General features: G+C 40.7%; 2 protein-coding genes across 6 annotated transcripts; one reads left to right on the top strand and one right to left on the bottom strand.

Annotated features, from left to right (window-relative positions):
• Positions 1-29483: 29483 nt before the first annotated feature.
• Positions 29484-108945, bottom strand: SHISAL1 (shisa like 1). 5 transcript variants are annotated; one of them, XR_002465836.3, is made up of 6 exons: positions 107558-107696; positions 73872-73970; positions 69465-69678; positions 63118-63435; positions 40994-41218; positions 29484-35666 (listed from the first exon to the last, which is right to left on the bottom strand). XR_002465836.3 is itself a non-coding variant. In XM_085568908.1 (5 exons), coding segments are annotated over exons 2-5 (600 nt in total). In that variant the 5' UTR covers positions 73939-73970; positions 108926-108945; the 3' UTR covers positions 37619-41217. The 5 variants fall into 5 exon arrangements, 4 of the variants coding, with proteins under 4 accessions (XP_085425034.1, XP_021391188.3, XP_085425033.1 ...); XM_085568908.1 differs by lacking the exons at positions 29484-35666; positions 107558-107696 and adding an exon at positions 108926-108945 and having other exon boundaries at positions 37619-41218; XM_021535513.4 differs by lacking the exons at positions 29484-35666; positions 107558-107696 and adding an exon at positions 108027-108157 and having other exon boundaries at positions 37619-41218.
• Positions 107168-138558, top strand: LOC116183136 (uncharacterized). The gene is made up of 5 exons (XM_085569105.1): positions 107168-107264; positions 107332-113134; positions 118709-118989; positions 125630-128482; positions 132305-138558. The coding sequence occupies exons 1-2, from the start codon at positions 107168-107170 to the stop codon at positions 108501-108503; spliced, it is 1269 nt and encodes a 422-aa protein (XP_085425231.1). The 3' UTR covers positions 108504-113134; positions 118709-118989; positions 125630-128482; positions 132305-138558.
• Positions 138559-144179: the final 5621 nt, after the last annotated feature.

Below are 144179 nucleotides of genomic sequence, written 5' to 3'. Positions count from 1 at the left end.
TGCTTGGTTGAACAGGGATAGAAATGGAAATAAACATAGATGTTATACTGGTTTGAAGATCAAAGCACGGATAGGAAAACCTGGGTGAGTTGACTTGTTGAAAATGAGAACGAAAAAGCAGAAGGAAAAAGATTTAAGGTAAGATTGGTTTTATTTTATTATTTCTTACCCTGATTTCTTATGGGCCACTGGGGGCCGTAGCAGAAGATGGGATCTATTCCTTTTTGCAATGATAGCAGCTATGTGACAAATATTGGGGAAACCACTCTGAGGTTGCTCTACTGGACAGGTCAGAGCAAGAGAAAAGGTGCATAATGTGGTGCTCAGCTCAGGGACTCTCTGAGTAGCTTTGGTGAGGCAGAAATGTCTGAAAACTGCAGTTTGTGGGTGTTTTGTCACTGTAGCACTAAATTTTGTTTGAAGACTCTTGAAAATGTTATCTTGCTTCAGGGGGCTGTCCTGGAGCTTTGCTTCCCTGGCTACAAAATTAAATTATTTATTTCTGCTTTCCTGATTACCCATATTTAGACTATAACAAGGAATATTTATAATTTTGTGGATTGCTGTGATTGCTGCGCTGAGGCCCTGATTGAAGCTGTGATGTCTACATGCCATTGTACTCTAAAACTGTAATAATTCCTGAGAATTATGGGAGTGATGAGGGGGAATTCCCACATGCTCAGTATAGAAAAGAAAACTGATTTGGGGAGGGGAAAATAAAAAAGATATTGAAATGTGTGAGATGCTGAAGGCTGTGTGCTAATTTTTAAACCAAACCATCTTGTTCAACAGTCAGGTAGATTTAATAACCTAAAGTGCAATCCACCAAATCTCTTACATATGGGAGAACCCCACAGACTGGTACTGTGTGGCAATTAGAATTTCAGCATTTGAATACCTTGTTTAAGACAAGAACCTCCCCCTGAAGGAGTAAACATCTGATCATTGTATTAAAAATAGTTGCATCTAGTTAGGAAAAAAAAAAAACTAAAAAGGTGGAGGGAGAGGGGGAAGATAAATAAAAAAAAGACAGCCCTTGGCTTCTCTGAGCTAGAGACATGAACTTTAAAACTATAATAACTAGGAAAGATAGAAGACATTCAAATGTTTGTCAAGACCTCTGGTTTTCAGTTTGGTAGTGGTGCACCAATCAGCCTTTCCAAATTTACCAGCACATGAGACCACCTGGTCTCCACAAAAGGATGTGTAATTGAACTTCCTTGACAGCCTGACCCTGTCTGTATTTTTTTTCTAATCCGTGGCATAAATTCTTGTCTGTTAGGACTGTTTAGCTCTTTTTCTGAATGCAGAGTGTCACTGTGTGTCAATTTTTCCTCCCTCACAAGGAGATGATATAGGGACTAGAGCTATTAGGACATTGTGCACAGCTAAGCTTTCTAAATCTATGACTTGAATTACATTTTTATCTGACTTCTGTATTTTTTCATCTTTAATAGGACAGCATAAATGCATTGCCACTATTTTACAGTATTAGCTAATAGGCTATTCTTAATGATGGTTTTAGCACTATTTTTTTTTCCCCTGTGCTGTATATGGAGGTTATGGCCATTTTTGAATTTAAAGAGGACATTATTCTTATGTGGTCGCACTGGTTAAAACATAACAAGGATGTCTGAATATACCTTGAGCCCTTCTAAGGAATACGGAGATTTTAAAGCTACTGGGAAAGCAATTTCACAGATTTTCTGTAAGAAACATGAAACCCTCAGCAATTAAGCCCAAAGCAGGTTTTGTGTGAGTGTGTGGGTGAAGCATAGTCTGACCTGCATGTGCCCCTATGTGGGCTGGGTGCCTCCTCTGGGCTGTTGTCACTGTGACCAAGACAGGACAAATCCTTGTAACCACCCAGCCCCTTGGAGATGAGAGGGAGCGCAAAGCCTCCATTCCCACAGAGCTTTTGCACAGTCCTGAGAGGAAAAATATCTAGTCCTTATCTTAAAGACTCTATTTTATTTAACATTAATGCTCTGAAAACTCTGTGAGTGACCTCTTGCTTTTGAAAATCCCTTGGGTGTGTTTGTCCTATGCAATGGAAATGAGATGTAACAAACTTTCATGGAGAGCTGGGTTAGGAGGCTCTCGCTGATGCTGAATGGGAGAAAACTTTCCCTGCTCCTTGTGAGCAGCAAGGAAACTCCTCCTCAACTCTGATGTGGATTCTTGACCTCTCACCCTCTCCAACTCAGTGGATTATCTCACCCCTCACACAACTGCTTATCTATAATTGCTCACACCAGAAGCAAAAGGAAAAGATCCTGCCTCCACTGAGTTTAACCTGGTGCCAGCTCAGGCCACTGGCAGCTAAGGCAGTTTATCTCCTTATGGCCTGAATGAAGGGAGGGGCGTTTCAAAGCATTTCCACTTCTGCTGCTGGCAGGGGAGTTATCCCATCCTTTGTGCCAGCCTGGTGGACGTTTGCAAGATCCAACTCCTTTAGAGTGTCCTTGGATTGCTCTGTACAGTGCTGCATCCTACAGCATAAATATATATATATAGAATATGTCATCTACCTGCCTTTTTTTCCCCTACCTAACTGAAGATTACTAATGCATGCATTCTACAGTGCAATTATTCTACTTTGTTTGCTCATGCCATTTTCATTTTCTTTTGTAAGAAGATCAGTAGATGGCAAATAATTGAAACTTTTTTTTAAATTATGAGAAGTTGGGCAACACCTGTCAACAAAGGAAATTTAAGGACTATGCCTATGTATCTGGAAAAGAGGAAATAGTATAAGCATTTTGCACCCACCATACAACAGCGTGGGAATGCTTACCTGGGTCAAGAGGGCTTATGAGAATTTCTTCTGAGAGCATGTCTGGCATTTCCCCTGACAGGGAGAGGTGAATATTCAAGTACATCAGGCTGCATGCTATGCAGACTGTATCTGCTGGTGTTGACAGTCCTCCCACTCCCTTCTGTCTTCTGCCCTGTCCCATTCATGTGCTAGAGCTCACTGTGGAGACAGCATGTGCTGTGATAACACCTACAGCCTTTGTTGCTTTCTCCCATGCCTCTTGTGCAGCAGCACTTCAGTAAGTGTTTCTAGGATTTTCTTCTAGTCACGAAGCCATCTGCTGCATTTTTCATGTCCTATTGTCTTTGGATTTTTGTCGCTTTTATGTGACAATGACATCGTTGTGTTCTGGCTCTGTATTGGAGGTGTGCTGCCTGTGGAGTGACAAATACCACTGGCCCCCAAAGAGTTTGCCTGAAAATAACCATGTTTGATGTGTGTCATCCCTCAAGGGACATTTGAGCTGGGATCAGGACCTATTTCTGACCTCCAACCCGAGGTACCAAGTAAAGTCTCACAGAAGCTCTTTTTCCCCGGGCTTAAGTCTGCAGGGGCCCAGTGCTTTTGTTATCTACCTGGTTTGTCCTAATTCCTACTATCTCTTCACAAAAAAAATCATAATAATTTTCCTGGAGACAGCAGTTTGCATTTCCTCGTGTGATCAGAAAATGAAACAGTGGCTGCAGTGCAGTCTTCAGTCTCTGCTTCAGTTTTCACTGTGCTGCTTCTATGGGGATGCTTCCATCTTCCTCATCTCAAAGGCACTTTTAAATATTCTTTTTTCTCCTTTACTCGTGGTTACCCTTTGCTTTTGCTTTACCCTTTACCCTTTGCTTTTTTTATTTTTCAAATTGACCATGGTGTAGAGCCAGCCACCACTGTTGCTCTATACCCATTCCTTCCCATTTAGCAATGGAAAAATAAATGTGAAACATGGTGCTGTACCAAGGCAGCAGGCTAGTGCTGCTGTCAGTGGTTGTATTTAGAAGTAGATCTGAGATTTTTTTCAAAGGAAGAGAGTGTCTCTTGAAGTTGGGCACCCTGTCTCTCTTCTGTAAATACCTGAGCCCATTAATCTATTACCAGGGAATATCTTCTTGTCAGGGAATCTCTGTGCTCATTGTTATCTGCATTTCCATGGCAAAGTCTTTCTGTCCTGCTGTGGTTAATTTGAAGCTCAGTAATGGAATTCAGGTCTTTTGGATCTAAATCTGCAGAGAACCAGTAGCCCTTAGCTTGCTGAAGCTCCTTAGCTTGCAGATCAGGAGGTGTGTTTAGTCTGGCAAATATCATCAAAGACAGTGAAGTGGGAAAGAGAAACAACTAGAGGCACACTTGAAAATTTTTCTAAATATACTGTGGAAAAAGCTCAGCGATGTGTTTGATGTGATTAAAATAAAAAGAAGAGGATGTCATGAGAATGGGATCTGACTGTTTGATCCTCCTGGGAAAAACAGGCTCTGGTGGAAGGACAGGAGGGTTTGAAATGGTGTCTGGACACCAGAGCAGTGTGGCTGCACAGGAGCTGCAGTGGGTGCTTACAGCTGGGCAGGGCTCTGGGTTACACAGTGCTTTCAGTGCCCACAGAACCTTGGCTTATCCCAGACACAACTGGGCAAGGATTGGCAGATGTAGTTTTGTTGTAGTATGGTCAGAACATTACTGATTTTGCAATTCTGCTGGAGCATAAATGGAGATAAGGACTTCTGTTGTCATGAGGCTCTTTGCTGTCATGTTGGGTGGCTCTAATCTCATAAAAAATCAGATTGCCTTAAACTGATTGTGGACATCCTCTCCATGGTTTTGGGTGGCTGTTTTTTAACCTAGCCTTGAATTATTATCAACCTTTTTTTTTTTCTTTAATGTTTTTGGGGGAGTGATGAGGGTAAAGATTAGCATGGATTTTGAAGCCCAGCTACATAGGAAGCTAAATTTTCCCTGTCACCTGCTTGAACACTTACAGCTCCCATAGGGACTTATTTTATCCAATTACCACAACTGCTGGGCAAAGCTAATTTTGAGACAGACTCTTGGACTGGGGAGAAAATGCCTCCCATTGAGTCCTTGAAAATCTCTTGGAATATCAAGATTGATAGTCCTGCCAGACCTTGTCTCAGTCCTGATTACACCTTGCCTTGCTTTATCATCTTGTTTACAGTGAGATATTCCTTAGAAGGAAGACTAAATCAAACAGCTGCTTTTATATCAATTCTCATTTGGGAAAGGTAGTGCTGGATACAGATATTTTCAAAATTAGGACCAGAAGATCCGCTTTCAATTCCCAGTTCTGCTTTTCATTCCTTCTGAACTCAGGCAAATTACACATTCTACTTTTTTTTTTTTTTAACCTTTTTTCTGGTTGAGTTTCTGATCTTATCTTTCCCCAGCTTTCTCTTTTATCTATTTAGGTGCTGTCTTAAACAGCGTGCAGTCAATCCTGCTTTGCAGGGAAAGAGCTGAAGCACTGATGCTCCCCAAGTCATGGATTCTAAAGCAATTCCATTCCCAGTATGATTGAGAGGTGTTTCAAGATGTGCCAAGGCAGCTTGTTCCTTGTGTAATCAGGGGATTGTGTTGGTAACCTCTTCTAATGGGAGCTGAAGAATGACACTGTGTGAATTGGGTAGAAAGATGTATTCCCAAAGCCTGATACCTCAATTCAAAATTACCTTCAAGGCAGCATGATGGATTGCCAGCAGAATTTAATCTTTAATGAGCTTTTGTCTCTGACTTCTTAAAACCTAATGTGGCTTAACACTTTTTATTGTCTTTGATTAAAGCACAGTAACCCTTTGAATGAAATTAATATTCAAGATAAGAAGCTAAGGTTTTTTAATTCAAAGTGGTAAAGAAAAGCAGGAGTTTATATTTTTTTAAATTCACTAGAGGTGTAAAAAAATACATGAAGCTAATTCTTTTTAAAGCAATATTTTTTATTGCAATGCACTTTCTCCAAATTTGGTTCCAATCTTCCCACAACTACCACATTAATTTCTATGACTCTTATATTTGCTGTTGTTTCTACTAGATTATCGATGTTACTTAAAACCAAATGAATGTGACATTCTGACCTGCTAGACTGGAAACTATTTTCCCATCTTTTTAATTCTTTCCATTTCTGGAAAGTGTAGAAGGGACTTGTACATGCAGAGGGGGGAAAAATTGCCATCAAATAACCAGGCAATGGAGTGTTTCCCAAAATTCCTCTAAAAATGCTAATCAGCCATTTTGAAAGGTTTCTGAGAGGAGAAATATTAATCAGTGACTTAAAGGATCATTCATATACTGCATACTGCAAATAGCTGTCAGAATGTGATGCACCACAGCAGTGGTAGGTGAGAGTGAGGTGTTGTGTGTGGAAATATCCAACACAAAGAAAAAATAGCAAAGCCCTATGTGCCACATATTATATTCAGCAGCCCAGGGCTCAGTCTATCAGTGCAATTGTGGGAAGAGGTAATTTGTCTTGCAGACAAAGAGATTTTTTTTTAAAGCTTTGCTGCTTGCAAGGCTTTGTTGCTATGTTCAACAGCTTATATTATATTCATAAGCTGCTGTTCTAATCAGAGTACCTGGTCTGTGAGCTGTTTTGCTATGCCTAATGGAGAACTGTGACAGAAGGAGAGAGAATTGTAAAGCTAACATATTTTCAATAAGTATTGTAATTAAATTCTCCTCTATCCCTGTCTTTGTGATGAGGAAATTTTGCTGGAATAGTTTTGCCCCTAATTAAATATTAGAATGCACACGACTTTTTTCATTATAATGTTCTTCATTATAAAGATTAATAATACTTGGGCTTTGATGGAAAAGGAAGCTCTCTTCTGAAGTCCAATCCTTTGCTCTTCAAATTTTATTAAACTTTGTCTCCTAGGGAGTGGATGACATCCTGACTGTTGCTGATGTGCTACAAGGCACAGAGGCAATTTAGGTGGAGAACTTTTAGCCACTCATGCTTTGCAGAACCAGCCATTTCAGATTAACAACATTTATCACTCTGATGCTAATTAGAATACTAGCAGAGATAATCTGGGCTGATCAGTAGCTTTTTTGATACCATCTGATGGATGTTAGTCTAGTGTTTTATACCCACAAGCTGTTCAGTCAATTAATGTTTTAGCTGGAGAAAGAAGAATGAAAGCATGTATGAACACATAAAAAAGGGAAAGAGGGCTTTTTTGTGTGACCATACTTTGTAAACAAATAAAGGGAAAGAGGATTAATTATTATTCATATAATTTCTCTCTCTAAGACAATCTTCCTTCTGATCCAGTTTTACCAAAAGCAGCTGGTGGAAGCAGACCACATAGTCATTCACACGCTGATATATCTATACAAATGAGATGTACCTAAGTCTTGCCTCATTGCTGGACCTCTCCAGAAAAAACAGAGCATGTGCAGAAAAGGCCAGGAAAAGGGAAATCACTGAGCTTTTGTGCCTCATTTGAAACCTTCTTCACCAGCCCCATGGGGCAGCCTGTCCACCTGAGCAGGTACAGAAAGAAACCTGCCTCCATGACCTTTTCTAAGGCCATTTGTAAAGGGAGTGACAGTGGTAGAGATTTTTTTGGTTTTTTTGCAAACTGGCAAACCTGTTGCATCACAACTACAATTTTTTAAAGATATTTCATGAAATGTAGTGAAATTTCCTATTTGGGAGCCTAAGGGAGCAAATGATTCTTCATTAACAGTGATAGAGTAGATGCTGGTGAATTAATTTACAGGAATTACAAAGAGCTGCTCTCATGTCAAAGATCTCAGCCCCATTGGCACCACCCCTTGAATCAAACTCATTGTAATCCTGCTGATAATCAAACGACAGCATTTACTTCACCAGTGCATCTGCATCTCACAGGAACCCAGATTTTGGAAGTGTTCTGTTAAGTGCCTGCAAAGTGTATGGTGATGATGGATAGAATAGTTTGGTACAGAAGAAGCCATCTGTGTTTTTTACTGATGAGAATGAATTTTAACTAATGGAAATTTCAGTGCTGAATGTTGAGCATACTGAAGCAACTACTCTGTGTGATTAGATTTTATATAATAATGTAAAAAGAGAGGTGGAAAATCCTGCACAGACCATGTGCCTTGAGATACATTTGTGTGGTGGTCTTTTTTTATTACCCTCAGTTCTGATTGACATTAGCCATGTTTTCAGATAAATTTTGTAGAAACGAGCAAAGTGCTGGAAGGTATGGGTGGTCTTCTTCTCCTTGCCAGAAGTGAAGTGATCTCTGATAGTTAAGGCCGGGATTTGCAATTATGTCCTCAAAATCTAACAACCTAGATTTCTTTTTACAGTGCTGTTTATAGGAGCCTGTTTAAAAAAAAAAAAAGTTGACAAAGGAAATCCTAATGGTGATTCTCCAGTATTTGAATAACAGTTCTGGGATCCTTGGAGGGAAAAAAAACCAAAACATCAGGAAAATTTGGGTTTCATAATCTTTGTTTTCTGTGAAGGGGAAGATGTTTTGATGGATTAGACCATGTATTGGGGATTCTAGTTTTTCAAATAGATTTGGCTTCACTTTTCAAACATAGAGTTTGTGGAAATATCTGCCAGGTGCTGACAGCCAGTGCCCACAGGCTGGAAAGCTCCACAGGTGGGATCTCAGCAAAGTTATAGACCCCAAGTATGCACAGCCTTGAACTACTCATTCAGGACAGAAAGGTGCATCTCTGCCTTCTCCTGTGGGCATCCATAATTCTGGCAGGGCACCTTAGATTGTAACCCCTGATTTCCCTGCATAAACTGTCAAAGGATGTGGGTGTTAGACCAGAATCCCATCTCAGCTCCCTACCCCCAGTGTGGGGTGATCTGGCTGCCTTTATCTTCCTGGAAAAGTAAAAGGAGATCCTTTAATTCCTTTCTTAACCTGGGTGTAATTTGACAGGAGAGATTTGAGGAAGCTATTTTCCCTCCCTACCATGACATTATTTAATCTCATTTATGATGGCACAACACTGCAGAAATAATAGCAAGTGCCTATAACTAATTTCTATTTGTTCATGCTGTGTTATTTTGGTTCCTGATGATGTGACCACAGTGAACTCTTTTCTTGCTCTATGTAGCCTTCTGTAATTTATTGCTTTATAAAAAAAAAACAAAACAAAACAAAAAAACAACAACCAACTGGTCTGTTCAGTGTGTTTTTGGATAGCTCCTGCTTGTCTGAACATGAGGTAGAAAGGAGTGAAATAAATGGGATTTTTCAGCCCTGAACACTTAGAAAATGTTATATGTTTAAGAAACAAATATCAGGAATTCTTGATTCTTCCTCTAAGCTTTAGAACGTGTGCATTATTTTTCTTTTTGGGAAGTAATAGAGGGAACTATGAGATGCATTTTTTTTTTCCATTTGAAGGAGTGCAAGTCTAAGACATGGCATTTAGGAAAGACACCAGATATACTGAGAGAGCTACATGAGAGTGCAGGTTTGCTCCATCACATGAGAAATGTCTGGGATCCAACCCCTTTGCTCACAGCTCTGTTGCACTGTTTTTCTTCTGAGGTGCTGACCATGATCATAGCAGCCAAGAGTTGTATCTGTTTTCATGGCAACTGGGTATCGTGAATGTCTTAATTTTCAGTGTGCAAGTATATATGTAATTGGTATGGCAAATTCACAGTCTTTCTACTCTTTGAATTTGCCTGCAGCTGCTGTTTTCTGCCCCACTAATTTGATGTGGTCCTTCACAGGAGACCTTTTCTGAAAGAAGACAAAAATAAAGCTGGAAGGGGGAGGAAGGCCAGCAGATTTAGCTTTTACTTTCCTTGGCTCTAAATGACAGGGGAAGATGTGTGGAGAGGAAAGAAGTCAATATGTTGAATTAAAATGAATGTGCTTGCACAGGGGCTGGCCACCAATATCTAAACCCCAGCACTTCAATACTTCAGACTCTGGGTTTAGGTAAACACAATTACCTCCACAAGGCTTACAAATTATTAGTATTTTGCAGGGGGATTATAACACATCATTAAAGATGAAAGGTTATTTCCAGAGCTAAGTTTTAAATTGCATCCTTGGAGACCAAGAATTACCTTTTAGTGAGCTTTGGGCAGGCAGTGCTATCCGAAAGGCAGATCAGCACGAGGCTGCTGAGCAAGGATGCCTCTCATGGAGGGGCAATAGATCATTACAGGGGTCACTTAGAGTTTCATGTTATTCAGCTTTGAAATGGCTTCCAATACTCTCATTATCTTATGAGAGTGTGGCTTATTCTTCAAAAAGAAGGAAGTACAAAAAGGCTTCTGTTATAAAACATATGAAATTGTTAGAGACTGAATATACACACTTGTGTTAAGCTGGGTATTTGGTCTGAAGGAACCTGTGCAGCTAATTCTAAATAGTGCCCAGAGCTGCTGGTTTTAATTGAATGGCATTTGCATTTCAAGCACCTGTTTTAGCACTTTTTCTCCTTAGCAGGAGGAATCTCCTGCCAGCACTATTGCCCCCAGTAAATCTTTCAGCTTTTCAACTGGCAAACGCCCTTTGCACAACTACCGAAATCTACAGGTACATTGCTTCTGTGTAACTGCACAGCTCTCAGGCTTACTCAAACACTTCAGCCCATCCTCTACACCTTTGCCCACTGCTGCTGGTGCTTCTCCTGTGTGAGAAACCCAGGGCAGCCCATGGGCTGTGCTGGTGCTGCTGAGCACCGAGCGTGGCTCCCAGCACCACGAGGGAGGCAAGGAATTCGTGCCTTCTGACTCCTTACTAGCACTCAAAATGTTTTTCCCACCCCACAGCATTGAGTTCCTGCCAGGGAAAGCTGGGTTAACTGTCTGACTGTGCTGTTCTGCATTTTTCATGCACCTAAAGGGTGTCAGGGTTCTGTGATGGAACAGACTCCATCTCTTTTCCATCATTACAACTGTTGGCTCACTCATCACTGTAATTCTGTTGTAGAAATATTTTGTAGGATGACAGGGAAATTTAGGAAATGGCTAGGAAACCGAACTACCCTCTTCTAATATTTTGTCATGCAAGTATGATTTCCTAGGCCTTGAACTTGGAGGGATTTTCAATAACTTTTTTCTAATTCTGCCTTTATGAATGGCTAAGTTTTCTGCTGTTATAAATTGCCAGAACTTTGGGGAAGACAATAGCATACTATAAATTCTCATGAAGAAACTATCCTTTACATTTCAGGAGTAGAATGCCAAATAATTATGGCAAAACCTATGTTTTATAGGGTAAAGGTACTACAGTTTTTCAAGCATTTTATACTGAATTTTACAAAGAAAGGGCATATCTGGGAAGGGGGACCGCCTTACTCATGTATTAGGATGTTCTGAACTGAAAGCATTGCATTGTAAAACCTTGCCTTAATTTTGTGATTTGTGGTTTTAAGCTGGGAATTGTTGATGTGAACAGCGTTGTTGACTCAAAAAGTCCTCATGGGCTCATTTTCAGAGCTGCTGTTGTGCACTTTGTCTCTAGAGCTTTAGGGCAGTACCTTGACATTTTCAAAGAGGCATCAAGAGTATGGTGAATATGTTTTCCTCATGTGAATTCTGCATCTATAAGCAACTCTGTGTGCAGACCGTTTAGCTGGCTGTTGAACTGTCTGTGCCCAATAATGGTGCTTATAATTAGGAGGCATAAATAGAGATGCCTTTTGAAAAAATGTGCTTTTCAAAATCAAAGCAATGTGACAAATGGATTCTTTTTTGCTGTTGGCAAAATGAGCCCAAGTCTGGTTATGCTTCCTTATGTCATGATGCTTTTTGCCCACCTGTATGTGTGGCACCTGAATACCTGGAGTAGAGATGTGATACATACCAATATGCTACAGGAAAATAAACACAGGGGGAAAAGGTGTCTTTCCAAACCAAAATTGTATAAAGTGATTGCCAAGGGGCAGTGGAGGGAGGAAATGGTCAAATTAAAGGCAAAGTAGAAAGCTGGATAGTCCTGTATTAAGAAGGTTGTCAGGGGATATTAACTACCACATGAGGACAGGATCTTGATTTTTCTGTCTTGAGCAAAACAATTCCCTACCACTGCTGCCTGCACCAGAGGGATTTTTGGATTTTTTCTCTGCTGATTGCAGGCCAGGATTTAGAAATGCTGACTCTTTCTGAAAGCCTCTCTACGGGTCTGTTGAATGTGAGCAGTTTCACATCATTTGTACTTGCATCCACCTGATTTCAGCATCTGGTTTTTCATGGGCTTCTACAGTTAATGATTAATCCTGTGTGCTCTTTTTCTGAGGACTGGTTTTTCATTTATTTTCAAATGAAAAAAAGCCTTAATTTTCCATTCTTAGGAAATCCTAAATCATAAAAGTGTCATAACAGAGTGTTTAGAAAGGCTTAATACAACCAGAATAAAATGTTATGGCTTAATATTTTTTAGAATGTCAGAACTAGAATATAATTGACTGTTTGTTTTACAGTAGTGATTAAATTTATCTTTACTTTCTAATAGATCTGAGGTTTTTTCGGATATTAGGAATTTAATGTGAATTTTAAGTGGCCTTGTTTCTACAATAAATACGTTACTTTTGACCTTGAACTGAACCAAGTAGAGTGAGTCTCAGAATCTGGACCAATCGAGATTACAGTCCTATTTTTCTGGTAACTTTGGTTTATTGGGCAATGTTCATGGTTTATGGAACTGTTCAAGGCCATGCTGGACAGGGCTTGGAGCAGCCTGGGATAGTGGAAGATGTCCCTGCCCATGGCAGGGAGTTGGAACAAGATAACCATGGTTAAATTTAACCACTCCATGATTGAATCCTGCTTGGACAAAGGAGGCCAGTTCCTTATTTGTAACCATCTCTGTTTTTATAGTACCCTGGGATGTGCTGCAGCTATGGAATCCAAGGGGCTCTGTTCCACCCCTGCCTGGTTTCCATGATTGGAAAGGGTCAAAGCATTTGCTGGCCTGTGTTGCTGGAAAAAACACTGTGTGAGATTGTCACTGAGGGGAGTCATTTATTCAAATGGAGAACATATAAGGGAAAAAAATTTGGGTGAGCATAAACAGATTTCCAAGGTCACTTACATGTCTGCAAATGAGAAAAATGTTCATCATGCAGTATCATGGGCCAAATTTAATAGAATCATAGAACATGCTAAATTGGAAGGCACCTGCCAGAATTATCAAGTCCATCTCCTGGCCCTGCACAGACACTCCAGCAATCCCACCCTGTGTGCCTGAGAGCATTATCCAAACTCTCCTGGAGCTCTGGCAGCCTTGGGGCCGTGACCATTCCCTGGGGAGCCTGGGCAGTGCCCCAGCACCCTCTGGGGGAAGAAAATGTCCTAAACTCCATCCTAACCCTTCCCTGACACAGCTCCAGCCATTCCCTGGGTGCTGTCCCTGCTCAGGAGAGCGAAGAGATCAATGCTTTCCCTCACAAGGGTGTTGAGGAGCACAGTGAGATCTGGCCTCAGTCTCTTCTTCTCCAGCTGAACAGACCCAGTGCCCTCAGCCACTCCTCATAAGTTGCCTTCCACACCCTGCCCCATCCTTGTGGCCTCCTTTGGACACTCTGCAAAAGCTTAATTTGGTTTTTTTGTGATTTTTATGTTGTGGCACCCAAACTGCCCCCAGGACTGGAGGTGAGGCCGTCCCAGCCCAGAGCAGAGAGGGACAATCCCTCCCTGCCCTGGATGGCCATGCTGGTCCTGGTGAAAAAGGCAGTACTGAAAGCTTTGCTGAGGGCCAAAAAGGTTCCATCAACCAGCTTTGCTTGGTCAGCCAGGTTGTAGAAGGAAGCCAGATTCACTGGGGTCTTTGCAGGAAGCTTTGCACAAGTTACATGGGGAAAGGGTCTGTTCTGCAGCTTCAAAACCCACTTCTCTTCCTTTGGTAGGTGTTGAAAGGGTCTGGTCCTTGCTCCTGAAGACTTGCCCATCAGATTCAAAAGAATGGTAAAATATGACTCTGAGAGTTATGTTTTTTCCTCATATGGGTCCTCTTCCTTAGGTAAATGGTGGGCCCACTTGTACTCCACATCACAGCCAGTATCTCTTCGTTGTGAGAGCTGCTATTTTCTGCCTGTGCCTGTCTGAATCCCAGTCCTTGACAGCACCTCTGCCTGAATGGCCATGCCCCCTGCTTTCTAATTTCAGCCCCTGTGTACAAGTTAATTTAATCCAAGTGATCTTCTGTCATTTTCAGTTGACTTTATTGTCCATTCCTAAATGCCTTTGCCTCTTTGGACTGACACTGACTTTGTCAGGTAGCTTCAAATACAGCTTAAATTTGTATCTTGGTGTTAGCCATACTGCCCCGCCTCTCACATTTGTGAGTGGACTACTTATAGCCAGAGACTCTGTAGGAGTAATTAATTCATCCTTTATGCATGGTCATGCTGAGTCATTTCCAGATTAATGCTAATTGCATTACACTGTTATTCTCATAACAATAATTAGTTGTATGATGCTGATGTGCTCCAGTTGCCTAAAAGATCTTATTTGAGAAGCAAAGCTCTCCTAATAGTTATATTCTGTGTCTTCTTAGAGCATATTTTAACATGCACAGTTTTCCCAGCAACTGGAATGTTCAGGAGTTTTCTAGGTTGACCTTTCCTTATTCTAAGATATTAAAATTTCAATATACTCCTATGACGCCACAGGCTGGGCCTTTGAGCAATGTTCCTGACCTCTGCATCCTGCAATAGAGTGTTCCCCAATTTTGGTGCCTGTTTCTGGAATGTTTTAGAAGTGCATAAATAACCCTGTGACCTCCTTGGTACTCTTTCCCCTTCATCCCTTTGACTCTGGAAAAGATGCCTTTATGATTTATTCATTTTACTTATTGATCTCTTTCCCTTTCTTCTACTAAGGTTGTGCTGAAGTGTATGTTTAAAAAGAAACTAAGTACATCCAGCACATGCAAGAAGAGTACTTTCTTTCACTGGAAAAGAAATATTTCTGCAGGAAAGTTTACCTGCTTGTCTAGTGACCAAAATAAGGTGCAGGAGATGTCATTACCTGGAGAGCCAAGACAGGAGAAAAAAAAAGGGAATGGAGTAGCTTCTCCCTGCAGTAAACAGAATTTACACAAAGGCTGGGGCTGCTGAGAAGAAACAGCCCTATGAGGAAAGAAAAGCAACTTTCTATTGGAACACCTAAAGGAAGGATAAAAGCATAAATTACAAACCCACAGTGCTTGGGAAATGTTAGGGGAGTGACAAAATAGATTAAGCTTGGCTGTGGCCCTCAGGAGAGACACTGCTATTTGTTGATTTGACATTGGGCAACAGACTAATGCTGCCTCACACAGAATTGCTGTGTAATCCTGACAGAAAAAGGTTTTCTCCAGTTTCACTAGACAGATGCTAAAAAAAATATGCTGCTGCTCAGCACAGAAATGCTCTGCTAGAAACATGTGGCCCAGGGGTGAGGTCTGAAGAGCTGTAGGATCTAAGGTGGCAAGGTGTAGTGCTGTGATAAAATCCAGATGCTACCACAGGGAAGTTCTTGTGTTGAAAGCCAGGCAAAAGTCTTCTGTTGCTGTTCACAAGGCATGGTTGAACTTGAAGACTTAAGAAGCAAAGCTGAGGAAGTTAATTAATTAGTTAATTAATGTTCCCCAGGGACCATTTGGTCTTGCCCACCAGACAACACCTGCAGGCTATTCTCATTTTGAAGCTGTGAAGGTGCTGTGCCAGCCTCTTCCCTGTCCTGGGATCCGTGTTGTCCTGCTTTGCTCCCAACAGTCCCTGTGCCAAGGGCTCTGCAGGGACACCTTTTAATGCTGTTTGGATACTCAGCCTCCAGTCCTGGTGCTGGTACTGTTGAGTGGGGTTATGGGGAGCAGAAGAGATTATCAAGTGGTGCTTAGCTGTGTAATAACTTCCTGAGAGTCAGTGCTCAGATCTCCAGCAGATTAATTTTTGTACCCACCAGTGTCCTTCTTGTTTGTGAATAAAGTCCCCAATCTAATTGCTGTCACTGGAGCTGCATTGAACTTGCACTTTGGTGACCTTTTTTGTCACCAGACAGATGGGAAAGAATAGGACAAAATATATCGGATAAATATGTTTAGTGACAAAACTGATCTGAGAAAGCTGTGGTTGAACATGGCTGTCATTGACTCAGACATCCTGAAGGTTATTTCCCTTACGAGATAATTACAGGAGTTACAAAGAGAGAGAAATATTCAAGTCGTTTTGCCCCTTCCCTGGCAACACACTGCTCCTATATCACTCTTTCCTGATTCTCTGCACATCCACAAGCACTTAGCCATGGGATATTACTTAGCTAAAATGAATTCTCAGCTTTATCTAAACTAATCCTTCTGAATGAGGATAAACAACATTTAGCTTTCTAATAGTTTTGGAAATAGATGTAGTCTGATATCATAGAGGATGGAGATAATCTGGTATCGAAAAGGAAGGGGTTATTTTTTACAAATGGTGGAGGGAATGTGGCACCATAACAGAAAGAAAGAGTCTGGAATCACAGAGGTTGGAGGTAATCTCACATCACAGAGGGAAGATGGAGTCTGGCTTCACAGAGGGTGAAGGTGATCAAAAAGGATGGAGACAGACTGACATTGTTGAGGAAAGGAGAAAGGATTCTGTCTCCACAGAGGTAAGAGGGTTTCTGCCATCCTGGATGTCCAAGGGAGTGTGGCATCATAGGGGAGGAAAAGAGTCTGGCATCATAGAAGTAGTAGCAATTCTGGACTCACAGAGGAAGGAAGAAATCTCATCACAGAAGAGGGGAGCTGGCATCATAAATGAGATGGAAATTGTAAAGTGAAATTGGGGTGCTTTTTGTTTTGTGCTCACATTCCTTGGAGACAGAGCAATAATATCACTGTGGGAAACGGAGCCATTATTTTGTTTTAAAAAAAACCCACCTGCAATCCTCTCCTGCAGGTGGTGGTGATCAATGGTATTTTAAAGGCTGTCTTCCTGAAAGGGACTGAGTGGCAATCCAGCTGGCTCTGCTGTAAATTCCTGCCTAAATTTAGGGGAGAGAGCAGGTGAAGAAGAGGGTTGCCAGGAAGGCCAGAGCTGTGCTCTAGGGGCCTAGGATGCAGCCCTTAGTGATAACTTTGACCTAAAAAAATGCTTAGATAAAATTATCTGAGACTGATGCTTTTAGTAGACAGTAATTTCAACTTTCAAGAGTGCTCTTCATCCCAAGTATGGGCTAAAATACAGATGAAAAAATTTTATAAATATATTTGAAATCATACATCCATTTCCTAATTTTTAACTAGTGCTCATGCAAAACTTGATTAATTGCTTTAGCACTAGATTTTCCAATTACTCTTTAAGTAATATCTTTACTATGGAATATTATTTAGCACAAACTGGCATTACAGAACATCAAGTTAATTCTTCCCAGTTTGCTTTCAGTATGTGAACATGGATGACATGTGACAAAGTAATTTTTATTAACACAGTTTAAAAAACCAATTTCTCTTTGTGGTTTCTCCTGCATATCCAGCTTGACATGAGGAAAAAAAAAAAAAAAAAGCTTGAATGGTCTGCTATGCTTCAGGCTGGCTTGGCTGAAGGATGGTGCCCATGCAGACAACCAAAAATCAAGCTCAGCTTCATACTGGAATGCAAGAGTCTCCCAAGTTTGCGTGGAAGATGTCATCTCTGAGCTGTCAGAGCTTCAGTGGCAGGCTTGCCTGGCTGCCAAGCTTTGTGTTTTACAGTCCCTCAGGACTCTTTTTCATGGAGGGGAGATGAAGAAAAGTTTGGGAGAAGCAAGCTCTGCTGAGGCAATGGTGACAATTCAGGGGTGCTGTGCTTCCCCCACCACTCACCTTGGCAGCAGCTGATGGCTAATTAGCAAATCCTCTTGGTGCTTGCCTGCCAGCCCTTGTGACTTTCCTACTCATGCTCACAGGTTCCTTTTAATATATGCCATTCTTCACTTTTCACTCTTCATAAAATGAGTTAGGAGCTTGCCTCCTCTTGCCAAGCTTCTCTGCCGTGGCAGGAGCAGTGCACAATCAGCTGTGTGTCCCTGCCTTGGCACCCCTTCCCCTGGGCAAAGCCACAGCCCCAAAGGTTTGCTTCCTGAGCCAGCCATAAGAGGATGTTTGGAATATACTGAACCTCTCTGATGCCCACACAGCACTAACAGGGAATGGTTTCTTGCTTGCTTTATGAATTGTTTAATTTAAAAAGATGATAGGATGGTGCATCTGGGTGTATTGGTTCACCAGAGGCTGATGTAGTTGATTCTACTGAAAAAGATACAGGGAAATGTTGTTATTCTCCTTCAGGACTGTGCTGTTTTTTTTTTTCTGGGATAGAGATTACATTCTTCATAGTAGCTAGTATGGGGCTTTGATTTAGATTTCTACTGGAAACTGTGTTGACAACAGTATTATAGAATTTCAGATGTAACTTTTATTTTTTTCATTTGCAGCTGATGTTTGAGGCTTTTGGTTCCTTAGTTGGTTGGGCTATTGGTTAAATTTCTGCTATTTGCAGTAGTCAGTCAATGAGTCATACACAGTTTTATAGCTGTGCTTGCCTTTTATTGTACTTGTACCACTTGGTTTTGATCCCTCTGACCAAGTGGTTTTGATGTGCTTTAGTTTAGGGAGTGGCTGTACTTGGGATTCTGCTGCTTGTTCCAGTTTTCTTTACTGGCAGAGATGAAAGAGGCTGGCCACCACCTTGTTGGAATTTTAAGATTACTACAGGCTGCTGAATTTAAAAAGTAACAATGGGAGGAGTACTACTGGCACAGAATGAACTGCTTCAATTCATATTCCACCGATTTGCAGAGTAGGTGGTTTCCAGCCATCTCAAAAATGAAGTTCAAGGGAGCTGGGGGCACAACACACAGCCCTGCCAATTGCTGAGGAAAAGGACTTGAAATCTAGGACAGAACTTTATAAATTTATACAAGTTATTTTACACCACAACAGAGTAACCTTGTGGCCCATCCATGCAGTATCATGTGTAAGCATTTTTGAGGGGCTGAAAAAGCAGACTGGTTTGCTGTTTGCATCATATTGATATTAATCCATGCTTTAGGCTCCAGATGGTTGCTTACTGAAACTAAAAAGGAATTAATTTTTCTTGGGCTATATTTTAACCAAGGAGATAGTGGTACTTGTGTGTCCTGCTCACTGTGACTCAGAGTGAAAGACATCACCACATTTGGAGACCAAAACCACAGCTTCCTCAGGTGAGACTGGCAAAAACTACACCAATTCCCTTCTGGCTTTCTGTACCAAAATGGAGTGTGGCTAGTCTATGTTGTTCTGTGCATTAAATCAAACATGTTCCTACTATTATAGACACTCAGGACCCTGGCAATGTTCTTGAGATTCCCTAATCTCCTTTACATCCATTCTTTATACATTGGTGGCTTTAATTTTCCTGGCTGTTGGCTGCCAGGCACTGGAGGAGCTGTTGTGCTGTGGTGGGTTGGATTCCAGCACCCACCAAAGCCCCTCTCTCACTGCCCTGCACAGCTGGGCAGGGGAAAGGAAATATAACCAAGGGTTCATGAGTTGAGATAAGGACTGGAGAGAGATCTCTCATCCAATACTGTCCTGGGCAAAACAAGCTTGAAGTAGAGATATTAATTGAATTTATTACACTGGCAGAGCAGAATAATGAGAAGTAAAATGAAACCTTAGAAACACTCTCTCCCCCACCCCTTCTTCCTATCTCCACCTCTTCCCCTAGTGGTGCAGGGAGACAGGGAATGGGATCTGGAATACTTAGCATTACAGATCTAGAGCTACACTAAGGATTTTTACAAGGAGCAAAAAGGTGACTGTGGAAGTCCAGATTCCCTCTGCTCTCGAAACACGACAATCTTTTTTTGTATAATCATATAATTGTATGATTTTCAAAAGGAAAACTCTACTGATTAACACAGAAACTTTCTGAAAAGCTTTGAGGCAGACACAGATGCAGAACAAGGATCTGACAAAGGAAAGAAATGCCAATGCATAAGGCTTGTCAGCTGTTGCTGATCTGCAGAACAGAAGTAATTAACTCTCCATGAATAGTTAAATTTGAGGAGTTAAGAAGTGACTGTGTTCCACAGCCAGCTTAGCAAAATAACTGCATCCTGTGGGCTTTGCCATGAATTTGGAAATTTTATCTGAATTTGGAAAGCTGGTCCCATAGTTCTAGTCAAGCTGTGCAAATACTCTGAGCACATTTAATATATGTAAATTAAATTAATGTTAAATCACCGTGTCTCTCTGGTAGTGAATAATACAGAAAAAGCAAATGGGACACACAGCAAAAGGAAGTGATTCAGCTTTCAGACTGAGTGCATGAATATTTCCCCAAACTCTTTGAATGGAGAGATTACAAAAGTACAATTTTACTTTAAAGAGCAAATATTTCATAAATTTTAAAATGGTGGCATTTTTGTGTCTCTGCTTAATCCTGTACTGCTCCAGCTTTAATGTTAAAACTTGATAATTTAGTTTTCTAAAATTAGCCTGCCAGGATATGCCTTTACAATTTGCTATTTTATCAATACTTCTTTAGACGTTCCAGGCCATAAAAATCAGCCCCCAAACTCGCCCTGTAAAGCAAATATTGTTCTTCCATCGAGCAAATGAATTACTGATGGAGGTTGGACTATTTTGGTGCAGGAAGTTCCAAAGTTTTGCAACAAGGATTAGAATCTTGTATTATAATCTTGTATCTCCAAGGTCTTAGAGCAGGCAGGCAGGTATAAAACTGAGGAATTATAAATGTTATAATGCTGTCAAATCCCAGGTTAAGGGGAAGTGGGGAATTTCAGTCCCTCAGAGTTTGTTGCACAGGTCAAATTGGCTGCTGGGTGGGGGCTGCAGCTTTGCTCAGATTGCTTTCAGCACTAGAAAGTGGCTCAGTTTTTGTTTTTGGGTTTCTACCAGGCTTTATTTTATTTTCTCTTTTTTTCTTAAAACCAGTGGCACCAACATTGACACTCATGGACTTTTAATAGGAGTGAGTTAAAAGACAAGACCATGAATAAAAATTATTCTCTTTGGCTGGTTCTTAGAGAAAGCACATTAAACTCATGTTGAATGAAAAAAGAAAGTTGAGTCTAGGATAATTTCTAAAATAATGTCTCTTATCAATATTTTACACAAATTATGGGATGGAATTATTGAAGTGTGCAAATGTTGTTCTAAGACAAGGGCCTCAATATCAAGCACACTTCTTTCTCTAGAGACCTATTTTTGGTGGTATTATCTGTTTTAAAGAAAAATTGATTGGCAATAAAAAAAAACTAGATAAGAATAAAAAGCTTTTCAATAAATCATGGTGTTTAGTTTAAAAATTTCCATTAGTAGAAGGACACACTGTGAAGTGCAAACATTTATTATTAGAGGAAAATTTAGTGTCTTGTATTTCAACACACAGAAAGGGAAAAATGGGGGCTCTATTTTCTCTTTATTCCATTTCCCACCTTCTGCCTCCATATTTTCCTTTCTCCAGCATGAACCCTGTCCTATCTCACAATGTCTTCTCTCTGCCTGAGCTTGTGCAGTATTTTCTCTTCAATCTTATCAAGTATGAAATGATTTTTTAAAATATTCTCCTACAGCAGTAACTGTAGTCTGCCATAGGAAACAAACCCCGAACCTGAGCAGAACCACCAGCCTGGGTACCAGGAGTCTCTTGTTGCTTGACAACTATTTATCAGGTATAATAATGTAATAATCAGGACCAATGAACACAGAGGAAGCATTTATGAAAACATATCCAGTCCAAATTTATGCTGGAATGGTTGATGTAACAATAATTGGCAAGGGGCTTGTATGGAGGTGGGAGCTCCCCTGAAATCAAGTGCAACCTGAAAATCTAGCAGATGCCTCAGAGTGGTTTATTTAAATGGGTAAGAGATAATAGATGAGGGAAGAAAAGCTAAAATCAACTGTTTGATCTGGTAGCACAGCAGAGATTGTCAGAAGAGTTCTTTTCTCTCTGGAGGTGCAGCATCAAGAAGTTCAGGTTTCTGTGGTGATGCCTTGGCCATTGTCAGCAGGAACAGAGGAACTAATTCAAATGGTTCTGGCACATTTCCCTTTAATGTGCTTCCTAACATTCACCTTCTGTTCAGGAACAATCACACTGAAAATTCTTGGCATGCAACCATTGAATTACATGGAAATTTCTGTTCCACAAGGACATTCTGTGTATTTCAAACCTGACACTGAAAAACAAAATAGAATCTAAAATCTTCCACCTTTTCTCTTGGATTTTGAAACTTTTCTGCACACTGGGTTGCTGGTAAAACAAAAATATGAACCCAGGTCTTGCAAAGATTGGCCCTTCCCATGGGAACACAAAGGCTTTTAATGCTCAGCTTTGCAGAGTGCCCATCAGTCACTGCTGATGTCAGGCTGAATGCAATTCTTTGTGCAAAATTGCCCTGCTCAGGTGTGCTGGGAGGCCATCCACTTCAGAAGGAAATGCTGTAGCATTCTTCTGGCTCTGGAACAAAAGGTCAGAGCACAAGACACCTGCCCACACTGAGGAAGTTGGTGCTGGTGCTGCTTCTGGCATTAACCTCTCCTGAAACTGGGAGATGGGTCTGGACCTGTTTCTGGCGTGGGGTATAGGGAGAGGGGGAAAATCAGCATGTGTCACAGGAACTCTGCTGCTTCCTGGTCTTTGGCGTGGCAGTCTCCACAGTGTTGTGTGGCCTTAATAAATTAGATGGTAGGCAAATGGTGTTTGAGACTTTAAAAGTCAAAGTGAAAGTTTCTAGGTATTTCTTTTTATTTGCCTTTGTCTGAATAGTAAAATACCACTTTTATTTTTTTTTTCCCAAGCAATGAAAATATTTCCTTTTCCCTGGGGCCCATTCCTAGGTGGAGGTGCTGCAGGACTCCAGTGGGGGGGATGTCTTTTGCTCACCTGAATATCAGCAGCAGACCTGGAGGCAGCTTTCTCAATGCAGAGCTGCTCATGTGTCAGAGGGTGAGAGGCTTGAGGCACTTTTCCTTTCTCAGGCTTTAAGGTCAGTTTGTATGGGTGGAAAATAATTTATTTCCATGTGCTTCCACCACCTCCTTATCAAGCCCTCTCTGAGCCTCTTGCTCCATCTGAATTCAAGGGACCAAGAAGCCCCATGGGGTGGGTGCTGCCTTCCCTGGGAGATGCTGCTGAGACATTTTCTGTCTCACAGATCCCCTCTGTGGCTGTGGAGGGGAAATGTGTGGGGTATGAAGTGCTGATCTGGCTGCTAAGGACCCTTTGCTTCTAGCTAGTAATGGTCAAGAGACCTTGTTTTGGCACTCTTTTAGGTGGAATGGAAAATGCTCTGGGGTTTGATTATTTTGTGGATTATACACAACATGAATGGGAAAGAAGTGAGATCCCAGGAGAACCCTCTTTCATAATGAATAAAGCAAAATAGACAAAATTTGAGGTGCTCTGTTACTTTTTTTTTTCCTTTCAGCTACCTAAGTATATATGCACCTGAAATAATTGCATGATATGAGGGCAAACAATGAATTCTTCCTTTCAGAAATGGGGGAAGATATTTCTTTATTTATGTAGCTGGGGCCAGATTCATTCCTTTGATCATGAATTGCAGCTTGTCTGTTACCAGCATTATTTCATACTTCATCTTTTCTCATGTAGTTTCTTTTCCTTTTGATCTCTGTCTGTTACTTCTGCCAGTTGTGCTACGTGAGGAGAATAAGCAAACTTAAGACCTGAATTTGCACTGGAAAAATCACATCCTTCTAGCTGGTAAATTGATCTTGTTGGATGCCTTGCAAGTTTGACCAGGAAGCAAAAGCTTAGTGGCTGTCCTGGGCAGTAAAATGAAGAGTTTGCCTGGCATCTATCTGGCACCACCTGCAGAGCGTGACCCTCGCCCTTGGCTCCTTGTGCTCTAGTGCAAACCAGGCACACAAACCTGCACTTTCCAAGCTCTCAGGAGCAAATCCCAGAGAAGACTGGCAAACTCAGCAGCCTTTTTTCCATCAAGAGCTCTGGAATGCTAGAAGCTGCAATGTAGATTTGCTTTTAACTTAAAGGTTAGGGCAAAAAGCTAAAATGTACCCTGTGTGAAACCTGGGGGGCCAAGAAGCTACAGAGACTTCTCTTCCTCCAAGCTGCTGTGGCAGGTAAAGCAAAATACACTGATGTTCTGTTGTTTTCCTATTTTTTTATGTCTGTGGCTGGCTGCATTGATGGTTCAGATCCCATCTATTAGCTGTAAAAAAGCTCCTTTTTAATCTTTTCCAATAAAGATGAATTCCAGAGCACAGAGCTACAAAGCCTTCCCAGCTGAATATGTAAGTGTACTGAACACATTGATTTTTAGAAATTTAAACCTTTTTTTTTTTTTTTTTTTTTTAACCTCAAAATCACTGAAAATCCTGTCTGGAGAAGACTTCTTTCCTTCCTACCAATTGTATTTTACCACTCTTAGTGACATCAGTAATTTCATTCTACCAAAGTGTCTTTGTTTTGGTCAGCTCATTGAAATGCAGCAATTACCCTGTGTCTGTTGTGAACTTCTGTCCCCTGCCCATGTCCCTTTGTCTCTACAGCTGTGTGATTCCCCCCTGGCTGCTGGGAATCTTGTGTGACAATATTTGTAACACAACATTGGGAAAACACTGACCATCATTGCAGCTGCAGGTGACCCTGAGGAGGCACCAGACTGTGACCAAAGTGGTCCAAGGGCCCTTGTGGGAAGCCTTCAAGAAATTTTTTCATTGGCATTTGGCCATTTTTTTACCTTCAAGCTCCAGGTTAGGCTTAGCTTCCAAGTAGCTTATTCCTAGCTTCCTATTTTTGTGCCTTTGAGAAAAATTCTGTATTGTTTGCCCTTTCTTGTGCATGTTTTATCTTCGTGGCCATCTCTTCTCTCTGTAATAATGACTTTCAGAGACATCTCCCACCCTGTAATGAGAATTGATGGACAGCACCAGGTCTGGGCAGCACAGTGGGGATGTGAGGAGTGGAGAGCTGTCTGGAAGAGTAGACCAGGTTGGCAGAGACAGCATCAGTCACCTGCAAATGGGTTCTCTGAAAATAGCAAGGCATTTGAATTGAGGCTCCTCTTTAATGTGAATTTATACTTTTAGACAAAACCAGTATGGGATGACATTTCCCAACCGTTCCATTGATTATTTGGCTTGGCACAGATGTTGTTTGATGTCTGCTGGGAGAAGCTTCCAATCCCTATGCTGAATGTTTCCCTCCTGTTTGGTGACTGGCTGATAAACATGGATGGGTGGGTGAATTCTCTTCATCTGGGCAGAGGGATTAGGTGGCTTGAAAAGATGGGATGTGGCAGGATTTCACTTCTTGAAAGGTGAGTCCTGAGTGGCAGTTCAGTGATGTTTAAAAGCTGTTTAGTGAGATTTCGTAAAGAGCCAGTTTTAGGTATGTAATATCTAATATATGAGACGATTGCTCTCTTTTTTCTGCACTGTTAACATCCTGAGTGAAAACACAACCAGTTCCTTGATGGTGAAGTGTCAGGCAGTGGCATTGTATCATCCCCAGATGGCAGGGAGATCAGCTTAGTGATGTTGTATAAAAAAAGAAGTGAGTTAGCTGTCCTTTTTCATCCCAGGTACAGAGCTGGAGAGTTGTAAACAAGTTTCTGAAGAATCTCACAGGCTCTAAAAAACATGCCTGGGCAGTGTGCTGGGCTGGGGGAGCACAGGAGCAGCTGCCCTTGGGGGATGGAGGCTTCTGACTCCTGTGTGGGTCAGGCCAGTCTGTTGGGCTGGCCTTGGTCCTGTCGTGTGCCCTGGGTGTAGATGAGGTGACCCACCAAGGTTCCTGCCAGCACTGTGGCTCTGGAGCTGCCTGCATTTACACCTCAACTTGTCTGTTGCATAGGATGTATCTCAGTCCAAGGCACTGGCTTTATCTGTTCCAGTTTGCTTTCTATATGCTGGTGGAAAACTGAAAGAAAGGGATTTTTGTTTGTTTGCTTGTTTGCTTTCTTGTTCTTGTATTTATTTCCCTTTGGAAGTGAAATGCTATTTAAAGGTGATCTCCAGAGGTACCGTACCTCCATTAAGATTTTGGAAAGTATGGGCAGAACTGTGTTTAACCTTGGGCTATATTTAATAAATTACTCCATAGCCCCCATGAAGTTATGCTATTACAGCAAATCCTGAGCTGAGAACTCATTAATGCTCCAGGAAATCTGGGCATGCACAGTGGATGGACAGAGGGACAGAGCAGGGGGTTTTGTCTGTGCCCCTTTGGGTACAGAAGCTTGTCAGGCTCTGTGTTACAGTGGAAACAGAAGAAAGCAAACAGGCCACAATGGAGACATGAAATTCTCCTTTAAAAACCCGTCTTTTTTGGGTAAATGTTTTAGAAGCTGCAGCTGATCTGTATTTTGTCATTACTATTGTCATGAAGCAACAGTAATTGATTTAACTTCAGCCTGCTGCCTTGCCTTTCTTTATACATGTAATTTAATCTTTAAAGAGCTTTAAATATTGATGCAGTTACACATTTGAGAAAAGAAGGCAATAAAAGGAGGAAGAAGAAAAAGACTAAGTGAAAATAAACCAAAGTAAGTGAAAAATAAAGTGGGTAGCAAATAGTGATTACCATTTCCTAACACTGTCAGCAATCTGGTATGAAAAGATGAAGAAGCCAAGAAGGTGATGATGATAATGGAAATCCTGGAGCCACATGGAGAATGCTGGACAGCAGCAGACTGCAGGGCATCTCTGCATCTCTCCCAAGTTTTGGGAATCCCATTGATCTGGGGTGCTGCTTCCCACCTCAGTGATTCCAGTGTACTTCCATGCCACCAGTAAGCCCTTAGTGGCTAAATATGATGGAACCATACACTGTCAGCTCTGATGATGTGCACTGTCTCAACCCCTTGCTTGCTTGCCAGCATCTCATTTTCACGATTTGTTATTTTAACTGTGCAAGTGAGCCACAGAAGGTTCTGTATGTTGCTGGGAAAAAAACCTGATAAAATGAGACAGACACTGCCATAAATAATAAAGCAGGAAGTCTGTTAAATAGAATTTCACTTGAAGAAAATGTGAGTATCTCATGCAGCATATATTGAATTTTTCTGTGGTTTACTGTGTTTATTTTGACCTGTGAAGCTGCTGGAGCCTCAGCTGGGTGTGTGTGTTGCAGTGAGGTCGCATGTGCACCCAACTCTGAGAAACAGCAGAAGCTGAATTTTTCAAGCAATACTTCAACATCTGTACTCTGACTTTTTAGAGGAGCCACTTATTGAGTTTTCCATGCAAACAAAAACAGTTGAGGAGTATTTGTTTGAACTCAAAGGACCCCAAATTTTTTTTTTTTACATAGATGTATTTTAGGAGAACAAGTCTACTTCTTGCAGTCTGCTTCCTTGCAGAAAACCTGCCAAGACAAAATTGCTAGAAGATGTTGTGAGGAGTAGGCCAGTTGCAGGGGAGGGTGCTGCAATGGAAATCCCACAGCTTCAGGGTAGGCTCAGATGTCTTGAGGTAAGAAAAGATGAACCATCAGCTTGGAATCCTTCCTGAGGGTAAATTTTACAGCACTTCAGAAGGTGCAGAAGAGCCTTGACAGATTTGGGAGCAATGTCTTGAGAGAGGCTAGAAGATGATGAATACCTTTTTTTTTTTTTAGTGGTCTGGTAATTCTTGGCCAGACTTTGGCATTCCTGAGAAGACATTCAGTGATTTAATCTATATTAAACCCTCAGGTTTTTGGATACACATCAGATGTATCTGATATGTTGCTGAATTGCTGCACTCTCAAGCAAAAGCAACAGCAACTATTACTGAGCACAAAAGGAGGAGGTAGAAGTGGTATTGTAGCAATGATCCAGGAATAGCAGCAATATCTGAACCTTTTTTCAACCTGGGTGTCTGTAAGAAAGGGTTTTTTATGTTTGCCTTTTGGTTCTTGGATTTATTTCCTTTTAGAAGTGAAATGCTGTTTAAAGGCATTTGATGCTTTCCACGTGCACAGTACCTGCATTGAAATTCAAACAATGTCAGGTCACTACTAGTTTTAGCTGTGTTGACGTGTTCGTTTGTCCAAGACATTTACATTTTAAAGTCCTTCGCTCTGTTGTTGTTTTTATATTTTTTTAATTGGATTTTTTGGTACAGTCTAAACCATATCTGTTATCACTCAGCCCTAGTACCTTTACCAGGTCATTTGGAGATGCTTGGATATTGCAGTGCCCTGGCACATTTGGGAATGTTTTGCTCTCTGTGTACCATTTTTCAATTGTTCCTTAGGGCCGGTTGGTTTGGATTTGGCAAGGCTTGTGCTTTCACAGGAAAACACCACCAGGTCCCAGTGAAAGGAAGCAGATTCATGTTTTAGGGTTCCTCTGATAACTGTTTTTACACGTTAGGGGAATATTCCCACAGCTTCTGTGAAGTTTGAATTTCTTATTCCTTGTCAGCCTTTATACCTCTTTAGAACTGATCATCCTGAAGAATTTTCCTTGTAAGCTGATGTTGAAAAAATCTTCCTTTATTTAGAAAAAACACTACTAAAAGTTATGTGGGTCATAACATTTAAGACTGATCTTTTGATGGCCCCAAAAGGAAGGTGATGGAAAATACTCATCCATCCTGATTCTTGCACTAGCTGCTGACATGAGGAACACCCAGCCTGAAAACATGAGCTTCTTTAGCTCCAATTAAACTTCCCTCTTGCTGTAACAGATGCACATTTTCTGTGGATCACCAAAGACAAGGACTTTAGTAGCTAAAGTTATATATCTGCTTGCAGTGCTGATCAGAGAACAGCTTGGTTTACTCTGAAAAAAAAGCTGAGATCTGGAGAGAGCTCCTGCTCCTCACACCAAATTATGTATTTGCAGAGATTGTGTGCAAGAATCTATTTTATTTCCATTTTAAGCTCTAGAGGAAAACTTAATGTGGAACATACAGCCTGAAAGATTGGAGGTTTCTTTTTTTATAAATCCATTTTGGAATTTGTCTTTCTGAAAAAATTGTGATAGAATAAGGGTCCAGCTTCATTTTCATGAGATTCTTCCAATTTTGGTAGAATTGAAGCAGCATTTTTCTCTGAAAAAACTCTGTTAAAAAAGTTGAATTCTCTTTGGTCCCTATAGGCTTGACCTTATCTCTTATCCCTACTACTCAGGCTGGCCAGCATTTCTGCACAGCCTTAATTTAACCTCTCAGCACACCACAGACTTTCTCCACTATTCTTTGGTGCTCCTCTGGAAAATTAACCTTGCCTCTGGCTGTGTTTTTTCCAAAGATCTGGAAATGAGTCCTTCATAATCTCAGAAAGAAAAACATCACAGGGCCTATTTGCTGGTGGTTAATTAAATGTAGAGGAACAAGAAAGGTCTTTTAAAAAGCACAGTAGTTTTTTGTTTTGTTTTTGTAAGGAAGGCTGATACTTGCAGTGTCAGCTATGAAATGACAGCAATTTTGCCCTGAAAAAAATCCATATGATGCCTAAGTAAATGGAAAGCTACAAGTAAAAAATAGTGAGCCAGATATACACAAGCTGTGTTTGATAGTGTACCAAGGAATTGGAAGGTACCTTAAAAACTGAGGCCAGATCAAGGTATGCTCATTGGTGCAGTCATGGTCAGCTTTTTCTCTCTGCTCTGCTTACAGATGCTCAAACTGAACTTCTCAGCTTTGATAGGTGCTGTTCCATGTTGGTTTTTCTTTTGTGGTGTATTGGTGAAGAACTTTAGCAAAACTAGCTGCTAAGGGGGTCATAATCCATCAAGGACCCCCAAAGCAGCCCCCAGACTGATTCCTGAGGCCTTGCAGCAAGAGGCTGCACAGGATGCAAAGTGATGCAGCAGATCTTGCAACAGAGTGTCAAACCTGACCCCCCAGGAGAGGTATCTGGGTGTTCCCACCTGGCCCAAATGTATATTAATCCACAAACTCTATAGTTTTTTGGGGGACCCTCACCACTAAGAAGACAAGATAGAGAGGATCTATGGGATGCTGTTGGGATCCACAGAGTGGTGATATTTTCTACTTAATCTGTCTCTGTCACTATCTCTCTCTTCGTCCACCTCTTTTCTAGTTCTCTCTCTCAGATTTACTGCTAAATAAAATCCATACAATCCATACTATTGACTTTGTCAGATGGTCTCAGCACTAATTCAGGCAGAGGCATCTCTAAAAAGTTTAATAACTGGATCTTAACAGCTACACTGGGGCAAGCAATTGCCTAATTAACATCCTGTGCAGGAGAACAGGAATTGGTTGGGGCAACAAGGAGTGATTGAGCACATTGAAGTGAAGGTTGTATTCTTCTGCAGAAGATTTTAAGGGGTTTGCTGGTATGAGGTGAAACCATTGGTAGCCTATTTCCCCACTGGTGTTATCTCCACACAAACCATGCAGGCAGCCAGCAATTTGATACCCCCAGCTTTTAATCCCTTTAATCTCCTTGTCTTCTGAGCAATGCTATAAATTAGCAGTGTACCTTTTTTCACCCCATCTCAATTTTTTTCCCTTTAGAAAACAAATTCAATTGGCTTTATTCTTCCAGAATGAAAAGCAACGTTGTGGGAATTGTGTTTGAATTGGAATGTTCCTTTTCTTGCTAATATGTTATTGCCAATATTTGTTTATTTGTTTGCTGTGTGTTAATTTTTTTGATTAAACAGAAAAATCCAGAGACAGCTGGATATACATTAATCTTGGCTAAAAGCTTTTCAGCAGATTAACCCTGGAAGGCAAAAAGGATGTGAACACAGCTGGAATAATGATTGTTTTCTATTTCAAAGAACAAAGCTCTTTATTTTGGGGATTCACACTGAGAATTACAAAATTATCTCCTCCTACTTTTTTTCAGGCTTGCCTTTATAAGTGTCACAAGAGTAACTTACTGTATACCTCCATTTCTGTTGAGTTGATGAAATATACTGCCCAAATCCTTCCTGTCCATCTCCTGGACTACTATTGGTATCTCTATTTTTTTAGGCATTTTATCTGTTTATGGATAATTTTCTGGGAATTCATTAGGCCTAAGACTAAAATCAAGGAGTGTAGGACATATATAGAGTTTGGTGTTTGTGCCACACAATGTTCTTGTTGTGTCCTGTGGTTTCCATCTATTACTGCTTGGTCCTGGAGCGCAGCCAAAGCCCTCATGGAGGTATGAGGGGTAACTACTGAGCATCCAGCACCTAAAGTATGAGAAAAACCAGTCAGAGTTTCATTCTTGAGGCAGAAACTGAAAAAAGGAAGAGTAAAGTGAGTAAAAAAAAAAAAACAACAACCTTTTCATTTTGGACTAGAGCAGTCTTTTGCTCTCATGGTGTTGTGCAGGTGTGCCAGCAGGAACTACCTTGGGCACAAATCCTTTGGGCATTTCACACTGCTGACTTTGGCACTGAAATTTGCAGCATGGCCAGGGCTAATAATAAGAAGAGCCATAATAATGTCTGGTGAATGACTTGCTTGAGTAAAATCCATGGGCATGAGGGAGTTTGCAGCTCTGCCATGACTGTACTGGGGACCTTTGCCGGCTCTTTTGCCTTTGAACCATGCCAGACAGGCCCCTGTGCTGCTCAAAAACCAAAGCAAAACCCCAAGGACACCGCCAAATCTGAACTTAAAAGCAAACAAGCCCCCTCTGCCCATTGCTTTGATCCTGAATATTTCCACCTCCTCTTTTATGTATTTGTGACTTGCACGCTTGGGTCAGCCTCCAGAGGAGCTCATTGCAGAGGAGGCTGCTGCAGCAATTCCAGCTGTCTAGAAAAGGCAATTTGCACATACCAGCTGAGGATTCCACCTTCCAGCTGCTGTGGTGCAAGCAAGGAGCAGTGTCTGCAGCGACTGATGGATGCAGCACAGGAATGTCACAGCTCTGCTTGGGGGATTTTAGCTGTGGAAAGGAAGGTGATGCTTGAAAAGGGTACATCAAATACAGAGGTGACTTAATGACTCCTTTTGAAACTTCCTGATGTAGTGCAAGGGACAGATGTGTATCCATAGTGTGTGGAAGAGAAGAATGGACAAACATATTTAAATTACTGCAATATTGTTTGTTTTTAAACCAGTGTTTGACTGCAAATCCATATGGACTCTTTCTCTGTCATCTTCATCAGAGCACTTGAAAGCTTCATAAAGGTTTCCAGGTTGTTTCCTTGCAATGTCAGACTTGGACATATGCCTCCTTTTAGGGGCCCATACTGGAGTTGGTTTCCTTCCCAGGGGCTGGACTGGGCTGTGGTTTGGATGCGTGCTGCACACAGGGCAGGTAACACAGAGGTGCTGCTGTTATTGCTGAGCAGGGATTACACAGGGCCAGGGCCTTTCCTGCCCCTCAAAGGCCACATTGGTGAGGGGCTGGGGGTGCCTGGGAGTCTGGGAGGAGACACAGCCAGAACAGGGACCCTAGGGATGCTCCAGACCCTGTGACATCATGCTCATATGTAAAGGGGAAGGAAGAAGGAGCAAGGGTGGGGACATTTGGGATGACTTTGTCTTCCCAAGTCACTATTCCACAGGACACAGCCCTGCTCTCCTGGAGGTGCTGAACACCTGCCTGCCCATGGGAAGCAGGGAATTAACTCCTCATTTTGCTTTGCTTTTGTGTGTGGCTTTTGCTTTCCCTATTTAACTGCCTTTATTCCCACCCATGAGTATCCTGGCTTTTATCCTCCCAGTTCTGTCCCTGATCCCACTGGTGGCAGAGGCTCCATGGTGTTTGGTTGCTGGCTGGGGCTAGACCACAAGAGGACCTGAGATGGTGAGAGCTAAACTGTGCGGCCCAAAGGCTCAGAGAAAGCTTCTGGCGGCCAAAAACCCACACGACCTCCAGTTGTGGTCTGGCATTGGGGTCATAACATGTGTCTGGCACATTCTCAATGACAGATTGATTTCTCAGAACATATTGCCAGGCAGATTTGGAGTGAGTATATTTTAGGTAAAAGAAGAATTCTGAGATGACCATCCAGGGGTGTTCTGTAGCCTGTTTTTCAACAGTTCATTGAAACACAAAGGATAATAAAAAGAAATGAAAAATTTTGCTGCCTGTATAACATTGTATTTCCTGTTGAGCTAAATGTTTTGGGGAGAAATATTGCAATTGAATTTTAACAGACTCTTTAGCATGTTTTGGTAGGGACTAACTGCTGCTAGCTGAGGCTGCATGTGCCTGAGCTCCCACTGCTTTCTGCTGGAGCTGTGGCTGCAGAGACTGGTAGGGGAGGAAATGTTCCTCTGCTTGACAGACAGTTTATAAAAACTGGATAAGTTGCCACTGTTTTAGAAGTCTTCCCCATTGTTTCTCTATCACCATTATAAGAAATCACTTGAGCTCCCTGGGGAGGGGCATCTCCAAGACATTCCTGTAATAACGAGTTCACGGCAAAATTTTGGCTTTGGTTTCACCATAGGCATTTATTTCCTTTGTGTGCTTCAGTTTATGGGAAACAGGGAAGAAAAATTTAGACCATCCATTTTATTCTTTCCTGGGGTTTATTAATCACCAGACAGCAAGCAATACTTCCTGTAGAGTGTGGTTATTATTGCTTTGTTCTTGCTTCTAATATAAATATTTTTGAGATGTCCTCCTAACTGAATATGTTTGCGTTAAATCAGCAGTTCTGTTCTGTTTATTGAAACCAAACTTTTCCTTATTGAGTATTGTTGCAGAATTAATTACCAGCCTGTTGCTGAATTCCTTTCTCTTCCAACGAGGGAGGATTAAAGCAGCAGATGCTGGGAATGCATCAGCCACAGCAGTTTTCATAAAGCTTTCCCCAAGGACTTAAATCTGCTGTTCTGTTATGTATGTGTCTTGACCCAGAGATCAGATGAAGGCATTAGAAGAAACCCCTTGTATTTACACCCAGGAAGTCCCTACTAGGAGGGCCTGACGAGAAGATTGTGCAATGTTGTGCAGGCAGGGCAATTTTCTTGATGTCCCCTCTCTGATACAGTCCATGGCAAGAAATAGCCCAACCTTTTGCTTCATACTCTGTTCTCTGAAAGCCCAGCTGTGATAGCGACCTGCTAAGACCTGGCTGCCACCAACTGTATCCCACCCCACCTCTCTGATCTGTGCCTTGGAGCTACAAAGCACATGGGAACCTTGTTCATTACAGCCCTGTTTGCACATACCCAAGCAGCAGCCTCATACCTCAGCCAGGCTCCTTTCCCAGGCAAAGTCAAACATCCAGAGATCACCTCGGCTCAAAGGGAGCCGCCACTCACCCAGGGCATGTGAGCACATACCAAAGATGTGTCTGCAAGCATGAAGAATGCTCTGGCCCAGACCCAGAAAGTTTCAGCCTGCTCGGCTGAGACTCTGGCTCTCCTTGGCTGTGCCATGTCCCAGCTCGAGCCGCTGGCCTGGCCATCCCCAAGTCTGTCTAAGTTACATCATTAATTCCTCCAGTGCTGCTGCAGGAAAATGAGCTCCAGCAAGGAATGTGTGTGTCTGCAAAATGCTGCTGGAAGCCTTAGTGCCTACAATCCTATGGTTGATAAGAAAGGAGTTTTCTCAACACCAGTGGTTTTCCCATGGCCTGTTTTCCTGTTGTCTGAACACTGAAGACTGTGAGGGGAAGTTGAAAGTGTGTTCAAGTATTCCCGTTTTATTTCTGTCCTGAATCAGCCTCCTGAAGGGAGGCTGTAGACAGGTGGGGTTGGTCTCTTCCACTGGGCAGCACTGACAGAACAAGAGGACACAGTCTCAAGCTACATCAGGGAAGGTTTAGGTTGGATATTAGGAAAAAAAATTTCACTGAAAGAATAATGAAATACTGGACTTGTCTTCCTAGGGAGGTGGTGGAATCACCATCTCTGGATATGTTTAAAAAAAGACTGGACTTGGCACTTGGTGCTATAGTCTAGCTGTGGTGTTAGGGCATAGGTTGGACTTGATGATCCTAGAGGTCTCTTCCAACCTCACTATTCTGTGATTCTGTGAACAGAACATTTGTGGTTCCCCTTTTCTTGGTGTACTGCTGAAGGACCCGAGGCACAGGAGCAGGTCCCCAGCAGTCAGAGATGCCTTGGGTGGGCAGAGAGCTCCCTGCACAGACTGGGGAGGGGCAGTGCTATAGAAGGTGAAGCTGTTGCTCCTTGCAGAGAAGTCTTTGCATGGCTGGGTCTCAGAGAGGGTGGGAGCACCTCCAGCAGAGCAAAAACATTGCCTGCCATGCTTGGAGTGCTCCTTGTCTATGGGCAGTGTGGGGAGAAGATGTGAAAGGAAGAATGATGAGTGCAGAGCACAAACAGAAGTCACATCCTGTGCCACTGAGCTACAGCCTAGAAACTCCATAAAAATAGGGCTTAAGCAGTGCCTTTTGTTCATGTGGCATTTCTGTGGGTAGTATAACAAAACAAAATCTATGAGACTCACAGTATTGCATGATTTCTTTCTTTAGGGTTTGGGGCTTTAAAGGTTTTTTATTAGCTGGAGATGATTTTTTAAACAAACATCCATGCAGCTAGCAAAGAAAAGAGAGAGAGATTGTGAAATGTCTTTGAGCTCCTCTATCTGCATAATAATAGCAGATCCAGCACAGGGATGCCTTGTCTCCTTGCTAGATAAATTCCCAACTGGCTTTTTCTGGTGGCTGGGAAATAGGAGGTGGACTGTGTGGTTAAAATGATAATGGAGTTTATACAGCAAACCCCAGCTATCTCTAGCTTTCTGAAGGTGGCACTTCCTACTGTGCTCCCACCCATCCCAGCAGCATTTTGCAACTTAAATTCTTCCAACAAAAGCCAGGCATGCTTGGAGAAGGTGGCTTTGCAGGGAACAGTTTGATACTGCACAGTAATAGTAGTAATGATGCGATATTCTTAATTCTCAGGACAGCAAATACTGGAGAGCAGAGGAGGTAGGCCTTATGCTGGGAAGCAAAAACCTTGAGGTAAAATGGAACACAGCTTTTCAGACAGTTTTCAGCTTTTTCAACAGTTTTCAGTAACCCTACCTGAAAAAAAAAAATTAAGCAGTAACTATAAGGCAGTCAAAACAAATAAAACTCATGTAATTCACAAAAACATGCCTTAAATTAAATCTCTCTAGCTGGCTAAGGGGAGGATATTCTTAAATGTTACTTAGATCAAGCTTTTTTTGTTTGTGTGTTATCCAAGCCAAGGATTTAAACCCAATTGTCACTGCTAATTCTCACTACAGACAAAGCAGTAGCTATTAATACCTAATGTATTGGTGTGCTTCCCCCCCACCCCCCAAATAATGTTTCTTCATTTTCCAAATTAAATTCATTGTTGGTAATAGCTTGGGTGAATGACAGGGTTTTGTTTTCTTGGCAGTGAAAATCAAATCTTAGCTCTCTTTTCTCTTGTGTGAGCAACCAGCAGATCAATGAAGTCTTTGCTTTCTAGTAAGAATAAACAGTTTAAAGGAACTGGCTGTGATGCTCCTGTTTGTTTTTGACTTAGTGATAATGGCAGTCTGTAAGTCAATATCAGCATTTTAACATCTCCCATGGAAATTCCAGAGGTATTTAATTTGCTCCTTGGTATATAAAAGCTGTTCCTGGTGAGCATAATGTGCTGAATATAACCCTTACTCAGTTACTAGAAGCACATAATAAAAATTGTTGAAACTTGGTGGGGGAGCTGTAACACACCCCATCCATTGATTTATGTCCTTTGTCTCATATATTTAACTGTTTTCACAACTGCAGGTGCAGTTTGAGAAGGGGATTGGGTTGCAATTATTTGTAATTTTACACATTTATGTATTTTTAAAGCTGCTTTTTGTCCTCTTTCTTTCTGCAATACCTTCCATAAACTTTAGCACAATGGAGTGCAATTGTAGTCTCTTAAGAGCTGCAAAACCCCTAAGAATTACTGAAGTGTTGCTTTAATGAAAATGATCCTTTTCTACTTTAGAGCTCATGAGCTTTGTCACAGACACTCCAGAAATTCATTCTGGCACACGAAGTAAGTGACATTACAAAGGATTTCTCATTCTTCCTTTAAAATTTGGCTTTAAAATCTATTTTTGACGGTTTAGGTATATTCCCACAGCACAGCTTCTAGTCTGAGGCTAGTGATCTGATGCTGAAAGGATAATTTCTAATGGGGAAAGGTACCTGCTGTGTATAAATGGCAGGACTTCAGTCAGATATCAAGGATTTGGGATGGGCCAAAGAGGACAGCAAGTGCTGGACAGGAAAACACCTGAGGAAAACTAAAGCTTGGGGGCAGCACGACAGGGCAAGAACTCTTTCTGTAAAAGGAAATAATCTGTCCCAAGAGGTGATGTTGTGAAAAATGCTCCCTTTTACTAATGGGAGAGTTGAAATTTCAGCTCAGAGCTCTCAGTATTTTGGGAACATTGGCAATGATGCCTCCTAAACAACAGGTGACAAAGAGACTTGAGAGAGTGTTTAGAAAAATCTAAAACTTTCTGGGGAAACTGTCCAAATCCTCCAGCCTGGAAGCAAAGAACAAACTAAACTCTGTTTGCCTCGAGTAGTGGGAAGATTGTTTAATTCTTAGCAGTCTCTCTTCAGTGTCCCACACTTCCTTCTTAAATATCTGTTATTAACAACTGCTGGAAATGGTGAAGCAGGCTAAATGGAACATGTATTGATTAATGCAATAGCCTTAGTGGTTTGTTTTTGGTTTTTTTGGTGTTTTTTTTTTGTTTTGGTTTGGTTTGGTTTTTTTTTTTGTGTGGTTTGGCTTCTTAGGGCCTCTTCCCCCCATCTCCAAGTCAATTTTTTGGGTTAAATACACTGTCTTCATTTTACCCTTGTACAGACCATGCAGTTGTGGTACCTGGGGATTTCCTGCACAGGGAAAGGAATCCTTGAATTTTGAAGCTATTGAAATACTCAGAAGCTCAAATCTCTACAGCTATTCCAGACAGCCTTTGAAACACTAAAGCAAGTTTTATTACAGAGATTAGTTTACGTTACACTCATTTATTAAAACCTAAAGACATTTTTATAAAAACTACTGTATATAAAGACAAGAGCAGTGCAATAGCAGTGTAAAACACATTTTTGGTTTGCTTGGCAATCACTTGAGAAAGACAACATGACTCATAATATGAAGTCAGAGAATGCTGCAAAAAAGAGGACAGGATTAGACCAGAAACTAGATTAGCAAATCACTGGACACTGTTGATTTCAAACATCAAGTGTTATGGAAACAGTATTATCGTCAATGTATCAATAAAGAGAAATCACTGTAACCCTAGAATTTCTAGTTAGCTTAATTAGCCTAAAATAGTCTGCTGACTATCAAAATAGACTACTGTACTGTATATATATTATCTTCTTAGTAATTTACTACTTTTGTAAAAGGAGGACTAGAAGAAATGCCTGTCTTACAGAAGAGAACTTTTGAGGCTGAGAAAAGGTGTTTCTTCCCAGCAGTGGTTGAGGTTTTGTTTTTGTTGCTTTACTTTTCATACACAGTCACAGGTGGTGGAATAGATCTGACTTTAAAAAATCATTTTGACGTGTTAACTTCACTGCTTCTTCAAGTGGACAGTCATCATACAGAAATTACAGCTGTAGTAAAACCATAAAAAACAGGTGTCTAAAATAGCTGCTACAATATGCTGAATTATACATTAAGAGGCCAGATTATTTTCATTCTGTTTTTTGTAAAATCCATAACCAGGCACAAAAGATGGGTAAATTACAACACCAAGTCCTGCACAAGCTTTATAACTCATCTTTTTATGTCCTACGTTATACACAGCAATTACTAAGAAGTTGGACACAGTTCTCAGTGAAACAGAAGAGAGGAAATTATTTGGACAGGGGAAGGGGTTTCTGGAGCAGGAAGGTCACTAATAGCCACTAAGATAGCTGCCATTGTCACATGGGAGGTATAATGTATGCACTTTTGTAAGTCTTAATTTCAGATCCTTTATTTTTCCATAGATATCAGGATGGATATAGAGGAAAATACAATTATTTTAGTCCAGATAATTTATTTTAGAGAAGGATTCCATTTGAACCAGTCTCTCTGCAGAAATAACTGAAAAATTCATTGCAGTTTATCTGTCCCACCATAATTTTGATCAAGTAAATACAGGGAGCTATCAGAGCACAGCTACAGAGGTGGCTGAGGTGTTCAGATGGCAGTTTTGTAGCCAGTGCTTCTCTCCAGTGTCCCAACACCAAGGAAGAAGGGCTGATAGAAATGATGGTAGGGAAATATCTAGTGCACTATTTCCCTTTAATTTAAGGCCCAACTAGCATTAGTCTTATTCAGAATATTTTATTCTGCTAAAGTAGAGAGTCTATCAGGTGATTATAACAACACAATTGATGAAAAATTGTTCACCAGCTACGACATGGATTTATCCATAAATTAATTGGTAGGCAAAATCAGCCAGAGAGTATCTACCTTATATTTACTGGCCCTGTATAGAGAATAAAATAAAAGGAAACAAACAAACAAAAAGCACATCCATTACAAGGTATACGTGTACTAGAAGTAAAGCATAAAACTGCTCATTAATAACGCACAATTCCCAAAGGGAAAAAAACCCTTACAAAATACAGTAAGTCACACAAACCAGTATCTAATACAAATTCCTTTATGAACATAAGCTCTTTCCAAAGCTCTCTGTGGCGGTCATCACCTCACAATGAAAGTAGGTGCTGGGAGAAGGTGAAAGGACCAAGAAGTTACTGCAGGGTGCACTGGTTACTGTGGATACTTTTTTGGGTGTCTGCAGGGGTTATAGATCTTGGAGCCAACGAGGAAGTGTGGATGTTGGCATGGATGGCATCACCTCCAGCTACTCACTTTGCTTTGCTTTGCTTTGCTTTCCTTTCCTTGGAGTGTTCTTAATGTGTAAGAGAGGTGTAACACCCCAGGTGCACTGTGGCAGCTCCCTTAGGAGCTTAGCTCCCCCTCTACAAGCTGGGGGGTGTGCAGGAGCTTCTGTGAGTGAGAGTGGGCTGTCCAAGCTGTCCTGGGACAGGATGGAGTTTAATGGCTGCAGGGTGGCACTCCCACCTGTGAATTTGTTCTTTTAGGCACTGCCTGCCCTTACTCAGTGATACCCGGCATGTTTAGTTGGTTTACAGAGGAAAGGGGCACGTGCTTGCTGGCATTCTACTCACACTGGGCTTTATTTGAAGACTGGGCTTCCACTCCTGTGGTTTCCAGCCTTGTTGGGTCCTCCAACACTGTTTACTCCATGGTTTTAGTCATGTACCATCCTGGACTCCAGGATGTTGAGTTAGCTGTGAACTAACTTAAATCAGTGAGAAGAGTGTCCCCTCTGAGTTCAACAGAAGACTGAACTTCATTCAGCCAAGGAAGTACAAAAGGAACACTTGATTATTCATTAACAAGGTGTTGTGGTTACAGGGTAAATGCAAGGTTATTTTAAAATTACTGAAGTTTGCAGGACAAAATATTAGACATGAAGGATTAAACTGGCATTACCCTGGCTTTGTGTTATGATTTCCAGATGAACGCCTCTGTTTGCTTGTCATTGCCAGGTTCTCCATGCAAATATCTTAAAACTGAATTTCACAGGATTTGCTCACGTAATTGGTACTGTATGATTTTAAGATAACCCTGTCCTGTGAAAAGTTAAGTCAATCTATTGCAACCCAGTGATCAAGTGCTCCACATGCCTCTGTGGCAAAGTCATTGCCTTTTTGGCTTACAAAGGGATTCTGCTGAGACTTGTGTGGGGTAAACTCTGCAGCCAGGCAGTGGCTGAGGAATTGGACTATTGCCTTGGAAAGCAGGGACAGTGGTATTATTGCTTTTGAAATATAGTTTGTTGGGTTTTTTTCAGTTTTGCTTTCATCTTCAAGGAGTATGGGGGTGGAATGGTTTTGCATCCTAATAAAGTTGCCTTCTTCAAGAACCTGAATTTAAGATGGGCTTGGACGTCTTAGCAGAGTCATTGCCAGTGCTCTAAAAATGTGCATTATGGTTAAAGTTACCCTGCAGTCTGACTCAATGAAAGGGCTCTGCTTACCTTTGCAATGCATAGGACAGTATGGTTAACAGTGATGTGGATTGCCAGCATCTACCCTATTGTGACAAAATGTTCACCAGAGAACTTTGGAAAAACTCACATTCAGGATTCTGACACTTAGGCTGAGATTAGGCTCAAGTGGCAATTGATGGATGGGGAGGCAAAGAAAAGTTATCTACCAAAGGTTTGTCTTGTGGTCGTTTTCCACCTTTGTGTGGATTTGCCAGAGCAACGTAATTTTCCTACTGAGCATTTTCACAAATAGGATGCTTCCTTTCAGAGATAATAGTGTCAGTCTAGCATTAAAATATTGCTTACAGACTACTTTCTCCTGGAGACTCTTTCTATATCATTTGCCTGTAGAAGTTGTTTGAATGGTGTCTGTCTTCAGGTGACTTGCTCAATTTTCCTCTTGTAGTAGTCTTTCTCTCTCCTGCTTATCCATAATTTTTTCAGCTCTTGTAATTTAGTTCATTTCCTTGAAAGCTGCTCCTTGAAGTCTGGTCTTACCTCTCCCATCTTGAGGCACATCAATATAATTTTCTGGAAGACATAAAGCACAAATGGTTTCCATAATGTTTTAGGAGTACCCAACACCAAAGTATTTCCTGTAAAGAAAAACCTATAGTATTCTCAGTTGCAGATTTAGCTTGTGGAGGCAAGAAAGAGGAAGAAAAAGCATAAGGAAGAAAGAGGAGGTCTTAAGAGGCCTCTACCTTCCCTAGTTAGGTGTGGTCTGGTATGACCTGTGTGTGCTATGGATGGCTGCATTCTCCTTCTTTTGTTTGATTCTGCAGCCAGAGTGGGAGGCTAAGCTGGTTTCTCCCTATTCATATTAAACTGGTCCTGACTGCCTACTCTGACCCCTGTTCCTTTCCTATGATGAGAACATGTGCTTCTATTTCCACACATACACGTGGGTAAATAATATATTTATGTGCTTTCCTTACACAAGTGTTCTAAGTATTACGAAGCTTTTTGCTTGCAGCACTTTCTGGGCATTACAGCTGCTTTAAATCTTGTGCAGAGTGTGCACCTGGCTGTGGGATCCATCCACATACAACTCTGGCAGGGTACAAGAGGTCCAGCTAGGGAATGTTTTGAGGCAGACTAAGATCACTAATCATAGTAACAAATTAAAGAAATACATCTCTTTGCTCAAGCAGGTAACAAGTGCAAGATGCTGGGCTCTGCAAGGTTGGGTATGCAGCCACCTGAGACACAGCACAACTGTGTTACCTTAATTCAGATTGAGGCATTTTTCAGTGCTGTCAGCCAGGGTGGACCTCGAGACAGAAATAAGAGATTTTCTTACAACTCTGAGGATTTAAGCCTTCACCCAAAACGCACTCACATGAGACCTGCCAAGGTCTGCCAGCTAATTCCTTTCTAATAATCAATTAAACAGCCTTATTCATGTTAGAAATACAAAAAAAAAAAAAAAAAAAAAAAGTTTTGTTCTGTCATTGTCCTTTTTTGATACAGGTAGAAATGCATATTAACACAATATGCAAACTTGCCTCTTGTAAGGCTGCACACAGATGAAGTTTAAAATCAGTTGTTCATATCCAGAAGAGAGTCTCAGGAGACTTAGCTATAACTAATTAAAAAAACACCTGGGGAGAAAAAAACTGCAGACTATGAGCACATATCATGGTTTGCAGGCACCTCTGTCCTTCACAGCACCTTGAGTTGTTTCATCTCACTCTTTTGTAGATTGCCACGTCTGCTTCACCTCCTGTGAAACACTTTACTAATCTGCTATCTACATAATTTAAATCACTAGACTGTTTGACAGCATACAGTTTGTTTTATTTAATCTTTGCTTTTAAATAAATGTTTAGAGATGAAGCAGATAGAGCAGGCATTTGTGTGTCCCAGGACAGAGTGCAATTTTGAACATGTCAGATCTATCGACCAGTTACTTTTTTCCTCTGCCTGAGTTGTCCCCAAGTTGCTGCTGGCCAGGTCCTTCTTCAGGTTAAGGTAAAATCAAAGAGTGTCACCAAAGTGAGAGTTACTAGAGTTCCTGGACCCAAAGACCATAGCAAAGTTCACAAATATTTGTCTGCAGCACAGAAGCTAAAATACCACTGCTGTGAGTAGCTTGGATTTGAGTAGCTTTGCATTTTCCAAGCTGGATGAGTCTGAGCCAAATCCACAGCTTCTTCCTGAAACCAAAGCCTGACAGAACAGCTGCTAGGCTAAAAGGTCCTCTTCCCCTACAAAAAATGAAGTGGGTGGATGATTGATTGATTGATTGATTGACTGACTGGGGGCTGGACCAGTAAGGTTGAGTGAGAGGTACTGCTCACACCATTTTGCAGTAGCAGGATCCCATTAAAATACCTGCATTTTCCTGATGCAGAGAGGTGAATGCTAATTTCCATGTGCAACAAGTGTTATATTCCAGTCCCACAACACAGCGTGCTTGGCAGCAGAAACCCTGTGTTTGTCACTTCTGGTCACTTCTGCAGGGTTTTAATGCACAAAGAGCTGCAGCCTGTGCTCTGGAGGTGGCTCAGGTTGCTCCTTTTCCCTGGTGGAGGTTATTATCACTGTACAGCACCCCAGGCTGCCCTTGCTGCTCACTGAACAGCACCAAGACAAACCACATCAGCAGCGGGGAACTTCAGATACTGGGAAGAAATTCTTTACCATGTGTGGCCAGCACATTCTTCTCTCTCTCTCAGGATTTTTTCGTAGAGGAGGACAGAGAGAAGAAAGAGAAAACAATTTCTATTTCTGCTCCTTGTTTTTCCCATGTGGAATGTGTTTGGAGAATTGTTTCCCTGGGGTGAGTGCTTGATTGGATTCAGGTGAGGATTGTTTGAGCCTGATGGCCAATCCAACCCACCTGGGGCTGGGCTCTCAGAGAGGGTCACGAGTTGTGAGGTAGATATGGTAGTTAGAAAAAGTAGGTTTGTAGTTTTAGTATCTCATTTAAATAGTATATTAATGTATTATAGTATAGTTATAATAAAGAAATCATTCAGCCTTCTGAATTGAGTCAGACATCAGCATTTCTTCCCACTGGGTTCACCTGCATTTACAATAACCATGAGGGTGCTGAGGCCCTGGCACAGGTTTCCCAGAGCAGCTGCAGCTGCCCCATCCCTGGAAGTGTCCAAGGCCAGGCTGGACAGGGCTTGGAGCAGCCTGGGATAGTGGAAGGTGTCCCTGCCCATGCAGGGGGTGGAACTGGATAAGCTCCAACCCAAATCATTCTGTGATACTGTGATTTTTCACTGCCTGACAAGGCAGCAGCCAGCTCCTCATTATGAGGCCTCTGGTTAAGTTGGTGTTGACATAAAACACCACATTCCTTTCAGGACTCACACACACCCTGCATCCATGACTTACACAAGCTGTGGCTCACAGTTCACAGAAAAGCAACCAGCCTCTGCAGCTATTCAGGTTTGACTCTGGCATAAAATGGCACTACACTGTGATCTGCATCTGCCTTCCAGCCTGCCCAGTGGGACTGGGAGGAAAGTTTTGTTCTCTCTGGTCACAGGCAGAGCTGGGATGCCAGGCTAACAAACAGCTTTCTGCAACAAGAAGCCCTTGGTGGCTACAGGAAACAGGAATGTGCCCTTCTTGCCCAGAAATGGAAGGACGAGGGAGGACAAAGCACAATGCACAAGACTTCATAAAAGCCTCAGATTGAAAGGGAGGATGAGAAATTAATTGAAGGACAAGCACTAAATGAAAAGCCATTCAGTTGTCTAAATATATTTCAAACCAGAAAGAAATAGAATATAATCTAATCCCTCTGCCTGTGGAGTCTGCCAAAGAGCAGGGAAATAAATTTCACCATTTGACATCTGTAGACTCCTATGGCCACGTTATACAGAGCATGCACCATAATATCCAAAATATATACTGAAAGGTTGTTTGGGTTACCAACACTAATTCTTGAAAGTTACAAAATTCCAGAATGAATGCTGCTTGTTCAATCTCAATTTGGCCATCTTGTTTGCATGAAAGAAGTGGAAAGTCTCAGACTTTTTAGATTGATCTCCTCATATATATAATTTTTTTTTTTTTTGGAGAACATCAAAATAGCTGAATGATTCAGGTTTTTCCAATGCAGAAGAAAGTTCAACAAAAATAAAAATTTACTTTTGGTTGGCTCAATACCAAAGAGATTGAATGTTCAGGATCTTTTGAACTGACAGAGAACAACTCGGCATTAAGCAGTGGTCCTGGGTGTTACCATCTTGCCACAAAGGAGCATTGGATTTGCTCCTATTTTAATCCCCAGGCTGAATTATCTCACTTTTGATGAGTCACAAATTCTCCTCTGGTCTAGCTGTGAAAGACATCCCAGCACCTGCATGAGGTTCAGACGGGAGGAGGACCTTAAGTGGTGGCAAATCAATTTTGTCACAGCCACTGCTAAAAATGACCACCATCATTGACAGCCTTTGCTAATATTTCTAAATAATAACTGGCTCAGGGAAGATAGAATTCTAGTGCTTAAGAGTTTACACAAAAGTCAAGCACTGGAAATGTTCAGCTTGAAAAACAGCCTGAAATTTCAACTCAAGTACTCTCCCTACCGTAGCTGACAATTCTGCAAAAATTGAGAGAAATGTCAAAATATGTTTGAAAGCAAATACCTCAGGATGGTATTAAGGTTTAAATAGAATAAATGTGCAATACATGCCTGATTCATCAGAGTTAAATGATGTTGCCTTGCAGGTGGGAAGAAAACATTTGGATTATTTAGATTTCCTTTGCATTATGCTTACAAGGAGTTAACATCAGCACACTGTGAGCTCGGACACAAGGTGTGAGTGTCACCTGTCAGGCTCTTCTCCTTTCCACCTAGGAAATGCAGGTGGCAACCAGGCATGTGCTTATTTCCACTGCTCTCTCCCAGCTGAATCGCTTGTCTGTGTAATGGGAGCTAATTACCACCTAAGGGTATCATGTGTTAAAAAGGTGATTGCTGTCACCTGTCTCAGACATCCCAGAGTGTTTACAATGGATTACTAGTAAAAAACCACCTCGTGAAGCAGCTTTAAAGACGTTCCCATCTGAATAGTTTGTTATGAGTGCTGGTAAGTCTGCTTTTTAAATTGCTCATCGCTATTATTATCATGAGATATTTAATTACTAAACAATCATCACATCTAACAATTATATAATTTAACATGTACTAGCTATACAGGTGCAGTTCTAGCAAGGTACAAGGGCTTCATGTGTGGGAATCCAGGGCTTCCCTCTGGCTGCCCTGGCTGCCCTGGGACCCTGGCAGGGGGTCAGGAACCCCCCTGGACAGAGCCCCCAGAGACACTGGCTGTGATCTCTGTCCATGGAAAAGAGTTTTCAATCTCACAGGATGAATTACCAGCTCTGAGTGTTTGATATGAGTAATAATTAAGTGTGGCATGGGTGCAAAAGTAAAATTTTAGGATTCTAGATAAAGGGTTCAAAGAGGACAAGATAGAGGAAATTGGGTGTGCCTTGTCCTTTTTCTCCTTCTTCATGCCCTCCATATTTCACTGTGGTGTTGGCATTTTTCTGTTGGTTCAGGCTGGGGACACACTGTCCAACGTAGGTGACAGATATTGGCACGTTATTGTAAATCCAGCCCAAGAAGTTTCTGGTATTTAATGTTTGTCACATCCCACTGAGGGCAGAGCCCCACACGCTGCCCTGCAGGACAGAGCTGGGCAGGGCAGCAGAACATGTTGGAGATAAACAGAATAAACAACCTTGGAACCAGCACAGACCAATTATGGCTTCTGCTTTGGCAGTGGGGCTGACAGACAGAGACTTTCTGCAATCTCAGAATCATCAATATCCAAGATTCCAACATTCATGTACCTAGGGTATTTATTTTTTCTCAGGGCCTACTAAACTTAATTTTCCTTTTAACCCTAAATCCCCATGATTTTAAAACCCTTTTACTATCAACACTGGTAGGCTTACTGGTTTGGACTTGTGTCTAGGGCAGTGCTGTAATCTGGAAGACAAATTGCAACCAGTCAGGAACTGGTTTTGGTAGAGCACTATGGTCACACTACCAAAGATCTGACTGCTCTTTTGGGACGTGAGGCTCAGGATCTGCTGGGATCCAAGGCCTGCCCTACAAATATCCATTTGCAGGAGGAGGTTTGGCACTTGCAGTGAGGCTGGAGAGCTGCAGCAGGCGAAGACTGGCCTCGTCCAGCTCCTTCCCCTGAACTGTGGCTGTTAGAACAGCAGCTGGCTTAACTTCTGTTATTAATACAGCTGCCTGGCCAGCAGAGCAAAGCTAAGAGGGAGAACTGGTTTCCTGTAGAGTCTCTGGAATATCTATAATTGTACAAATTAAATACATCTTTTGTCCCATCAGCTGGGTTGGGTGGGAGAGGAATGAAACCACACAGGATCTGATTTTCTCTATTTTTTTTACTAATGGCGTATTTTGCAATACTCACTTGCAAAGAGCAGTGATGTGAAACCAGTTGGGTTGCTAACATAAATAAATATTACTTACTGTAAATAATGGTTTCTGAAATAATCCTATGCTCCTGTAAATCAAGTGTTTTTTGATTAGTAGTAGTGTTTTTCATTTGGTAGTTCCTGAATTGGTTGATACTCCTGAACACTGTTCTGGAAAGTAAAAACATCCAGGAGAATTTCTGAGGTTTGTTTTTATTTTAAATGGAAATATGAAGCATTCAGAGTTTGATTTACAAGTTTTGAATGGAGGAACAGATGAAGGTTTGAGCACATAAACTGAAAGATGATCACTGAAAAGCTGTGTTTTTGCTCACTGAAGAGCTGCAGTCTGACTCTTCATGATCTGAAATGTTTTCTCCCTCCTCTTAAGGTTATTTCAGAAAGATACTCAAAATGCCCCAGGCCTTCCTAAGTGTCTTAAAAGAGTGGATGGCCGTTACATGTAAAACTGAAAATTAGTTGGACTTACTAATTTTCCAGATATTTATGAAACCCTTGTGTCACTACCAGACTGCCCGAAACAGATGTGTGGCTTGAGGCTGAAATTCATCTGGTTGATGGTTGATTAATTTTCTTGCTAATATGTGGCAGTCCTTAAGCAGCCAATACACCTGAACCAAAATTTCTTTGTATGATAAAACAAAAACCCAACCCTGCTTTTGCTAAGTAAACAGTTTGAGCTGCTTTCAAGTTTTTTCAAGACCCCAAGGCACCATAATGCCAAGCTGAATGTGGGCATAATGTGAGAAACTCCAGACTTATTATGTCACTTGAGACTGTGCTCATTTTCACATCTTTTTAATGTAACTGGAGTGACCAAATAGCTTTAATTGCACCCCTGTCATAAAGGAAGATATTTAAAAACAGAGGAGCTATTGCTAGAGACGAGAGTATTTTTTTGTCTGCTGATTTAAGGTCCATGAGTGTTGCTTTGGAAAGGAGACTTACTGCTGTGTGTAGTGTAATTTAATGGCATAGATACTCCGATGGGTTTAACCCCACCCTAACTGCAGACATCAGAATGGTAAAATGGGGTAATTACTAGAGAGTCACCTCAAGGTCCTTTATTATCAATAGAAAGCAACTCTGCAGAGCTACTCTATTCCTCCTCAGACAGGCTCCAAAAGAAACTGATGGTGCAGGAACCTTAGAGTCCCAAACCTAACTTAGGAAATGAGCAGCCCCACTGGCCCCAAAAACTGAATTATAAAAATGTGCAGCAGTAGCACAGATTTCTCTTAATGCCATCTTCACCCTACACTGCCACATGCAAATATACAAATGTGCAGCTCTGATTTACAATCCAGTACCACTAATGGAAGGGTTTCTGCAGTCTTTGTGTTCTGCTCAGAAAACTTCTTCCCTCAAGTTTATTCATGACCAGATTTGATGAACGCATATAACAAACACCCTGAAATATTCTGATGGAAAACCCAAGGCCTGGTGGTATTTCCTCAAACACAGCTACCTCTGGAAAGGGAAGCAGATTCTTATCCCACATCTGCATGGGGGATTTTTTTCCCCCTGCTGTCTCACAAACTCAGTAGCAGGAAAGGTGAATCTCTGAGGCTCATGATATGCCAAGAGATGCTGCGTGTTCCTGTGGGTGGGGTAAGAGATGGGCATCTCTGGAGCAGGGCTTGCTCCTCAATTTGTCCTTGGTACTGCTGTAAAAGCTCTTTAAAAAAAAATCTGTGAACTTGAATTATTTCTGCATCAGTGCTAAGGACCGAGCTATCTCTGATTTCAGCTCATCCCAATTTCCCAAAAGCTGATGTCACCAGCTTTCAAAATCTGTTCCTAGAGAGTGGCTCTGATATCCCTCAGACACTCAAATATTCTCCATGTGTGCTGAGCTCTTGTACAGGAGTGCCAAACCATTCTTCTTAGATCCAGGAGAGCACAGTGGAAAGTACAGGAGGCTTTACAAGAGTGTGCCCTTGTGTGTTGAAATTCAGGTACATGATAAGAGAAAAAAGCCTCCTTTTGTGCTGACAATTTGAATTTAACAGATCCTCTAGAAATTGAAAGTGAGGTTTAAAAAAAAAAAAGGCAGTAAAACTTGGCATGTGATTTATGATATGGCTTATTAGGACACTGCTTTTCTCTGCTTACAGTCTCCTGATGCACTGAAAATACTGACAGGGATTTTTAAAAACCTACAAACATTAAAACTTTGGTTTACCGGTATTGCTTGATTCAGAAAGAAGAGCACTTATAGAGAAGTCTGGTAACTTTTAAAATTTTTAATCTATTTATTTTATAAATGAAAGACAATTTAAAAGGCTGTCTGTGCAAGCTATACTCAGTATAATTCACAGTATCTTTACTTATGGGGATGGTTAATTCTAAGTTTTGCAACAGGTTTTGCAAGTTACAGCTAAGGGTAAATGCAATTCAGTTATACAGAACAATGTGGTTTGTACCTTTGCATTAATTGAACAGAAACATTAGTGAGTAAAGGAGAAATGTGGCCAGATGTAAGGAATGCATGTGTTTATTTATGTATATATTTATCTGGCCCACAGTCCCTGTATATAATCTCTGACATTTTTTATATAGGTGTAGCTTTGTTTCTGCGTAAAATTCAAGAATAATCTACTGAGCTAAATGACAGTTCAGGCCAGCCTACATCAGGTGAATATCCTGCTCTTTTTGCCCTAACATCTTGCCATCAGCAAAATTCAGTCTCTTAAAATTGCTGCCTAGCATGTCCTGATGTCCAGCTGAGGCTAAAACCCAACCACTTGCATGGAAATTGAACTGCTGAAACATGCTGCAAGGGAAAAGGGGTCAGCCAAACATTAGATTGGAATATTCTGGTACCATTTGCAGAGCTTTGAGGAGCTGACTTCTTCTGAGGCTCACAGAAGCCAAGAAAACTGAAAGCCACTGAGATTTCAGAGGACTTTTGTTAATGCAGGACAAGAGTTTGTCCAGATTCTGTTTGAAAGAATGTGGCAGTGCTGGTTTAGAAAGTAGATTAAATGAGAATATTGCTTGAACTGGATCCCAGCTGGATCACCAAGAAATCCTCTGCTGGGAGGGTGGGTGCTGCAGGGACAGGAGGCAGAGCAGGGGAGGAGGAGGAAGGTGCCCAATTCCTGTGCTGGCCTCCAACAGCCAGGGAGCCCCTGTGGCTGCTGGAATTGCTCCTCTGCACTTCATTTGGCTCAGGCAGCTGCCCCTCCTTTCTTTCTTCCATTTCCATTTCTCCTGAGCATGAAAAATCTTCTGAGACAAGATGCATGTGCTGTTTCCCTCTGCCTTTGCCAGAGGCTCAAATTGCTCCAGCTGCACAACCATCTATTTAGGAGGGAGGAATCTGTTTCAGCACTTGAGTTTTGAGCACCAAACCTGTGGTTTAGCCCAGAGCTGCATATTTAGTCCAAGTTAAATTAGCTTTTTTTATTTACTTCCGTACAATGCAGGAGATTCTGTCATTTCTGGAAATAAAATGCCTATTAATGACATGTGAGAAAAAAGTATTTTTTGAAATAGTTATTACTTGTGCCAAGAGCTTTATTTTCTGCTCTCACTTTTCAGTGTTAAGGGGGCTAGTCTTCTGAGTCACAGCTCAAGAGAAAATATGTAGTAATTGCTGTGTTGAGAGCTTTCATTGTAGGATTAAACCAGTTGTGTTTCCTGCAACTGTTCTTTCTGTGTATATTTTTCTTTTCACAACTGAATTTGTGTGGCTTTTCTAGCACCAGGAAAATTTAAATTATTTACTTTAAAATAAGTTTCTGAAGATACTTCAAAGAACAACACAGACCTGCTTTTTAACATTAACAAATGTATCATCAGCTCAAATCATTAGCAGTAAAGCCTGTGAAATTTAATTTGGTTCCTTTTTGGCTTCCTGTTGTAGATCTAGGATATGTTTCCTTGCACATAATCATCCAAGCAATAACTTTTAACTTCGTTTCTTTGGAGTTAGGAGCAGAAGGGCAACACCCACACCATCATTGCTTACAGCCCTACACACTGGAAGTGATGTTAGAGAGGCAATTTTATGCAGAAATGCTTCTTCCCTCTTTCCTCCCCGCCTTTCCCATGTAAAAAAGCGATAGGAGAAATTGAGGTGTGCTGTGATGTGGAAAGAGAAGAGACCAAGGACCCCAGGCAATTTTAGCAGAGTGTGAAAGGCAAGAAAACAATTTTTCTTCTATGGTTATCTGAGCTGTATGGCTGGTTTTACACAGAAGCATGTTTTGACACCAGCACTGGAACTGTGACTGGTTTATTATTTTTAAATTGTCTTGCAGCTGCATCTAGATATGGGTGTGCTGGGGCATCAAATGTCCTTTGGCTGCAGCAGGAACTTTCTCATCAGTGGCTGGCTATGATCCCTGCAGATTTCTTGAGTCACAGAGAAAGAAAACAGTGCTTAGTGTGTGTCACAGGACTGAGGAATTCCACTTGGTATGGCGTGGTTTGAATGATAATTTACAAAGCATGGCAATTTTTTGTTGTGTACAATTATGACTGCCAGCTGGTGGTTTATTCTCCTTTTGTTCTAGGTTACTTTTTATTATATGCCCCCCCCCCCTTTTTTTTCCCCCCTCTTCTGTGCACATTTCATATTGTGGATCTATTGTACGCTCATTTTTTAATGACAGAAATTTAAACTTTTAGAGCTAACCAGTGATAGCTGTAGCTACCATATGTGCACCTTAACATTAGAGGAGAAGCAGAAAGGCTGTAAGAATTCAGGAGGGTTAATTCCACAGCAGCTTTTACATGCATACACTGGAACAGAGCCCATTGCTGGCTGCTCTCATGTCCACTTTAATCTCACAGCACTTCCACATGAAAAGTTGGGAGCCTGTTACATGCAAAAATAATTTTCATCTCTTTAGTGAAAAGAGGTTCTCTGAGCCCACAGAACCTGAGAGATGAGGAAGGACTGGGCAGGTGGTGCTGGGATGAGGCTTTGCCCAGAGATTCCCATTCTCTGGAGTGATTATGCAATCCCTGCACAGTCCCACTGGCATCAGCAGCTATTATGCAGCAGCTGCACAATCAGGCATTTATTGGAAGAGGTAGGGAAGGAAGAAGGGCCACATTTGTCCCCTGCAGTCCTGAATGACAGAGGGTGATGCAACTGGAGAAAAGCATCCAGTGGGCTTTGATGTGCAGCTGTTGGTTTGTGTTTTCTGACTGTTCAGTGAGCATGATGAGCTTGCCATGCTGGGAAAATGTGATGCTTGGGTCATGCCAACCCCCCTGCAGCTCCAGGCTGGGCAGAGGGGCTGGAAAGCTGGGAAAGGCCCTGGGGGACCTTGTTGCTCTTTAACACTATGACTGAAAACAGGTGGGGTTCCATTTCTTCTCCCAGGATAAGAAGAAGCAGCCTCAAGTGGCATCAGGGGAGGTTTAGGTTGGACATTAGGAGAAATTTCTTCACTGAAAGAGCTGTCAAGCACTGGCAGAGGCCGTCCAGGGCAGTGGTGAAGTCTCCATCCCTTCATGGAGGGGTTTCAAAGCTGTGTGGATGTGGCACTTGGGGATGTGGGTTGACAGTGCTGGTGGAATGGTTGGACTCAATGACCTTAAGGGTCTTTTCCAGCCTAATGATTCTAAGAAAACTGATGTTGGTGTGAATCTTCTGGGAGTGCAGCCTCACCCATTCTCCAGATAAATGAGATTTTGGAAGGGTTTTGTTCTTTTAGGGTCCTCAATTTGGCCAGATGTGCAGACCTAGCTCCCCATTCTTCCCACTGTTTCTTATGTTCCACAAGCTCCCTTGCCAATTTTGAAATCACAAGTAATGGGTGTTCTGCTGCAGCTCAAGACATTTCCTTGATCAACTGCCAACGTTAAAAGAAATGCACATTTGGAGGAGATGAATCCCACTGGCAAATTTCAGCTGGATAAACGACTTCTATAAACTCATCTTCCACCATAATGTCAAAAAAATTAATCAAGCCAGAATTCCAAGCAATTTCATCCATCTTAAGATAGGTGGAATGAATAACCCTCTGGAAATGCCTCTTTCAATGTGTTAGTGAGGATAACTAGTAGATAAAGACTTTTAGATAGCTAAATTGAGTTTAATCCTGCTCTTTATCACCAGTAAAGATTTGTATAATTAGATCTTCCAGGTATTGGATATTTTTCTGTCTTTGTACAGTCCTCTGCTCTCTGAAATCTCCTGGCCGTGAAGAATTTACAGACCGAGCTCAAATTGCCTTTTAATGTTCTTTTAGCCTCAAGCTTATTAAACTTCTTAGTCTGACAAACTTCCCAGAAGTCAGATAAGTTCTGTAGCTCTTCCTGAATGTTTTCCCATCTGTCATTTGGGTTTTTCCTGCTGCAGGCTCTGGGGAAGGTGGTGTTTCCCTCTAGCAATCTCACACTGTTTGTGAGACAACACTTCTGTACTTCTAATTGGCATCTCCTCTCCGTGAGCTACAGAATTTCAAGTTTGCTTGTTTAGCCATCCAATTGCGTGGGGAACTGATGGTGGGGAGTTACCTGTTGTATCACTGGGTATTTCAAATCGTTCTAGGATATTCTCTATCTGCAACAGAGCACTGGAGAGGGAGCTGTACTGGGTTTGCTCCCCAAAGCATTACAAATTTTTACACACATTAGAACAATGGCAGAATTGCCAAATATTTTCAGTGTGGCCCTCAGTACCCAGATAATTCTCAATTTCCTCTGTTAAATGGAAGCACCAGGAGCTGACTGACTCACCCAAGCACTGTGTGGACAAACACATCACAATCTGCTAAGGACTCACAGATTCCTGCAGTGACAGCACTAACTCCAGCTACAGCCAGCAGCCTCTGAGAAAGATAAAGCCAGACAATCCCCTAGCCCATTTTTACTATTTTTTAAACATTCCAGATGTTTATTAATTAGAATAAAGGGGGGAAAATTAACTGAGGCAGCTGTGGCACTCACAGGTAAAATTTATTAGTGTAACAAACACTGGAAGATGAGGACTTGGAATGGGAGGACAGGATTATTCCTCACCACATTAATGCTTAACAAGATGGTTTTTTCCTATTATCTAACTTGTCTCTCACTCCTTCAAAACCTGCCCCTTGCATCTAAGTATGATTGTTGGACTGCTTCAGTTATTTCTACTTTTGCTTTATGTATTGCTAAGGAAAAGACAGGAAGAGTCAACCTGAGGCTGAACCAACCATTTTTTTTTCCTTTTTTTTTTCTTTTTTTTTTTTTTTTAATAACACCTCAATTAGGGTAATATTTTTAACACACCCACAAAAATGCATCCCCATTTTTGTCTTCTTTTTCTTGTTCATGCAAACACTTGGACTCTTTTTAATTGGGATGCCTATTTTTGTTATGCTCTAAGAGGTTTCGGTGAATATTTAAAAAAATAAATTGAGTCAAGTCTCAGTCCATCATGTAATTTTCTTTAAAATGCAAATCAGGCAGGTGTTCTTCTGGCTGCCATTAACTTCAGCAGCTTGAGAGAAGTTTGGGAGGTTTTTGGTGAGTGAAAGGCTGATCTCTGGCTGCCTTCCAGTCACAGTTTCTTCAGAATGTTTTTGGTGAAGCTGTGCTGGGGATGAGCAGGTAACAGGTGCTGGCTTCAGCAGCTCCCTGTGACTCACCACTTTCCAAAGACTGTGAATGCAACAGAAAATTACTTTTCCTCCCCCCTCTGCATGAGTGACTAAGATCTGTACCGCTAATCAATGCAGAATATAGTTAATGACTGTTTAATTAATTCACTGTAATTCCTGATGATGCTCACTGCAGCCCCTTTTCCATGTGAGAGCCAGCAGTGATTTCCAGCAGACAGGAGGCAGCCTGTGTGGTGTGTGCTCAGCTCAGGGATGTGATCAGCTCCCTAATACACACAATTCCTGTAAATAGGACAACTCTGATGTACCCCAGCATCAGTTCTTCAGGAAGGAAAATTGTGGGTGGAGCTTGCTCCCTTCCAGATTTGAGCCCCACAGTCATTTTTCTCCTGTGAACTGCTGTGCAAACACCTTTCCATCTCTGCCTTTAACATTTACAGTCAATAGCTCTCTCCCCCCAGCCATTCCACCTCTGAGGCTGTCTGGAGCCTAAGTAAAGGCTCCCACTATACAGAAACACCAGGAAACAGATAACCCTATTGGCAAGTGAAGTGAGGTAGCTTATTTCCACACATAATCACATTTACACACCTTTTTCACCTTCCTGTATATTATGATGGGTGCCAAGTTCCAGCCAATCATTCCTCTGCTGCTGCTCTGTAGTGTTGTGCTGATTCAACTTGTCTCAAAATTGTTTGAAGAGATGTGCCTCACTTGTTCTGTGTTGGGATCATGTTGTCCCCTGAGGTGGGACTGAAATTAGCAGTGTTCCTAAGTGTGTTCCAGTGACATGTCATATTCCTGCCATTTCATGTCTTCAGCTGGTTTTAATCTCCTCAGTATTCTGAATTTCTAAGAAACTTTCTATGTGGATTTCAAACTCTTCTCAGAGGTGTTTCTTTTTCCTGCAGTGAATAATAGGTGTCTATGCATATTTATTTATGACAATGTTGATCATGTAACTTCCCCAAAAGCTTTCAAGTGCCTGAAATTTTTTTGCTGATTGACATCAGTGTTCTCTCATGTCTCAGTGAAGAGTATAATGACACATATTTCAATGCTTCTTGATCTATTTTGCTTTTGAGACTTAAACAGACAAGATATATCTGATATCTTGCTGATAATGAAGATATGTGTCTAATTTCTGCTTCTTTTCTTTTAAGTTCTTTTCTTGAACAGTCCAGTGAAACGTCATTATAAAATCAAGGTCATACAGACAGAAGTGTTTTAGCACTTCTCTGATGAAATTACTATTGTGGTTGTTTTCATCATGATCTCATCAGGGGACAGGGACAATGAAAGTAAGGATGTGGTAGATTCCTCAGCTCTCACTGAAAATAAGTGTCTGACATTGTTACCATTTACGGTCCTGCCTTCAACATTATCATGCAAGTTTCTGATTATTCTATTAATGTCTGGTATCCCATAACATGCCATCATTTCACACAGAAATTTTAGCTTACTTAAAAGATCTTCTGCTACCCCATAGAAGGATTATTTATTACATAGGGCTTTTTGCTTAATAATAACTCTGAAAATAATAAATAGGTCAGCACAGGATCTTCAGTACTCCTTGAGTTTAGGGAGTTACTTGTTTTTTGACATCCATAATATACATTGAGAGTTCCTTTTCCAAGGTGAAAGAAGTGGCATCTTACTTCAGAGGCTCTTACCTTGTTTGTTCTTCTTCCTTCTCACTTCTATTAAAAGCACCAAATGTACATAGACAGTCGTTCTGCAGGTATTTTAAGTAGTTCTCTGCAGCATAAACTACTGAAGCCTGTCTGTATTTTTTTTTTTTTTTGGTTTGAAAAATGCTTTCTGTCAGTTCAGAACAATGAATTACACTAAATCTCCTACTTAGAAATCCTCTTGCCACTTTGCATAAAGTAAGGATTGTCTGTTTAAATCATTAACTCCAGCTCCTCAACACCTCCCTTCTTATTGTTTCTACTCCTGGAAATAACTTTGGCTGATGCTAAAGTTTCTCTGTCCTATTCAGAACCCAAGTGAGGATGTTATTTTATTTTTCTGTGCATTTTTAAAATGTGTGAAACATTACTCAATTACTATTGAGCATCTGGCACCTAAGAGGATGCCAAGGGTATGACTTCTGTAACTACCAAGATATTTACAGAGTCTTTTAAATTTTGCTGGTTTCTCCTGTGACAGAGGAGATGGAATGGGTTGATACAGTTTGGAATGTCAAAATCCTTCCTGTGTGGTGCTACAGTGTTGTGACATTATGCAGTGTAATTGTGGGCTTAACTGGAGTGTTCTGAATTCACATATATTGTATTCTGCTATCTGCTACTTCAGTAGTGTCATTCCGTATCTGTATCATGGGGATGAGGTAATTATCTCACTGCAAAAAATTCTATCCAGAATTGATGAGAAAATGTAAATATGGAAGATGTTCAGATCTGGTTTCCAGTAGTTTGACTAGATTTTTTTCTCAGCATGAAGAGTTCATTCAGCAATAGTACTCAGATAACCTTTTAACCACTCACTTTTGAGTGAGTTACTAATTACTGTTTTCTCACAATTCATTATCATATTTAAGTTAAACTGCTTCAACTGTACAGTCCCTTTAAAAGAAAGATTTCCTTGAAGCTGATGAATGCAACAGTCCCAAATCAATGAAAAGGCTGAGAAACAGCCGAAATAGGGAATATCAATCAGCTCATATGCCATGAATCTGAAGTAAAGAATGTAGAGAAATCAATATGGGGTCTATAATTTATGGAGCCAGAGGAAAAGGAGACTATGGCATGAAATGAACAATGTGTGTTGCATATGTATCAACAAAAGTTGCAGTTTGTGTATATCTAGGTACACAAAGACTTAGATTGAACTGGATAAAAACCTTGCGTATTGGCTTAACTTCACATGCTAACAGTGAACTTCTAAACACAAGGAAGAAGGGAAGCAGCCACTCAGTAACTTGAATTATTTAAATGCAAATGATACAGAACCAAAATCTCCCATTTTTTTTGCATGTTGTATTGAGGAAAGCAAACAGGACTCAGAGCACTGCAGATTTTGAGGTGTTTAGTTGCAAGCCCACTGTGTGTTTGTGCTGTTGGTTTCCTGCCCTGATGTGCTGGTTTGGGCTGGGGTAGAGCTAATTTCTATTTTTACAGTTATGCAGTTCCCAGCAAGCAAGGTAAGAATATTTAGAGGAAAATACATTCAGCATTATCTGTTATTCTAACCCAATATATTACAAAGGCATTGGAGGCCCACAGATAATGGTAGATAAAGCCTTACACACTTACCTAATCTTTGTAACCAAACAGATTTTCCAGATGATGGCAATACCCAAGCAGTTCTTTCAAAAAAAGCACAGTATAAATATTAAATTATTTTTCTATCTTTTTGAAAAAAACTAAGTACTTATGCTCTGACTTGCTATATTTAGTCTAGCACAGAAGTCTAGGTAGGGGCTCTAAATCAAAACTATGCTTGGCCCTGTGATGCAAAATTTTGCATCTTTAAAACAGCATCATCCTGTTCCTGTTCAGTGAAGTAATTCTGCAAATGTGAAGTTGAGCTCTTACCTAAAATGGAAGGAGGCAGCTTTTTCCCCCCCCTTGTTTACTGTAAATAACTTGTACCAAGAGCAGCCTCTGCACAAACTCCTCTGTCACCACAAAGATGATTTTGTGTGCCCAGTGAGCCACTGCAGCACTAATGGCCCCTGACACAGGCAAGGCTGCAGCTCCTACAAGTTGCAGAAGGAAACACTGCATCCTGCTTCAAAACCTGCTACCAAAGCAAATTCTTTCACACCAGCAAAATATTCATGTGGTTTTTGTGCCGTTGTGGAGGACATGCTCAGTTACCTGCTGGCTCCTAAACCCTGACAGTATTTTTATGGGTTGTTTTCTCTCTGGTGCTTTGGTAGTCATCTGAAGAGGTGTCAAGTAGCAGGTGAATAGCAGCAGGCTAGAAACAATTCCATTTGTTGTCTGAAAGACAAAGTGCCTCAGAGATTCACAGCAAAAGCAGATTCTAGCCTTTAATAAGAGGAAGCAAAATAGACTTCCCTTTGCCTAATCCATTCCAGCTGTGGGGAGGAAATAACAGGGGCTAACCCTGCTGGGCTGCTCCTTTCCTGATTCTAGCCAAGCAGCAGGTTTCTGAAACAGAGCCAGGGAGCACGTGTGTGATCACAGACACTGCCTCTGCCTGCTGCCCTGCAGAAAGGCACAGAACACAGAAGCAAATGTTGCACTTCAGGACAGTATTTATTCCCTGTGATTTGCATCCTTGATGGAGGTGAGGAGGAGCTGAGGGATCAGGTCTCCCTCTCACATCCCGAACACAACACAGCCATGGAGGACCTGGAGGAATTCTGCCAGGCTGCCCTGGTTCACACATCTTAACATGATCTTCCTCTTTAGTCTATTTTAATTACTATTAATTAACAATATTCCCACAGTTGTGAGAACAAGTTGTTTCAGCAGTCAGGATTTCGATTCCCCAGCTGGCAATATTCCATTTTATCGCCTCCCTGGCTTTTACTTTGCTGAGCAGTAGAAACAATTTGCCCGCTGCTTGTCGCGGATCCATCTCCAGCTGCAAAAGCTTGCTCAGGTCACCAGGCTGCAGGTTCTCCATGGGGCCAGGGAGTGGGGAAGGGCCCAGCTCGTGCCCTGGAGGATCACCACGAGATGTGTGAGCTGTGGGAGCTCAGTCACTGCGGGCTGTGCCACGCTGGGCTTGCAGAAGCTGCATCCACCCTGACCTTCAGCCCACACAGGCCCTGGGCAGCCCCCAGGTGGGTTTCATACTGAAGAAGAAATCAGCATTAGTTGGGCTGTAAAATCCCCATGTTACATTAGTGCAAATGGGGTTGGATGCTGCTGAGATGAATGATTTTCCTTCCTATCCTGGCACAACGCTGCAAGAGCAGCCAGCAGCTTGCCTAATGGATTCCAGACCTCTTTACTTCTAATAATAGTATGGCTATACATGGTTCTCTTTGTCTCAAGTAAACAACAAAGTGATCCACTGTGACAAATGCTTAAACATCATAAGGATGGTTCACAGAATAATGAGGTTGGAAGAGACCTCTAAGATCATCAAGTCCAACCTATGCCCTCACACCACAACTAGACAACAAGTGCCAAGTCCAGTCTTTTTTTAAACATATCCAGAGATGGTCATTCCACCACCTCCCTAGGAAGATAATTCCAGTATTTTATTATTCTTTCAGTGAAAAATGCTTTCCTGATATCCAACCTAAACCTTCCCTGACGTAGTTTGAGAATGTGTCCTCTTGTTCTGTCGGTTGCTGCCCAGTGGAAGAGTCCGACCCCACCTGTCTACAGCCTCCCTTCAGGAAGTGTAGAGAGCAATAAGGTCACCTCTAAGCCTCCTTAAGTGGGTTCTACCCACTCTATACTATAATTTGCTTGATTTTTCCTCTGAAATACCCAGTTCGTTGCCAATTCATAGCACTTAAACTGAGGCAAGGAAAGAAATGCTGAAATAAAAATTAGTTACATCATTTTTTCAATCCAGAAAAATTCAAAAACTACTTTACAAGCTATAGGTTAATCCTGACATAGTTCTTGGGACAGTTCCTTGCACTGTCAGTTCTCTGCAGTACTCAAGGGATTTGTGAAAATCACTTTCCTATTATCATCATGTAGTGTTTTCTAGAATGGGCATATTTTTAGCTGTGCTCAGATGAATGCAGAACGGGAAGTTAAAAACTTGAACATCTGTCATCACAAAAACGTGAAAACTGGTTTGGAAAATGTTTTTAATGGTATTTAAGTTTTTTATGCCTGGGGGTATATGCATACCTGTCAGGATTCAAAGATCTATTCTGCATTTTCAAAATGCTCATTTGTACATAGGAACCATTCTTAAGGTATGACATCACAAGTGTATATATATATACACACACAGTGTGTTTGTGAGATGCTAAAGAAAAATGCTTGTTTTCCCTGCACACAGAAAAGCTGGGATAAGTTTAGAACATATTAAAATGGCAACATAAACTGAAAAGTTGATTTTTTTTTTTTTTTTTTTTTTTTTTTTTTTTTTTTTTTTTAAGACTGGAAACCTGGTGTGTTACCAAAGCAGGTGTCATAATCTAGAATAATGGAAATTCAGGTAGAAAATTCAAAACAGGTCTTTTAATAGATTCAGTGATTTTAAAAATGGAGATGGAAATTACAAATCCAGCAAGTGTTCACTTCTTCACAGATAGTATGGTTACATTTTGAGAAACAGTACTGAGGTCATTCATCAAATATAGACTGCAGCAGAAAACTAGACTCTGAAACTAAGCTTAAATTCTGTAGGGCAAAATTACCATATTTTCATCTATATAACCTGCAGATTATCTAACAGAGAAATAAATAGCCAGGCTACCCACTCCCCACTGTTTTAGCAATTGCTGTAGTACACAAATCTGTCATTTTCTGAGGGAGCTGTTTACTCAAAATCCTCTTTTGCATGCTAAACATCTTGCCTGTGATCACCATTGCCTATTGCTATTTTTTCTTTATCCAACTCAGACTGAATCATCTGTGCTCTTGGTTCAGAGGCTCCAAGTTCCAAAAGTTGCAGGTTACAAGAATGAAAATATAGAAGCTAGTGTAGTGTTCTGCATGCTGAAATACAGGGGATAAATAGGGTTTTGATAAGGAAGCATCTGCTTATTTCTTCCACTGAGCAAGGAAAGGACTAGAGGGAAAAAAAGGAACAATTTTATGGGAGCTGAGGGGAGCACAAACAGCTCACTGGGGAAGAAGTGAGTGTTACTGGAGTGGCTTATCAATGCTCATTTCCTGCCACCACAGGACAAGGAGTATATGGGATGTGCTCACCTGATCCTAACACATGTTGCCTGCTTAACCCTTGGGAAAAGCAAAGAAACAGAACAGGAGTCAGTCATGAGAGGTGACCAGGAACCAAGCCTTCAAGAATATTGAATGGTTTCAATTTATAATGTTAGGGCAAACTAATAGTATGTAAATTTGCAGATGCAGTAATTTTTGAACATGTACACACACATATTAAGCCAGAATTACTGTACTACAAATGTAGTTCTTAACATACATGGGAATTTTAACTGGAGACTGTGAAAGCAATGTGCAAAAAAGCTGGAAGAATTAGAGGAAGGGAAAAGGAAAGAGGGAGTGAAAGGAAGAGTACTCACAACAAAGCACAAACAATTCTCTCTCAAGTAGCAGCCTCTTCTGTCTGGGCAAGTGCTGCTGGAATGGTCCTTCAGCCTGATCTGCACTGGATGCATCCAGTGCCAAGCAAACTCCTCTGTCACTGAACTGACCACCACTTCTTTCCCTATTGCAACAAATCTTCAGCTCTATTTGCTCTGGACTTACACTTAAAATTAGGGGCAAATGATGAAATCAAAGGCCCATCACTGTTACCACCCCATCTGCAACCCTGTGATACCCGAAGCTTTCAGACCAACATCAGAGCTGAGGCTTCATGTGCTCCACAGCTCCAGGAACTGCTGGCATCCTTTTCACCCTTAGATTGCTTTATTTTGCCAAAACTCAACACTCAGCCCGCTGCAACTCTTTTAAAATACAGTGGTGACTTGGTACTCTCTCTGCACCCTTCCAAGTACTAATGCTTTCTTGCCAAAAAAAAAAAAAAAAAAAAAAAGTCCCTGCCTTTCTTGACACCTTTTCCAGAGAAATGTTTTACTTAGGTCTCTCCCTTTGCTTTCATTTTCTTTGCAAAACCAGTCCAAAATAATTCTGTGTCATTTTGTCCTGTGGCTGTATTTTATTTTTTCTATTTATACTGCAAGTTCTGCTTGCTCCCATAGATCTGCCTCCCTTTTGGTCCGAGGGGTTTTTTTTGGAGGTTTTGTCTTGGTTTCATAGCATTTAACCTTACAGTAGCCTACTTGCGTCACTCTGTCAAATGAGATCAAGCAAAGCTTTTTTGGCTGTGCATATAAAAAAACTAACCTGGTTTTTATGTTGTTTCTGTGTCTCATGCCACAAATAGAGAGGATTTGTGACATCTCACTTTGAAGCTATCCCAACGTCTCTATTTATACAGTCTTTTAAAACCAGAGCAACAGATACACATGGCAATTAGTCTTTGAGACCAGATTCAAACTACTTTTGTAGTTGATGCAGATTTGTAGTTTATTTGCATGACACAGTAGTAAAACTGCTTAGCACTGAAAGATGGCAGCACCTGTTTCTCCAAGAAAAGGATTAAAAGATGACAATATATTTCAGAGTAAGACATTACTCCTAAGCAGTAATTCAATAAGACAGGTCATGATATAAATAATTATGTGCTAGAAGTGGTGCTGCTCAGCCTGAATTCACAGGCATTTCCAAACACAGGGGATTCTTCACACTCCAAAATAGGAAAAGAATATATCTCAGTATGGCTTAGCTTACTTACCAGGCAGATGTACTCTGAAAAGACACCAGGGGTGGGCTTAAAGCATCTCCTTTTAAAGTGTGTACTGTCTGTGATGCTGGAGGCTGGGGCTGAGTTTGAGGCTGTGTCTCTGGCTGAGGCTGTGTCTGTCTTGGGTCCTGAGCAGGGTTAATCCATCGGCTCTGTCCCTGTGTCATCCACTTGCCATGGATTCCCCAGCGGGCCAGGTAAAGTTTGCAAATATCATAGTTCATTGAAGAGTAATATAAAAGGTCCAGTATCAGCAAGATCACCACAAAAAAGCCATAGATCCACACTCCCAACAGTGCACTGTAGTTGCTGTGAAAGGAAGAAAAGGACCAACAAAAAAAGTTACCTCTCAGTAGTGGTCACTGTGTTAGTTCATCAAGGTTGGTTGTTTAATTATTTATACATGGCTGAAACAAAATATTGTTCCAAAGCACGTGTCTTTAAATTTGAACTATTTTTTTTCTATATGAATACTGCTATAAGCATGTTTTTTAGAAACTAAAGCCACCTGTCTTACAAAACTTTTTGTCCTTCTCATCTGTCCATAGGCTTTCCACAGTGGCTGCTAAAGACCTCTTAATATGGCTGGTAATAAATTTTAGGAAGGAAAAACATTGGCAAAATCAGGCTAGACAATGCACTTCAGAGGAAGGAAAATATGTAGAACACTGAGATGTGTATGTTGGTGTACTTTTAATGTGTATATATAGATAAAGGCCATGGCAATTATGTGGTGCAGAGAGCTGTAAAGCTGTGACAGATGACTAACGGTATTAAAAGAGATGGGGGAAAAACAGGAGGAAAAAGTGTAAGGGGTAAAAAATGTGGAGGTCAAAAAGGGGAAGAAGTGCTAATGCCCTGCTGGAGATGAAATATTATGAAAAGAAAAATGACTGTCAGGTGTAAATGCAGTTTGGATTGGAAACTGTGTGAGTGGGGAGAATGAGATCAGAACTGAGATGGAAATAAATGTATAAAAATGAGAGTGTTAGGTAGAAAGCAAAAGAAAGGCTGATCTAGACCCATGAGCTAATGTGGAAGTACATGTACTGGACACTGTAAAACCAAGAGGAAGCTGAAGGGATGTTAGTAAAAACTGTCATTAGGAAGGCAGTCTCAGAAAAATTATATCCAAGTCATAGGTGGGCAACCCAAATCTGCATGGAGCTGAACTCAAAACTGAACACACACTCAACCATGCTCTCCTTTCACATCCAGTCAGAGAAACTTGGAGGAAATCATATTTTTTTAGGACATTGATCAAAATGGAAGTGCTGTAAGAAGAAAAAAAAAGGATGAGAAGACATATTATACATGCAAACCAGAAGGATATTATGATATTTTAAAAACATGTCCTCCAGCCTTTCTGGATCAAAAGATCTCAAGTTTCTGCTTTGAACTTTTATTTCTATTTAAACTATTGTATGACTCTTCCATTTTATGCTTTTAAAAATTCAGGATTTGAAACAAGAAATCAGAATTTTACTTTCTGTGCTGCTATCTGTCAGCACTTCAACAGACTGACTCTTCCCTTTGGGGATTGATTTTTCACTACAGAGCTATAATGCCCTTAGATTAAAATGAGGTTCCACTTTAAATGACTAAGGAACAAGAGGAAGGTCCAAGCTGTCAATGGCTCTCTTCCTGTAAAACTTTAGGACTACACAAGCCTAGAATTAAAATTAAAAAAAAAAAAAAAAAAAAAAAAAGAGAAATTAGAACATTTCCAGAAGGATTAGAAGTAGGCAAAGTTCAATGTTCTGAAAACCCTTAACTCCAGTGTTTGCCTCTGCTAAAGACTTACACATGCAAGCCTAACTTCACACAACAGAGGGCAGATCTCAGTAATGCACTAAAATCTGCAGTTCAGACCCCTGAAAGTAAAACAGGATCTGGTTAATCCAGGCTTCTCAGCAGTGCTGTTCTTGACTTCCAGTAGATATAGTCCTACTGGGGCTAAATTCCTCTATATTCTTCTAACATAAATAAAAGGCAAGCAAAGTCTGAAAAAGTCAAGAAATGCACTTGGACAAATCCCATTCTTGCTCAGCATTATTGCCAATAGGATCCATTTTGCATACAGGTGAGCTGTATTTGACTCACACTAAGGAAACATATTTGTTTTGGCAACAATGTAAGGAGGCAAAAACATTCCTTCTAGTTAACTCAAAAGAATTTTTTTTTTTTTTGTATTTTAGATATTTAATTCCATCCACCAAAATTCTGACTAGCGAAAATTAGAGCTATTTTGAGTGTTCCAAATTAAAGCAGCATTTTAATAATAATGCCAATATGTAAGCTATTCATCTGCTCCTCCTTAAAAATACATCTGTTTCTCACAAGTACAAAAAATGAAAGGCTGCTTTATATTAATTAACAGACAATGGGACAACAGCACTATCAAAAGGGCCTTGTTAAAAATCACAAGTAAAAATAATAAGTAGTATGTTTAGTATGCAGAAGAATGAAGAATGTATTCCATACATTGATATCTTCTGTTTCTTCAGTTATTAAGATGGTAGAAAATGGTAATTTTTCTGATGGCTACTAATAAAAATTAAAACTGCTCTGCAAATCAAGAAGATGTCCTCATTAGAAAATAAACAATCTTATTTACATGGAATGACAGTAAGGCCAGAAATATAGAAGAGAACTTGGAATCCAAAAACTTCTAGGACTTGCTTTCATTTCACTGACCTGAATGATTTAATTGTCAGTTTATCCTTGCAATCTGGTTTTCCTGTTCTTTTGAGCAGAAGTTTAATTTTTTACTAAAACTGAAGTGTGAACAGATTCTAAATTTGCTGAGATTCAGATTTTAGGGTTTGTTCCAATACAGGGTGTATATCAAGTTGCATCCATCTCATTCATTCACTTTTTGAGACAGATAACAAGCTGGTTATGACTAGCCTCTATATTTTTTAGTAGATTTTCTTGGGTTTTATGTGCAACTCATTTGGGAATTCAGGTTTAATAAAACCAACAAATCTGAACAATTGCAGGCTGAATTCTACAGCTGCAGAGTTTAAATGTGGGCAGATGGTCACAGAAATAGTTCCTTCCCCTGTTCTACTTAAAAAGGGTAGATCCTTGGATTAGTAACAATAAGGGTTGACCCTAGGAAATGCAAAAACCAGTGCAATTTTTGCATCTACACTTTAAATGAGACTTCACCCCTATTTTTCTTTTATAATTATCTCCAAGCCTTTGTCCAATCCTGGGTTTCCCTGAGGAATCTGTACCTGCCATACCTGAGAGGTCTTCCCTGCCAATTTACACATTTTTCAACACTTGGTAGTGGGATTGATGATTTTCTTTTTTTCTTTCTTTTAAATATGACTTTCTGAGTGCTATTTAAACAAATACCATTTCTGCAGGGGACATTCAGTACCTGGGGGAAGATGTTCCAGCTATTCTGCTCTCACACTGCTTTGGGTGCCAGTGTTGGAATGAGGTGTGCAAAAGCCATTCCACTCTGACAAACCAGACTGAGAGATAAGGAAAAGCATGGATACACTACAGACTGACAGAACATTGCTCCAGTAGCAGATTAAGGACCTCTCTCATAGCAGCACTACCGATAATCCACCAAAATATGCACAACAGAAAACCTGACTGTGAAAACTAGACAAACTAGATTCAAGTGGATACTATTTTTAAGTATAGTTAAACAATTTCTCAGATGGTTTTAAGGGAAAATACTTTAGATTTTAGCGCTTTCCCTTTCTGTTAGATGTAATTTTTATTTCTATATTGAATACTAAATGAATTATTCGCATTCAAAAATATTATAGACTGATTAATTGGCATGATTGCAAAGATATAATACTCCCATATTTTTCTCTTAGAAAAAACATATAAATATTGTATTACAGTAATGGAAAATGTAAATAAATGTGGCTATAGTTGCATTGTGGGACTGGTGAAAACAAATGTGCCTTTTGAGCTGTTCATATCAAAGAAGTCACAAGTCACTTCATTAACTTTTTCCCTCTACTGTATTATAAAACAAGAAATTGGTTTTGGTGATCGCTAAGAATGGCTAAAGGGAAAAATAAACCAAACAATAATATTGAAATAAACCAAGCAATAATGTTGAATCACTCTTCCCTGAAAACTATAATCCATTTTTTTAAAGTTCATTGCTTTTCCCATATCTTAAATTATTCTCCCTTGCCACAGTAAAATAGGTTTCATCAGAGTTTTTTTCAGTGGTGTGTGAAATTAGATCTAAACAAAGAGCTGACTTTGTCACTGTAAACTGAAGCCTGGATGCATTAGAATCCAAATGATTGTGTATGATAGATAAAGTCAGAGTATTACTTAAGAAGCTTTTTGCAATGTTTTTAATGCTTTAAAAACATTCTGCTCCTTCTAAAAACACCAGGGAGTTTTCTACCATTATCACTGAGCTCAGAGTGAGGAGATCTCTCTCCTGTCTGCCTTACTCCATGAGTAGAGTTTTAGGAAGGAAGCAGCATCTCTTAATTTTCCTGCTGCTGACAGATTCATCAGAAGTGATATTTGAGGAACAGGGCAAGACCAGTTCCATTCCTGCACTTCTCTACACTGCAGCTCCAGAGGCTTTTTTCCTGTATCCAGTAGGATGTCACACAGCTTTTCAAAAGTTCACACACAGCTGATGCCCCTAGGAAATCCTGCACTAGATGGTAAATAGTCTGCTGGTGGTTCTCAGCCTCAAATCTTACACAACAAAAACTACACATGTACCTCTTTCTCCATCACAGTTCAACAAAGTGATTTTTAAAAAATGGTTCTATACAAAAACTAATACTCTGCCTTTTGCTCTGAATATTTTCATCAAAATGAATGCTGTAGTTGACAGGATGGCAAACTAATATTTTTTTTTTCCGAACTGCTTGCATACACAGCAGCTCTGTGATGTGAAGACCCCTGGATTTATTTCTCTGGGGGTGTGAGCACATGTGTAGATGTGAGTAGGCAAACACTGGAGGCAAAGAAATGTTCTGTGTCCCAGGGCATCTTTTGCAATCAGCCTGGACCTGTTGTGGTGAAAGTTGCTGGATTGTCTGGGCTGCACAAAAGGTGGAGAAAGTGGATGGTCTTTAGTGGGCTTGGTACTACAGCATGTTCCCAGTGTCATCTGTTCTCATGATCCCAGATGCACCACAAAGCCAAGACAAGGAAATTTCACCTGAAGGACATAACTGCACATGAAGTAACACAACAGTGTAGCTCCACACTGATTTAAAGATATTTTATATGGGTAGAGTCTATTTTTGTCTGTCTTTGCAGGTGATTGACACTTGAACAACCAAAAAATTTAGAGAATACAACTTCCACATCTATGCAAGACTGACATTTCTCTGGGCAGCTCTGTGTGAGGAGTGTTTGTTAAGGAAGGTGATGCTTTGCTGACTCCACGAGCTCAGCACAGCTGCACACAGTGAGTTAGACCAGCCAGGGGTGAATACAACACACCAATTGACTGGCACCACAGAAAACCCCAAAATCCTCTTGTAAACAGCCACCCATACACTGTGATTTCACCTGCCTTTAATCTGTCCTTTCCTTTTCCTGGAGGGGCTGAATACCAGAATAAAATGGCAGGGAAAGCAGATTGATCAGAATTCGATCTTGGGGATTACACCAAGGGAAATCACAGCAGATCAGTGTGGCCACAATGTCAATACTAAATAGAAAACTGACCACAAGGGAAGACTTTGTTCCTGTAAATAGGTATTCAGTAACAAAGATCTATTTGCTACTTCCTACTTCTTTAAAAATAAAAAACTTACTGACATTTATTCTGGGGGACAGCTCTCAGCAGAACATGGAAGTATGCCAGGTAACAGGCAAGGAGACCACACAATGCTGGTTTAAAAGCAAATACATTCTGTTCCCCAAGGCTAGTGATTTGTTACAAGAAATTAAGACTCAAAAGCATCAGGGGTTCCAAATAGGGCATTTAGGTTGATATGGAAAATGTCAGCTCACTTCCTCTCTCTCACCTAAGAACAGCTTTGGGGTTTATTTTTACTGATGCACATTTAAACACAGTTTGGATTAAATTAGGGTCAGGGAAAAGACCTTTCTAATTTTTATATATAACTTTTTATTTGTCACATTTATATGCAGCTTTTACTCTCCTTGCAATGTTTATAGCCCATGTCAAAGTGAAGAAAGCAAAGCTGAAATACTTTCTTTAAGGAGCTATGCAACAACAAAAAACCTTTTAGTAATGATTTTCTGTATATGTAATTATTATAATTGCTTCCATCATTAAGTGCACCTCAGACTCTGTTATTAGACCAGGAACAGTTTGGTGAAGAGTACTTTAAAACTCATTTACTTACTTATGCATATATCCATCTGCATTCCCCGTTAAGTTCATTTGCATAACAGTCTGGAATTCTGTCTCATTGCAGCAATATTTAAACACTGTGTTGTTATGGTGACAGCAAAAGATGTAAGATTTATTGTCAGAAAGACGGGGGCAGTGAAAACCAAAGTGGTAGCGACCTTTGTAGTCCGTGTACGGCTCGCAGACCCGAAAATGCGCGGACAACACTGGAAAACAAAAACAACATTGGCTTTGTCGGTCACTTCTGTTATCTATATGTTGTTGACTCCAAAATCAACCTAATTGTTGGTTGATTTCTGAAAAACATCAGTAGTTCAGAACTTTCAATGTTTTAACATTTAGTATTTAAAGGTAACAGTGTTCAGACTTCTGTTGTATTTTGAATTTTGTTCCTTCTATGTTTTTGATTACCATTGTTTGTTTTAAGGGAAGGAAAGTAATGCCCTCCATGTTAAGAGGCACAAAAGTATTCAGGGAAATGTTTTCATACTACTGTTCTAGTTATAGGGATACCCATATCATAACACACAACAATGTTCATGCCTGATTCTCCTGGGATGACTTAATAAAAACAAAAAGTCTATGTAGAAATTGCAAAAAAAGTTTGAAGGCACTTGGTTTACTTGTTTCCTGATTTCTTTTCTTCTCTAAAGGTCAATCTTTGATATGGAATATTCTATCAGAAACTGTCATTACAAACAGTATAACAAATCTGAACAACTCTGAATTTAGAAATAGACAGAACTAATAAAATACAGGTGTTCTGGGAGTTCTTACATTTCTTCCTTAACAAGTTCTCATGTAAAGTGTTTATAACAGCTCTGAGAGCATTTTTCTTTTTTACAGTCGTGTGTCACACTGATTTCACTAGCACTTTTGCTGGGGGAAAACAGAAGCTGTCCATTGATACTCTTTTATCATCTTAATTTCCCTGAGCTTTTCAACTGTGCAGAGGGGCTGGGTAGAGATCTCTTTCAAAATGCTTGTAAGCAACCATATGCAGCTTCTTGGAGGACTTTCAGGAGTCAGTGTTTGGTTCCACACTCGCAGTTTGTGTTATGGTAGGCCTTACAGCATCATTTAAGAGTACAAGTACCCTACAGACACCCCAAAGGGCTTAAGCTCTGAGGAAAGTGAAATGTGGAAGCCAAGGCTGAATCCTCACAGCCTGTCTGATATCAGCACTGCTTTGGTCACCAGCCCAAAACACAGCCTTGACCCCATCCCAGCCAGACCCAGCACACAGAGAAAACACTTTCTTCATTTATTGTAATCTGTATCATTTCAGTTGCTGTCTTTGCTTCTCTGTGGATCAGAGAGACAATAATAAACAAAGTGGGATTTATTTTCATCCAATTTATCTTCTTCTTTTCTTCTTTATTATTTTTTTTTCCTTTGCTTAAATCCCCAGGTTTAAAGACCTTATTTCTATGGAAATACTTCAGATAAAAGCATTGCACCTGTAAAGGCCTTAAGTTTTTTGTTGCAAAGGTGCAGTTGTGTCTGGAGTTGCAAGTGCTAATTTTCAGGCTATTTTTGAAAACAGTTATTGAACAGTTGACACAGATGCTCCTCTCTCTGCTCCAGCTGGTATCTAGAGAATGGTCTGTCATGCTTCATCATCACAAGACTTACCTACTTCACCTTAAAAACTACACAGCCAGCAAATGTCGAACTTCTTTATCTGGTCACAGCTAGAGATCTGCTTAATTAACATTTTTAATTTAGATACTAAATTATTAAAGTCCCAAGACTCTCTGGATGGCTGGTGTTTATCAGCTTTCCATATGGAACCACAGAAATACTCACATGTATGCATTTTACCACATGTTAAATTGCTGTGTGGATATTAATTTCCTACTTCAAAGAAAAAAATGCTGTAATGTGCAAATAATCTGACGAGTTTTGCTTGTTAATATAAACCTTGTTGTCAGCACTGATTCTATAGGTGTGTTTCAGTCCTTTAAATGAGTAAGCACCAACATTTGCAAAGCCAATCTAAGAGTTAGTGGTCAGAAAATCAACTTCATAGCATGACTGCATGGTGCTCCTCCCTTTATTATGCATTCCTTGTGTGCCCAGTAAAACCAGTGAGTGTTCACCACCCCTAAAAAGTCACTGTGATCTTGCTAGCACTGAAATAAAATACCTCAGGTTTCAGTATTCTCAACTCAGAAATTGATTACAAAGATTGCTAATCTTAGTATACCAAAGACTTGGAAGTAAAGCTATATCTTACAGATGGAAGTCTCTAAATCTAGGGCACTCAAAGGGAGTCTTGCCATTAGATTTTCATTGCAGCTCAGGTTAAAAATGAGGTTGATGTAATTCCAGTGAGAGTAGCATCCTTTCTCCTCCACCCTCCCTATCATTCACTGCATAAAGCCAGTAGTTTTCCTTTATGGAAACTGATTTGTCTTGGACAAAAAAGAAAACATTGGCTGGCTGAAAAATAATAATACATTCCCTCCTGTAAAATGTGAGTTACCAATGACCTAAACCCCTTCCTGCAGATGACAGTGGCAAAATTCCACGAGGCAGGAGCAGAGTTTGGCTGTCATAAAAGACTTGTGATGATTTCAAATTAAGCTTGGACTCCACATGCTAATATAGGACATCAGATAATAAAACACCAATAGCCAAGGAGCAACAAAATGATAAGGAACACATTTACAAAGCCAATAGTTAACAAGGATAATAGCTAAGTTATGTAAGAAGTAAAAGTTGTGTGTAATTGGTTTCAAATAAAAACATTGCACTTCACAAGCAGTACTTCTAAGGGAGGAAAAAAAAAAAAAGTCTGGCTTTGAGGGAATGAGGGCTGGGAATACACCAGTGGCTGAATACAGCAAATTGCATACACAGTGAAGTCACAGTGTCCCACTCAGCTCCAACACAGGAATTTGTATCAGGAATTTGAGGAAATGGGCTGCAGGAGTGGGATCTCAGGACAGCTCTACTAGAAGACCCCTATAAAGAGTGGCAAAGGTATAAAAACTTAAAAATTGACAGAAAATACTGGAGCAGCTGGAACAGTTTTGTGATGTTTGATCTCTCTTTGATCACTTTTATTGAAGATTTGATAATTGAGTTCACTTCTACACCAGGGAAGTGGATTTTTGAAATTTCTTTAGCCTAGAGGAAGACAAGCAGCTCCAGCCCCTGTGCCTGATCCCAGTCCATCAGAGGAGGACTGTTCCATAATTAGGAAGTTCCATACATGGGGATTCCAGGAGAAGGGTTCTAAAGGAAAACAGTGATTTAATGTGAGCAGAGGAATGCTCTAATTGATAATATTATAACTTTGTTAGCAAAAGGGCTGTGTCAGAGCTAAATAATGAACTATCATTAGCAAGAATCAACTTGAACACTGCAAACAAGCAATGAGACTGTGGGAAACAAAACACATGCTTGCACTGACTGGTGAGGATCTGAGTATTAATATTTTATAAATGTTAAAGACACAGACTCAGTAGTAACAATTTTGACTGGAGCACCAGAATACTTTAAGAAACAGGGTGTCTGGTAAAGTTTTAACTCTGGTGGTTGGGGATGTGATGCACCAAAAAAGAATAAGGAGCAGCAATCGAAAAAAAAGTCTTTTGTATTAAAAACTCCCTCAAGAGTGGAGGACAAAAGATACTGAACTAAAAACCTGTAAGATCAAATCTATTTGGACTGAAAACCTTTTAAAATTTTATTTTAAATATTCAGTCATGATTACAAAAACCCCCTAATGCCATAAATGACTTCTGATGAACGAATACAACCAATAATCAGAGCACTCCACTAATTCTCAGTCTAATGGCACATTTCCACACAAACCCTTTTTGTGTGCTAATAGCAAACATCTAGAGCAGAACTACCAAGCATCAGGAGAAACATCCGTGGTCCAGCCAATTCTGTAGATTCAGGGAAATTGGACAGATTCCAAGTCCAATCCTCCAGGTGCTTTACATTCTCTGGTGTGCACACAGAAAAAACACACACCTGGAACCTGGCTTGCTCTGCTTCCAGTGGATGGTTGTTTAGCAAAATGGATGTGTTTTATGGTGGTATAGAAATTATTCTTTTATTTTAGGTGAGCTGAAAAAAATAGCATATCCAAAGAAATAAAGCTACTCTTTCAACTTTCCAGTCTGCTTTGTTCTTGAAGTGAATTTTCAATTCCATTTCAAATTCCAGTTTCCAGTTCTTAAATACAAAGAGGCTTCATTTATATTGGACCTAGATGATCTTGAAGGTCTCTTCCAGTCCTAGCCATTCTATGATTCTATGACTTATTTATTAGGCAATTAACAATCATTTAGTCTTGTTTATTTTGTAGGAAGCCAGTATTAAATTGCAATTATTTTTTCACTGTGTCACTCATCAGTAAAAGATAAATTACAAAAGTTACCTGCTGACAAGAGTAATGAGAGCAGAACCATCAGCACATTCAGGGACTGTTGACCACAACTTGTCATCGTTGGCTTTCATTGGTCCATTAGAGAATTACCTGTTGGACAAGATGCAACATCATGATTAAATGTCTGTTTTGTCTCCTTTCATTGTTCAAATGTTCACTTCCCCACAAAGCTTTGGTAAAATGAGATGGCTTCACACAGTAGGGAATATAAAATCAATTTTTTTTCTGGCATTTTTTTCCACAGCTTTTAAAAGGGAAATAAATTCTTCTTTCTATGATTAAAACTCCTTTCTCATTTCACCGTGGATATATACAGCTGTTTACATACTTTCCATTAACCCAGAGTAGAGATGAATCATATGAAGTTTTTACTGAATATTCATGTGTCCCCTGTAATCTACATCCAGCAGCACTGTGTTTGTTTTACTGTCACAAGAACAGGCTGTTGTGTTATATGTGTAGGGGCCAGAAAGGAATAAACAATAGAAAAATAAATTGGCTGCTTTGAAAGTCAATCTGTTTTACCCCATTAGAGGGTGCAGTCGCTCAGAAAGTGGGTCAGGGAACTGAGATGGTTGGAAACACTTCAAAAAATGTCTTTTCATTAGCATCAGAGCCTTTCATAGGATTGTTATTTGCTGTTTTCCAGGGACACAGGGTGAGGAGTTGTGGCAAGCACATTTCTCTCCCTCTCAGGATTTTTCATAGAGGTGCACAGAGAGAAATGAAAGAGAAAACAATTTCTATTTCTGCTCCTTGTTTTTCCCATGTGGAATGTGTTTGGAGAATTGGTTACCTGGAGTGAGTGCTTGATTGGATTCAGGTGAGGATTGTTTGAGCCTGATGGCCAATCCAACCCACCTGGGGCTGGACTCTCAGAGAGGGTCATCAGTTGTGGGAGAGTCAGAGAAAGTAGTATGTAGTTTTAGTATCCTCCTTTTATATAGCATATTAATGTATTTTAGCATAGTTATAACAAAGAAATAATTCAGCCTTCTGAATTGAGTCAGACATCAGCATTTCTTCTCCTCGGATTTGCCTGCATTTACAGCAAGGAGTGATGCAGCCTGCCAAGGCTCTCCCTGGTGTTTCCCAGACTTTGGGTGAGTCCAAACTCCTTCTCTCCACCTTGATTCAGCACCAGCAGCTGCAGCAGGGACTGTCCCCGGTGTCACCACCGAGGGGAGCAGGGGTTGATGGCACTTTTCAGTGCCATCACTGATAAATCCATCTAACTCTGGGTCTCAGAGGTTGAGGTTTGCAGCATCCCAGACTCACGCTGACATGGCTGAGCATGAGTTTAAACTGCTTCTGCACAGAGGTGTCACATCCAACAGGCAGAAGCCTTGAGCCATTCAAGTGCACAGAAGATGCAGTCCTGTTAAGGACATGTTCTGGTTTGAAAGCAAAACCAGGGAGAGGCTCCAATTCAGAAATACAATTTATTAGGAAAAGGGAAAAGAAACAAAATACAAAAGGAAAACCACTGACAGTCAGAACACAACCTGACACCCTTTTTGGCCAGGGTGTTAGTAGCCATCCAAATTGGAGTGGCTGCAGTCCTGCTGGAGTGGCAGGTGTGGTTCTGCTGGAGAACTGATCCTGTAGAAGGATGGAGTCTCTCTCCATGTGGGAGGATCCAGTGGAAAACCCCAGCAGTTGCTCTTGGGCACAGCACAAGAGGTCAGTTGTGCCTCTGTGCATGACCCTTGTGTGCACTGGGGCAGCAGGCAGGATGCTGCAGCAAGCTGCTGTGGGGAATGCAACTCCTGAGCTGCTAAAATTGTTCTGAGGTGTTTACAATGGAGCAGCTTGGGGAAAAAAAGAAAGGGAATGGCAATTTCTGTAAAAATTACGCTGCTCCCGACACCTCAAGAGACACATTTTGCCAAATGCTTATGAAATGAGCTGTATAGGAATATGCTGTAGCCTATAAATACTGCATGGTTTACTAGCTGGTGTCTGCTCCAACCCACTGAATCAAATGAAAAGGCCCAAACAATTGCACCTGCACATACCAAAAAGGGGGAGGGGGTGAAAATGAACACACCACGAGCAACTGAGCTCTGAGTCACAGCCGTGGGCACCCCAGGGGAGACATGGAGCTACCTACGAGGTGCTGAGAGGCAAAAGGCTCCTCAGCAACACAGAATGCTGTGTGTGGCACAAGCAGAGTCACCTCAGCATATGGATCACGAACCTAAAAATCAGTGTAATGTCTTGTGGTGGTTTCAGTTTGAAACTGGGCAGAAGCACCATGCTAGGCCTTGAAAACAAGTCCTTTAGAAACATAATACCCATAAAACGATGAAATCAAACAGAACTCATTTCAAAAACAACCTTATCAACACCTGGGCTAGGGAACATGACATTAAATAAGTATACCATATCCCCTGCTACAAACAAAATAAAGAAATACAATAGACTATTAAAAACCACCTTTAAGACATTAAGTAAAAAGCTTTCAAAAATTAGAAACAACATCTAACAAAAAGCACCTCATTAGTTTACACCCAAGACTCTACCAACTGAATAAACCCTACCCAATCTAAACACTGACATACAATAAACAGAAACAAAATCCCAGCTGTACATATCAGAGGTTTACTAAGGAAAACAATTTAAATCAATTCTACCTTGAATACAGACAAACCCATTCATAAGGTGGTCTTTACTCAGGGACCAAATTATAGATAGTAGATAATACAGAAAAATAACACAATATAAACCTCAAGAAGATCTGATTATTAAGCACAAACTGTAAATAAATATCACTATTTCCTAAATATTTCTACCATTATCTGTGTGTAACTACATGTTGTATGTATATTCTGCACAAGAAATCACACCAATTTACACTGCTTGCTGCAAGCATGATTAACATCCAAACCACTGTATTTCTACCTTTAAAATAAACTAGTTCCTCTGGAGGAAAACAGTTTGAAACTTTAACACTGTAAAAAGAAAGTAAAAGTGTAATAAACTAGGAATGCTAAGTAGGAATATTTATCATGAATACTGAAAAAATGCATCCCATTCTTTCAGTAGGAATATCATATTAATTAGAAAACTAAGCAGACTTAAATTTGGAACTGTTATAAGAAAAAGAATAATAATGAATATAAGCCAGGGGTTGAGAATGGAGGCATTTAATAATGAAAAACAGCTACAAAGAACAAGCTATTGCCAATATTGATAAGAATAAAAGGAATTTGATATTTTCCTGAGTAAACCAAAGCTGCGGGAATTCTGGTAGTGATTCATTACTAAGGGAAACCTTGGCCTTCATAACAGTTAATTAAAAAGCAATCAATAAGCACTCCTGTTGTGTATCTGGGATGACAAAGATGTTTGGTATAGCTGAGACTATTAAATATTTCCATATCAGGAATAATTCAGGATGACATTAATGAGTTTATACTAAGGTTTATAATTTGATATTTGCATTTCTGTATAATTTGTACCTACTTATTTCAGCAGAGCTGGCTGGGGGACACATATATAATTTTTTCAGTTTGTTGGGAAACAGTGGCAAGTTTCAGAGGACCTGAAGAAATGTAAGAACATTTTCAAAAGTAAATTACATAATCCAGACAATCAAAAGCTTGTGAGCGTGATGTCAATCCAGAAAAAATTAATGGCATGGTTAATATGCATTCCAATTAACAAATAATTAGGGAGATAAATATAATTAACATGATCACCATAGGCTTATGGCAAAGTTAATTTTATTTCTCTCAGGGCTGTTGACTAAAGTAGCTTAGAGATAGTTATAATGTAGGAGATGCCTGTAAAATATCTCACTTTAGTATCATGCAACTTGACCAGGCGGTGAGAATGATAAAAAAAAGCTTTTTATCAATTGTGGAAGAATAACTCAGTCTGAAATCAGGTGCATGTCTTGGAAGGTACAATCTCTTAGTAACTGAGTATAGCCTCACTGCTAATTTCTTAAACAGCACTGCAGGTGTGAATCTAGAAGCTTTTCAGGGAGGGAAAATTTATTCAATTATACCCAACAGAATGGGCAACATGAAATTGGCATTTTAATCCAACTCATGCAATGCTTGTATTTTATTGAGTGTTACCTGGGAGGATCAGAGTGGGGACCAGACAGTGAGAGCTGGACATCAAGAGCCAGCAGAGTGACAGATTCTGTGTAAATGAATACATACATAGGTATATATTTGTGGCAGTAGGGAAATGCTCAAATTTTATAACTTAATAAGCAATAATTTTATCGCTTCGGCGATCATTACACGGAATAAGACCTTTTTTGGAGGTCAGAAATACAAATAACTTCATTCCTTGACTATTTTGAGTTTTTTCATGCTGCTGTCTGGCTAAAGCCATCGTGTTTCATGCAGTACCACATCAGGTGACATCTCTGAGCTATCAGAGATCCACTCAGCCACTGGAAGAGATGTGCAGGACAACAAGTGATGTGCTACAAGGAAGAGCCTAAATCATACTCATTGTAGGAGCCCAAATGTGCTTTAATTTATCTGCTTTATCCTGCAGATAAAACCTTTGCAGGATTTCCTGATGTCAGGACACACAATATAGGGGGCAGAAACATGGTAATTAGCAGTGATAAATAAATTATTATTTATTGGATAAATAAATTATTATTTATTACTGTTATTAATGAAAGGCTGATGGCATTTTAAAGTGAGAGCATTACATCTGAAGGACCGAGGAAAGGAAGATTTAGTTGTAATCTCTTTTTTGTTGTTCTTTGAGTAGAATTTGAGGGCCTGGAGGCTGTGTGATTATGTTTTCCTTCTAGTTCAGAAAGGCAACAGTGAGAAGAGTTGTCTAACACACCAGTTTTCATTTTTAATGCACCATTCCAACCTTATTTGTGGTCACTGTGGAGGTAAGGATGATGCCCATCCTTTTCCTCCTCCTTTAAGACTCATACCCTCACACCATCTCCTCCCTTATGCTGGCAATCACAAGTATCTCTGCAGCTACCCCAGAAAGTAGACTAAAGAAATGGCTGAAAAAAATCACATTTTTAGAGGCTTTTTTCACTGTTTGTCCACCTCTTGTCCTTATTCCCCTCTCTCTACTATTATTATTATTATTATTATGCAAGCAGCTGCATGGGACTTAGTTGCAGGCTGGGGTTAAACCATGACACATGTCTAATCTGGAACAGAAGAAATGGTCCTCACTCATGATTTTTGAATAAGGATTCTGTCCAGAATCTTGTTTTCCCTCGCAGAAGATGGAGCCATGCATGATCCAAAGAGAGCACCATCCAAAGGAAAGGTGCTGCAATGTTATGATCATAGAAATGCATGAGCTCATTATGCCAGATTTTACTTTTCTGTGACATTTTAGCTCTCACTTTGTTCCTACCTACACTGCTTTGGTTATCCTCGTAGTTTTATCTCGCTGTCTTTTCTTGAAAGGAATCAGTGAATCACTGCAAAGAAAAGCTGCCAAGAGAAACAACCATTTCATGAGGGAAGATTCTGATGAAGGTATTATTTTCCCCTGACTTTGAGGGAAAGGAAAAGTTATGTTTAGAAGAGATGCCTGAAAAACAATGCACATTTTGCATTTTTCTGGTTATTAGGAAGAACAAAAGGAGCTAGAGCAAGAGAATTTATTGAACACATCAGCACTGCCTCACAAGTTTTCTCTCTGCCTAGGACAGAAAGTAGGGCAAGTCAGGAGACCATTTAATTCCTTTTTCTTGCCATAGGATTAAGAACATCTAAACCATTCTTATCAGAAGTTCACAGGATTCCCACCACCTTTTCTAACCTTCTCAGGCAATTCTCTGGAGTGTCTCTCTACCCTAAAAAGTTTTTCCTATGCCCAACTTGCAGCTCTTTTGCTTTGCTTTAGGCTCTATCAGCAGAGAATGATTTACCTACAGACATACTGGTTCTACCTCTTTGTATCAATCTTTTAATTAATACATACAAGAAGTGCTATCATATCTTCCTTTTCTTAGGCTGACAGCTTACACCTCTTGCAATCTTTCCTTAAAAAACATCTTTGTTGCACCTTCTATGTCCTTTCTTTGATCTGCCTCTATCCTTTACAGCAAGGTTGTGCAAGTAACTTCAGCATCCTTTTGTATTCAGTAGTTTGCATTTTCTTAGTGCCCTGAAAGTCCCAATAAACATCCCAAGAGCTGCCAGTTCTTCCAAGAGAAATAAAAACACAGCATTGCCAAAGTGCAGAGAGCCATGGAGCTTCTGCTAATTCTCAGTTACTCCCAGGACACACGGGTAAATCCTTATTAAATGAAGGGAGGCACATCTACACACAGGCAAAAGCACATGGGTAAAAATGCATCAGGACTACATGAGAGACAATGCTGGTGCATTGTGGCAGCAGGAAAGGGATGAGTAACACAACCAGTGGTTGAGAAAGCTGTTTAGAATTAGATGGAAAAGAAAAGGCTGTGATCCAAACCTAACCCCTAGCCCGGCCCTGCTCACTTCTCACATTAAAGAGGGCTTAAAAATACATCCAGTGTGTGCTCGTGGATGCCACTGCAATGAAATTACAGACTTATTACAAAGGAAGCACTGTAACTAGCATGAAAGAAAGCCTGATTATTAAGAAAACATGTGGTTTCACACTGCAGCAACCTCAACAAAATGTTTATGAGAAACAGATAGGTGTCAGTTGGCAGCTGCCTTACTTGAAACAACCTATGAAAAGGAGCTGCTGGTAGAAAACCTTCTGGATTATGACACAGCTCTAACATTAGCCAGTGCCTCTTCCCCAAAAACATCTCACTGACATATGCTGGAAGCTAAGCACATGAGTCTCTACCCAGCTGCAGATAAAAAAACCTTTGCAGTCAGAGCTTTAGTACTGCCAAAGGTGAGCAAATGTACATTACACTACCTAGGCCACAAAGTTCCTCCCCCTTATTTTACGAATTTTCTAATTGAAAATATAGACTGCTTTGTTTTATTCCACACTCCTGTGTTTATTATTTCCCACACTTGTTCTCCAAACAGTTATAAAGAGACAACATGCATGAATCCTAAAAAAATAAAGCTCTGAAATACAGCCTGAAGGCTAACTTGTGAACTTCAAGCTGTTATTAACAGGATGAGGCCAAGAAACCTGCACATGCCACAAGTGTCACCTGTCAAAGCCACCCTTTCCTCCTCTTTTCTCCCTTTTCACCAACATTATAGATGTTGTTTAACTTGCTGCACCTATTTTTTCACTTTTAGGAACTACCCCACACCCCACACCATAAACATCCAAGCTGGAAATGGATTTTTGCAGTTCCCACCATAAGCACAATGCACAGCGGAATCTGATACAGAAGTTAAAGGGTTCCTTTATTACAAGAGAATTAATTTTAGAGAGTCAGTGGTGCATTCAGACCTTATAATCACAAAATACTTCTGATGAGAAAGTTCCCCAAGACAGCACAAACTCTTTATTTACAGCCAATTTCTTAACTGTCTCCATAGCACTTGTGAAGATATTAAAGATAATACCATAATGTAGCTGCAGTGCAAATAAGCGATTCATTACATACTTGCATTTGGTAAAATAATTGTTTAATATCCTAGATTTATTTCTGATAAAGGTCAGAAAACCTTAGACTGTTGTCTGTCCTACAGCTGGCCTCACACTGTATACATTAGACCTTATTTTGGGGAAAAATACCTAAATACTTGGTGGAGACATTCAGATTTGTGAAAAGCACAGCTGCAGCTGATGATTTACTGACACTGGTAACTTAACTTCAGCTACAAATTAGTGGCAACTTTCTTACTTGTCATTAAGCAAGATTCGTTCTGCAGCCAAGAGCTGCAACCTTCCCTAATGGTCTGAAACGGCTGAGACTAAAATATTTGTATTTTCTCATTTGCATGTACTTTATCAGCCTGAGCACAGGCAGCTGATAAAGGTTTGCTGTACCTTCTTTTTAGTGAAATAACTCAGTTCAGCTGTACACCTGGAATATTGAGTCAGCTGAGGGGATTTTGGACAACCCAACATCTCCAACCTGTGGGGGCTCAGCTGAGTGCTTTGCAAATGAATTCATAAATCTGCCAGGGTAAGACTAGCAAGCTGTGCATGGAACAAAGCAAGCTGAGAACACTGAATTTTCACCCTGAAATTATGAATGGTCTTGGTCTCCCATGAGGTAGGAATGATAAGGAAATAAACACAGTTGTGTAATAATATTCTAAGAGAGTTTAAGAAAGGGACAGGATACCTTTTTAACAAATCTGTATTGTTTATCAAGTTTCAGTTTTTAAAGAAAAGCAAGGCTCTTCTCTAGGGAAACTTCTGCTTGTGTTTTTTGAGTTACTTTCAGTACAGAACAAAAGCAAATGTGCTTTAATTTAAAATATTACCAAGTCTTAAATTAATAATACAATTTTCAGTAGTTTATGTGAAACAGTTTGTCCAAGTAATTCTAAGGATATTATTAAGAAATAAAAAGAGTTTTTATGGTAAGATTAGAGGTTTTATAACAGCCAGATTCTGCTTTGGAGCACAGCTCTAAAATTTATGAATGTGTGTACCTGTAAAAAGGGCAGTAAACCTGGCTAGTGTATTTTTAATATCCATTTGAGAAAAAAGCAATATATTAGCAGTCTATCTAGTGAAAAATGTGAGCACATTTTTGTTTTCCCCAATATGCTGTCAGCTGTATATATACAGAAAGCAAAAACTACCTATAGTGTCTCTGGGAACATTTTTTGACATGTTTTCCTTTCAAAATGGCCTCTTCTGAAAAATAAACCTTCCAGTGCAAAGTCAGTGACATCTAGATTTTCTTTCATTGCCAGTTTTTCAGCATCAATTATCAACATCTGTATTTAATCAGTTGGGTTTCTAACCTTCTGTCAACTCTGGGTCTGTAGACATTTTCAAATGTTATTTTGTTAAAAAGTGAAAAAATAGGTGCAGCAAGTTAAACAGAAATTGAAGTCAACTTAGAAAAGCATTAATTTGATCATATCAAATGTGAAGGAAATCAAAATTCTCATAAATGCTTTTTCCTCTTTCCATCAGCTTTAGAAAGGATGTTTCCTTTTACAAATACAAATTATTACTCCATTCCTTTACAATCTAATTAAACATTTCAAAATTCAAAAAAACCACTTTTTTTTTCCCTCATGAGGATCATTTAACCATGCCAACACAAATTGGAGCTTATGTGACATAGATGGATCTGCACTTCAAGTATTTTGACAGCATTATTCCAACTTTCCTAATGGCAACACCTCAATGTGCAAAAGGCAGGTGTTCTTAATTTTTAAAACCTGATACTAGTCCCTTAAGAAGAAAATAACTCTGAATTCCTGCAAACATTTTGGTCAAATCTTCCTCACTCTGTTGTTAAAGAAAATGATGAAAAACACCCACTGGAGTAAGCTGAGAAATCAGAGAATCGAGATGAAAGGCACCCGCAAGCATCAGCAAGTTCAAAAGAATTTGCCTCTCCTCTTACTTAAGACATCTGCAAATGTTTCACATACTGAAATGTTTCTCAGTAACATCACAAATGAAGGTTGCTCCTAGAGCAGACTCCAGCTAAGGAAAAAGGAAACTGTGTGGGAGCCTTAACTAAGGATTGTTGGAAAGGAAAAAAAAAAATGCACAATAGAAGGTGGGAGTAACTTCCTTTTCACCTGTTCTTTTGCCTCATTCTGACTGAACAGCCAGCCTCACCCTGCAGGAGAAAATGCCATTTTTCAATGCTGCACACATAAAAACATCAAAAAGCTGGTTTTAAGGGCAGTACATGGCTGTACTAGTGCAACCATCCTAGCTCACAGCGATGCTAATTAAAACCCCTGAATTTTCAACTCCAAGAACACTGGATTGTTAGCAAAAACTTAATTTTGAAAGTAACAAGGCAGAGAAACCAAGGAAAATGCTAGTGAATCCTTTGTCCTCTCCTCTTAAGCAGAAATACCTGCAGGACAAAAGAAAGGACAATTTTTAGTAGTGAGAACAGCAGGTGTGGAGGTTGCCAAGCAGAAGGAGATAAAGCATGCAGAGCAACAGAAAAGTGGCTTTCAACAATTTATCTTTTTCTTCTTCTTCTTTTTAAGCATGCAATCTTTGGAACTGAAAAACCAGGTAAAACAAAGCTGCACTGCTGCTGGTGACATCACATGGCCCCAAGCTTTGTTTCACACCCTTTGTTTCACAAGATGTAAAAACTTATTTTGTGCCTCGCTTGGGGTGTCTGCAGATTTTATACTGTGCACAGAGGTGGGTGCTAGAGGAGCTGCATCTAAAGGCTTGTAGAGAATTCCACAGAAATTTAGATTATTGGCCTGCTGTGGATCAAGCATCAAACTCCTCACTGAGCCCAGTGCAGCTGAGCAAAATGGAATGCACCAGAAGCATCAGCTGCAGACTGCAGCCTCAGTTGCTTAATATTTATTTATACATGCTCAGTGGGCAGCTTTACATCCCTCACACACATAATCATAATCCAGGGTATTCCAGCATCATCCAGGGTGTTCCAGCTACTACAATCAACACCACATTTTGGATCCAAACAGCTCCATCTGAAACACTTCCTATTGATAGGTGAACAACTGCAGCAACACACAGAGAACAGTTTGCCAGAACTTTCTGAAATGCTTCTTCTGAAAGGGAAAAGTGGCATGAATTTCCCATTCTCCTTAGAGACCAGTATATAGAACAGCACCAGGGGAACCTCTCAAATCCAAATGTTTGGTAAGTAAGGATGAAAGTGCAGCATTCAGCCCAGCAAAGCTATTTACCAGCAAGCAATACTGCAGTCATGCAGAGTCTGTTCCTTCTGACAGATATTTTGGAGTCCAAACAAATAAAAAATTAAAAAAGACAAGTGGAGGGGTGGCACTATTTCTAGTCACAGTCATAAAGGAGGAATACAATAGATTTGAGGCCTGTACATCAAGTTTGTAGACCTAATGCTTTAAACAGGAAACACCGACTTAAAAAGCCACGTGGAAAACAATAAGGGTAGGAGAAAAGAACTTCACCTATGAGAATACAAAATCACTTGATGTTTCAAAGATTTTCATGAAGTTTGTGTACAGAAGAGAGCATGGCTTGGGAATTCTGCTGCACCCAATTCAGTAATGGTCAACTCTCAAGTTATGTGCAGTGATGGCTCCTGGACTGGTAAAGCTTAGATGTGCTCACAGGTTGATTACAACTTCCTGACAGGAACCAGATGCCAGCCACTGCATCTTTGAGATGCACTTTTACAAAGTCTCTGGCCCAAAGAACTGATAATTTAATTAAGCCCCGGTATAATTAAATACACACCTCAACTTAATCAAAGATTGTGATGAAAGGATACAGGGATACCAACATCACTTTAAACCATCCTTGCTCGTAACAAGCTTAGATATCTTTGAAGGATCACACCTAATCTCCACATTCAGACAGTGAAAAAAACAGCTCAAAATTAGGCAAAGATGCAAAATACAACTGTAGAGTTTTAAATAACAAGAAGTATTTTAAAAATCAGATGCTTTGTTTCTGGAAATTTTAGCTGAACAACTGCTTTTCCTCTGCAATAATACTCCATGTAATACAATTACATGCATTACTTCATGAAAGTTGACATAAAAAAGCTCTTACTCATACAGAGAACAGTTTCTTACATTCTCCTAATGACCTTTATTTTATTAGTTATTAATTAGTTACATTTGGTAAGCAGAAATTTTATTACCATATAAGACAGTTTTTAGCTATTTCCCTTTAATGGGGAACACAAAGCTGATCATAAAACATATTTAAAAAACAAAAAAACAAAAAAAAAACCCACAAAAAACAAACAAAAACCCAACCAACTAAACAAAAAAAAAGCTGGAATTACAGCATCCAAGGCAGGGAGGGCCCAACATGCTTGCAAATTTTATGAGCAGAGTGTTATTTTAATCCTGGTATCTCAAGGCATTTTCAAGGTCTCTTCCCAAAATGTTATGCCTATTGTAACAATACTTCTTTTGTCTTCTTGTCTAATAAAAATCTCATCTTTTTGGCAGCTGCCACAGATGCTCATTCTGCAATCATTTTCTTTTCACCATCCCTAAGGCCTTTGATGACCACTTGGTAATATACTTATCAGTATGGATCAAGTCACATAGCCCAGACAACCAATTTTGTGTCTTGGTACAGTAAACTACATCCAAAATATCCTGAATGGTGAAATCAGACCTTTGATATGACTGAACTGAATCTAATGGGGTCTCTGAAGAGCAGAGAGACCTTTTAAATTTAAAATTAACCCATTTCAGGTACAGGTAACAAACCAGAATTCCCCACAGGAAGAGGCCTGATATGGAGAAAGAAGGACTGAAATCTGCCTTCTTTATTTTATTTGGAATGATGACTCACAGAGACATCTCTGGACAACTCTGGGGAAAGGCAGCTATTATTTTAAGAAGCAAATTATAGAAATATTTAATTTCTAGCACATATAAATGAGACAGAAACTGAATGACAGCATAATGGGAAACAGAATTGTCCAAGTAAGGGAATGGTAGCCAGATAACCTGATTCTATTCCTTCCCATCTTCTACTTCTTTCAGCAGCTTAAATCATTATTTATTCCCTCCAGCAAAAATGGTGAATAGAAATTATCAGATCTGAAAATCCCTTTCCATTCTTGAATTTTATTCTGAATAATTATTTTACTAAAAATCAAAGTCAGCAGTCAATTCCTCAGCTTCCTTGGCAATCACTTGTCTTCTACACTAATAAACCTATTGCTCTGGTTTGTGGCATTTCAGCAAAGGTCCTGTGTCACTCTCTTTTCTCCTTGTGCTATTTTTTTTTTCTCTTCAAACAAATCCTTATATTGGGTAAACCATTTATCCATGAGTCCTCATGTTTTAATATCTGGGCTTTGATATCAGGTAAAAGGGTAGGCACAGACTGCAGCATGGTTTTGCTGTCATGTAATCACCATCTAGGATTACTAGGATTATATGGTTCCTTTTTTTCAGGAACCATAACACTGGCAAAGGAGGTTTTCTGAGGGCTCTTGAGGAGTCACTGCCTCAGCTGCTGGAGCTACTGTAGATCCTAAGTGTAACCTCAAGTCAAACAAACTTCTGGATACTCTGTCAGTAAATTCTACTTTAGGAACATAATCTGGATTTGTAGTTTCAGAAAAGTGTAGCAAATTAACACAGCCCTCCTAAGAAGGCTTGCCCAATCCAAGGTCTTCCATGCAAAGACATAATTCATTTTTATTTAGCATCTTATCTATTCTGCACTAGCACAATGCAGAAATGTGATTGTCCTGGCCACAATAGTGAAAGCTTAGGGAAAAGCATTGTAAACTTACCAATTAAAGGACTTAATCTGCCCAAAAAATGGTTTACATAGTTTTTAAAGGCCAGAATAACATCATATTCCACATACACGTGACTCAAAGCATTGGACTAATCACTGGAACTGCAACAGGGCTTTTTGGTTGGCAGAATTACACCTTACAACTGCTAGAATTTTATTTTGTCTCCTAGTTTTCTGCTGACTGGTAGAACTATCAGATGGCTGTACTCTGGTTCAGTAGGTTAGGAGACCATATCAGTCCAGTCTTTTTCCTGCATTCTTCCAGATATGTGGGCATGAAGAGAAGCTTGTCTTAGACATAATTTTTTCAATATTCCCCTAACGAGGCTAAAAGTGTTTTGAAGGGAAAATTAATTCTTGAAAAATCTTCATGTAATTATCATAGCAATAAATTATTTCATTGCTTATATAAATGTCTGCTTTTCTCCAGAGTTCTTATCAACATGAACATCTTTTACTTCAGTGACTTCTATTGATCAGCTGTAAATAAATAGTAAATGCTACTGGGCCAGATTAACAATCTCTTATTCTTGCTTTACAAAAAGGCTGATTTGCCCTCGCTGTATCACTACTTTTGCACTGCACTTCCCAAAAAAGTTTCATTTCTCAGTATCCTCCCTCTTTGGACAAGTTTTGTGTCACTTGTCCTGTGAGAAATATGGGAGAAACTCTTAATAGTTTTTGATAAGGAAAGAAAGCTTGGATAATAATCCTTATTTCAAAGAAGAACTTAGAAAATGAAATACTCAAACATCAATTAATTTCAGGAAGGAATTATTTTACATTAGACTGGTATTTAAACATAGGTTAAAAATAGTGTTTTCTTTGCAAAGGAATATCACACTAGGTCAGAAACCTTATCAACTAGAAACACCATCCAGTGAGTAAGAAATTCAATTAAAAGGAGGCCTTGTTCTTAACCTGATGCATTTCTAGCTAAGAAATCTTGCACGATGCTTCTCTGACATACCTTCTTTCCCCCCCAGCTGTTGTCTTTACTTCAGCTGTGTACTGAAAATGCCAAACCAAAGGGCAAACCTGCAATTTCATCATTCTCCTAAGCTCTAAGCATAGCAGCTTCTGAAGGCCATTTTGAACAATGCATTTCCAAAGCAAGTAATGCAATTAATCATTTTCCTTGTATGACAAGGTCATTAACAGTAATTGGGAAGGCCGTTCTAAATTACAGAAATATCTCTCAGTCTAAGAAGAAAACTCACCTTGAAGCACAGCATTGATTAAAAAAGAATTCAAGGAAAATCACACTAAGGGAAACACTTCTCAGTTAATCAGGCCTTCAGCTTGAAACTGCAATATTGTAGGCACCAAAATCCACATTACCCCTCCCAGCAAGGTTCATAACCAGGTTTGGGATCTGCACTGTGCTTGCCTTCCAAACGCTCTCCTTGTCAAAAAGGGGTTTTTCAAATGGAGAGGGATGGAAAATATGCTCAGAGAGGAGAGCAAGATTCATGTGGAGAGGTGGTAACCTTCCTCAGGGAAGTCAAGAGGTGGCAACCATAGCTGAAATATCAGAGTGTGCTAAGAATCCCTGCTGCCTATGAAAGGGTGAGCCAGTTTGTTTCTCTGGCATGAAAACACCTGGAATCTTCAAACAGATGAAGCAAGCCATCCAGAAATGCAGAAGGCATTGTTTCCTTAAACAAGCAGAAAGGAAAACTGGCTAGGAATGAAGAGAAGTAAGATAATTAAAGGTGACTTGGTGGATGCTGCTGGGCAGGGCTGGCACAGCATCCAACATTCCCTCAGCAGTGGGCTGGGGATGGGCAAGGTCCCACCGGGGGACATAGCCAGGCCAGCGACCCAAGCTGACCACAGGGATGTTCCACACCACGTGACATTGATTCAAACAAAACCCAAGAAAAGGAAAAGGAAGTGGGAGCATTTTTCATTTACCATGTTTGCCCTCCAGAGCCACACTAGAGCTGTGCTTCCCTTGGATGTTGCTTGCTGATGGGAAGTAGAGAATAAAATCTTTGGGCTTTTTCCTTTGCTTGTGGAAATCCAGTCTTGGCTTTTGCTTTAATGAACTGCTTTAGCTCATCCTCCTTGCTTTCCATCACATCTTCTCTACCCTGTCCAGATGAGGAGTGATAGAGCAGCTTGGTGAGCATCCACCATGCAGATATTGGGTTTGCCTGCCAAAGTTCTGGCAGTGGAGGGAGCTTCTCACAGAGCCTCCCCCGTGTCCAGCAGAGCCAATGCCACACCTGCCACTGGTCAAGGCCAAGCCCTTGGTAGCAATGCCTTGGGGATAATGGATTTAAGAATGAAAAAAAAAGGTTCTTGTGCAGCTGTAATTGGGTACAGAGAAGAGTGGGGTGAGATGTGATGAACTGACCTCAACCCCCATTCCCACCTCCCTGTGCTGCTGGCAGGGGAATTAGGGAGAGAATCAGGATTAATGCTGGGAAGAGGGGAGTGGTGGGGGGTAGGTGTTTTCAGTATTGGTTTTACTTCTCATTATCTCGTTCTTTCTTCATAAATTCAATCCATTTCCCTACGTGGAGTCTAGTTCTCCTGTGACAGTGATGGAGGAGGGATCTCTCCCTGCCCCTCTGTCACCTCCAAAGCCTTTCTACTCTGTCCAGCTAAGAGAGGCAGTGATAGAGACTCTTTGATGGGTGCCTGGCATCCAGACAGGTAAAACTGACCACACAGCTGACAGCAATACATTGACTTTTGAAGGTCTCTGACTGGCTGCTAAATGCCTGAAATACAAGACAAAGTAGATGCCCTTACAAAGAGACCTGTGGGGATATCAGCCCAATGAACTAGAAACAGGCATTTTGAATTAAACCATCTCAATTGCAGCTGTGTAACACACTCAGCTCAGCACAACGTCCCCGTGAAGGACAAACAAAGCATCTGCAACCAAAACAGGAATTTTAAAAATTCAGGGCAGTTCTATCGGTGTGACCACCCACAGGCATCTTCAAACTTACTGGGAAAAGAGTGATCAGCGTGTTTTTGAAAGCAAATATTGCTATTAAAAAGGGAGATCTCCCACTGAAGGAGAGGTTTCAGAGCGTAGCAGTGCTTGAAAGTGGTGCCAGCCAACCTGAGTAAAGTGTTTATTTTGTTGTTTGTCTTAGAGGTGGAGAGGAATAAGAGCCAACTGAGTTCAGCCTTCCTCCAAACAGGAGCACATCAGTGGCTCCCTGAGGCTACTCAGGTGGAACAAACAGCAGAACCACCAGGAACACCTTAGCAGAAACTTCCATTTTGGTATCACAAGCAGGGAAAAGCATCTAGATTATCCAGCTTTTCTCCAGTCAGGAAAGCAATGGCATTGTATTTCAATTTGCCTTTGTATTTGGAGCAGGAGGAACATTCTGGAGAGGTTTGTTGTGCCCAAAGGGGAAGAAATAATCATAAGCATTAAGTATTTATATTGCACCATATATATATTAATGCCACCTATTTTTACCACTAAAAGCCAGACTAAAGGGTTTTTTTGCTTTTAACAAAATTTGTTATTGAAAATAAAACCAATTTGTACGTTCCGTATAATTCATATTGTTCTACCATGCAAACATATGGCTCAGATTGCTCATTCGTATGAAGATAAATATGTTTATTCTCCCACTGACTCAGTGCTATGAGAAACTTAATTCATTCGAAAGTTACCCATAATATAACTAAAAAAATGAGTATTTAAATCCTTCAGAGCCTTCTTACTGGGAAAAGGTAATCCAATATTAAAAACAGCAGCTTTTCATCAGGAAAATCACAAAAAATAAGTACTGATACAAATATTAGTATTTTCTTTGCTGTTACAAATGAGATTCAATTTGAAAGTGTGCACACAGGTAATTTCCATGTATTTAAGCCCAGTCTGCAGACAGCACCCAACAGCCTGGAGTGGAGCTTTATTATTCAGCCATGCACTGGCTAAAAATTCTATCCAGCTGCTCAGCACTCCAAAAGCAACCAACAATTTGGGTCTAAAGTGTGCTAATCAGTGTAACAGATTTATCTAGTAACTAGCAGAGTGCTGACATGCCACTGCAGGCACACCCTCCTTCCCTGGACAAGCACAGGACTGCAATCCTTGAGCATCAATGCAATCCCCTCTGCTCTTGGCAGAGTAAGAGCCAGAATGCAAAACAAAACAAAACAAAAAAAAATCAAAGAGCCTCTTTGATTATTTGAGTGGACTTGGACCTCTTTGATGTCTCACTCTTCTAAACTGAAGCTTTTTAAAGATTAAAATTACTCAGTCAATAATTTCAAGCAGTATGACTTGTGCTCAAACACAAGTTTTACATCTGGAGAACAAGTGATGTAAAAGTGATTTCCTTTGTAACTTGAGAGATTTCTGTAGTGTTTGCAGACATGCCAGGTATTTTTAGGCATTCATCTTAAGCAAGAAGAGATATTCTTGGATATTCTATTTTCCTTGGAAGTATTTCTGAATTTAAAAAACTGACAGGTAAATTCAGAGTGCCTTAACAAAAAGACTCCCTGTGTACAGCAGCTTGACTTTCACCCTTTGGATTTTGCAAAGTTATCACTGTGTTAGTCCTTTTGGTCAACCCAGAAGGATTCTGTATAGGACAAAGTTATAATACTTCATGGGAGCAACACCTGGGAACAGAAACTGATTCCAAAGGTTTGGAAACATTCCCGGGTTTAACTCAATTACAGAAAACTTTCCTCTGAAAATTTCTTCCTCCACTGAACTACACACTAAAATGGAAATGGCATTTTAGACTTTTCTGCTTTACCTGTTCTCATTTATTTGTGCAAAAGTGATTGAAAAGGATGTGATACATGTGATAAATGTGACACAATACACAGGATTTGATACCTGTGACACAGGTCACATGGCCCATATTACATCATATCATATGACATGTCATATATGACATGACAATATGATTACAAAAATCATATATTATATAATAATTTATGGCAAATACAATATGTGATACATATACAATATATGTGGTAAATATGAAACATTGTTATTAATGACACATGTATAATATATATATATGGCATATATAAATGAGATATAACAGGACTTGTTTTGGTTTTTTGAGAGATCCTCCTAAGAACAGACTAAGCTCACCTGTTTTTTGAATTTTTTGTGCATTTGAAGAAGAAGCAGGTTTACCAAAAGGATATGAGTCACAACCTTGTACAATCCTGAACCCTGAATCCTGATCAGGAAAGCAATGATTTTCATTACCACGATACACACTTCAGGTTCAGTGAAAACTTTAAATATCACATAAATTCTCCACTTAATAGCTGGATTTCCTGCTGTCTGCCTGGCTTAAGCTACATTGTCTCAAGACATTAAACGTGACAAAGCTCATTTTTAAACCTGCTACAATGAGTTTTAAAAGCTATTCCAAAAGCCCTTTTAGTGCCTCTCAGTAAAAATCCCCTATTAACTATGCTGAATCACGGCACACTATATAAATGGAAGCAAGACTCTAATAAAAGATGGGATATTAATAAAAATGAAGAGTGGGAAGATGGATCAACAACTGAGAAAGCCGCTTAGCAACGATAAGGGTGCAGAAAGCACACAGGAAGCAAATTTATGCAAAACACAGGCTGGAGTACAATTGAACAAGAATCTGCCTTTGAGTAATATAAGAGCATTTATTTCACATGTTTAGGAAACGTACTTAGTTTAAAAACATTAGCAATTACTACTGGTAACTGGACTGTGGCTATGGGGCAGGTGTTTTTGTGCACTGTCATGGTTAAAAAGAGTATTCTGCCCTAAATGCACTTTGAAATTAAAACCAGTCATGCAGAATGAAAATTCAAAGCCTGTTCCAATTATTTGAAGACTCATTGTAGCTGAAGAAGAACGTAACTGAAAACAGGAGAAACTGTGGTATTTTTTATTTCCATAGCAATCATCATGTAATACTTCATAACTGAGAAAAGTTTTAAATCGATTTACAAATGCCTTAGAAAGAATTCCTTGAGCACTTGGAACAGGGTCAGTTTTGCTGTCCAGAGTCTCAGATCCAAACAACTGATGTCTGCTTTGTTTTAGCCCACATCTGTTCAATTGGTACCACACAATGGACACCCTCGTGTGATTTTTACCAATATATCCCCTGTCCCCCTTCTCTCTCCCCCAGAGAACCCAAAGGTTAAACAGCCATGACCAATCAATGGCAGCAAGTAAGAGATTTTAAGAAACTTAAAATAACAAAACAAACTATTAATATATGTAATTAATTACTAGTTAAACAATGCTGCACATACCTGTGCAGGGCCTTATTCGAAATGCCAGCCTTGCTGTTGTCAGGCATCAGTGAATACACAAGGCTTGAGTTTTCTGGGCACTAGAACCCTGCTGTCTCATTTTCTTTCCTTCTCCAAGATCAACTTCATCAAAAGGGTGGGCTGGGTATTTATCCAATTATTGGCACTAATAAAAGAGGGATGGTGGGAACAAGACTTTGGATAAACTCATCTAAATGAGGAGCTGCCTGCTGGCCCGTGCTGATGGACTGGTCACATCTGGTCACTCTTGTTTCCCATCTCTAGGACCCAGCTCTGGGGGACAGACTCCTGTGCTTCACTTCCAAAACCAAGCACAGAATGGTATTCTAGGAAGAGAAACAAAGCTAGCCAAACCACACCAAAATTACACCAGGACAAGGAATCTGCTGTCCACTAAACGCCTCTTGTAGAAGAGAGGTGAATTAAGGGTCCCTAAGCAGAACTCCCCAGGCAGATATTCAGACATTCCTGGGACACCTCTCACCTATCTTTAGCAGCACACAGATCTGTATCTATACTCAGTTCAGTGTAGAGGGGCTTTCCACATGCAAATCAATATGAACATCTCAATTTGGAAGACAAAGAAGGTACTGCTGACTCCACTGGGTGGAGAGAACTCAATTGTGCATGAATACATCAAGTCCAAAGATTCACATCTAATCTACCATCACTGGGCACTAGCTAAGGGTGAGACAGCTTTAGGAAACTTTATTTTTGGAGGCAGTTGATTGTCTTTTAGTCAAATGTGACAGAGAGGGACAACTACGGGTTGGGGTCATCATTAAAAATAAATAAGGAATACAGCACTGAAAAGAGACCAGGGAAACACAAGAAGAGCACTGGAAGATGCAGCCTTGAAGTTTCTCGAGGAAATGAGGATGTGACAAGTGAAAACCCAACTATACATAGCAGACAGAAAGGATGCAAACTGCAAAGAACCCAGACTGTTACAAGCAAAAGGCATCTGATGCTGAAAGTTGCCCGTGGATCTCTGGCAAACTGAGAGCACAATAAGTTCCTGCCATGTGAAGGGCAGATGCAGGGACTACAAGAGGATTACTTCACTTAATAAAAGCACATAAGAACCAGAGCTTGCATAACACATCACTGAGAACCATGTCAGTAGGAGAATTAATTTGAAAGTATTCTGCTTCAGAGTTACGTACCAGGTTTTAGGAGAAGATAAGCAAGACTATCAGCCTGAAATTAAACAGGCTGCTTATTACATTTATGTTTGGCATACCCAAGTCAGCATAGTTAGCTAAATCATGACCTCCAAACTTAAAGAAAAAGCACTTCACAGAAGGAAGTTAAACTTCCTTCAAGAGCTTCAAGAGCTCTTTGCTTTTGGCATGGCAGAAAACAGAATAAAAAGCTTAAGTAAAAGAACTGAGAAAGGTGTAGCTCATAATGGAGGAGGAATTACCCATCACTGAGATTAACTGGTTGCTCATTAGCCATGCTATTCCTGCATATATAAAATTACTAGCCAGAGTCCAAGGACAATATTAACATGGTAACAGAACAAATCTCAAAAATTCAATCACTCGGCAGTCTGTGCCTTAAGACGCAGAGCAGGGATTTTTCTCTTACATAGCTGTTGGAATAACCTGTACAAGCAGAGCATGAATGCCCCTACAGCAGAAAAGGAGGTAGAACTTAGATACTGACTGAAATGAATAAATCAAATATGTAAAAAGAGAATGATGGGGGGAAAATATGAAGAGATAAATGACTTCATGTGTTCCCTGTATCTTAAGGCAGCACAAGGTTATTGTGGAAATAAGAATACCTTTATGGTACCCATTAAAGAAATGTATTCTGTAGATTACTTTCCCAGCAAAGAAGGCAAATAAAGGAAAAGCATAGGTATTGTGGTGATATAAAAGGTCAATGCTAGTAAAGCTTAAATCTTAATCTAAAAGAAATAGCATGGCTAAACATGAGTCTCAACAGCTCTAGAAAGGATTAGAATTCACAGTGTAAAACAAAGAAAGAAGGTAAATTCCCTAGAAATAAAAAGAACATTAATACCACATTTGCAAATGGAGGCACCTCAGATTGTTCAGGTGACCACAAAGATGCTACAACAAAGGGCTATTGCAAAAACAACTCAATTTCCTTCAACATCCCATCCGAGCTGCTGTTGTTTGTTGTTCATAATGTTCAGTGATTGCTCTGTCTCCTCGAGACAAACTCACATGAGGACTTTTATCTGGACAGCAGCCTTCATAAGTACTTTGGCTAAGCACACTCTGTGAAACCACCACAAACCAAATCCTTTTGCAACACCAGAAACTGAAACTTGTTTGCCCAAAGAGGTGCTGACTGCCTGTCCTCTAGTCAAGGTAAAGACACTAGGAGGCAAAATCCCACAACTCTGGTGGCTCACTGAAAACAAGGATAGTTTCCACATGGATAAAACTTGGACTTTATAGGGGAAGATTTTACAACCTCAGAGGTTTTTCTTCTTGTCTGGTGAGCAGACACATCTTAAGAATCCTTTATATGAGGAACTGCATCCCTGAGAACACAGAGTTTTAAAGCAGTCTGAAAAAACACTGGGAATATGATCGTGTTGAAGGCCTCTTCTCTCACCACCAGAGCCCAATTCCTACTGCTGACCAAGACACTGCACACGGAGCAAAAACCAAGAGCCATTTCTGCCACTGAAACTTTAAATCTCTACAAGAAACACAGCACAACACCGTAGTGGGAAAGAGCTTTAGTGCTGCCACCTGAGAAAAGCCAAACATCTGCAGAATCCTGATGATCAGAGTGCACTCAGGGTATCAATGCCTCTGCTGTCAGTGGATCACAAACCAGATGCTGTGTCTAAGTTAAGGGATTTCCAGTGAAAACCAACCTCTAGCTCTTTTTTTTGTGATTTCAGGTCTCTTTTCCTCTCCCACTGCTGCCCTTGATGCTAAGAACTAGTAAAGCAAGGCTTCCACATTCCCACTGTTACTCTGTCAAGCTTTGCCCGTTCAGTCCTTCAAGGACTCTGCCACAAGGCAAAGAACTGTACAGGCTTAACAGAATTTCTTGACCAAATTTATTTCAGAGAATTTAGGAGCTCCAATTCCTCAAAACTACAACAAATCCCAAGACACACTTTCCCTTACACTGAGCTGACTCCCTCCTCAAAGCATCCACAGCTTGGGGAACACTCATTTGCCTTGACCCAGAGATCATTCTAGCAGGATCCATCACTCACTGAGGAACTGGGGGGATAAAATGGTAAATGAAATTCATGCTGGTAAATGCAAAGTAATGCAGGGAGGAAATCCCTTTCCCTCAGCACTGGGCGGGCTACTGCATCTTAGAGAGATAGGAAAGCTATAATGAAATTATGCACATCAGTTCTATGCAGATAGTGATTTAGTACTCAGTAGCAGATAGAATTTCAGAAGCTGATGAGGAAAAAAAAAGGGTGGGGAAAGAAAATCTCATTCTATCATGGTATGATTTTTCTACATCTCCAGAGCTGGCAAGGGATCAGGAATGACAAGGATAGTAAGAGCTTTAAAATGTTTTCTGTGTGCAAAGCATTTGAACAGACTAGGAAGATTCAGCTGGGAAGGAGTTTGATAAAAGTCTACAAAAATTTACAAGAAGTGCTGACAAACTGAACAGCAATCCTGCATCACTTCTCATAATACCAGAATTATCAGATAGCACTTTGAAAAACAACAAAAGGAGGTGGTTTTCCCACACAGCATGAAGTTTAATTGTTCTCTTTAGGACAAAAACATGCTTATCTTTCAAGAATAATTAGGCAAATTCTATGGATAAAAACTCCCACCAACAGCTATTAAACACCAAACTGCCTCTGCTGCCAGACAGAATGTACCTATGAGGCAGCCAGCCAGAAGCTGAGAGGGTATATCTGGAGAAATGCAATTTCCCTATACTTAGATAGTAAAATAGCTGGCCCATGCAATAGTAACAAGCTAGAAGGATGCTTAACCTGATCCAAACATCCACTCTTACACCCTTCTTCTGTGTCATGTGCCCAACCCAAGAGTCACACCAGTCATTAAATTGTTTCTAGGAAAGCAGCTATTCCCTTTTGCTGTCACAATGAAACAGAAATGAAACCTCACTTTTATTTTCTTTTTAAAGAACCTAATATTGTATAGTTATTTATACCTTACTGCGTCCTGCTGATCACCTGTGCTTTGATAGCTTTACTTTCTGTTGTATTGTGCTTTATATGGTGCAAAAGAAGGGTTTGTGTTCTAGTGACTTTTAGCTTTGACCAAAAGATGCCACATCCACATCACCAAAAAAGCCAGACCATGCAGAATACTTTATTTTTAAAATTTTAAGTGGCACTTTACTACTTCTGTGTTAAAGCAATGTGTTCTTCAGACATTGTTTCATCCTTCTGATGTGCCAGAACTCCTCATATCATTACATTTGCAGAGATCATTCACTCCTATGACAGAAACTTCAGTTTTAGGTGCTCATTTATGTATGTTAAGGCATTGTCCTTTCTGCTTAGCTTGTTGGAAATTCTGGATCCCATTCACAGGGGAAGGAAGGCCAGAGGAACTGCCATCCCAATTAATTCCCATTGCATCTGTTGTCATTTGGTACCTCAAAATTCAGGCTCTGAACTTTTGAATTCTTGCTATGAATTCTTGCTGGATCACTGTTAGTTTTTGATGTAGCATTACATTTGTTAGCAGCAGCAAGCAGTAGAACACATGGTTCACTTTCCTGGGTCTGCTTTGCTACTCATAGCTAGAAAACTCAATTTTGTTTAAATCCTTCTTCCTGCTCCCCCAAATGAATAAAACCATCATTCTGATGGATTGCACTCAGCTTGGATAGAGAAACAACATGAGAGATAATTCCACCTTACAGCCCAAGAGGTATTTGTCACAAAATACTCTTTGCACTTACTGAAAGAGGATTTAAAAAATTGTGATTCTATCATAAACCATAAGCCATTATATGGACTTAAGAACTGAAGATACCAAATTCCTTGGGGACCATGTATTAGCTTTGTTTTCAAGAAAAGGACATAGGTAATCCACTCCCTTCAACAACGCTTTGGGTTTTTTTTTAGTGGCTTCCTAAACTGTTCAAACTCTGAGTCTCTGGCTGTTTAATCATGGAAAATGCTCACAAGAGGATAGCATTTCTGAGGGCTTGCAATGATGATGGCTCTGGAAACAAACTCATCATATCTGTGCTCAGCATCTCAATTCACAGGAAAAATCATGTTCTTGTGGAGGGCCCCTCTGTGCCAGATACAAGTTCTCCATAAGGACCATGCAACTGACAGGCGTTTTTTGTTGTTTTGGCAGCTGAACTGGAAGAAAATTAGAAAAGAAATTTATGTTTAAATGGGCTAAACATTTGTTTGGTTTTGATGCTTGAAACTGAAACACCAGAACAGTCACTTCATACTAGGCAGAAGGGAAAGGAAAAGGAAAGGAAACAGGAAAATGATTTTCCAAGTTCCCATCAGTACTGCCTGAAATAAAACCATTGTTACTGGCCCCAGCACCACTTCCCATGGATGGCACAAAGAGGAAGAAGACCCCAACAAATACTTTTGAGATAGAATCTTGGCTCGTTTTGGAAGTTTGTTGGCAGCTGCTGGGCAGCCAGCCCATGGCAGCAGAAAGCTGCAAAACACAGTCAATCCCAACCTTGGTAACGAAAGCAAATTACAAGGTTCCAATTTGCCTGCCTAAGCCCATCCGAAAATGGATACAGGGCTGACAACACTGAACAGGGAAGGCAGAGCAAATTCAGAAGCTAAGGAGAAATCATAGCTTTGATGATGGTGAGCGATCACACTACAGTTTCATTTACATGATTTATTTCATACAGGGTTTTTAATTGTTGAAATAGGCAGGAGATAGCAAAAACAATGCTTGCCTTCTGTGCCTAATTATCAAAAAAGACAGTAACATAAACACATCCTGCTTAAGAAAAGTGTTGACTTCCTTGAGAATATTGCTCCTCTTTTATCTTTCCTTGAAAAACAACTGGCACCAAGAGCTGTGACTGGGGTTTTCTATGACACAGGCACAGTAGAGAGTGCTCCTGAAAACCATGGTGGGAGCTCTGGTTTGAGGCTTTAAGTTTGCTCTATAATAACCATTGAATTAAGACTACTGGATTAAATTTCAGTGATCAAAAATGAAAAATAATGCCTTAAATGTTTCAAACTGTGAAGCCTTGTGAACTTGTTTGTTCTGTATTTCATTTCCATCACTGCAGTGAGTTTGGAGCAATGTTATTTATATTCAACACCTAGGAATAAATTGCATTATTAATAGTTCTCAGTCACTTGAACTTATGTTCATGCTACTGAGTATTTCCCACTGCAGTCCAAACTCAAAAGGTTTAGGGAGAAGCTAGGTGGAGTTAGGGAATAGTAGTCAAGGTTAAAAACTGAATCAAAATTTGCCATAAGCATTAACCTGCTTGCAGCTCTCATCACAGAGAGCAGACTAAAATGACCATATGTAATGCGAATTAATTTTATGGAGAGCTATGTGTGCATGTAAATCCATACTAACATCTCTCTTGTCCAATAGATTCTAGAAAAGAAAAAAAAAAAGCAGCAAACTTCTGATTCTGGCCTTGGGGCTTAAGTGAGTAATGATGGATGGAATCTCTGCTATTTCTCTGCTATTAACATGTTGCTATGAGAAAGAAGAGACTGTCTAACAAAGACTGAATTAGCACCTTGCCTTGCTGCCCTGGCTTTCCTAGAAGGAATGCCACCATCCATGATGCATTGCCACCACCTCTCTGTGCCTGCAATGAGATCATGGCCCCACTGTTAAAGAGGAGAAAGGCAAAAAGCAGCACCACTGCTGCCAATTCCCTTCCTCATTAATTTCTCCTTGTTGTATTTAGCTTACTGCCCAGGAGTGCATCCCAATTCCAGCAGGGGGGACTCAGCAAAGGTTTACTTTCAAAATAGCAGCTCTCAGGCACATGGGGCTTGACCCTGCTCCCATTCAAATAAACAGGATTTTGGCAATGGACTTGCAACAGTAGGATACCTGTCTTGAGAACAGTTATTTCTTACTAAAGAAATATAAGAGCCCTGTTCAGTAACTCTTTACTTGTGCCCTTCTACTCTAAAATAAAGGCGAAAAGTTGCAAGACAAGCTTGTAATTTACCAGTATAGTTCTGTGTATGAGGCTCCTAAAAAGCAATTATCACCAGCAATATATAACATGAGCTTGTTTTTATGTAAAATCTGTTTCTGAGGTAAAAAAAAAAAACAACCTGGAGTTTCAAGGAGCTGCCTTTGACCCACCCTAGCTGGGAGATGAAGAGTGAAAAGGGGGAAGGGAGATGAGATGAGAAGAGGGACAGGGCCTGATCTCTGCAGCAGAGGTGAGCACAGTGATTTGGGCACCCTGGTGCTCTTCCAGCAGAAGAACTACTTGTGAAAAACCAAGTTTTTGACAAGTAACTTGGGTGTTACTTGTCAGCAAGTAACGGGGTGGAAGCAGAACAGCACCAAGGGACACTTCCCATTCAGCACCTGCCCTGCAGGGGCTGTGGGGCAGGACGTGGCTCAGTGCCACTGCCCTGCACTACATCAATCCCTCTGCCAGCCCCTTACAGGATTTCCCACAAGAATGGACAGACTGGCCCAAACAGGGCTGAGAGGGGCTGCAGCACAAAGCAATAATTAACAAATCTCCAAAGTGTGTCTATAGAGTCTCCTCGCAAAGCTGGCTCCAGTGATTGTTCACTTCCTGGCTGGAGCCCAGGTTTCTAAATCCCTGCCAATAGTATTTCTAAAAATGAATTTCCAGCAATATCTTCATCAACAAAACGTTGCCACATCACAACACTTCACAGCAGAATCACAATGTATTACTCTTAAAACTCCACACAATTAAAAAGGGTAATGAGCATTAAACTGAGCTTCCCTCTGAGAAGTGGTTTCAGTAGTGAGAGCAGCCACTCACTGATTTCTGCCATGACTTTTGCATTCCAGCCCAAGAAGCCAGATACTGAACCAGTGTTTTATTCATGTCAGGGCTCCTTCACCACTAAGGGGAATTTAACTGACAATATGAGTGTTAAAAGAATTTAATGTCTTGATTTCACGACAAAACAGAAATGAAACCCATTCATTTCCATTTACACACGCTTGACAACTCCCTGCTTAGGGGTAAAAAGTTCTTCAGGAAATAAATATATGTGGATTATATTCCTTGTAAAGTTTCAATGAGAATATCTAAACATTTACTGTTTGTATTGTATTCTTTATGGTGCAGAAAAAATACTTAAGCCCACACCATTCTCCTTGTCTGCCCAGAAATTTTGTGCTGCAGCTTTCAAATAAATCATTTGAGCAGTCTGCATTTTGAAATACTTGTACCTTTAGAAATAGAAATGTTTTGTATCTTGAGGACAGGAAGCTTGGTCTATGATCTTGGCAGCTTTCTGTTCAATGATATGCAATGGCCATACTGAAACAAGACATGAACAAAGAACCCTAACTTAACTCTGGAGTTTAATGCATATTGAACACTTCTATTTGCCACTCAAAATAAAGTGTCTAAAGTGGATGCAATTTCCTTGGAAAATTTCATCTCTCGAGACTTTTGTCGATATTTTCAAATGTTAAAATAGTAATTGCCTGAAAAGTGACATAAAGGGGAAAGCAGATATGTTACATGCTTTACAAGACAAAGCTTTTTTAAATTTTTATAAGTATACTAATTATTGGGCAGTAAGTAAAGAAGAATTTAACAAATGTTGATGCTGTTAAGACACCACAAGAGGAAAAAATGCATTTCCCCACATGTTCACCACAAAAACAACCCAGTCCAAGATGGGAGATAACCAGAGAAAATTATACTCTGACTACCACAAGCTGAAAATTGTGTGAAAAAGCAGCCCTGAGGCTCTCATGTATGGGAATACAACACAGATGGCAAAAGCACTAATCTATATCTTCCCACCCTTCCCACTTCCTTGCACCCTGACAGCTCTATTTGGACAGAGCAGTCCCTTTCTAGTGGCAAAATTAATGGAATATATGGATTTGGGACAGAAAGGAATCACAGATATCCATGAGTTACATTTGGAAACCCTTGCCTGTAGGTGATTCATTTGAACCCCTCTTAAAGAAAAAGCCTGCAACTTGGAAAGGATTCATTGTTGTGAAACAGCAACACAGGAATGTCAGTAAAATGAGGGCTGGATCATCTCCACCTTAAAAAAAAAAAAAAAAATCCAAATAAAGAAGAAGAAGAAAAAGTTTTAGTTAGGAATTAGTCTAGCTAGAGTAGACAACTAGAGCAGCAGAATTGCATTCCAAAGTTTTCCTTGGTAACTTCCAAGTGTCTCCCACACCAGCATGGGAGAGGGCATTTTGTTTCTTCAGGTGAATTGAAATCCTGCTGCCTTTTCTGCTTGACGTAGCAAATCCTTGGTGCAACAGCCACTACATCACACCTCACTGCTCGCTCCTGGGACCACCCAAGGGGCTCAAATGGCATCCATTAGAACAAATAAGGTTTTATCAGTAACCTGCTGAAGCCTCAGTTGTTTCTCTGGGCAGAATGAGAGTGAATAATCCTTGACAGTGCTGCCAGGAATGCCCTGAGATTTGCTGCTTGCAGTGCTTGGTCTGCAGCCCTGCTTCTGCTAAGAGCTCTGAAGCGAAGCTCAGAACAAAGCTTCATGCTCTGTGTTATGTGAGCTTGGTTCTTTATTAGGAAGTTTCTTTCTAGCTACTGAAGTATGTTTAGGAATACATCTTGTTCCTATGGAAATCAGTGAGAATTCTGCCCTTGCCTCCAAATAGAGCAGGAACAGACTCCCTGGCTGCAACATTAGAGATCTTGGCATGAAGTGTGAAAATTGGGAGGGCCTGCTAAGCTTCACTGGTGTGGAAAGGTCACCCTGCAAATCCATGGATTCCCACAGAAGCAGGAGGGCTGCAGCACATGCAGAGGGGAGGCCTCTCCCTGCCTTATCCCCAGAGAAAATCCCAATTTCACTCCCTGGCTCCTTCCCCCTGCTAGCCCATCCTGGCAGCTGAAAAGGCACAGCAGCCGCAGCATCTCATGGCTGAGATGCTGCTGAGCCCAGCACTCTGAGCAATACAGGTATGGGAGGAACTTGAATTTCAAAGTAATTTGAGCTGACATCTCTATTTTACAAGTAGAAAACACACCCAGGTCCAAAACTTCCAAAATGACTTGAGAGTTTGAGCATGTGAGTAGTAATCAGGCATCTCAGAGACAGGGGAGAGGCATCCCTCCAGAATGCATTTTTTAAAACACAGATTTCTTTGGGTTGTTTCAAACTTGGGCCTTAAAAGCCAAAGTAGTTTTGAAATTATTATACATGGTTCATTAAAATTATGGTGAGTGAAAGGTCAGAAAGGAGCTTTTTTAGATCTTCATGTTTAAGAAGGTTCATTTTTTAAAGAATAAAATGACAGAAACAGGAGAGTTTTACATTACCACTGGTATGTAAAAATACAGTCTTTGTTTTAGCTTAAGTTTGGCCATTACAATCTAATGAAAAGCATAAGTCAATCTACCATATAGAAGAGACATCACTTTAAAAGTCAGGTTTTCATCTGCAAACCTTCCATATGAAACAATCCTGCCTCAATCTAAAAGACTGGTTTATCAGAAGTATTGATTATTAGGGTGATTTTGAAATGAAGACCAAACTAAAAACCCTATAGCTAAATCAAGTACACCACCATTTGAAGTATAAACACTTTACAATAGCTTTTGAAGAATATAATTGAGCTGCCAACTCGAATTACAGAAACATCTCTCATACCTTCCTAACACCATTACTTGCTCCTGTTAAATGATGTTGTGCATTTTATAAACTCGGAAAGTATACCTGGAAACTCACCTGCCCAACCCTCTCCTAAAAACAGGAAAGAAAAAAAAAACAAAATAAAAAAACCACACACACAGAAAATTCACTTTGGATGTTGAGGGCTGATCTCTGCCCTTCACAAGCCCCTTGCTGCCAATATGTCTATTTTAATTTCATAATGGTCTTATTTTTCCATCCAGAAAACCAGTGCATCCAACCTGACAGTAAACAGAAAAAGCAGTGATGAGCCATTCTTTATTTTCAAGTCCTTGGAGCACAGATCTGTGAACTTTTTCTTTGAAATCTTTTCCCATCAAATCTAATCAGCAAAATGAATGTTAAGGAACTAGCCCTGGAAGTAATTCCTCCACAACACCTTCACTGATCTCCAACAATCTCACTGGTGTACAGATGCCAGCGACCAAGGACTTAGACAGGAAAAATGTTGGCTACAATTTGTCATTGTGCTGCACTAACATTTTGCTGCTTCCCCAGAGATCTCTCTAGGCACAATAAATGCACACAGCAAAACTCTACACTCCACAGAAGCAACCCTGAATGATGATGATTAATGGGGGTAGGGAAAAATTGTAATAGAGGGTTACAGTGGCTTGTCCAGAGTAGTTCAGTTGCAGGGAAAGGAGCTCAGTACTTCTTCATCCCAGGTGCAGGACTTCCAACACCAGAGAAACAAAGAATATCAAGTCTATTTCCACATGACAGCAAAGTTTGAGGCTGGTTGAGCCATTTGAGGTATCTTGAACACCATTAGGAGCATTTTTGTTTCTAAAAACCAGTGTACATTATAACCAAGTTACTTTGGTGTAATGTTGAGTAAAACACAATGCAAACCAATATCATTATCCATATTTATAGTCTTAGCCTTCATGTCTATGTACTTTTTTCTCACTCCCTCAAACAAAACCCCTTTATCAGTAACAGCTTTACATACTCAGATGCCTTCTCACAATCTTAAGTGATTATTGTTCTGAAAGTATCTATAAAAATAATAAGAGCTAGTTACAAATTACCTTTCTTGCTGCCTCTTATCAGTCTTGAAAAGTAAAGCTAAGATTGTTTTCACCCCTTTGTGGCATATAGGGTCTGAAAAATCAACTGCAATATCTGTTGCCCTTACTACCACCAATAATAAAAGACTGAGCTTTAGAGATTTAAAGCACAGAGTAAAATTTCTCACTTTGTCTCTACTTGTAATGCCTGTGCAGCACTAAGTAGTAAAAAATGTAATTATTCAGCATGGAAATGTAAGTCAATGACATCCAAAGGAGACAAGATGACAACTAAGATTTTTGTTGTTTTCTTTCTTTCTGTTCACAGGATTGTCATTAAGTTACTTCACTGGTAACTAGGGGCTGGTGATGGTCCTCAACTCACAAGAAATATTTTCAGACAGGTGTCTCACTACTGAGTTGCTAAAAAACAGAATACGAAAGTGAAGGTCACAGGCCTTAGGGGTATTTCAGTAAAAATACCTTTAGGGTATTTCAGTAAAAGCTTGAAGTGTGATTTGCCTACTCGAATGCATTTGGAATGATGTTTTAGCACTTTGCTGGACCCAGCTGAGGATAGACTCACAACATGAAAGAGACAGTCATTTTATAAGTTTCTTCACTAAGAAGGGGTGGATGCATGCTTCATACAGAAGTTCCCCTACTATTCTAACTTTCCACTCCTGTAATCTGAAACACTCAACAATTGAACGTCTCTCAGGCAGTGTCTCAGAACTGAATATTCTAAAACATTCCTTACACACTCCCGATGCTTCTCAACATAACACTACTTATTAAACTGTCTCTTGCAAAACTATGAATATTTGCAGGAGAGTTTCAGATGTTTAACCTAACATATAGTTAAAAGTGCGTGTTTTCTCATTCTCTCTACAAAAATCTTTTCAGTCCCTCTCAGGTTGCAATGCTAAGGCAAGTGATCAAGACTGTCATTCAGTTTCACAGCACATCCTTTCCTTACTCTTGCATCTTCTCACTGGAGGTGAACTCTTTGTAACAGTGGATATTCCACAAATTTCAGAATGCTCTGTGACTCAGACTCTCATTTTTACCCGATTCTGAAGATGCTAACCCAGGAAAGCATTTAAAATAGCCTTAGAACCACTGTTTACAGCTGGATGTAAACAGTTAACATCTTTTGAAGACCATGGGGACTGTGCTATGTTAAATAAAGACTGGAGTTAAAAAGGAGGATTTTTGCCACTACCATTAGGGAAAAGGAACATATAATATATGCTCACTCCTTGTAACAGGGCAATACACTCATATACTCGGTTTTAACACTATTCCATCTTAGATAAAGCGTTTTGCTTGATTAGCTCAGAGCACAGGTACAAGTAAGAGACATTTTATTTTGTTGAGCAGAGTGGGGTAGGAAGAACCTATAAAGACCTGTCAAGGTCACACCACAGCACGACAAAGTTACAGAAGTCACACTGATTTCCAGCTCATCTGTAGCAGACTGCAACACGAAGCTCCTCAAAGGGGTCTGTGCTGCCAAATGACACACAAGCAGAAAGATAAGTAACATCAACAGTGTTTAGCACTAACACGTCTCAGGAGTACTTTGAATACAAGTCAGACCGCATCTCAGTTTGAGCTTTACAGCTAAACGAGGTAATGCAGCAGAACAAGTACTCAGAAACCTTGTATGATTCTCACACTTCCTTAATCCCATCCGCGTATCGTTAATTAAGTCTGGGGAAATCGTGCAGCGTCGGAGAAAAAGCGAAGAGGGAGCCACAGGGTTTATTTGCTTGTTTTTGTCCCCCGTGACAAAACACGGTCCTAATACGAATATGAAAGGAGAGAAAACCGGGCAAACAGACAACCCCGAAGGCTCCGAGGGGTCCCGTCGTCATGGAAACCACTCGCCGCTAATGAGCTTTCCACGGCGTGAGTGATTAATACCCGAGCCCTGTAAATAAATATTGATGCCGAACGCAGCCGGGCGCGCCGGCAGCCGCTGGCTCGGGGGCGAGCAGCGGCGCAGCGCGGCTCCCCGCGCACCAAGGGGACCGCACAAAGTTTCCCGAGCGCTGCTGCCACCGCGCTGCGCGGGGAGCGGCGGCGGCCACCGGGCAGCGCCGGGCGGGCCGGGCCGGGAGCGCTGCCCCGCTCCTGGTGCCCGCACGGAGCAGCGCACCCCGGCCCCGCACAGACAGACACACGGACACGCCAGCCCTCACCTCGCGCACAGCCACTTTTCCCGACAGCTGCGCGGCGGATCCACGGAAGAACGCGCGGCTCCGGCGTGCGGCAGCCGTGGCACCTCCGACCTCGGCGAGCAGAGCGCGGCGCTTCAGCCGGCGAGCGGGGGGACGAGGCAGCGATGCACAGAAGCTGCCACCGCCTCCTTCCCCGGCTCCCCCATCTCCTCCTGTCCCCGCCCGCTTCTCCACCTTCTCTCTTCCTCCCCCCGCCCCCGCTCCAACCAGCTGCTGTCGCTCCACCTGGGCCAGCTCTCCAGATGTCGCCCTGTTCCCGCACGCGTCCCCTGCCGCAGCTGGAGCTCCGGGGCGGCCGCTCCGCCTCTCGCCGCGCTGGCCCCGCTGTCCCGCACGGAAACTTCCGCGGCTGCCGGCGCTGCTGTCTGTGCGGAGCGGGCTGCTGGCCTCGGCCGGGGACCGGCAGAGCTGCCCGGAGGTGGCCGCTCACCTCAGCACAGCCCGGCGCCGCTCTGCCGGGATGGAGGTGGACGCGGCGCTGGCGGCATCGCCGGTGGAGGTGATGCGGGCGCTCCCCTCGCCCTCTCCCTGTCCTGCTGGCCCCGCGGGGCTCCCGGGGAGGGACGGGACGCGGCGCTGCCGGCACTGCCGGGCCGCCGCTGCGGTGCCGCCGCCGCCCTCCCGAGCTGCGGGAGGATGGACGAGGGAAGGGGTGCGGCCGGAGCGGAGCGCTCTGCGGTGCACAAGGATCGGCTTCCCCCGGGCAGGCTGGGCTCTGTCACCACTGAGCCCAGGAGGCGACAGTGCGGCTTCCAGCCAGGCGCTGGTCCCTGCCCGGCTCAGACACGGGCTCCCTCCCCTCTTCTTCTTCTTCTTCTTCCCCCTTTCCGCACGCCGCCCTCCCCTCCCAGTCGTTACGAGGGCACTGGGGATTAAGTGTACGTTCGATTTTAAGAGCATTATATGACTAAATAGCGATTCGGTGATTTTCAATTACTCTGCGCGCATCCATCCGGACGCTTCTGTTAGGAAGCAATCCCCTCCCTCCAGGCACGGTTTAATCGGAGGGATCAGAGCGCTGGCGCCGCGTCCTCTGCTGCCTCCGGCGGGGCTTGCCCGGCGAGCCGCGGCCGAACGCCGTGGGGCTCCTTAGGAAAATTCCTTACCGGAGAGCCCTGCCCGGCCCGGGAAGACGGTTCACCCCGGCCTCCGCTTGGGAACACACCGAGAGTTTGTCCCAGGTCTCGCTAGAGACTAAACCAGCCCGGGCTAGGCAGGGCTTGGCCGTGCAGCCGGAGTTTAGGCGCTGGGGGAAGCGCGCATCCTTAGAGCAGCGGGAATGTGGCTGTCACACCCTCCGGGGCTGCTCGGAGCGATGCTCCAGCTCACCTGCGGCCCCTCGCTGCTGCCACAGCGGCCCCGCGGCCCCGAGACACAGACTAACGCAGCTCCGAGATGGGGAGAGGAGGATAGGCACAGATTCGAGGGCTCAGCCCTCAAAGGACGGCTAAAGCTTCCCTTTCTCCCCCTCCTTCCTTTTGCATCACACCTCCGGAGCCCCACAGGTGGTTGTGACCTCAGAGAAGTTCTGAGCTAATCTAAGTAATGTCTATAAATGACCTCTCGCATGAATTCACATTATAAGAAAGAAAGATTTTTTCATTTACATTTTAATGCATAAATCATGCAAAGTAGGGAGCTCCAGACACTGTTGCAAGAGTGATGACTCATGCCCACCACATGTACATTATTTATTGTCTGAGGATGGGACCGTGTTTAAATTAGGCTGCTTGATAACCTAATCTGGATGTTCTGAACTGCTTCCCCATAATTATATTCTGGGGAAAGTAAAGCATCATTTCTTAACTCTAGTCTCTCTCCCTGACACATTTTAATTCAGAGACTTGTGTGGAACTACACGTTTTGAATTCCCTAGCAGGTGGAGTGCTCTTTCTGCACAGACACTGCACGTGGAAAGGAATGATCACAGATGTACTTCTCAGATCAGGCAGAAATGTAAACTGTGGCTTTCTGCACATTAGCAGATAAAAACTGTAAGTTCAACAATTTCAAACAGAAATTAAGATACCCTTGTCAGCTTGTGCTAGTTTCTCAGACTGGAATGTCTCATTACATGGCTGTGTTAAACTAGGCTTCGCCATCCCATTGGGACTAATTCTGTTCAAGACACCAAAAAAAAAACCTCCTTATGGCTAGGTGGGCTGCTGTTACTTTTTCATAAAATAATTACAGAGCAAAGAAATAGTGGACCACCAGTTAATCTCTCTGTTCCCTTCTCACAGGCCTGTACTATTGCTGATTCCTCCATTTTATTAAACCCTGAGAGTATAAGGGCAAAAACTGTTATGTTCCCTGCTCTTCATTTGTTTTTCCTTCTTTTCAAGCAGATGGTATCAAGGAAGCTCTTCCCACACATGCACAAAGATTCAAAGCCATTCCTGTGAGGAACTCAGGCTTCAGCTACTCCTTTTGTTCTGTTCTCTTTCTGTGAGAGTGACACACTCACCCTCGTCCATTTAATTGTTGTGAGTGGCCAAAGGAAAAGCTATGGCCAGAGTCTCCTCTAAATATGACATAAACAACTCTGTACTCATGCCTATTTTGTGAGGAGCAGACATTTTCCAGTGGATAAATACGTAAGGGGAAAGATCAGGATGGCAGGGTGTTTATTTTTACTCGATATTTTGGAGGAAAGAGAGAAATGCTGGACTTTCAATGGTTTGAGCTTTCAGTTGGCTTTTGGTCAGATCCCAAACCCACAAGGCTGAAACACAGCAAACAGTAATAGGGAAATGAAAATTAGGACAAGAAATTAAAATAAAATCCCAATCAATGATTCTGTCATCCCATGCTAGTGCCAGATGCAGCAGCCAAATGCTTGTGTCCCAACAGCCTCATCATCATCTGCTTGATGTTGTGTGGCTCTTTTTGCAGTAAATATAAAACAAAACCAATCTTATATTGCAGAGAGTTGGTAGACACTTTCTATTTTCTAAAATATCTACAAGTCTTCCCGCTCTATCACTCCTGTCTCACAAAAGCTGTTTAAAATCATGGCTTCTGTCATGGTGCAAACTTCAAGTACCTGTCTTGGTGTGGAAGGTGACACCAAAGAGAGGATGGGGGATTTAACTACCACTCTTGCCCAAACCAGTGCTAGAATTGGTGTCAGGATTCAATGACACTGAGTGTGGCCATATTCTCAATCAAGCCTGTACTGCTTCAAGGTTTTGAAGTTAAATCTCTATATAAAAATACAGAAGATGGTTAGTATCCAAGAAGTGATCGTTTGCTTAATGTGGTATAAAGAAACCTTAAATGGGAACCTCATTTGGGCCTTGGGACGATATCACAGTAAAGAGTAAAATATTGAAAAATAGCATAAAGCTGTTCAAACAATTTTTTTATTTCTCTCTTCTGAAGTTAAAGAAAGGCCCTATTTTAAAGTTCATGTCATCTGAGCAGGTAATTTTCTATTTTATCCCTTACAGGCCAGCTCTGCTGGCTCACATAAACTCACTTTGCTCCCAGGGAACGTCCCAGTGACTGCAGCAAGGACAAGTTCACATCCCAGGCTTTACAGCACAGATTCTGTGCTGCAACCACTGTGTCAGGGGCCAAATGCTGCAATGAGCTGCAGGCATGAGTTACACATGGAGATAAGCGTGTGTCTAAGCCTTTGTGGGTCTGACCCCAAGTTTCTCAAGAACTCATCACTAAAGATGGAAAGCCCAAAGCCCTATTGTTTCATCCTGGGAATTCCATGCAATTTCATCCTCTGTATGAGGAAGAAAAACTTCATGTTTAACATAAAGTTTTTCCCTGGCAACATCAGGAGCTCTTGATAATGCATTATATGCACAGAAGTACAGCATGCGAGTGTCAGATTCATTTCTGAAAAGGCTAATTCATCTTCTAGCATTCTTAATAGTTTTCATTGGACTATTATGACATGAAACGCACTGTTTCCACACAGTGTTTGGAAAATACTATGAGTAACAGAGTGTTTCAGATACTGTTTCAGTCATCTTTGATAACTCATCTTTAAAGATCACCTTGGAGGAACCTGAATGGGTTTTAGTTTTTGAGGGACTTGCATGCTGACAAGGTGCATTAGATCCTTCCAGATGAGAAGTGATAGTATCTGGAGTGAATTAACAATCAAAATGCTGACTGCAAAAAGGGCAGTCCAAACTCAGGTGGTTTGGACACGGCCCTGGCTACCACATGGTCATTGAAGATTGCCAAAGATGGTTTTTCAAAGCTAAATGTCAAAGAAACTACTCAAGGACAGGCCTGACTGTTGCTGGCTGTATTTGTGTATATAAATGTATGCATGTATGTTTCATTTTCAAGAAAATATATATTTAAAAAGTGAATCAGAACCAAAACCCTGGCATATACATCTATAAGTATTCTTGAAGCTGTGAGTTTGAAAAGGACTACCTTTAACATAAATATTTAGGTATTGTTTCAATTAGCTGGGGTTTCCAAAAAAAAAAAAAAAAAAAAAAGGAAAATAACAGAGGCAAAACAGTAGTTAATTATAATAGTGTAAAGACATTTATCTGTGTGCTTTGTGCATGCATATAGGCATGCATATAAACATAAATATACATTTTCAAGCCCACCTTCAGGGAAGTAGAGTGGGTCAGAACATTGCACAGTGCAGATGCCACTCCATGCTAGCTGGTGGAAAGGGCTTGTAGATGGATGATAGATGCACCCCAGAGCACACACACAAATGTGTGGGATTGGCATTAATCCTGTTATCCCAGAGTGAAGGACGTTCCTTCCTCCTCCCACAGAGCAGCCCACCATGAATTCACAAAGTTCTTTCCTCCACTTGATTCCTAAGAAAACCAGCACCTCTCTCCTTCTTATATGCAGTTGCTGCTCAGAAGAGCAAGAGAGGAAGGGAGCTGTTTTTGTGTCAGCAAATCAAAAATACTGCTTGCTTCTGTGTGTAGACAGTGGGTTCTGCTACAGTGGCTGACATTTAAAACATGTTCACACTTGTCACAGAAATAATACACTGAGTGTGGATTGTCCCTCCCTAGCTCTGCAAGGCCATCACTCTCCCCACTCTCCTTTAGATGCTTTTTGCTCTTTGTGTCTGATTGCCAAGGAGAAAAATGTGTGATTGCTCCCAGAAGTTACCACACCTGTGCTGATAGGCTGTGTTACCTTCTGCTTTCACTCATGAAGCAGAGAGGGGAGAGCTGGAGTAGCCTCCCAGTCTGACATTAATAGCAAAGGTGCCTCTGCAGCTCTCTGCAAAAAGAGAAACCATCCCTCTGAGTCATCCTGCACCCAGCAGAGGAGATATCAGTTCCAAAAGAGTCTGAGCTGGATGGGACTGGATAGCTTTGTATTGGTGAAGAGAGGAGGGAGGAAATGGAAAGAAAGAAAGAAAAGAAAAGAAAATAAGAGGATTTCGCTCTTCAAAATGCAAGTAGATCTTTGTCCAGCCAAAGCCTCCAGTTATGAAAGAAAGAGATGCAGCTCAATGCAGTATTTGGACTTGGATGTGGAATCTTTAACAAGAGAAACAAGTGGTGGAAGAACAATTGCAATGTAAGTAGATTTATGCAAACCAAATGGGAAGTGTGAAGAGAAAAGAGAGCTAATTCTGGGGCAAGTTTTATGTTCTCCACAATCTAAAGTTTAAATTATTGTACAAATGCATATCAGCTAATAGTTTTTCCACAAGTTCAATTTTGTCACTGTTCACTTTCTGTCAGGGATTATTACACAGGGTTGGATTGTTGAACAGTGGCTACATTTCATTCCAAATATGGCTGCACTTCAGGGGAGGGATTGTTATTGCTGAATTGTGTCAATTTTTAAAGGAGTCTGAGATCTTTGACATGGAAAAAACGATGCAGATGTGTGATGACTGTATTTTACTGGAAGATATTAACCAAAGAAGGGAGGAGAGCCAGCAGGTGGGCTTTCATATACTTACAGCAGAAGGTTCTTGGGAATCTTCTTTTTTTTTCCCCTTCTTGGGTCTTTGACAAGGGGAGCATGTTTTGGTTTAGCTATCTACCATATAAACACAAAAATATCTGGTCTCCCAGACGTGCTGCAGAACATATTGTTTGTCAAGTATTTTAAGGTTTTCCAAATGAGCAGGAATTTGTATTGTTGTGTTTTGCTTACTAGAAACCATCAGGAACTTGTCCATGGCCAACTCTGTCACCACTGGCTCACACTGGGGGGTTTTGCAGGGTGCTACACAAGAGACACATGGGACTGACTCATGTTCATGTTTGTCAGCATAAATGACCTTTCCAGGACACATTGGTTGGAAGTTTGCTGAGAATATAGGTTAGCTTTGGGTTCCCTGGTCTCTTGGAGTTCTCTTACAGGATATTTAAGGATGCAATGAGGGAGAAAAGGAATGCTGCTTCTCAGTGAGTCAGAAAAGGCTTTATTTTGATGGGCCCACAAAATGAGATTTCTCTCTAATCCTCTGTGTAATTCATTGGCGTAATCTCTCTGTAGGCACATCATATTAATCCTTGTTATTACAGAGAGGACCTCAAACATGGAAAGTTTCAAAACATGCCACTGAATGGAAAAGGCCAAGATGTTGGGTCTCCCTACTCTTTATACTACAATTAAGATTTACATCATTTATGCCTTAGTAGTTCACTGGAAATAGTCCTTAAAGTATAGTATGCACAGGGAAAAAAAAAAAAGACAGGGGGAAAAGGAATAAAAATGAGAGAAAGCATTTGAATTGAGAAACATGCTGTGTGATGTTGGGATTTTTCTCCTGTGTGGAAATGAACAGCAAAAGTTTGGTGAAAGGGTCTTGATGTCAGTGAAACTCAGAGATTGAAGCCTAGTTTATAGTTGTTTATGATTCCCTTTATATCCATGGGTTCTGTCACTGCAGAACAGACCCACAAGAGAAAATAACCTATAAAACCACAATGTAAATAGATTTCTCTTGCACAATATTCTGTGGCCACAGGTTTTAGATTGCCAACCTTGGCTTAGGATTTGCAGAGAGTAAATGTGCCTTTATTGTTGTATGGGCATGGCTTATAATCAAACTCCCCTCTATATTAATAAGTGATTACATCCAGAGCAGTATTCCATCCTCCTGCTTAGGATTTTTTTCCTGATGGACTGGAAAAGGAAATTTTTAACTTCACTGGAAATTTTTTTCTCCTGCCTGAAATGGGAGCTGGGATAGCCACTTCCCCCATGATGGCATGCTCCTCCCTTCTACACTTTACTCCTTTGCAAAAACCAACACACAAACCCTGGGCAGATTGGAGAACACAAATTACATGTCCTTGCTAAACCATCTCTGTCCATACCCATAAAGTTATTTAAGCATCAGAGTAACACTGCTCCATATCCTTGAGGATCTGGGTCAGAGATTTATTAGAAAATGTTATCTTCACTTTGAAGTCCAGCTTTAGTACAAATCTGCTTGCTTCCTGCTGCTCCTTCTCTTCCTGTTTATTCATACCAGAAACCTTTTTGTGAGTGAAAGAAACAGAAATAGGTTACTTGGTATCTCAGTCCCTTAACCATGAATTTTTGGGCCACTCTTTATCCTGGGAAAAAATATTTTTTCAGGGATGGCACACCTATGTTAAGACACCAAAAATCACTGACAGAAAATGAAGGGATTATAAGTGAGACTTCTAAAATGAAGGTGTTTTTCTGTTCAACACAAACCTAATAGGGTGTTGTGGTTCTGCTGTGCCTTGCTAAAGGATGGTTGCAAACCTATGGTGTCCTGTGAGTCATGGCTGGTGGAATTCCTTTTCAGGATGAAATACATTAAACAATATCACTGTCTGTAACTAGTAGGGACCAGCCATTTGATGTTATACTATTAAGCTTGCAATTCCATAATCTTCATAAAAATGGAAGACTGTTCTGGGTGCTGCTTCTTGGGGAAATTTTGCTTTTCCTTGGACAAAGTATTTATTTTTCCTTTTCAACAAATAACAAATAATAGTGGAATTGTAAAGGGTGAAACAGAAACCAGTAGTTCGTGGAATCACAGGATCATTTAAGCTGGAAAAGACCTCAAAGACCATTGGGTCCAACTTTGAGCCATCACCCCCTTGTGTCATGTTAAAAGGGGGTATTTCCTCGATCCTTGGTGTTTAATTTGTCTGTCAGTGCCCAGGAAAGCTGAGACCCTTTGTGCCTGACCAGTCCAGTCCCATTTTGGGGACCTTTTTCCCTGAATAGTCCTGCTGGATCAGAGGGTGCTTGGACTGAATTATTCAGGGACGCACACCAAGAGCATCCCCTTCAGCAGGTGCTGTGGATGCACTTTGTGGCTGTGGGAATCATTGTGGAAGAGCTTTTGAGCATTCCAACAACATTCCATGCAGGAAGCAGCAGCTCTATATTTTACCCTACAATTTCTGTACTGTTTCAGGCTGTGTGAGGATGTGAGCAGAGCTTTTCAGCTTCCTCTGACTTTACCTCCTGCCACCTTTTCACACCTCATCAACCAGCCCAGAGCACTGAGTGCCATCTCCAGTTGTTCCTTGAGCATCTTCAGGGATGGGGACCCAAACACCTCCCGGGGCAGCCCCTGCCAGTCCTTGACAATCTTTTCAGTGAAGAAATTCCTCCTGATGTCCAACCTGAACCTCCCCTGGCACAACTTGAGGCCGTGTCCTCTTGTCCTGTGCTGGTTATAAGGATCTCAGGGCTCCTGTGTCATTTATGTGCTGGAATTATTTTCTGCCAGTCATGGTGACAGTGGCCAGGGTTGCCTCTTACCCAAATGCTTGGTGGCATTTACATTTCCAGATCCTGTTGACAGGACTCTCACACTGAAGCCCTTTCAGGGCAGCCAGGGAATGCTACCAGCCTTACTGGTTGGTCACTCCCACAGGAATTCTGGACAGTCTCTTGGGACAAAAAAAATTGCAAAGAAAAGGAGTAAATAAAAAGAAGTAACAAGTATTTTCACAGCTATTTCTATTTTAAGGTAATACTCAAGAATATTTCCTCTTCCCTTTTCCCACATGTCAGGGCTTTGTCCCAGTCTCCTGAGAATCAGAAATTAAAGTGGGAGGAATTACAAAGAGTCCAGGTGGAACATAATATTATTATTTAATACTTCTACTACTACTACTACTTATTGTTATTATTAGCACCATCATTATTATATTTTTGTCATTATTTTACATAGTTCCAATAATTTTTCTGATTCCTGTATTTAAAAGGATATTGTTTAATCAGAAGCTGTCAGGCTTTCATTATAATAGCAATATTTGCTCTACAAAGCTATGTAAATAACATACTCGTGTTCTAATCTAGTGTTTCCACATCCCATCTATTTGCAGTATTCTTAAGAATCTTGTAAGAGCTGTTTAAACTGCCTCTGGTCTCCTCTGCAGAAAAACCACATTTGGCTGGATTTCTGCTGCAGTGGAAGCCAGCCTGGCCACCTTCTCTTTGTTTAGAGATGGGAACTGTATCTACCTGTTTATTTTTGCTTCACAATGGTAGGTTAAGAAATAATCACACGTAATTTCGTGCTTTTTCCTCCGCGGCCAAGACTTGCCCAGAGTTTGAATAGAGAGGGCAGAGCTGCTAATAGAAATAGACTCAGACAGGAATGCCTGCTGTGGTTGGAATCAGACAGGGAAGAGCCTGAATTTGTTCAAGTGGCAAACAAGAAGATAAGTCTTCATAGCAGATTCTAAGAAAAGTGCACACGACCAGACTCCACATACCCAATTGTTGCCACCTTTTAAGCACATGCAGTCGGGGCAAATCTTGCAGTCTTCACACAGAGAAAATCCCCACTAGAATTAACAGGAATTTGTGTGAACAAGGATTGAATAAGTGCGGACTCACAGCCCAGACCAACAAGTCTTTTCTCATGACAGCATCCAATTAAAATTAATGAAGTAACTTGTTCAAGGATCACCCAGGGAAATGATGGGAGAGGCAGGGGTAGAACACAGATTACATGAGTCACTGCCAAGTTCCCTGATGTTAAAAAGTCAAAAATACTTAGAAGACAGAAATGCTGAAGAACAGTGAGAAATGAGAACCATTAGTTGAAGTGGCTCCCAGGCAATCTGTCTGGGGTGATCAATTTACATATTTATCCCTACCAAGATATAAACCCTGCAATATTTCTCACATCTCTACCATCTAATTGGGTATTATGGTCAAAATGTGAGACTATCTTATCTATTGTAAAGGGAAATAATTATGTTTTAACATCCCCGGTGGACTTCATCTCTATTTTCTTCAACTACCCAAATTTCAGCTCACACTTGACTTTTCAGAGCAACACAGACATTTCAAATGCAGCTGGCTGTGGTTGATTTTGCCCCTTACCCAGCTCAAACCAGAAAATGATATTCTGTCTGTGACCACCCCTCCTCCTTTCTCTAGCTCACCCTCTTCACTGGAAGCAGCTGAAGAGAGGTAACATCCCTTTGCAGGCTGGCTGAGAAAGCAGCTCTTAAATAAATTTATCATCACCTGTTATGTTAGATTGGCATGAGGGGAACGGGAAGGGTGTAAGCATTTGGCCTGGTCCTTATAAAATAAACAAGTTTTCTTGCTTGTCTTGCAAGTGCCACATGGGAGTCAGTAGAAAAGGGAAGAGTTTCAGAAATCTAATTTGCTTTTCATTGTGTATGCTGTTTGATTACCTTGTACTGTTCTTTCAGTTTGCAATAAAAACAGTGACTTCCCAGTCATTTTCACTTTAGGTCTCTCTCTGGCATCTCATGCACCAATATAACATTTGAATTGCAAATACTGGAAGAATTTATTAAAGATAGTCGCTTCCTCTGGATTTTATGTGTATATGTGTCTATATCTTCCTAATGTTTTCAGTTGCTGTGAGGGCTTATTCTGTTTTTCAGGTGCCTTTTTACTAGCTCTGTGTCCATGAGTGAGGAAGAAAGGAGGGAGCAGTACATTTAATGTACTTCCCTGGAAAACTGTTCAATCACAGTTTTTGAAAGAAACATCTGAATATTGTGCAAGAGCTCCGGTGTGTTCTCAAAGAGAGTTCCCCTTGACTGGGCACTCAAAGCAACCCTGTCTGACACCCATGCGATTTAAATTATTAAGTGAATTCAAGAGGAAGATCCTATAATGAAATTGCATCCTCTCCTATTTTTCCAGCTGCCTGCCTTTCTCCCAGCGTGCCTAACTCAAAATGAGGAGATTGCCTGCTGTGGTCCATTACACTCCAGAAAGAACAAGAAAGAGTGTCTGAATGAAAAGTATAAACCATGTCAACACAAGTCTACAAACCCCATCCGAGTCCCTGAAACCCAGAGTGTGCAATATCCTTTCTCCAGCTTCCAGCTACTCATGGGAATGGTACAAAAGGAGCAACAGCCACAACAAAAACCTCCCCAACATGCAGAGAACAAATTCACACTGATAAAAGTGAAAAATGGGTAAGTCCCACATGGGAAAAACAGTTTTCCCAAGCTTCTTCCAGGGAGAGTGTGAAGCATTTTCCCATTGGTGCAAGCACTGTTAAAATTTCTGGAAAAGGAACAAAGGCCACATTGGGATTTCAGTCCCTTGAGCTGAAGTTGAAGGACCCTAGATGGCTGCACAGGTGCTAAAGATGGAAAAGGTACCCTTGAATCATTTTGAAACATCATATGAAAGAAATAAGACCTAACAGTCTTAGCTTTATGCTCAGCTTTATGACCAGCATTTCAAAACAACCTGATACCAACGTAAGTAACTAGAATAATGTCCTTTAATTGCTTTCCATTTCTGCATTTTCCCTCTACTCCTTTGACAAAAAAGGAGGTTCCAGCTACTTTTTTCCCCTAAGTTAATTGATGGAATATTGGTATCTTATGTTTGGTGAGCTTGAAACTTAAGAAGGAAGGCATCAAGAAACCAGATTTTGTCTTTGTCTGTCTGGATCTGTGTGTCTGAGTGACACAACGTGACCAGAGCTGCAGACTAAAGTGAGCAGATTATTCTGCTGTCATAAAGTCAATGCATGCAGCACGTCACATTGCCACTTTTGATTGCATCTGGCTGTATTTAGGGGATGTGGCATGACAGTGCACGGATCATGAAGCCAAACCAAATATCAGGTTCCTCCATTTCCTGACAAGTGGAATCTGAGCAGTAGGATTCCCCCATTCTCCCCCTCCCTCACTGCATTCATAATCTGAAATCAGTATTCTGATTTCAGACTAAATTATGATAGATATTTTAATTTTGAGGTTTCCAGATTGAATGTAGTCATTAACAGGATTTTTTTTTGTTCTTTGTCTCCCCTAAATGATGTTCCTGTTTTCCCTTCATGATAAGTTCCCCTAACTACATTTTCAATAACACCAGAAAGAAGGAGGTTTCTATCCTGTATTACAGAATGTATTTTTCAGGTTCATTTCTTTCATTGTTATAGAAGATACACATACAAAGCTGTTTCAGAGCAGCACCAGCTGAAATACTATTTGAGTATGGAAAGATTAAATTACTAATGTAGAAGCAGCAGGAAGACCTAGAGCCTATACAAAATCATTATTTTTTACAAGTCATACTCATAGTTCTGTGAGTCTGGTGTTTATCTCTAGGAGAGACTTGACACCATGTGCTTCATCTAGAGGCAAATCTTGTTACTGATCTCATTCCTTTTGCTCTTGGCAGTAGCTTAAATTGGCATTACAATGAAAACTCAGATGGGAATTCATCAAAAAGCCATGGCTAGTGCTGGACCTTTCCTTCTCTGAAGAACATCCGTGTTGTTCATGCTAAATTCAAGTTTATAATTCACTTGGACTACCCAGAGCAAAAAGCTGCAGCGGTGTCCAATTCCTTCCTTCATCAGGAAAAAAAATAGCTGCTTTGCCAAATTGTCAAACCTGGTACAGACTGGGAGAAAAGTATTGGCAGGCAAACAGAAACCTCAGTGGCAGTCAAAGGAGAGGGAACAGAGAAATGTGGGGGTTTTGAGACCACCAGGTGGGCAGGCAGTATTTCAAATAATTCAATTTTTGTTGTCCCACATTGCACCGCTCGGCGAGGGGAGAGAGGGACAGTGGTAGGCTGGGTTGGTGATGCTCCAGTGTGCAAGGAGTGACTTTCCTCCTCTTGCAGAGGCAAAATAACCTCATTGCCTTTCATTTATGTAAGATGCAGGTGCACAGCTGCTCAGACTCTGTCAGCAACAGGATGGTTTATGAGAGAGCATCTTTGGTGTGTCATTGTCACGGCACAAGGGACATTATTACCTTAAGGCACACAAAATGAGGTCTTTGTTCTTGCCTAGGAAATCAGAAAAGTGTCCTGGGAGAATCATCCCTCTGGCCTTCCTCCCTTCTCTACAACTTTCCTGCAGTTTCTGCTGAGCAGCATTCAGTCCTGTCTCCTACCTGAGGATCAGTGCGAGCCATTGAAATGTGTGGGATCTTTTTGGCAGTAGAAATGGTTCACTTTTAGGCAAAAAAATGACCCGAGTCTGCTAAATTTGCCTCTATGACCTGAAACACCAGGCACTGTCAAAAATAATTAATGACTCAGAAAGAGAAGTACTAAATAAAATAGGAATGTGAAAATATCCTGGTATTACCACATTGTCTTTTATAAGGAACATGATACCATGATAAATGATAATCCAATTAATCTTTGATACAGAAGAAAAAAAGAAAGTTGAAATCATCCACTGAGTCAAAAATCTAGACAGTAACACAGTTCCTTTTACATCCTGAGACACTCTGTTGTTTATTTGAGAAAATTGACTCTGTTCTTGACATTTGCTCTTATATTCATGGCACTAAAGCTCTGGAAATCTGGAGAGACAGTTTCTTAGTTGTTTGGCTTATGAAAAAAATTACATGGACATCCAGCCAGCTGTACAGTCCAACCAAGAAACAATGCCAAATTTATTGCTAATTGCCTGTTCTAAGCCAGATGAGCTCAATATCTGCTACCTGACATTTTCACTGGGATAAAGTCAACTTTTTTTTCTTTTTTTTTCCAGTAGCACAGGTTGTAAATGGAATAATTCAGAATTACTGAATATTTTAGTTGACCAGAAGAGAAGTGCTATCTTTAATTCTTTAATCCCCTCTGTTAAAAAAAAAAAAAAAAGGTTGGCAACTTCACGCTGATTTTGAAGGCAAAAGTTGAAATATCTTGTTTGAGTTTAGCATATTTATATTTATAACATCATTTCCATTTTTAAACCATCAGCCAAATCAGTGAAGAACTCTGATTGTCCAACATTTTTGGTATATAAATAATTAGTAAAATTTATGAGCCTGATTCACTCCACTCTAGATATAGTTTGTCACAATTTTATAAGATCATTCTTTGTTTAGAAATATGGCTGACTTTCATCTGTTTGTAAAGCCCTGGTGCAGATCTAACCTTGAATTACATAAGCAACTGATTAATAGTCACTAATATTTCCACAACTGCTGCTACAGTACCTCCCCACTGATATGAGGCTCCCACTGGAATAAATTTTGGGCACATAAAGCTAATCTCCCTGTTTAGAATCCCTCAAAATAAGAGTGCTTTAAAAAGATGAGAGTAAAAGAAGAAAACACCAAACCCTGCTTTGTCAGAAGTTTAGTGCTGAAACAAAGGCAGAGCGAATTATTTTCTCACATTTTGCAAGAAATCTATGTAAAAAGATCAGAAACTGAACCAGCTCCTCCCAAAGGTCTCTGCAGTGCCTTTCTAACAGGAAAATCCTTCCTGGTAAGGAAAGGCAAACCTCTTTTATTCCATCCTGTCCCAGCTCCCAGGGTATGAAATCTGCTGAGCCAAGGGTCACCCCTGTCCCCATGGGTGCTGATTTTGGAGGCTGCTGCAGGACAAGGACAACACAGCCCAAATGAAACAGCACGTTGAGGAAAGAGTTCATGATTTAAACACTGCTGGTACCTCCCCGGAGTGCTTAAATTGCAGCTGAAATCTGGAGTGTATAGCAATGACACATCATTATTTTTATAAATAATGGCAGGCTCAGAAGCATATGAGGATCTGAGTTATAATATTCTGATGAAAGGGTCTGTATTTATATTCTCATAAAAAAGAGAAATCTCTTTGGAAGGCATTTATCATAATAAGTTGGTTTTTTTTTTTTTTTCTTTCCTGTTTGTAATGTTATGTTCTTTGGGAGATTTCAAGTATTGATGCACTATAAAATTTCCAGGAAGAAAGTCACCAAGGGAGAAAAATATATTTTCAGAAAGAGAAATTACATGGAAATATGAGAGAAAGATAATTTATTTTTCTTCTAGCTGTCATGCAAATAGAATGAATATCATTGTTTTTAAGAATATTTATTTGATGAAAGTAATCCAGCTGTTTACCAGGAAAGAAAAAGTGAGAGATCATGAGGAAAAAAGAAAGGGAAGGAGATTTAGTTAAACTTTTACCTTTCATTTTAATTAACAAGAAAATAATCTGGTAAGATAATGGTCTTTGAATTGCAGGTCTAAGGACTGTGCCCCACTCCCTCCAAAAGGTAGCTGAAATTTCTGCTGTCTGTAAAGACTGTGTGTAAATAAGTTTTAACTACAACATATTTCTCTCTTCCTTAAGCAAGCTTTTACTCTTTACACTAACTTTTGCTCTCTATTTATGGTCTCTGCTTGATGATAATGAGCTGAGCCATATCACATACAGAGTGACACAGAGAAAGTGTGTGAAAAGCTGTTTCAAGGAGGCAGATACTGCTCTTTTAGGCAGCATCTCATGCCTTATGCAGCAACTTGCTCATGCACCTCCCTAACAGAACCAGACCTGCAGCATGAGACCCATTTCACTCACCAAGAGACTTTTCCCAGGAAGAAGCAGGAGTCTGGTCTGGTTAATTAATATTTGACACTACTGATCAATTTTACTTCCAGTATTTTCAGTGCTTTGTGCAAAGTTCTGTACTCATTGAGTATTACAATAGCAGTAGAACCTTAGGAAATGCTCCAGAACAGCCAGGGTCTGAAAGAGTTTTTTGAAGATCCTTGGAGCTTCTGGTAAAACCCCCGATTTTGGCCATTCTAAAACAGAAATATGTGACCAGCAGTATTTGTAGGAAGACCTGTGCTGGTTGGTATTTTGTGACCATCTCAAGAGAAAGGGACAATAATGCTGAAGAAACAGGGATGAGCCTCAGTGTGGACATTTGAGGATGCTCAGACAGGAATATTCTCATCTGTGAAATGATACTTGAAACTTCCAAACAAAGGAAGCATGAAAGCCTCACTCAGAAAAATCCCTTTTGGATAAACCCCCTCTGAAAACATGAAGTATATATGAATCATGCCTCCATCAAATGAAAGCTGAACTGTAAAATCTTGAGAGACGACATTTAACTCTCACACTGTTTGTGTAGACACTGCCAAAACTGAAGACTCAAACCTGCTCTTACTCATCTAATGAAATTCTTGAGGAGAAAACTAAAAATCATAGCAATGTTTTGTAGAGTTTTGCTGCCTGTGGTAGAATAATTTTTTGTAAGTTCTTGCGTGCTTCCAGAAGGAAAGCTGAGATAACCATAGCAGTACTCTGTATTACAAATAAGAATTGTTAAGTGCTCATTTTTAAGAATCCCATTCCATTAGATTTCTTACAGAAAACATCATTTATGCATCTGCACTTTTTTTTCCCTAGGAAAGTGCAAAATTAAGTCATCATGACAACATTTCATTGTATGCAAAATTAGCTCAATTACTAAATCAGACAAGAATTCCAATAGAAACAGATATAACAATAGTTTGGCAAATAAAATCCTGATGGTTCCTTCTTCCCCTACTTAGAAAATGAAGATTGGCTACATGTTGTGGCAGGTCTTGCACTGTGGGCTGTAGAGTGCAAAATTGTGGATTTAAAGAGGAATTAAATATCTCCATTCTGCCTATTAAACTTGCTCTGTTTCAACCCTGATAATATTCTTTGTATATGAAAAGTATCTGGAAATGGAGGATCCCAAGCATCTATCCTTCATTTTTATTTATCACAGATTTTGATTTTACACAGATTTTGATTTTATATGGTTTCTTTGTATTAGAAATTAGAAAGAGCTGATAACTTCCAGGACAAATGAGAATAATAAATCTCTGAAAAGATAGAAAGTACAAGGGTAGTAAATTCTTTTCCTACCTAACTTGAGGCCCTGACAAGCTAGACATTTAGCTGATGTGCTTAAATTAGAAACAAGGTCAGGTTAGGTTTCCCACATAGTTAATTCATGTTTCCTGAGGGAGGTGCAGCCCTCCTCAGAAATGAATCACCCACTGGAGGTTCACTGACTGCAAGGGCACCCTCCTAGTGACCTCGATCCAGCTATAGATTCTTCAGCCAGGTACTTGAAATTAGTTTAAAGGGATCCAGGATTCTCTAGGTAGATAGACAAGTTTAGATTAAAGAGGAAAAAAAAAGGCAAGATGAAATGGGAGGTCATGCTGCGTTTAAAGAACCCAAGCACACTTGGTGTTTGAAGTCTTGATAAGAAGAAAAAGCAGGCACCTCAAAGAAGAACTTTGGTCCCTCATTCTTTGTGTCCCATTTTGGCCTCTGACCTTCCATTCTAGAAGAGAACCCAAGCCAAAAGTAAAACCCCCCACCCTCCAGCTCTGGTTAGGGTGGTTCCTTGCTCAGGAATCTAAGTGCACTTCTCCTGGGTCAGACCAAAGGTCTTCAACAACAGCCAGAATTACCTCCCTGTGCTGGAGCACAAGTTTGGAAAATTCTGCAATATTCTCCCAATGTCTGACAGTCTGTGCCTCGTGAGCATCCCTTGTAGTTAACAACCTGCAGCTGTATTTCTCTTGCACTGGTTTTCCAAATGCCCTCTTTAAACTCTGTCCACCCTTGTCACCCAGGCTTTCCTGGGCAGAGGAGCTGCACTGCTGAGCTGCACATTCAGCCTTCCCTTTGCCCCTTCTGATTTTGTGGTGTTTTCTGTCCCTGATCCTTCTGCCATCAGCACCAAGAAGCCTTGATGGCCCTTCCCTACTTCAAAACTGCTGAAGGGTGCAGAGGTAACTCTTTGGTGCAAGCTCTGGAGCGACTGAAAGGCTTTGGGAATGGTGCCACATTTTTCTCTCTTTCCAGGCTCAAGAGGACACAATTGCCTGGCTCGGAGGGAGGAGCTGCTAAAACACAAAAGGCTCATAAACACCAGTACCGGGGAAGAATGACATGGAAGGGAGAACACTGATGATGGATTAAGGACAAGATCTTTGTAAGTAGCTGAAAATTTCAATTTGTTTTTGATTTGTTAAATACAACATACTGGAGAACTTCAAGAGAGGTCATTCTGTGACTGCCAAAGTTCCTGAAAGGGCAGATAAAGGCAGCCTCTCAAACTACACCTCTCCCCACTGCACGAGGAAGTTTTTACCCCATTTGATAAAAATAGAAATAGTTTTGGTGAGTTACTGTCTTCTAAACCAGCAGTGAACTGTAAACCTCCAGAACTGATTGGAACATTTTTCAAATTCCCCTTAAAAAAAACAGAGAACGCAGTTAGTCTGTGTTAAAAAAAGAAATTATGTTAGGGAACACAGTGTATTAAGACAATTATTTTTAAAAATTTAGGCACAAGACAAGCAAGAAAACAGCTCAGATTTTCCAGGAGATATGCTAAGCAGGAAAGACTGTGTTTCTCAATGAACTTTTCAGCCCAGCTGCAATTCCAGCTCAAAGTGCATCCTTTGCAGAAACCAGAAAAAAAATCTTTAAATATTTGTACAGGTTTGTTTGATTTTGTTTCCCACCAAGCTCCTTTTAGTTGTTACAGTTGCCTACTCTACTTGTATATAAATGCTTAACCAGTGGCCGTGACTAACTCATCTAAAAACCTTCCCCCCTCCAAACACACACTTCATCCATCTCCTGGAATGGGTACAGCAAGTTGGGATGTGAAATGGTGCAGCAGGAGAGAAAAGGCAAATTCCTCAGGGTTTTTCCTGAGGGAATGGGATCGTGGCCAGAAGGATGCTTTGACACGCTGTTATCGGGTTTCAGGTTCCTGCAGCCCTGGCAGGGAGTTAATGACATGTTGGCAGGCACACCTAAGCGGGCAGATCAATAGAGATAATTTGTTTGCAGATAGTGCGCTCTTATCTCCACACTAAAGTGCACCGAAGAGATGCTTTCCCTGCAGGGAAGCACTCACTTTGCTTTAGAAGAGGAGTGACTGCAGAAAAGCCTGCTGTCCCACCCTGTCTTCTTGCTGAGTCCATGTTCTGGGCTCATCCAAGCCAGCTGCTCTTGCAGAATGGCACCAGGTGATGCATGAATAACCTGAGTGATGCACTGATGGGAGGGCTGAAAGGAAATAAAGATAAAAAAAGGGTACTGAGCTATGGGGTACTGTGATTCCCACCCATCTACAGTTTTTCTTTTTCTTTATTACCTTATATTTAATTTCAGTCTCAGATGCTCCCATTTTGCTCCTGTCCATCCTTCTTTTTTCACAGGCTCAGACCCTTCCTTCCCCTGTTTTCCCACTTCCTCTCACCTAGAATGTGAGATTCTCTGTCCCTATTTTGTAGTCAGAGCTCCTCAAAAACCCTCAGACCTTGAGCAGAACAACATGGCACAAGACAGGAATCTTAGTATGAAAGTTCATGATTCATGGCAATAGGCTTGCTTAAATTCTGTTATTTCTCTCTGCCTTTCTGATGGGAAAGTAATAATCTCTGCATGCGAAGTGTCTTAGTGAGGATACAGAGCTCCCACAGTTTCAAATGCCTGTCTCTGTTAAAAGCACTTATGTGCTGCATTTGGTAAACTTATTAAATAAATAATAGATGGGAATAATTTGACATCAGCTAAAACCCACCAAGCTTTCAAAATTTCAGTTTCCCAGGTCCCTCCTAAGTACTTGCTCTCCTAGGAGAAATACCAAATGATATGGGAAGGTATTGGGTGTTGGTAAAGCTCCTGACCAGGACATCATAACTGGTCACCATATCCCAGCCCTGCCTCCACCTCAAATAATGAGTAAGAAAAAAAAAAATATATATATATATACATATACATTTATGATGTATAGGCCTTTCCAGTGTTTTGCATTTCAACTGACTTTTTAAATATCTATACCTTCAATTACATACATGGCTATTGTGATTGCTTTAGTGCTTTGATTCCTTTCTGGATACATCTGACCCCAAAGTCATAAACCAGCTGAAACTACAGCTGTGCTGGAATTGTGTTGCAAGATGTACAGGTAAGTAATACCTGGAAGTCCATATATCCTGCCCATGTAGATTATCTGTCCTTTTGCCATTTTCTAGGTTCTATACTTGTGCTTTGCTGTACCTTGTTGATTTTCCCTGTCTCTTCTGTTGCCACGATTGGTTCCTGTGATTGAGCATCTGCAACCCTCTGAATGGAAACATGTGCAAGGAACAGACACTGGGGATTTCTGCTAGAGAGATACTTCAAAAATTTTACAGAGGAAAAAGAACATGCCAGTGAAAACTAAACAAGCATTATTCCCCCCCATCCTTTCAACATATAAGACAGAAACTACCAGATATATCCTAGTAAAAAGTTAAATTATCATAGAGAAATGTTAGGAGTCCTTAAGAAACTAAAGCAAATTACTCTTCTGTCTGTCATTGCAGGTTCTATTTCCAGATATGTAGCAAGCTCTGGCTAATAGTAATGTGATTTCAAAAAGTACATTAATGTCAGGCTCAATTCCTCTTTTATGGACAGGCATTATTTCTGGGAATTAGCTGGAAAAGCAGGCATTTCTCATCTGATTATTGTTGAAAGGCATGATTAAACATCCCTTTTGGGTAGAACAGTAGACCTCTATAATAAGACATGGTAAATTATTAGCATCATCCAAAGATTTCTGAGGAAAATGAAGAATTTTTTTCCAGTTCTCAAAACAGGAGGACCTGCTGGATAGGAGCACACAGCACAGGCACTTCCACCATGAGAAGGAAGGTAAGAATTTGAAAGCAGGGGAAGCCTGGAGGACAAATCCTGTCACAGGAATCCACGTAGCATTCCTTAAACTTATTTTTTTAAGAGGTGCTTGGAATTATTTGTGAGGAGTGAGGCTGAGGAAAGCCCTGGGTGGAGGAGGGATGCTGTGCTGTGACTTCAGCCTGGAATCTCTTCTCAGCAGTGTTAGCAGGCAGCTGGTTAGAAACTGATATAGACACCATGAACCTGAAAATGCTTTTGAGCTTAAATTTGCCTCCAAGTCCAATTGGATTTGTTCAAAACTTCCACAACCCTTAGAACTTATTTGTACCACTGCATGCAATCCAGTGGTCAATGTGGCTTCCACAGAGAAAAGGGGATTTATCGTCCACCATCTACAAACTTCAGTGTTTCAGTCTGTGCTTAGTTCCAGCATTCAGGTCTTGTACTGTCTCACCAGCTTCTCTCATCATGAGCTAAAGAGTCTCTGACACTTCCATTATCTTCAGAGGCATTAAACCATCATCACATTATTCCTTTCAATTTGCTGCTGAAGCACAAACTTTGAGACTTCCCCTAGACAGCAGATATTTCAGTCACCCATTGGGGCATGAATTAATACATATACTATACCCCAGGACATGTATAACCAGCTCTACAAATCAGAAATTCAGTCTTATTGTCGCTTCAGTCCCAAAACAAGTCAATATTTGAGTCTGAAATTAATGGGGGGAAAATGTGAATTTTTGGAAATCTTCCAGCAGTCATGCAATGGAGAGTGTCTGTCAAAGGAATCTCCACAGGGAAATGAATGTAATTAAGGACCAAGGTAATAAACTGTCAAGAAATTTTAACTAGTTAGAAAAGCCTTATTTAAACCCTGAGTTCTCCCAGTGAGGTGAACAGGGAGTGTCATCTGCCTCTGAGCTGCTGCAGAAAGAATTTTAAGTACAAAAATTAATATTCTGCATAAATACCTCTGTATTTTCTGTTGCCTCTCCATATCCTACCATATTAAGAATAAATTAATAACATTTGTAGAGGACTCCTAGGCAGTTCTGGTTAGCACCCTGTCTATTGTTCAAAGAAATCCAAATTATTACAGGTGAAGTAGAATGTGTTCTACTTTCCCCAGTGCTAAACACTGCTCTGAATTGCTGCCTGCACTCTTGCAGCAATAATTAAAATTAAGAAATTAGATCAGATACCTCTGGACAGTCAGAGGGCCCAGAAGGCCCTACAACACTTTGCTAATGAAGAAAGAGCCTGAGGCTCTCTGTGGAAGGAGGTCACCCCATGAAAGGGTCCTGGTAGCAGAGCATGCTGTAATAAGAGATGTTTTTGTGGTTCCCTAATGGCTTTGCACAAAAATATAAATATCAATTTTATCAGACACAGTAAGGAGTTTGAGCTGGCAGAGGCCTTTTTCTCCAGTGCCCAAGAGTGCCATAATAAAGGAAATAGGGCAGTGGTTAAGTTCTGCCTGGGACTGTCCAGCAGTCAGGCAGCTGAAGGAGCAGAGGGAGGCACAAAAATTAAAATGGTCTTTAGGAGAAAAACATCTGTGAACAAATCCCATTTGCTTTGTTTATTTGCTGAACTGCATTAAACAGGTCAACATGGCTCTGGATTTTAAGAACTGCAGGGATCATGCCTGCATGAAGAGGATGATTTTACAGGAAACTGAGAAATAAGCTTGAGCCCAGAATAGAAAAATGGGGTGTTTGTCTGGGAAGGGAGCAGCTTTCCAGCCTAGAGAGCAATGAGACAAATTCAAACCCACTTGGAGCGTGCAGCTCCACACAATTGTTTAAGAACTGCTGGGGCTGAGGAAGGAATTTGAGCCCTTCACTTCCCCCTCTGCCCTCCTTCACTCCTTTCCCTATTATGCACATCTCGTCTTACTTTAGAACTGGAACACTCACTCTAATTGTGTTATGTCTATGCTGCATTGTCTGGCCTCATATTGTCTGCAGCTTTGACAAGCTTTAAAATTGCCTGATTGCAAAGTTCTAACTCAGATCCAAATTGTGCAGCGTTTGGGAAAGTGGGGTGGGGTGGGGGGGGAAATTGGTACTTCTTATTTGTCTCTCTGAAACAATTTAAAAGGCTTCCCCAAATATGCTAGAAGTTTTTCAAAGAGAACGGGATAAACCTTGTTTATCAGTAAAAAAAAACCCACTGTATGATTTTTACACTGCCATCACACAGGAGTTCTTTGCTTCTGCTGAAAGTGATGGGAGCAGCAGCATAAAAAAACAAGGGTCGGGGCCAGATCAGTGAGGGGATCTCAGCTGGGATTCAGGAGGAGAACCTGTACCAGGAGGGAGCTGGATTTGCAGGAACAAAAGGAAGAATACTCTGAAAAGCAAAAGGAAAAGACAAGGAAAAGATGGATGTGCCTGGGAGCAGTGGGATAAATGCCAGGTAGAGACTAAAGACAATAGTAGGAACTGAGAAGCTGCTAGCTTGGAAATAGGGTCACGGGAGAAAGGAGTTTTTGGGAAGACAATGCTCTGGAAAATGTGGGACTGGATGAAGGCTGGGAGTGTGGCAGCCAGGACCATGCAGAGAGTGACACACAAAGCCCCCATGTAAAAATAGATGGGTTTGGGGAACAGAAATAGAATTGATGCATGCATGAAAGATGAAGCCAGGCCAAAATGCACAGTTAAGGAATTCATAAAAGATTTTGCCAACCCAACGGGTTATAAATCTGAGGCTGAAAGAAAGTCTTTCTACATACTCAAAAGTCACATATGTGGCAAGAAAAAGTTTATTGTCAAATTAACCATGGAAACAGTCTCTGGAGCAGGAGTTCCTAAGTCTGCTGCTCAGTAAAGCCTTTCAACCATCTGAATTCCTTGTGGGTCACCATCTGAATCAAAAACATACTTTATCTGAAAATTAAATTATTTCCTAGACTATTTACCATTGCCTCATAGACCAATGGCTTGAGAATCAAACCATTTTTGGAGACATTTTTAGAGGGCACAAGACTGAAGGAAAAGGTGGCAGCAGGAGCTGGGCAGGAGCATCCCTATCTTGGGAGTTCTGCCAGGTGTCCCTGTGGTCTGTAAATTCTGTCTTTGTGTCCATTTTCACTGGACCTTCTTCTTCCAAAGCTTTGTCAGCCTCTGCCTGGGCTGAGATCGTTGAAGCATGTCCAGCCCTAAACCTTAACAAGGCAGTTCTACCCACAAGTATTCTGTATTTTTTAGCACCTGGGCATCACTTGCAGATTGCTGGAACTCTCTGTGTTTCACCAATTAAATTTCCACTCTTGTTGTTTAGGCTTGAAAGTCTCAACATCCTGTCTTAAGAAAATTTTACATGTTCAGCACCATTAGAGGAAAGTTAAGACAAGAAACATAGGAAAGGAAGATGAAAAGAGGACAATATTTTGATTTGAGAGACTGAGCTGATAGGAAAAAAAGACAAGGAATAAGGGATGAGGAAGGCTGAGTCTAAGTGAGAAAGAGGCAGAAAAACATCAAAATAAGGGAAGGCTGTCTCCAGAGGATATAGATGCCAACAAGCAAGACACTCTGACCTTCCACGTTTGGTAATGCAACATGTCAAATCTGGTTATTTATTCTCCTGGTTGCATTCTGTCTTTATATGGATATTTTATTGAAGATAACTGTACCAGTACAGGTTTTAAGTACTTGCAGAAAATCCAAGGTGGTTTTCTAAAATTTCCCCCTTAAAAATCTCCAAGCATTTGGATGTTTGGGGTAGTGTTATACTGAGAACAGTGCTGGGACTAGCAGCCCTGAGAGGGCTCTGCCTGGAAGAGAGGTTTGCCCTTGGTACATCTTCAGTGGGTTTTCTTTCCAGGTCTGTGCTTTTATTGAAGTTCCCTTCAGAGTGCCTACAGAAAACACAACTCAGAACAAAAAAGAAGAGTCCATTACAGAGAAGAGGCAAATAATTCCTTCCATATCACAGAAAATATTCATTAGGCTCTGGCACTGGGAAATCTGGTATTGCCCTGCAGTGCAGGTAGGAAATAATGAGCATGTACAAAATTAATGCTGTTAGATGTATACATTATTCCAGGTCAAATGGGTGTGAAAGGCACACCACTACTAATTTCTCATTATCCTACTGAATTTCTGATTCCTGTGCAGGACATGTGATGGGGATGAGCACAACACCAACAGAAGTGTGACCGTAGCTGGAATTGTCTTTTATCAGAATAACAGTCGTATTGTGGGGGAAATAAAATTATAGACAAAGCCATAGAGACTTTTAATGTATATGTTTGTCATGGCTGTATATTTGTGATTTTCATATAGGACATAAGGAATTGGGGTTGTTCAGGTCTGAACTTTTTCTTTCCTGCTGCCTTTTGAAGGTGTTCACCAAAATGAGTCATTTGTAGAAGAAATACCATGAATTCTGGATAGGAACACAAATACCAGTTCACTAAGGGATAGATACATGTACAAGGATGATTATTCTTTACGCAGTTTCCAGAAGTACAAAAAGTGGGAGCTTTAATTAGAACTAATGTTTTTTAATGAGGAACAAACTGAAGATCGCCATCATTAGAAGCTATAAATTAATGGAAGCATCAATTTCCTCAATACAAAGGAAACCCTACCAGAACATCCTGGCTAGAAAATACATGGACAATTTTTCTGACTGAATATAAAGTTTTCCTTGCTTGTATTCATAAATCAAACTGAAAGCCCAGGCAATTTCATTAAGAACATAACTGCTGATGTGAAGAGTCCATGAAACTACTGACAGCACAAAAACATAGGGTGAAATCCTGTTTGGATTAAATTAATCAACTTACTCTACAACAAAAAAATCCCAACCCATTTGGCAAGACAAATGCATGGGTTAAATCTCACTGAGGGAGAAGCATGGCTTCATACAAAAAAACTTCTTCAAAATCCATAACAAGAGCAAGAATTCAGGTTGATGTTCAGCACTTCAGTTCTGCTGGCTATTCAGTACATTTGCCAGAAGAGTTCTAATTCCAAATAAATTAACATAATATAGGTTTTGCCTGCAAAGGAAAGTGACAGTGGTTTCAGTTGTATTTTTTTCTTTTAGATCAATATCACTAAACATCAAGCAAATCCATGTATGGACACAGCTAAATTGATTTACAACTAGCTTATGTTGGTCTAGCTTAATTAAAAGGGTGGAGTTTTATATGGCAGCTACATTAAGTGCATCTGCACAAGACTGAGATTGTTCATTTAAACTGACTGAAAATAAGGCTTCAGTTAAGCCACTTTTGCAACACTTTAAATAGCAGGTTAGCTTTTACTAAGTAAATACTCACTGAAAATGTTGACACTTTTCAGAAAACAGGAGATTCAAACCAATTTGAGTTCAATTTTAAGGAACAGACATGAGGCTTTCTATTTGTACAAAACCACCAAGAATTGACTCAGGTGCTGACCTGAAAATTTTATTTTTCGACTCATAATTGCATGATAAAATGAACCATACTTTTAAAGGTATTTGATAAATTTAATCTTTCATGAATCCTCTTTTTCTTTTTTGTCTTTATCAACTTAATTTTTACATGCACTTTCAACATTATCCATTGCCACAATGTCTGTTTGCTCATACTTAGAAAAGATATATTAAATATTCCAGCAGTGTTGATCATCTGAACCTGTGAAGGACATATAAAACCCACAAGTGCTGATTATCAGGAAGATTTCTTGCAGTGCACAGAAGAGAAAAAAAAAATGAGTTTTTGAGATTTTGGTAAGAAACTGAATAACTTCCCTTATAGGGATGTTCAAGTCATGCTTCAAGATCCAGTGGTTCCAGAGGGACCAGGATTTCACCCTGAACCTTCTCTGTGCTTAGTTTAATGATCAGTGTGCCATCAGTGACAAATTTGACTTGTTTGGTGAAAGCAGAATCATGGTACAACAATTTCTCTGTGTATTAGCTTTAATAATAGAAAGTTGTTGTCACCTCCCTGTCACGAACAGTGAAAAAAGGCCACCAACCTGCAGTCATTTTATGGGTGAAAATGGTCTTCATTTTGATGGTGTTCTTCATAATTCCACTTGGCACTTTAGACATGAGGGGTAGGGGGCTTTATCTGGGAATCCAGAATGTTCATGTTCTTAGGTAATACTGGATTCCTTTTGGTGGTAATTTTAAGGCGTCATATAATCTCATTTTTCTTGTTTCTTAAAACCCAAAATGTTTTAATGTAATGCATGTCAGGAGGCAAAACATTTTGATAGCCTCGGAGATAAGTCATCTTTCATAGTCATGATTAAATGATACTTGAAAAGGGGCTGACCTTTGAGACAAGGCAATTTCCAGTTATAAAAGGGAAATTTTAACAAGATGCCCTAGTGAGGCCCCTTCCAGCACTTTTGTGGAGAAGGCTCCTCATATCATTTTCAGTCCCTCAAGGTAAACCACTTGTGCACTAAAGAGGCTGATGCAGAGCAGGTTTGAGCTGCCAGCCATGGCACAGTGCTGTGCCTGCCCCTTCGTGGGTCTTGGATGACCTCAGGGGTGCTCAGACTCCACATCCAAACAGAAAAAGAACAACATACTTGATGTCTGCTCAACAGAAAAAACGTCTGTGAACAGTAAAGTGTTGCATGGAGCCTGCCTAATACAGATAAGAAACTAAATGCTAGATGGGAAGGCTACAGTGAAAAAAAAAAAACTGACAAAAAAGAGAGGGAAAGCAAAACTAACAAGAGCAGAGTATGTCAGATTTCTGTCAATCTTCTGTGGAGTATAAGGTTGTAAGTATATCAAACCCCAAAATAATAAAATGTAATTCCTGATTCCATTGAAGTTGATGATAAAACTCCCACTAACCTGAACAAAAGTGGAATTTCTCTCACAGTGTACTTGTCACTGTGCAATGTGCTGGTCACTATTATATTCTGCTGTAGTCACCAATAAAATGTGATTGAGCCTGGGATTATTTTGCTGCTCCCCTTCTTACTTTCACTGGTTTCCAGAGGTGTGGTTCCACTTCCCAGAGCAGCACACATATTTAATTTTTTTCAGACTAAGGCAGTAAAGATATCCTGGAAAATCAAAAGACACAATAATTTCTGGCTTAATATTATACACTATTTTCCAGACTTTAGCTGAGAATAGTTTCAGGATGTGGCTGACTATAAACACAGTAAAACCAAACAAAATAAAAGAGTAACTTTAGAGTAGCCATTTCTATCTGTGGCCTACAAACTGCTATAACACTATGAAATATTTCTAAAAGCCTAGAAAAGGCAATGAAATAAAGCATTTCTTTTGCCAGTCAATGAAATTCACTCTGCCAACACCTGCAATGAGAGTTTTTGAGAATCAAAAAATTCAAAGATATTGAAAAATCAAATGTGTTAAAACAGCGATATTGCTAAACTTGATAACAAGGTGTCATAATTGGATGTAGAAAATGAGAATGATCAATATTTATGCAAAATACTGCTTATAACAAAACCAAAGAAAGAGTAGCAAAGCATTTTAACAAGGGTCTAGGATTTGGATGAAAACCTATTAATTCAAGGTACCTTCCTCAGGGTGAAATTCATGTACTTTTGATAGACTGGAAACATGCATATGAATGGATTCTTTGGGGTTACTAAGACTGACTAGCAAGACTGCTTCCTTAAGGAAAAGAGGGTTTTTTAGACATAGCTTTTGAGTACTTGTTTATCTTACCTTTTCACCAGTAGCTTCTGAGGAGTCCAAGTTCAGCAAAACTTGACCAATAACTAAGTTCCTACAAGTTTTTTAAGCACAGTGAGGAAAAAAGAAGAAGAGAGTATGAACCTCTTGGCAAGGGAGAGAAGCTGCAGTGTGACTTTTACTTTGCTTGATGACAGAGGATTGACACAGAAAGCAAACCCACTAAGTGCCATTGTCTTCAGTCAGACCTCAAAACCACTGCAGGACACTAAGCCATAAAAGAATGTCGTTTTTATTACCTCTGGCAGCCCTAGAATTATTTGGTCTGAGAATAGATACGACAATGGATTCCATTAAATATTAGAAGTTTTGCTGCTGTCTCAAGGGTAATCAGCACCTGAACCTTCCACACAGAGGGCAAACTCTGCAGGGTACATGCCTCATAAAGAGTAGATGATGGAGCTCAAAATTCTTGATCTGTAATCAGGCTGGAGTGACAAGAGTACACAGCCTTGCATTTTTAATGATTGTAAGACTTGATTTACCAAAGGTTGCAAGTCCCCCAATAGCCTTGGCTTTGATTGGGATGCCAGGCTGAAAAAATCTGTGATAATATTGGAAAATCTCAGGCTCAGTTCTGGGAAGAATAACTGTAGTGACTGAATAGGTGTTCACCCTGCTTCAGCCTTGTGGGATGTCAAGATATATGTTAACTTACTACAATAGTACCTTAAAATTATAAAGGCAATCAGCTCATCTCAAGTAGGAGTGATCAGTTTAAACATCTGCAATGATTGGATGTTAACAGAATAAACTGGTCTTACTGTGGAAATTTTCGGCTGGGAATAATTTTTAAGCAGCTGGAGTTAAATGATAAAAATGAAATTGCTAAATTATTTTTGTTTGGTGAGCTCGCTTGGACTGGGGGATCAGAGAGCTAAATTTTCTGAGCATTTCTGCTGAACCTGAGGCATCCTGTGGCAGAAGTGCCTGGTGGCAGAGCTGATGCTGGGGCCCAGTGATGTTGCTTAGCAACTTCCCAGGGATGGCTCTGACAATTAACTCTCTTGTGTGTCGGGTGTGTGCTGAGCACAGGGAAAAACACAGCAATCAGCCCTCCAGAAGAGACCCCAGGAAAGCTGTGTGTGCCCATCTGCAGCAGGACTCCAGCCAAAGGAGCCCTTGTGCTGTAGTTGTTTCTTAAGCAGCAGCTTTTTTGGATGCCCTCATTCCTTCCACACAAAATACAGCACAATTTCCAAATGGATTAATCAATCCCAAGATGTGCACACCTGGTACAGAACAAGAACACCTACATGGGCATTGCTTCAAAAAAATGATCTTTTCCATTTGTGTTCACACTCAAATCTGAAGTTACTTTCAAGTGTGGAAAGCCCATATTTAACCTGAGGCATTGGCCCAACCACAAAACCATTTCATTTTGCCCACCACATATTATTTTTGCTCTTCATCTGAAGCCACACAAAACTGTGCCTTAGTCTGAGCCAAGGTGTCCCAAAACACTGAGAAAGAATTAAGAAAATGATGAGTTCTCATCTTCAAGATGTACAGGGATGCTCTAGAGCTGAGCCACAGTCACTGTCCTCTTCCTGCTTTCCCTCTCTCCCTTCTCAGGGAAAACCACTTGTGTCCCAATCTGTTAAAAAAGACCCCCAAAACAGTCACTGATCTTCTATAAGCAAGAAAAACAGCATTTCCTGTGTGCTTCGCAATATGGTCTCTTAAGAATGCTGAAAGCAAACATTTTGCAGGAAATTGCAGCAAAGGAAAACTTGGAAGTAAATTTACATTTTTGTAGTTTTAGGAAAAATAATGTCTGAAAGACAACCTTTCTTCCTGCAATAGTTAAAAGAAGCTACAGTTCCCTTTCAATCAGGATGCAACAGTTTTAATATACTTTACATATGAACTGTGGAAAGAATTTGATAATACACCTGAAAAAAACTCAACCAGCTTGTTTTGTAGCAGTCAAAAATAGTTTTTCTGCAATTCAAAATTCAGTCATTTAAAATGTTACAGAGCTCTTGTCTTCTGACTTTCCAATCAGGAATGATGCCTTATTATTGCAACTGCTTCTTTTGTCTGTTGAGTCATGTCATTAGAAAAAGTGATTTCTTGGTGGAAAAATTGCCCTAATGACAATGAATATAATTTTGAAAATTATTTCATTGCATGAAGGATTTGACATAGTTTATACACTGACTAATTTTTAACATGGCAGTGATTTATGATCTAGCAAAGAAAACACCCAGCAAATGAAAATGCTCTGCAGAGCCTGTGCATTTACATAATGAGTTTACATTTAATCAGGAGCTGAATATGCATCAGCACAGCCTGTTTCACAGGCTGAGCTGTGCCCACGTATGTCAGCTGTCATGGCACTCCAGACACTCCATTTCCATGTCCCCTATCCAGGGGTTCCATGGCTCCCAGGCCATGGACACTGCTGGAAAGCAGCACTGCCCAGCACCCCAGGAGCACACCTGGAAATCCTTTTACTTTGGGAGAGAGGAGAAAATACACAGACCTAAACTACAGTTGATGTGATTATTGGTATCAGGAAAGAACAATCTGATTATTGGTATCAGGAAAGAACAGAGCAGCTATGAGAGGTGAGGTATAAGTTGGAAACATCCTGCCTGTCTGGAGCTTCCCACCACCAGTACCAGGCTGAGAGAATTCCCACAGCCTTCATTTCCTTACTTCTGTACTGGTTATTTCCTTGGTAAACATAACTGGGGTTTTCTTCCTCATCTTTGATGGTGAAATTTTGTCCTCTATTAGAAATAAATAGGCCAAAAATGTCCAATGTTTCTTGTGGAAATTTCAGCTATTGAGGAAGAGGTGAGTGCCAAGAAGAAGATCCCTCTGTGGATATTCACTTTCATTTTCCAGGCTGTGGCATCAAAGACACAAATTCCCACCAGCTTTGGGCTGCAGATATTAGATCCAAGCTATGTTGAACAAGGCTGATTTTGAAGTTAGTTTTTCAAGCTGTTATTAGTGTCCTTGTTCTCTGAAATATTACTTGAAACAGATATGAAAACCTATGTCAATGCCACATATCCATTCTCACACTCACACACTGTCTATCAAGGTATGTTGTCTGGCTGAAAATTGAGTTAATTCCCAGGCTGAATGAAGCTCATAAAACTTCCAGCAAAACTGGGCTGGATTTTATGAGCATGTTACAGCTTGGGAATGAGATCAGGGCAAGCTCAGTTTCACAGGAAATGCTGTACATTCTTCTGTGTCTTGCTTTGAATTGATTAATTTCCTCAAATTCTACATTAAATATAAGGTGACAACTTGCTTGAATTCAGTAGGAGAACAACACACCCATGAGATACTCCCCAGTTCCTTATAGCCTAATGTACACTCAGGATCCAACTGAGATTTTATCTCAAGCTGTTGATTTCAATAAAAATGTTCCAGGTGTCTTAAAGAGTTTTCTTCACCTCTGCTGGTCAGAGTGGGAGGTGTGTAATTTAGTTAGAGTTCTTGCTAAGATGGAAGATTGAAGACCTTTTCTCAAGTATGGATGGAATAAGGAACTGGAAACCTGTTTTCTTTAAATGTATTTGCTGGAAGGGAGAACAGGGATGTTTTTCAGGGATTCTACAACACCACATGGAATTACAGGAGAGAAACCCAGGCACATGCCATTTAAAATCTGTTGTGAAATGAATGTTTCAGTCTCTCTAAGATCATAGTGCAGACCAAGCAGGAGGGGGATGCACCACCATGAAACCTAACAAAGGACCACACTAAGGGAAAGAGCAAACTATTTTTCTAGGCTTCTCAAACAGTAAAAATACTCAGTTCTGCAGTTAGGATACATGCAAAATATTTACTCTCCCAGCAAAGTCACCCTTTGGGTGTGAAATGCAGTGCATTAGCAAGAGAAGGAAGAGCTCCTACTGTCTCTACTTGTGCATCATGTTACTCCTCCATGGAAGAGAGTTTGGTTTGCACAGCCATCAGTTTGGCAGGCTCCTCACATAGAAAACCCTGCTGTACTGCCTGCAGAAGAGAATCTTTTTTTTTTTTATTGCTTTCAATAGCTACCAGGCCCAATTCCTGCAAAATAAACCCAGGAATCAATACAGTCTCTGAAGCAGCTTTCACCTCTGACTGCGTCGTGCCGTGTGTCAGGGGCTCTCAAACTGTGGCATACAAACCATTTCAAGTGCTGTGCCCATGTGATGCTGCAGCTGTGGTAGCTGCAATTGAATCCCAATTCATTCAACAATGAATTTTCACAAATTGAAAAGCAAGAAGTGCTCAGGCAGCTTGGTGAGGCTGCACATCCCTGCAAGAGGCATCCTGGAAAGAGCAAAGTGTGCCATGAATCAGGGCTGGGGTGGGTCTCAGCTCCAGGTTATGCCCAAACACAGACTTCAGGATAAAAAGGTTTCCTCTGCTCATCTTGTGCAGCTGCTGCTACTGCTGGCAGTGGTACCTGTCACTGCTAGGGATGACAAAATCCAGTAAAAGAAAGTTTGGTCAGAATGACTTCTGACCACAGATACAAAATGGAGGCAGCAGGGAAGAGTGAGAAATTAATGGAAAGTCTTTATGAATTTCCACTGAGCACCCTTCATCTCATGAATCACACATTAATACGGTGTTTAAAATTTTATTTCTTTAAGTCAGTAATAGAAAAATTAAATTGTACATTATTAATAAAGTAGCATGCAGAGAGGCTTCCAAAAAAGGTGAACAGTTTCCAGAGGAGATATGAAGAAGTTGAGACGGTGATGTTAAACAAGGAGGAAAGTATTTGGGAACCTTTCAAATGTGTTTCTGGACACTCTCGGGATTTGCTGGTGGGATAAAGCTGGTGGGAGAATAGAACTGGGGATAAAGTTGCCTTGCTGTTCAGAACTGGTCAGTGGTCACCCCAGTCCCAGTGTGTTAGGTGGGGACATGGCTTATCTGGTAACTTCTAGGTGAAAGAGCATTCTCTGGGATTCATTGGTGTGAAGACAATTAAACATCATAAAAACCACACAAAGCATGGGTTGCTATTACAGCCATGGAGACCTGCAATAGCTCCACCAGCACAAAACTGCTAAAGCAGATCTAAACCTCTGCTCACATAATCCAAAGCAAATCCAAAGAAATTTATGTTACTGCACATCACCTGGGCACCATGGTAATTCATAGCCCTTTTTTACCTATGCTGAGAGCCTAATTTCTTTAAACTGATTTTCCTTCTTGGATGGATTAATAAAAAGTTCATGAACACAGATGCAAATAGAAGTTTGCAAAGCTGTGGTAATTTAGCAATTGCAAGTCATAAAGCAATATCCCACTTTTCTTATCCTGTCAGGGCTGGGGTGAGGTGCCATTGGTGCCAAAGAAAGAAGATTACTTTTGCAGCTTTTCTGGGATAGGGACAGGGCCTTGCAGTGAGGTATATACCAAGTCAAACAAAATCATCTCTTCTGCTTTACTGCACCAATAAACAATGGCTGAATTAAAACAGAGAAGAGCATTTACCCAGGATCTTGAGAAAGATTATTTTAATATGGAGCAGGGTACTGTTAAAGCAATTAAATAATTTGTATAAGACCCCAAAATTCAGCATCTGAAGGTCAGCAAATCTATCAATACTACTTTTTCTGCCATGCCTTAATACTCCTTTCTCCCACGGAACTGTGTTCACTCTGCCTACCACAGCAAAAGTTTATTCTGGATGGCTGCTGCCCAAGTCCCTTCATACCCTGCCACACACATTGAACTCTGCTCCAGCTCAGAGATGGCTCTTCTTGAGCAGGAATGGAGGAGAAGAATAGAAATGTGTGGCAGAGGTTTGGGAGAAAGGGAAGCTTCTCTGTAAATCATGACACAGGAAGTATAAAAATGATTTCAAAGTGGCAAACCAAGAATCCAACTCAGCCAGTGTCAAAATCCTGAAATAAGGCATTATACAGTCTGAATGCAACAAAAATATACCTTGATTTTGTGCTAGAAAGGCCTTAATTTGCTTATTAGCATTAGAAGCCTCTGATACTGAATTTCCTTTACTCTATGGGATACACATCCTCTCACATGAGCTACATAATGGAAAACATTTGTGGATATTTTTCAGTATATATTGTGAAACTTCAATTTTTTTCCCCCTAAATATTGCATATTTGGGTGAGATAACAAGAGATTACTTCACGACCTGCATATAGAACATTCATTCCAGCTGAGTCTTTACAGCTTCCCAAATATAGGAGGCAGAAGGGATGCTCTGTTCTTTTTCTTTCTTTCTTCGTTGTATCTATTTGGCATCTTGCTGAGGGTTAGTTAATAATCCAACGTAGGTAAATCAGATATTTCCAAAGAGGTGACAAGAGAGCTGATCTCCCCTCAGGTGGATTTGGTACCCATGTTCAATTTCTACAAAGACACAGGTTCTACAGGTGATCTGAGATTGCCAGCATCCTTCTAATTAAATTTCAAAAGCTCTGAAAAGCTACTGCTGCTTACAAGATTCACTTCTAAACCCTGGCTGTTTGCTCTACTTAACTGTCTCCTCAATTACACATTTTTAGTGAATTATGCTGCTAATGATGGGATTAATATTAAGCCATTTCGCTATAAATGGGTTGGATGTTCTGCTACTATCTTGACTTAATCTGCATTTGGCAAGCACATCTCTGCCCTTGTCCTTCTTCTCAAAAGAAATTTAGAAGGACAAAAATAAAATGTCTTCAAGGTAAACCTGTCAGGCAGGACTGAACGCTTTTTGTAAGAAGGGAAACTAAGCACACTTTCCAGAAAACACATGAATTAGACAAAGCTACAGTGGGTTTTCTGTTTTCTTGGTTTTCTCCCGCTTTCCAGTAACTTCAGCAGTTGCTTTAATTCTCAGAGCTCAGTAAAAGGGTGAAGTTTCACAAATTTTAGGCTTATCAAATCCAGTGGCTGTTGGCCACTGCTCCAGCTCAGAGCCCAGAGACCTGGTGACACTCCTGGGTGTGTTCCCACCTCTCAGCCTGCCACGTGCAGCAGAGCTCCATCTGAACCAAATCTGCCTGAACCAAATTCCTGTTTTGCTTTCTGAAAAGCGGTCAGAGAATTGGGCAGCACTAAAATGAGGGAGGGAAAAGACTTCTGGAATCATCTACCCCTTTGCCACAGAGCCTGGAGGCATCTGGAGTGGGATCCTGTGTTGCATGAGGGAGCAGATGGAGATGCTGAAGGGATAAAACCTGATTCTTCCAAGGAAGAAATTCACCCTCTGAGGGGAGATCAGGGACAGGATGGTTGCCATGACTCACCTTTTGAAAATGGTTCAAAAGCAGCATTTGGGGAGCTGTTATGGACCGTGTTATTGGCCACATAAATCAACAAGGGTTTCTAGAAGAGCTGAGGGCCTGACCTGTTGCAGCAGGCAATACACTGCCTGAACAGGGGCACAGGAGTTAAGGGACATTACTTCTTAGCTTTGAAGTGAACTGTGGCAAAAAAGAAGGGAAGAGAAAAAAAAAGTGAGAGAAGAAAAAAAAAGACTGATTTTACTTTTGGCAAATATTTGGCCACCAGGATCTACTCACCTGTCATTTGTCTTGCCTTGAGAATTGGCCTTTGCAGAACAAAACAAACAAACACTGCTACACCATGTGGCATTTTGCAGTGACATATAAGCCTCACTGAGGATAACAGACATTTATAGAGCAATTCATATGACTTTAAAATTATCCACCTTTGCTTTCTCACTGTTTAATCTACTAGTTTGCATTTGTTGTTTGAAATGTATGCAGAGAGGTTGTGCTGCTGATAGCTATGTGGAAAGCTTGCCATGTGTTAAGACTCATTATTTGTGTGTGTTCTAGCATCCCCTCCAGAGGACAGGTTTTCCCATGGACAATTAAAAGCAGACTGCCTTCCTTCCCTGTTCCTTAGGAGGTGCAGAGAATGGCTGCACCCACACAGATTGCCCAAAAGATGCAAATAATTCCCTAGAAGAACCATATACACGACAGTGCAATCTTCCACTGCATGGGGCAGGCTGAAAATAGAAAATATAAACTGCTCTGATTGTAGCTAC

Source organism: Lonchura striata, chromosome 1A (assembly GCF_050655825.1).
Source record: "Lonchura striata isolate lonStrDom1 chromosome 1A, ASM5065582v1, whole genome shotgun sequence".
Taxonomy (NCBI): Eukaryota; Metazoa; Chordata; class Aves; order Passeriformes; family Estrildidae; genus Lonchura; species Lonchura striata.
The sequence above is the reverse complement of the archived record's forward strand: the minus strand, read 5'-3'. Positions and strand labels throughout refer to the sequence as shown.

Excerpts from the sequence above, each read along its gene's own strand:
- SHISAL1 (XM_085568908.1), bottom strand. The coding sequence starts at position 73,938 with ATGACAAGTTGTGGTCAACAGTCCCTGAATGTGCTGATGGTTCTGCTC. Across the intron at positions 69,679-73,871 it reads CTCATTACTCTTGTCAGCAG|TGTTGTCCGCGCATTTTCGG; the intron begins GTAACTTTTGTA and ends TTTGTTTTCCAG. Across the intron at positions 63,436-69,464 it reads GCAGATGGATATATGCATAA|CAACTACAGTGCACTGTTGG; the intron begins GTAAGTAAATGA and ends TTCCTTTCACAG.
- LOC116183136 (XM_085569105.1), top strand. The coding sequence starts at position 107,168 with ATGAAAGGAGAGAAAACCGGGCAAACAGACAACCCCGAAGGCTCCGAG. Across the intron at positions 107,265-107,331 it reads GCTAATGAGCTTTCCACGGC|CCGCTGGCTCGGGGGCGAGC; the intron begins GTGAGTGATTAA and ends GCGCGCCGGCAG.